The sequence below is a fragment of the Bufo bufo genome, chromosome 5 (genome assembly GCF_905171765.1).
Source record: "Bufo bufo chromosome 5, aBufBuf1.1, whole genome shotgun sequence".
Taxonomy (NCBI): Eukaryota; Metazoa; Chordata; class Amphibia; order Anura; family Bufonidae; genus Bufo; species Bufo bufo.
In genome coordinates this window covers 435,938,500-436,082,678 of record NC_053393.1, presented here as the reverse complement: position 1 = coordinate 436,082,678, position 144,179 = coordinate 435,938,500, and the positions used below count along the sequence as shown (strand labels likewise).

At 46.7% G+C, this 144,179-nt stretch overlaps 1 protein-coding gene across 1 annotated transcript; it reads left to right on the top strand.

The window, feature by feature from the left end:
• Positions 1-29,850: 29,850 nt before the first annotated feature.
• LOC121002551 (glyoxylate/hydroxypyruvate reductase B-like) lies at positions 29,851-109,408 on the top strand. Its single transcript, XM_040433994.1, has 7 exons — positions 29,851-29,924; positions 43,524-43,590; positions 48,886-49,267; positions 49,861-50,032; positions 102,154-102,332; positions 108,414-108,510; positions 109,252-109,408. The coding sequence occupies exons 1-7, from the start codon at positions 29,851-29,853 to the stop codon at positions 109,406-109,408; spliced, it is 1,128 nt and encodes a 375-aa protein (XP_040289928.1).
• The last annotated feature ends 34,771 nt before the right edge of the window (positions 109,409-144,179 follow it).

Sequence of the window (144,179 nt, the reverse complement as noted above, 5' to 3'; positions counted from 1 at the left end):
CAGAGGTGGATGAAGGGGCCGCGACTGCAGCAGAAGATGGAAGCAGGAGGAGCCAGAGACCTTTCTTGGTTTTTGAGGTGTTTACTCCACTGCAGCTCGTGCTTTGCACTTAAATGCCTGGTTATGCAGGTTGTGCTCAGGTTGAGAACGTTTATGCCTCGCTTCAGGCTCTGATTGCACACGCCCTGAATCACACACGCCCTGAATCAGTGTAGGCCTGAAGTAAAGATTTCTTTGCACAAAATGGCTGTATTTCAAATGGCTGTATTTCAAATGGCTGAATCAAACCCCTGTATGTATAGGGGGGATCACACACACGCCCTGAATCAGTGTAGGCCTGAAGTAAATATATCTTTGCACAAAATGGCTGTATTTCAAATGGCTGAATTAAACCCCTGTATGTATTGGGGGGGATCACAAACGCCCTGAATCAGTGTAGGCCTGAAGTAAATATAGTACAGACCAAAAGTTTGGACACACCTTCTCATTCAAAGAGTTTTCTTTATTTTCATGACTATGAAGGCATCAAAACTATGAATTAACACATGTGGAATTATATACATAACAAACAAGTGTGAAACAACTGAAAATATGTCATATTCTAGGTTCTTCAAAGTAGCCACCTTTTGCTTTGATTACTGCTTTGCACACTCTTGGCATTCTCTTGATGAGCTTCAAGAGGTAGTCCCCTGAAATGGTCTTCCAACCGTCTTGAAGGAGTTCCCAGAGATGCTTAGCACTTGTTGGCCCTTTTGCCTTCACTCTGCGGTCCAGCTCACCCCAAACCATCTCGATTGGGTTCAGGTCCGGTGACTGTGGAGGCCAGGTCATCTGGCGTAGCACCCCATCACTCTCCTTCATGGTCAAATAGCCCTTACTTTCAAAGTTTTCCCAATTTTTCGGCTGACTGACTGACCTTCATTTCTTAAAGTAATGATGGCCACTCGTTTTTCTTTACTTAGCTGCTTTTTTCTTGCCATAATACCAATTCTAACAGTCTATTCAGTAGGACTATCAGCTGTGTATCCACCTGACTTCTCCTCAACGCAACTGATGGTCCCAACCCCATTTATAAGGCAAGAAATCCCACTTATTAAACCTGACAGGGCACACCTGTGAAGTGAAAACCATTTCAGGGGACTACCTCTTGAAGCTCATCAAGAGAATGCCAAGAGTGTGCAAAGCAGTAATCAAAGCAAAAGGTGGCTACTTTGAAGAACCTAGAATATGACATATTTTCAGTTGTTTCACACTTGTTTGTTATGTATATAATTCCACAAGTGTTAATTCATAGTTTTGATGCCTTCAGTGTGAATCTACAATTTCCATAGTCATGAAAATAAAGAAAACTCTTTGAATGAGAAGGTGTGTCCAAACTTTTGGTCTGTACTGTATATCTTTGCACAAAAAGGCTGTATTTCAAATGCCTAATTCAAACCCCTGTATGTAGAGGTGGTATCTCAGAGGGCCTGAACCTCTGTAGGCCTGAAGTAAATATATATTTGCACAAAATGGCTGTATTTCAAATATCTGTATTTCAAATGCCTAATACAAACCCCTGTATGTAGAGGTGGTATCTCAGAGGGACTGAACCTCTGTAGGCCTGAAGTAAATATATCTTTGCACAAAATGGCTGTATTTCAAATGGCTGTATTTCAAATGCCTAATTCAAACCCCTGTATGTATAGGGGGATCACACACGCCCTGAACCAGTGTAGGCCTGAAGTAAACATTTATTTGCAAAAAATGGCTGTATTTAAAATGGCTGAATCAAACCCCTGTATGTATAGGGGGGATCACACACGCCCTGAATCAGTGTAGGCCTGAAGTAAATATATCTTTGCACAAAATGGCTGTATTTCAAATGGCTGTGTTTCAAATGCCTAATTCAAGCCCCTGTATGTACAGGGGGTATCTCATAGGGCCTGAACCAGTGTAGGCCTGAATTCAATATTGGTGCACCAAATGGCGGTATTTAAAATCTCTGAATGTAACCCAAATGTATTAAGGGTGTATCTCACAATGACATCTGCATCAAAGGCTGGCAACTACATTTTTTGTGCCCAAATGAGTGTTTGATTAAAAACTGAATTTGACAGCAGTATATAAGCCTGTAATTTCACACGTGCTGATGCTGCAAGGCCTGAAAATAGTGTTTTTTGTCAAAAGAGTGTGTTTTTCAAACCCCAGAAAATGATGGGTGCATTTCTACCTTAAATTGCACACTGACTAATACAGATGTTGTAGATTGCCCAAAAAGTCTTTTTTTGCTAAAAGAATATGAAAGCTGTATATATTAAACTTGAATTTAACACTTGCAGATCTGGAAAATACTGTTTTTTGAAAAAATAGTGTGTTTTTCAAACCCCAGAAAATGATGGGTGTATTTCTACCTTAAATTGCACACTGACTAATACAGATGTTGTAGATTGCCAAAAAAGTCTTTTTTTGCTAACAGAATATGAAAACTGTATATATTAAACTTGAATTTAACACTTGCAGATCTGGAAAATACTGTTTTTTGTTTTTTTTTAAAGTGTGTTTTTCAAACCCCAGAAAATTATGGGTGTATTTCTACCTTAAATTGTAAACTGACTAATACAGATGTTGTAGATTGCCAAAAAAGTCTTTTTTTTGCTAACAGAATATGAAAGCTGTAGATATTAAACTTGAACTTAACACTTGCAGATCTGTAAAATACTGTTTTTTATTTTTTTTTAAGTGTGTTTTTCAAACCTCGGAAAATGATGGGTGTATTTCTACCGACTAATACCGATGTTGTAGATTGCCAAAAAAGTCTTTTTTTGCTAACAGAATATGAAAGCCACCTTTAGGAAATATTTGAAGCATACTACCTCAAAAAGCCAAAGTATATACACTCACCTAAAGAATTATTAGGAACACCTGTTCTATTTCTCATTAATGCAATTATCTAGTCAACCAATCACATGGCAAATGCTTCAATGTATTTAGGGGTGTGGTCCTGGTCAAGACAATCTCCTGAACTCCAAACTGAATGTCAGAATGGGAAAGAAAGGTGATTTAAGCAATTTTGAGCGTGGCATGGTGTCATGGTCTTACCTTCTTGCTGTTCTCCTTCGTTTGACATGTGCTGGCGGCCATCTTGGTTTCTGGGTTTCTTGTAGCCTCCCACCCTGCGGCTCCTCCTTCCCACTGGGAGGAGCTGGATGCCTAGCTCATATATATAGGAGGTCTGTGGCTTCAGTTCCTTGCTTGGTCCTCCTGTGTTCACATGCTTCTAGACTGCTGCTGCTTCTGGTTCCTGATCCTGGTTTCGTCCGACTACCCTGCTGGTTCCTGATCCTGGTTTCGTCCGACTACCCTGCTGGTTCCTGATCCTGGCTTCGTCTGACTACCCTTCTAGTTCCTGATCCTGGCTTCGTCTGACTACCCTTCTGGTTCCTGACCTCTGGCTTCGCAAAGACTCTGCTTCGGTTTCGCCATCCGTTTGGACTTTTGCTTTACAGCTTTATTTTCAATAAAGCCTTCTTATTTTCACTTATCCCTTGTTGTACGTCTGGTTCATGGTTCCGTGACATTAGGACCAAGCCATGAATTCTGACGGTACAGGGCCATCCTCGCTACCCACGCTGGTTGCCAGACTTGATCAGCAGGATCACCTGTTGGGTCGGTTCGCTGTGGCGTTGCAAACCCTGCTTGAACGCACGGCTCATTTCGCTCCCGTTGCCGATGGGTCGGTTGTCGCTCCTGGGTCCGCTCCTACTGCCGCTCCGGTTGTTGCGCCAGAGTCTACCCCGACACCTGTTGTTGCACCTGCGGTGTTTCGGGGTATGACCGGTTCTGCCCCTCTTCCACAGCGCTTTGGGGGAGAGCCAACTCAGTGCCGAGGTTTCCTTAACCAGGTGGGCATTTATTTCGAGTTGCTGCCACATGCCTTTCCCACTGAGAGATCAAAGGTGGGCTTCTTGATCTCGCTGCTCTCGGACAAGGCCTTGGCCTGGGCCAGCCCTTTATGGGAGAACAACAATCCGGTGGTTGCCGAGTTTTCCGGTTTTGTTGCTTCTCTTCGGAAGGTATTCGATGTGCCGGCTCGTGCTGCCTCTGCTGCGAAGCTCCTTATGTCCATCAGACAGGGTTCACGATCCGTAGCTGAATACGCCATTGAGTTTCGTACCCTGGCAGCAGAGGTGGGCTGGAATAATGAGGCTCTGGTCGCTGCTTTCTCTCATGGTCTCTCAGATGCCTTGAAGGATGAGGTTGCAGCTAAGGACCTACCAGTGGAGCTCGAGTCTCTTATTTCTTTCCTGATTTTGATTGACACCAGACTCAGGGAGAGACCTTCCTTTAAGGAGAGCCTGCGGAGGTTTTCTAACAGATTGGCGCCTACGTTTGTTGTCCCACCCGTGCCTCCCTCTCCTCCCACGCCTCCTGGGGATGACTTGTCTGGGGGTGAACCCATGCAGCTGGGGTTTGCTCGCCTGTCCGAGGGGGAGAGGGTACTCCAGAGACGCGAAGGCCGATGCATGTACTGTGGTCTCGGTGGGCATTTTCGGTTGGCATGTCCGAACCGTCCGGGAAACGCTCGCACCTGAGATCCTGTCGGGGGCAGATCTTGGGTGGAGTCTCCTCGTCCCCGGTTTCCCGTGTTGACAAACCACTGATCACTGTTGTCCTCTCCTGGGTCGGGGGCTCGGTGACGACCCAGGCGTTGGTGGACTCTGGTGCTGGTGGTTTGTTCATTGATAATGTGTTCGCTGCCGCCAATTCCATTCCTCTGCAGGCTCGAGGTTCCCCACTGGCTCTTGAGGCGATAGACGGCAGACCCCTTCTGCCGCCACACGTGACTCATGAGACCCTTCCAGTGGGGATAGCCATTGGTGCCGTTCACAGAGAGTCGGTCTGCCTCCAGGTTATTTCGTCTCCACACTACTCGGTGGTCTTGGGGTACCCCTGGCTCCGGAAGCATAATCCGACTTTCGATTGGAGATCGGCCGAGATCCTCTCGTGGTCACCGCAGTGTGGGGCTAGTTGCATCCATGGGTCTGTCAAGTTGCTGTGTACTTCCTCGGACTCTCTGTTGCCTCCTGAATACGAGGAGTACCGGGATGTATTCGATAAGGTGCGAGCGGTTGCCCTACCTCCGCACCGCCCATACGATTGTGCCATAGAGTTACAATCTGGTGCCGTTCCTCCTCGTGGCAAAGTCTATCCACTGTCGGTAGCGGAGAATGAGGCCATGGAGGAGTACGTGAGGGAGGCGCTTTCACGCGGACACATTCGCAAATCCTCGTCCCCGGCTGGGGCTGGATTTTTCTTTGTGAAAAAGAAGGGCGGTGAGTTGAGGCCTTGCATCGATTACAGGGGTCTCAATCGCATCACGATCAAGAACGCTTACCCGATACCCTTGAGTTCCGAGCTGTTCGATCGCCTTAAAGGGGCCACGGTCTTTACCAAACTCGACCTGAGGGCGGCATATAACCTGGTAAGGATCAAGGCGGGCGATGAGTGGAAGACCGCGTTTAACACCAGGACCGGTCATTATGAATCCTTGGTTATGCCCTTTGGGTTGTGCAATGCGCCCGCAGTCTTTCAGGAATTCATCAACGATGTTTTCCGTGACCTGTTGCAGCAGTGTGTGGTGGTCTATTTGGATGACATCTTGGTATATTCTGAATCCATGGAGGCCCACATTCTGGATGTCAGACGAGTGTTGCAACGGTTACGAGAGAACAAGCTGTTCGGTAAGCTTGAGAAATGCGAATTTCACCGATCCCAGGTAACCTTCTTAGGTTACATCATTTCCGCTTAGGGGTTCTCCATGGATCCTGAGTAGGTTTCGGCTGTCTTACAGTGGCCCCAGCCCAGTGGTCTTCGTTCCCTGCAGCGCTTTTTGGGCTTCGCCAATTATTATCGGAAGTTCATCAGGGACTTTTCCATGCTAGCCAAGCCTCTCACGGATCTGACCAGGAAGGGCAGTAATTCCCAGGTCTGGCCGCTCGAGGCCATCCGAGCTTTTGAGGCTCTAAAGTCCGCCTTTGTGTCGGCTCCGATTCTGTCGCATCCCAACCCTGGGTTGCCCTTTGTCCTCGAGGTGGACGCGTCTGAGACGGGAGTAGGCGCCCTTCTGTCTCAGCGTAGAACACCAGAGGGTCCTCTGCTTCCTTGTGGGTTTTACTCCCGGAAACTGTCTTCCGCGGAGTGCAACTATCAGATTGGTGACAGGGAGTTATTGGCCATCGTGCAGGACCTTAAAGAATGGAGGCATTTGCTCGAGGGTTCGGTGGTTCCGGTCCTCATCCTGACGGACCACAAGAATCTGACCTACCTTTCTGAGGCCAAGAGATTGACACCACGTCAGGCCAGATGGGCTCTGTTCTTGTCACGTTTTAATTACGTGGTCTCCTACCTACCCGGTTCCAAGAACATCAGGGCGGATGCCTTATCACGGCAGTACTCCGAGCTGTCCAGGGAGGAGTCGATTCCGACTTCGGTCATACCTCCGAATCAGATCTTGGCCGCCATTCGCACCAGCCTGACCTCTCCCCTGGGTGAGCAGATTTTGGCGGCTCAATCTGGTGCTCCCTCTGGGAGACCCAACGGCAGATGTTTTGTGCCTGAGGAGTTGCGCACTCGGTTGTTGCGAACCTACCATAACTCCAAGACCGTGGGGCATCCTGGAAAGAATCAGCTGTCCTGGGCTGTTTCACGTCTGTTCTGGTGGCCTTCCCTACGTTCCGACATCGCCGCATATGTAGCGGCATGCTCCGTTTGTGCCCAGAGTAAGTCCCCTCGGCACCTTCCGTTGGGCCTTCTGCAACCCATAGCCACCGGGGAGCGCCCATGGTCACACCTGGGGATGGATTTCATTGTGGACCTCCCTGCATCCCGAGGCCATACGGTCATTCTCATGATTGTGGATCGGTTTTCCAAAATGTGCCACTGTGTTCCTCTCAAGAAGTTACCCTCTGCACAAGAGTTGGCCACGATTTTTGCCAGGGAGGTCTTCCGGTTGCACGGTTTGCCCAAGGAGATTGTGTCGGATCGGGGGAGTCAGTTTGTGTCCAGGTTCTGGCGCGCCTTTTGCTCCCAGTTGGGGATTCATCTCTCCTTCTCCTCGGCCTACCACCCTCAGTCCAATGGGGCCGCAGAACGATCCAATCAGGCCTTGGAGCAATTCCTTCGTTGCTATGTCTCCGATCACCAAGACAATTGGGTTGACCTCCTGCCTTGGGCTGAGTTTGCCAGGAACACGGCGGTGAACTCTTCCTCTGGGACGTCTCCCTTCATGGCCAATTATGGGTTCCAACCTGCCGTGTTACCGGAGGTATTCTCTCCCCATGATATTCCGGCTGTGGAGGATCACCTTTCCGTCCTACGTGCTTCTTGGGTACTGATCCAGAAGTCCCTTGAGGTTTCTGCGCAGCGCCAGAGACTCCAGGCTGATCGCAGACGAGCGCCTGCTCCTTCCTACCAGGTCGGAGACCGTGTATGGTTGTCCACCCGCAACCTCAACCTTCGAGTGCCCACTCCCAAGCTGGCGCCTCGCTTTGTTGGTCCCTTTCGAGTGCTTCGCAGGGTAAACCCGGTAGCCTATGCCCTTGCGCTTCCTCCTGGCATGCGGATCTCCAACGTGTTTCATGTCTCCCTGTTGAAGCCACTGGTGTGTAATCGTTTCACTTCCTCGGTTCCTCGGCCTCGCCCGGTCCAAGTGGGTAATCGTGAGGAGTATGAGGTGAGCAATATCCTGGACTCACGCCTGGTCCGCGGTCGGGTGCAGTTTTTGGTCCATTGGCGTGGTTATGGTCCAGAGGAGCGTTCCTGGGTTCCCTCCGCAGATGTCCATGCTCCTGCCTTGCTCCGAGCCTTCCACGCACGCTTCCCTCAGAAACCGTTCTTTACTCCGCGGAGGAGGGGCCCTTGAGGGGGAGGTACTGTCATGGTCTTACCTTCTTGCTGTTCTCCTTCGTTTGACATGTGCTGGCGGCCATCTTGGTTTCTGGGTTTCTTGTAGCCTCCCACCCTGCGGCTCCTCCTTCCCACTGGGAGGAGCTGGATGCCTAGCTCATATATATAGGAGGTCTGTGGCTTCAGTTCCTTGCTTGGTCCTCCTGTGTTCACATGCTTCTAGACTGCTGCTGCTTCTGGTTCCTGATCCTGGTTTCGTCCGACTACCCTGCTGGTTCCTGATCCTGGTTTCGTCCGACTACCCTGCTGGTTCCTGATCCTGGTTTCGTCCGACTACCCTGCTGGTTCCTGATCCTGGCTTCGTCTGACTACCCTTCTGGTTCCTGACCTCTGGCTTCGCAAAGACTCTGCTTCGGTTTCGCCATCCGTTTGGACTTTTGCTTTACAGCTTTATTTTCAATAAAGCCTTCTTATTTTCACTTATCCCTTGTTGTACGTCTGGTTCATGGTTCCGTGACACATGGTTGTTGGTGCCAGACGGGCCAGTCTGAGTATTTCACAATCTGCTCAGTTACTGGGATTTTCACGCACAACCATTTCTAGGGTTTACAAAGAATGGTGTGAAAAAGGAAAAACATCCAGTATGCGGCAGTCCTGTGGGCAAAAATGCCTTGTGGATGCTAGAGGTCAGAGGAGAATGGGCCGACTGATTCAAGCTGATAGAAGAGCAACGTTGACTGAAATAACCCACTCGTTACAACCGAGGTATGCAGCAAAGCATTTGTGAAGCCACAACACGCACAACCTTGAGGCGGATGGGCTACAACAGCAGAAGACCCCACCGGGTACCACTCATCTCCACTACAAATAGGAAAAAGAGGCTACAATTTGCATGAGCTCACCAAAATTGGACTGTTGAAGACTGGAAAAATGTTGCCTGGTCTGATGAGTCTCGATTTCTGTTGAGACATTCAAATGGTAGAGTCCGAATTTGGCATAAACAGAATGAGAACATGTATCCATCCTCTGATGGCTACTTCTAGCAGGATAATGCACCATGTCACAAAGCTCGAATCATTTCAAATTGGTTTCTTGAACATGACAATGAGTTCACTGTACTAAAATGGCCCCCACAGTCACCAGATCTCAACCCAATAGAGCATCTTTGGGATGTGGTGGAACGGGAGCTTCGTGCCCTGGATGTGCATCCCTCAAATCTCCATCAACTGCAAGATGCTATCCTATCAATATGGACCAACATTTCTAAAGAATGCTATCAGCACCTTGTTGAATCAATGCCACGTAGAATTAAGGCAGTTCTGAAGGCAAAAGGGGGTCCAACACCGTATTAGTATGGTGTTCCTAATAATTCTTTAGGTGAGTGTATATATATACTGCTCAAAAAAATAAAGGGAACACAAAAATAACACATCCTAGATCTGAATTAATTTAATATTCTTCTGAAATACTTTGTTCTTTACATAGTTGAATGTGCTGAGAATAAAATCACACAAAAATAAAAAAATGGAAATCAAAATTTTCAACCCATGGCGGTCTGGATTTGGAGTCACACTCAAAATTAAAGTGGAAAAACACACTACAGGCTGATCCAACTTTGATGTAATGTACTTAAAACAAGTCAAAATGAGGCTCAGTAGTGTGTGTGGCCTCCACGTGCCTGTATGACCTCCCTACAACGCCTGTGCATGCTCCTGATGAGGTGGCGGACGGTCTCCTGAGGGATCTCCTCCCAGACCTGGACTAAAGCATCTGCCAACTCCTGGACAGTCTGTGGTGCAACGTGACGTTGGTGGATAGAGCGAGACATGATGTCCCAGATGTGCTCAATTGGATTCAGGTCAGGGGAACGGGCGGGCCAGTCCATAGCATCAATGCCTTTGTCTTGCAGGAACTGCTGACACACTCCAGCCACATGAGGTCTAGCATTGTCTTGCATTAGGAGGAACCCAGGGCCAACCGCACCAGCATATGGTCTCACAAGGGGTCTGAGGATCTCATCTCGGTACCTAATGGCAGTCAGGCTACCTCTGGCGAGCACATGGAGGGCTGTGCGGCCCTCCAAAGAAATGCCACCCCACACCATTACTGACCCAATGCCAAACCGGTCATGCTGGAGGATGTTGCAGGCAGCAGAATGTTCTCCACGGTGTCTCAAGACTCTGTCACGTCTGTCACATGTGCTCAGTGTGAACCTGCTTTCATCTGTGAAGAGCACAGGGTGCCAGTGGCGAATTTGCCAATCTTGGTGTTCTCTGGCAAATGCCAAACGTCCTGCACGGTGTTGGGCTGTAAGCACAACCCCCACCTGTGGACGTCGGGCCCTCATATCACCCTCATGGAGTCTGTTTCTGACCGTTTGAGCAGACACATGCACATTTGTGGCCTGCTGGAGGTCATTTTGCAGGGCTCTGGCAGTGCTCCTCCTGTTCCTCCTTGCACAAAGGCGGAGGTAGCGGTCCTGCTGCTGGGTTGTTGCCCTCCTACGGCCTCCTCCACGTCTCCTGATGTACTGGCCTGTCTCCTGGTAGCGCCTCCATGCTCTGGACACTACGCTGACAGACACAGCAAACCTTCTTGCTACAGCTCGCATTGATCTGCCATCCTGGATAAGCTGCACTACCTGAGCCACTTGTGTGGGTTGTAGACTCCGTCTCATGCTACCACTAGAGTGAAAGCACTGCCAGCATTCAAAAGTGACCAAAACATCAGCCAGGAAGCATAGGAACTGAGAAGAGGTCTGTGGTCACCACCTGCAGAACCACTCCTTTATTGGGGGTGTCTTGCTAATTGCCTATAATTTCCACCTGTTGTCTATTCCATTTGCACAACAGCATGTGAAATTGATTGTCACTCAGTGTTGCTTCCTAAGTGGACAGTTTGATTTCACAGAAGTGTGATTGACTTGGAGTTACATTGTGTTGTTTAAGTGTTCCCTTTATTTTTTGAGCAGTGTATATATATATATATATATATATATATATATATACTGTATATATATATATATATATATATATATATATATACACACACACACACATACATATTATTACTAAAGTCCAGTTATACTCAGCACTTTATTGATACTCAGCCAAGATTTGTCACTACATGTATCCGGCCTATATATATATCCATATACCCGGCAAATCTATGTACTCAGCACCATATTAAGCACTAGACACTTTATTCAACGTAAACACGCCAAATCTATTCAGCACAAGTTTACCTTTGATATATCTATGTACTCAGCCTATCTATGTACCCAGCACTAAATTGAGCACTTGGCACTTCATGTATTTGATGTATTCAGTGAAGGTGAATATGACCGCAACTAAACACCTTATTCCCATATATCCCAGCCAAATATCCGTCCTAAATCCTAACACAGTCATCCAACACACAAAGATGACTCCCCACCCCTATCTACATTATCTACCAATTTTCTAATATATATAAAAATAAAAATACACTATTTTAATACTATCACTGTCTCTGTATTTATTCCGTGCAGCAACATATGAGAGTGTGCCTTTCATACCTATCTACAGTCCATGGTAAGACAAATTGTCTATAAATGGAGAAAGTTCAGCACTACTGCTACTCTCCCTAGGAGTGTCTGTCCTGTAAAGATGACTGCAAAAGCACAGCGCAGACTGCTCAATGAGGTGAAGAAGAATCCTAGAGTGTCAGCTAAAGACTTACAAAAGTCTCTGGCATATGCTAACATCCCTGTTAGCGAATCTACGTTACGTAAAACAAATTCCAGCAATATCAATATACATGGATATATAATGGGGTAAATAGTTGTAAACAATTCCAGCATATAGAGTAACCCCTAAAACAATAATTTTATTAGTATACCTTAAAAAGGATCCCACTTGGGTCCACTTATTATAAAGCAAATAATATGAAAACAGAATAGTGTATCCTATAATTGCATCCAGTATACTTGTTAACCTGGGGTATGGGGATATTTGTCCCTATAGCTACCCCTGTCCTATAACCTCAGCCCAGGGAGAGCTCCTAATGGTGGAGGCCCCCTGTCCACGTACCTAGACTTCTACCCCTCACAGGTCCCTATGGGGGTACAGCAGGGATATTCCTAGTTTACCAAGAAATAAGGCGAGGATGTAAAACACTAATGGATATACATATATATATATATCGACTGGATGCAAAAAGAAAGAAAAGAAAAAAACAATAATAACGTGGTACAGACAAATACAGAAATACACTCAGTCAGGGTTGACTATATAGTCATACACCTAAACTACCTCGACGCGTTTCCCCCATAAACAGTGCCATGGGATCATCAGGAGGTATAATATAACATTGGTCTATACAAAGTAGATGCAACCATATAGATACTGGCATATAGCCAGGTCACATAGAAAAGTGCTACACAATGTACACCAGCATAAAGCCAGGTCGCACATATGAAAAAAGAGATAGTCGCTCTACAAAAATTGATTGAGGGGGAACGTAATCAGGCCAGTAGATATGTTTGATAGCATCATATCTGGCTAGTTACGTGCACATTTTGATGATCGTGCCTGCAGCGGACTCCTTCAGAGGTAGACAGTATATTCCGCATCCTATAGGGCAGAAAATAATCATATACCTAAGTCAGTTTGACGTTTATCATCCAGAAATATATAGGTGCAGAGATCAGTGTGGACTCACGGTTTAGATGGTAGGGAAGATCCCAGTAAGAGATTATTCCTGTTGTCCCCCTATCATGAAGTCCTAGTGAGACCCACACTAGAATCCAAAAATCATAGTCACAAATAATGCTCATGTTGAATAAGAGCTAGATAATCCAAAGCCTTGGAGTCCTAGTGACAAGATGTATAAAACTTACATGCTGGAGTCCTTCCCTGTGTTCATGTTCCCCCTGGTAGGCAGTTTGTTACTGATGCTGCAGCTGTATTTAAAGTGCTGCCACTTGGCGCCCCATAGCCCTATTGGTAGTCTGCATGACTTCCTGGTTAATGTCACTTCCTGTTGCTGGAACGCATATGTGTTCCACAGGACGGATGTTCAGGATATTCACAGAGCTGCATTGCTTCCTGATTAATGTCACTTCCTGTTGCTGGAACTGTATGCGTTCCACAGGGCGGATGTTCAGGTTATTCACAGGGCTGGACAGCACAGTTAATGCTGCGCTGTCCTTCCGGTCTATGGAACGCATATGCGCCCCACAGGGCGGATGTTCCGGTTATTGACACAGCAGACTCACACTCTCAGTGCTGCGCTGTCCCTCCGGTCACTGGAGCGCAAAAGCGTTCCAAATCGCGGCCTCCCATCTCTAAATCACTTCCCGGTTCCTGTATGTATCGTCATGTGATATATTATTACATTCCACACGATTCAGGGCATACCCATCACAGGTGTATATTTAAATGCCTCATAAATCATACCCGGGAAGAGATTTATAAAGGGATAGGATATAGAAAAAGATATATATATATAAATTCTATTGATGGAACAGACGCCAACACAATAGTTATGGAACATAATTAGTCTACCATATAGGTGGTTATATAGATGCCAAGGTGGTGCACCACAATAAAAGAAAACATTGCAGCATAGTTACACTAAATCCTGATGCATATTACTTTCACAAAGAAATAACCGCAGTACGTGGTCAATCTCAGGACAGTGACTTGATATTGAGTCACCAAGGTCCAACAATCATATAACATAATATTTCATGCTTTTACACATGTGGTCTAATTTTCGTACACCGTAAACAATCACTAACGGCTCGGCTTTTTAAAGAAAGACAGGGATGGCCCGAGCCTGGCCACAGCTCAAAGGAAACAGGTAAACGTCAACCTTTCATTGATACCCAGTGGCGCCTGGGATTTGAATCTGTGGATCCACACACATTCCTTTTGCAGTATCTTATTGTCCCAGTTCCCGCCTCTGGGAGAAGGTGGTACCAATTCTAATACCGAGAATTTGAGGCATAGAGGGTTCCCCCCATGTACATCATTAATATGGGAAGCTACTGGTGTGGCCTTTTTATTAATGACATCATTAACATGCTCACATATTCTCCTACGTAGCTCTCTTATCGTTTTCCTTATGTAGTCCTTTGGACAAGGACATTGACAGATGTAAATAGCCCCTTTACTGCGACAGTTACAGAAATCCCTAATGTCAAAAGACTGTCTAGTGGCTGTGCATGTTATTGTTTTAGCGGTAGATATATATTTGCATGCCTTGCATGCTCCGCATCTAAACATGCCTATCGGCTTGCGGTCCAGCCAAGTGCCCTCTCTGGTGACAGGGGCATAGTGGCTATGGACAAGACGGTCCTTAAGACTTTTTCCCCGCCTATAACTGACGCATGGTTTCTCCGTGAGAATGTCAGACAGATCCTGGTCCATTCGTAGTATGGGCCAATATCTATTAAGCACCCTCATAACATCTTGGTTAGCTGAGTCATAGGTAGAAATAATACGGGGTGATGGTATCTTAACTAGGTCTCTTTGTTTCGGAACAAGTAAACTAGTGCGATCCTGGATAACTGCGTGTTTAAAAGCTCGATTTAGATATTCCTGCGGGTAGCCCCTTTCTCTAAATCTTGTTTGTAATTTCTTTGCTTCCTTAAAGAAAGCTTGATTATCCGAACAATTCCTTCGTGCACGGAGATATTGTCCCCTCGGTAAAACACTAAACAAGAATGGATTTCATGGGAGGATACCACAGAGGAAACCACTGCTGTCCAAAAAAAACATTGCTGCAAGTTTACAGTTTGCACAAGAGCACCTGGATGTTCCACAGCAAAACTGGCAAAATATTCTGTGGACAGATGAAACCAAAGTTGGGTTGTTTGTTTGGAAGAAACACACAACACTATGTGTGGAGAAAAAGAGGCACAGCACACCAACATCAAAACCTCATCCCAACTGTGAAGTATGATGGTGGGGGCATCATGGTTTGGTGCTGCTTTGCTGCGTCAGGGCCTGGACGGATTGCTATCATCGAAGGAAAAATTAATTCCCAAGTTTATCAAGACATTTTGCAGGAGAACTTAAGGCCATCTGTCCACCAGCTGAAGCTGAACAGAAGATGGATGTTGCAACAGGACAACGACCCAAAGCATAGAAGTAAATCAACAACAGAATGGCTTAAACAGAACAAAATACGCCTTCTGGAGTGGCCCAGTCAGAGACCTGACCTCAACCCAATTGAGATGCTGTGGCATGACCTCAAGAAAGCAATTCACACCAGACATCCCAAGAATATTGCTGAACTGAAACAGTTCTGTAAAGAGGAATGGTCAAGAATTACTCCTGACCGTTGTGCATGTCTGATCTGCAACTACAGGAAACGTTTGGTTGAAGTTATTGCTGCCAAAGGAGGTTCAACCAGTTATTAAATCCAAGGGTTCACATACTTTTTCCACCTGCACTGTGAATGTTTACATGGTGTGTTCAATAAAAACATGGTAACATTAAATTCTTTGTGTGTTATTAGTTTAAGCAGACTGTGATTGTCTATTGTTGTGACTTAGATGAAGATCAGATCACATTTTATGACCAATTTGTGCAGAAATCTATATAATTCCAAAGGGTTCACATACTTTTTCTTGCAACTGTAGAAGAGGTTTGTGTCAGGTGAATGATCGCATCGAGTCCCCGCACTGCTGTGGCGGGGACTCGATGCGACACAAGGCAGCCCGATGCTGTGCAGAGGCTGCCCAATGCCTTGCACGGCATCGGGAACTGCCTTCTACGGGAGCCGAGGAGATCCAGCCTCAGGCTGGGTCTCCTAGGCAACCTGTTAGTGTATGACTCAGTGTCATACACTAACAGGCAATGCATTACAATACAGATGTATTGTAATGCATTGCAGAGGGGATCAGATCCCCAAAAGTGAATGTCATAAATAAAGTAAAGTAAAAAAAGTAAAAAAAAAGAAAAGAAAAAAAAAAGAAAAAAACACACATATTAGGTATCGCCGTGTCCGTAATGACCGGCTCCATAAATATATCACATGATCAACCCTGTCCGATAAACACCATAAAAAAAATACAAAAAAACAGTGTGAAAAAAAGCCATTTTAGTCACATTACATCACAAAAAGTGCAACACCAAGCGATCAAAAGGCGTATGCCCCCCAAAATGGTATCAATAAAACCGTAACGTCATCCCGCAAAAAATGAGCCCCTACCTAAGACAATGACCCAAAAAATAAAAAAGCTATGGCTCTCAAACTATGGAGACACTAAAACATAATTTTTTTGGGGCTTCAAAACTGCTATTATTGTGCTGAAGTGAAAAAAAAAAAAAAAAAAGTATACTTATTAGGTATCACCACGTCCGTAACAACCAGCTCTATAAAATATCACATGACCTAACCACTCAGGTGAACACCGTAAAAAAAAGAAAATGCCATTTTCGTCACATTACATCACAAAAATTGCCACAGCAATTAATCAAAAAAGCAAATGCCCCCCAAAATAGTACCAATCAGACCGTCGCCTCATCCCACAAAAATTGAGACCCTACCTAAGAGAATCGCTCAAAAAATAAAAAAGCTATGGCTCTCAGACTATGGAGACACTAAAATATTATTTTGGTTTCAAAAATGCTATTATTGTGTAAAACTTTAATAAATAAGAAAAAGTAGACATATTAGGTATTGCCACGTGCATCTACTTTTTCTTAAAAAAATCATATGTACCCCAAAATAGTATCAATAAAACTGGCACCTTATCCTGTAGTTTCCAAAATGTGGTCACATGGCATCTAAAAACCAGTTCTGCTAAATTTGCCTTCCAAAAACCGTATGGCATTCCTTTCCTTCTGCGCCCTGCCGTGTGCCCGTACAGCGGTTTACGACCACATATGGGGTGTTTCTGTAAACTACAGAATCAGGGCCATAAATATTGAGTTTGGTTTGGCTGTTAACCCTTGCTTTGTAACTGGAAAAAAATCTGCCAAAAAAGTGAAATTTTGAAATTGTATCTCTATTTTCCATTAATTCTTGTGGAACACCAAAAGGGTTAACAAAGTTTGTAAAATCAGTTTTGAATACCTTGAGGGTGTAGTTTATAGAATGGGGTCATTTTTGGGTGGTTTCTATTATGTAAGCCTCGCAAAGTGACTTCAGACCTGAACTGGTCCCTAAAAATTGGGTTTTTGAAAATTTCAGAAAAATTTCAAGATTTGCTTTTAAACTTCTAAGCCTTGTAACATCCCCAAAAAATAAAATACCATTCCCAAAATGATCCAAACAGGAAGTAGACATATGGTGAATGTAAAGTGATAACTATTTTTGGAGGTATTACTATGTATTATAGAAGTAGAGAAATTGAAACTTGGAAATTTGCAATGTTTTAAATTTTTTTGGTAAATTTGGTATTTTTTTTATAAATAAAAATGATTTTTTTTTACTTCATTTTGCCAGTGTCATGAAGTACAATATGTGACGAAAAAACTATCTCAGAATGGCCTGGATAAGTCAAAGCGTTTTAGAGTTATCCTTAAGGTGAAATAGGGCTGAGTCCTTAAGGGGTTAACAAATCACAAAATCTAATTCTGAAAAGCACATGAAATCTGTCGTTCAGGATTGGGAATATATCTATGAAAACAAGATGAGCGCCACCGGCCTAATGTACGTATTATGTGAGCAGGTACTTTGTTTTTGCTAGCAGCCGAAGCTGCGCCTATTCTAAAGAAATGCCCGGATATGGAGGCTGGTTCAATACCTAAACTGGTGGCCAACAGGCGTACATGGAACACAAACTGAGACGTGGGCAGCGGTACTGAGAGAAACGGTAACAATGGACTATCTGGACTACGGTCTGTCAGAGAAGTGGTTAACTGATGTAACACCAGAACTGGACACCAGCGGTGGGTCGTACGGAAATATCTGACGTGCGTAGGTGGACCGACCTGAGAAGTTTTGGTGACAGGTAAAACCAGAGTGTACCCTTCAGAGTCAGGAACTAGCTGTTTGACAGTGGGGAAATAACTGCTGAGTGTTGTGCATGTGAACTCCCCTGGTCTAAGGAAACCATAAAACGCTAGGTAAATGTACGCTTTAATAACCAGACTATGAAGTACTCCAAAGGGGTTCTTATCCAGCAAGTCAGACATCTGTCTGAAAACTTCTCCTGAAATAGGTAACCTACGACAGTTATCACTAACACGGCTATTTCGTAACCCTCGTAACACGGCTTTATTCACATGCACAGAGAACAATGAACCCCTTTCGGCATGCGAGACAGAAGAAAAATGCTGAACACCCGCTAGGTAAGATCTGACGGTACTATGACTCACGGTACACCCACTCAGTGGGTGAACCTCTCCTAAATCCAGAGAGCAGGAACAGCTCTTACAAGAGCTAATAGTATAGCCAGGGGAGTATAGAAAATCTTCAGCGTATGGCAATCCCCAGTGTCGATCAATTACCAAAACACCAGCCTCAACATGATGAAGGGTAAAACAGGAACTCTTTATTGAACACACAAGCATTGACTTATACACATTTTCCAACAAGGTTACCACTCACAGGGTTTTGTAAAAACAACCAATAAACATGTACAATACACTCAGACACTCCCACATAAAATCCTCCCCTCTGCCTGTGATACAATTACCCTACACAATGGGTTGATGTAATTGCATCACAGGCAGGAGAATACACAGTGTCTTCTGTCCCGGAGACAACCGAGGAGTAAGTCAGGACAAAGGGGAATCGCCGATACACACGTGGAGACAATAGGACAGACATCACTACTCAAATCTACAATGTCCCACCCTTTATAGTACACATAGACATTTAACATATCCCAAAATGGCACGAATTAGACCAGGGGTTCAAAATTTAGTAAAAGTCCTTTGTGAACAAAGGAAGCCTGGCTGATGAGAGGGCCCATAATCTTGGGCAAGAGGCTGGTAGCCAGGCTTCTCCACCACCCAGTGGCGAGGTTGGTTTCGTCACATTTCTCCCCTTTTCCAAACAGACTATGTCATGGATGAGTGTGGGGGAAACCCTCAACCGTGCAATGTTATAGGATAAGGGTAGCTGCTAGGGCAGGACGACAGGATCAGGGAGCAGGTCACCTCCTAGTGCATCCCTAATTCTGACCCTGACTCCTAACCGTATGAGCCAACCCAGATGGTAGGAGGGCTCATACTCTGGAACCTAGGGTCCCTACTAGCCCTCAGGAAATCCCTGGACTAGGAGCAGGGTAAGACGACCTGTTCCTCCTAGACACGGACGAACAGGAGTCTAAACTGGCCAAGCTGCAAAGAAAGGGAAACAAATACAGCTTATGGATATGGCAGGTGAGTGAAACCACTTCCACACCTACCTGCCACAGACACACTGACTGGAACCCGTCCACAAGTGCTGATGTCCACACTCACATAAAAGGACACAGCACACACCACAAAACACACAGGTAACCAGAACCATAGCTGCAATAAGGATAGACACCACACAAACATAATCTTAACATCTATACATATTTTATGACCACAAGGATGGCCCTCACTGGACAGATGGTATAAGAGACCAGGAGGATGACTCCAGCATACAACAAGGCTGGAGTACCCCTCAGCTTCAGGTCTCCAACGGAAGCTAAATAGCCTAAGCGGCCACACCCACTCACACACACTAGGAAAGAAGTTAACCCTTCCAACACCAGACAAGGTAAGTGTCACTTAAAGGAAAATGCACACACACTAAACTCCGTGCACACCAAACAGACAAAGTGCACACCTACAAAGACAGGTTGCCAGGTGCAACCGCATGCACTTGACAGCAAGCTGCCTAGCAAACAGCTCAGGCTGCTATACTGCCAATAACATCATGTTGCCAGCGGCAACCACACGTGAGGCAACATACTAACAGCCCTCACCTGTGGTTGACAACAAGACCAGACCGCGGGCAACTGCATGCGGCTCAAGGAGTCACGACCATGACCATGGTCGTGACAGACTAACAGGGTCTCTGACCTTCTGCCGGTCAGTGCCCTTGTTAGTCCAGCAGCCCACCCACAAAACAGAAACAGCAGTACAGCCCACCCACAATAAATGGTTACTACACCTGAGCAAAGGATAAACCTGTCCATGTCCATGTGCCTCACCACGGCTGTGTGGGGGACTGGTAGACTGCCTTGGTGGGTTGCTTAGTGGGCAGAGACCAGCGGTACTTTGCCCTGGTTCCAGCGCTACCACGGAAGAAGCCTGGTTGTAGCCTGGTTGTTGTAGGGGGAGACCGACTGTCTCCCCTTTAGATACACCGCTCTGCTGTTGTAGGAAGAGACCGACTGTCTCCCCTTTAGATAGACCACCATGCTGCTGTGGGGGGAGACCGACTGTCTCTTCTTTGGCTAAACAGCCCTGTTGCTGGGGGACAGGACCGCCTGTCCCTACCCCCTGTGCTGTGAGTGCAGAGACCATGGTCCCATCTGCACTGTTGTGGGGCTTACTGTCTCCCCCTGGTGCGTTAAACTGCCGCTGGGGGATGGAGACTGTGCTTCCAATTCCTTGTAGATTACACGGCCGCTGGGGAATGGAGACTGGGCTCCCAATTCCCTGTACATCACACGGCCGCTGGGGAATGGAGACTGGGCTCCCAATTCCCTGTAGATTACACTGCCACTGGGGAATGGAGACTGGGCTCCCAATTCCCTGCATATCATACGGCCGCTGGGGGATGGAGACGATGCTCTCCTCTCCCTGCAAAACATACTGCCCCTGGGGAGCAGGGCCGACTGTCCCTACTCCCTGAAACTCCGGCTGCCGTTGGGGATCTGGGCCGACTGTCCCATCTCCACCTGCCATATGGGGTTCCCCCCAGGACCAGTCTATGAGGTCCCCTACCTGTGTAGCTGGTACAGAAGAAGGGGATACTTCAGTCGGGTCTTCCCAGTAAACCTCCACAATATCCTCCCAGCTGAAGGGCTCTGGACCTGGGTCTGACACTCTGCTCTCTCGCTGAGCCCTCTCAATGGAGTGGAAGAGATCTCAGTAGTCCTGCTCCAGTTCCCACTGCAGGGTTGCTAGGTGAGCAAGGTCTTTCTTTACCTCGTGGGGGTCATCCTAATCCTGCCTCGCCTCCCTCTCGTAGAAAATGTTCTGAAGTCTGGACTGTGCAGGGCTCCCGAAGTCAGGCTCTGCAAAGGACTCCCATAACAAGCCAGGACCATCAAACTCCTCTCCCTCTGGCTTGTCATGCTCAGCTGTCCAGGGTACATACTGTGCCATATACCACCAGAGCACCTGGTAGGCATACTCCAAACATAGTTCCTGCCATACCCGGAGCTCTAGTTCCTTCACCCATTCCTCCAGGGGCTGCTCTCCCAGGAAGGGCATCCGCAGGGCCACTTGCTTCTGCAATCGCTGCTCTCCACTGGGGAGACTCTCACCTCGCTGGTATTGTACATTACCCAGGGCCTGGTACCAGATGCCTTTCCTTAATGCATCCCGGCCATCCAGGTCTTCCTCATCGTATACCACTGCTGGTTCCATCCTGCTGCTGTAGCCAGGGACGCTGTACGGATACTAGCGTTGCCCTCAATTTTGTCAATCCACGAATGGTGTCTCCGAGCTGCTTCTCCTCTCACTAGGACGCCATCCCACTGCTTGCCACCAATGTAACAGATCTCCTGGCACCCCGACCGGGTACCTCCGTCGAATGATGCTCCTAGTGCTTCCCGAGGACTCCAAGCACTCCACTTGACACCGTAAGCGCTGCAGACCCCACGAACCACCGAAGCTTGGTTGAGGTCTCACCGTCTCCTACCCACCCTGGAACTACGACAAGGCTCCAGGCTCCAGTGGGTGAACCTCTCCTAAATCCAGAGAGCAGGAACAGCTCTTACAAGAGCTAATAGTATATCCAGGGGAGTATAGCAAATCTTCAGCGTATAGCAATCCCAAGTGTCGATCAGTTACCCAAACACCAGCCTCAACATGATGAAGGGTAAAACAGGAACTCTTTATTGAACACACAAGCATTGACTTATACACATTTTCCAACAAGGTTACCACTCACAGGGTTTTGTAAAAACAACCAATAAAAACGTACAATACACTCAGACACTCCCACACAAAATCCTCCCCTCTGCCTGTGATACAATTACCCTACACAATGGGTTGATGTAATTGCATCACAGGCAGGAGAATACACAGTGTCTTCTGTCCCGGAGACAACCGAGGAGTAAGTCAATTATCTCTCAGGACAAAGGGGAATCGCCAATACACACGTGGAGACAATAGGACAGACATCACTACTCAAATCTACAATGTCCCACCCTTTACAGTACACATAGACATTTAACATATCCCAAAATGGCACAAATTAGACCAGGGGTTCAAAAGTTAGTAAAAGTCCTTTGTGAACAAAGGAAGCCTGGCTGATGAGAGGGCCCATAATCCTGGGCAAGAGGCTGGTAGCCAGGCTTCTCCACCACCCAGTGGCGAGGTTGGTTTCGTCACAATGATTAATGAAAGGCAAATTGCCCTGGGGATGTATATGCTGAAACTTAAGAAACAATTGCCACCCAGTGTTATAAGCTCTAATGGTATTGGGTGAAAGGGATTTAGCTATTAACTGGCGGGCAGTGTCCATGTGTCTATTCAAACCAGCGTTAATTCCGAATGTGGAGGGCTCGTTAGTGGCCCAACATCTGCTTGTCACCGCCACTTCTGTGAGAAGGTCTGACAGACGTCCTTTTCTACCTCTTGCATGATGTTCTTTGTTTTGGTTTCACTTTGTCATCTCTCATTTTCTTCTCCCAGGTGTCACCTATTTAGACTAATCCTCTTTCCTTTATATTCCCTCCCATACTGCCTCACTTTGCGGTTTATACTACTTCCTGGATTTGAAGTGTTCACTGCTGGAGACTTCTGTTGTTGCTTGTTCAGATAAGTCCTTTCATGTATTGTGTTTCCTTGCTGGCTTGATTCTTGGTGACCCTTACTCCCTCCGTATTAAGTGCAGGGAGCCTGTGGTCGTGTCCCCTCACTATTATAGGGTTTTCAGGTGTCACACAGTCTAGGTACGAGGGCATGCATTCGTCTACCTCTGAGACCCTTGTATGTGCTTAGCAGTCAGGGGGAGCTCTTAGGGTTTTATAGGGGTCACCTTTATGCTCCTTAGTTTGGGATCAAGCCAGTCGGGTGTTTTTCCATAGCTTCCAGCTATTTGCAACATCATCCGGGACATTATAAACCGCCATTACCGTCTTAAGCATGGATCCGGTTTCAGCCTTGATTGACCGCATGCAAGGTCTTTCACTGGAGGTAGCAGATCTCCGTAAAACTGTGTCCGGGGGTAGTGAGAATTTTGTTCGCTTTAGAGAGGCTTGCAAACTCCATTTTCGCCTACTTCCCCATTCCTCTGGTGATGAGGAGCAGAGGGTGGGGATCATCATCTCGCTGCTTACGGATAACGCTCAGTCTTGGGCCTTTTCACTGCCGGTGGGGGCACGGCCCCTCCGATCGGTGGATGAATTTTTTGTAGCCCTGGGGCAGATATATGATGACCTGGATCGTATTGCTCTGGCTGAATCTAAACTGCATCTTTTATGCCAGGGTAAACAGTCCGCAGAGATATATTGTTCTGAATTTCGGAGATGGGCAGCTGATACCAGTTGGAACGGTGCTGCACTCCGAAGTCAATTTTGCCATGGTTTTTCGGAGGGATTGAAAGATGCATTTGCTTTTCATGAGAGACCTGCCTCCTTGGAGTCTGCCATGTCTCTAGCTGTTCGTATTGACAGGTGTCTTAGAGAGAGAGGAGAGACCACTCCTTCCTGTCATATTCAGTCCAAGGACAGTGGGGCGGTCTCATTCAGTGCGCAGGGGCCTCAGTCTCTCTCAATCCCCTCTGAGCAGGAGGCCATGCAGCTGGGTTTGCTTGTCTCTGATAGTAGAGGATTCAGCTCTCAGAGGAGGGTTTGTTTTTGTTGTGGGGGTATAAATCATTTGGCTAATGTTTGCCCCTCTAGGAGATTCAGGGAGTTTTCTGAGGGTAATAAAGAAACAAAAAGAAAAAAAACCTCTAAAAACTTTCCATTTGCTACTATTGGCAAGGTTGATGCGGAAATTGAAGGTTTGCCGTTTGCTTGTAGTTCCAGTTTTCTCCTACCTGCCAGGGTGGCGCTAGATAGCAAGAACATTGTTTGTGAGATTTTTGTAGATAGTGGAGCAGCTGTCAATCTCATTGATAATCAATTTGCTATAACACATGGTTTCCAGGTATGCACTTTGGAAAAAGATATACCTGTTTTTGACAATATAACAAAACAATAACAAAGACAGGTGCACTCTGCAGTCTCACTAAACCCTCAAACTGATTTTAAAATTGAGAGATTAGTCAACATGTCCTACGGTGTAGAACATGTCTAAGCCCGGGCATCACGCCAAGGTTTCTCAAGTAGCCCGGGACCTAACACTCTCCTACCTGAGCCGTATGGGCAATACCAGGAGCCAGTGGGCAAATTACAGGAGCATAAGGCCGACTCACAAACAGCTCACCAGTTACCTCCAGCATGTAGCCATGCTTGCAATGGGAGGAGGGAGGAGTCTGCGAGTCCCACTCAAGACTGGCTGATATGTCCCAGGCCTCACAGGTGCACCTAAATGTGGCCTGTAGATGGAAAACAGGCACATTTAAATTGGAGTTTATACACCTCCAGGAATCTATATATACAAACTAAGAAGACAGGTTGGCATTAGCAGGAGGTGCTCAAACCCACATGCAGTTGTGCATATATATAGGGGAGCAAATCCTGCACTTGTGGCCTGTTGCTAATGGCAATCCCCAGCAAAATGCATACGGTGGAGGATGCCCGCGGCGAACCACAAGTACCACAATAGACATCCTACACAAGGTAACAAGTGCGGATGTCATAATTAATATAACAATATAACAAAACAATAACAAAGACAGGTGCACTCTGCAGTCTCACTAAACCCTCAAACTGATTTTAAAATTGAGAGAGTAGTCAACATGTCCTACGGTGTAGAACCTGTCTAAGCCCGGGCACCACGCCAAGGTTTCTCAAGTAGCCCGGGACCTAACACTCTCCTACCTGAGCCGTATGGGCAATACCAGGAGCCAGTGGGCAAATTACAGGAGCATAAGGCCGACTCACAAACAGCTCACCAGTTACCTCCAGCATGTAGCCATGCTTGCAATGGGAGGAGGGAGGAGTCTGCGAGTCCCACTCAAGACTGGCTGATATGTCCCAGGCCTCACAGGTGCCCCTAAATGTGGCCTGTAGAGGCCTGTGGCCTGTGTCGCCGCGGGCATCCTCCACCGTATGCATTTTGCTGGGGATTGCCATTAGCAACAGGCCACAAGTGCAGGATTTGCTCCCCTATATATATGCACAATTGCATGTGGGTTTGAGCACCTCCTGCTAATGCCAACCTGTTTTCTTAGTTTGTATATACCTGTTTTTGCTATCGATTCCGCTCCACTTTCTCAAAAATCGTTAAAGGGCATAGTTCACAATATCCGTTTGACTGTGGGTGATGCTCATGTTGAGGATATGTCATGTTTCGTCCTAAGCGGATTACCTACTCCTCTAGTGTTGGGGCTGGCTCACTAAACATAACCCCACCATTGATTAGCAAGCAAGGCAAATAAATGGCTGACTTTTGCAGAGAGAATTGCCTCACGGCGTCTCTTTCAGAGGTTTCTACCAAGACTGTACCATCTTTTCTCTCTGAATTTTCGGATGTGTTTTCCGAGAGTGGTATCCAGGAGCTGCCCCCTCACCGGGAGTACGATTGCCCTATTAATCTCATCCCAGATGCCAAGGTGCCAAAATCACGTTTATACAATCTCTCCCAACCTGAAAGAGTCGATATGCGTACTTATATCTCTGAGAGCCTGAGAAAGGGACACATCCGACCCTCGAAGTCATCTGTTGCCGCTGGTTTTTTTTTGTTAAGAAAAAAGATGGATCTTTAAGACCTTGTCTGCGTTTCAGGGAGCTGAACTGTATCACAATTCGTGGCCCATATCCGCTTCCTCTGATCCCGGACCTGTTTAACCAGATTGTTGGGGCTAAAGTTTTTTCTAAGTTGGATTTAAGAGGGGCATACAACCTAGTCAGGGTCAGGGAAGGGGACGAATGGAAGACGGCCTTCAATACCCCTGAGGGTCATTTCGAGAATTTGGTTATGCCCTTTGGTTTGATGAATGCTCCGGCCGTCTTCCAACATTTTGTGAACAGCATTTTTTATCATTTAATGGGGAAATTTGTACTGGTGTATCTAGATGACATTTAGATTTTTTCTCCTGATTTCAAAACTCATAGGGACCACCTACGTCAGGTCTTGCTCATTCTGCGGGAGAATAAATTGTATGCTAAACTGGAAAAATGTGTGTTTGCGGTTCCGGAGATTCAATTTCTTGGTTTTCTTCTCTCTGCTTCTGGTTTTCGCATGGACCCTGAGAAGGTCCGTGCTGTGCTTGATTGGGAGCTTCCTGAGAATCAGAAGGCGCTGATGCGGTTTTTGGGTTTTGCCAATTATTACAGAAAGTTCATTTTGAATTATTCCTCTTTTGTTAAGCCACTCACTGATATGACTAAAAAGGGGGTACATTTTTCCTCCTGGTCGGTAGATGCGCTTAAGGCCTTTTCTAGTATCAAAGAGAGTTTTGCTTCCGCTCCCATTTTGGTACAACCTGATGTCTCTCTACCTTTTATTGTTGAGGTGGACGCTTCTGAGGTGGGTGTGGGTGCGGTCTTATCTCAGGGTCCCTCTCCTGCCAAATGGCGAGCGTATGCCTTTTTCTCAAGGAAACTCTCCTCCGCAGAGAGAAATTATGATGTGGGAGATAGGGAGTTGTTGGCCATCAAATTAGCTTTTGAGGAATGGCGCCATTGGCTAGAGGGAGCCAGACACCCTATTACCGTGTTTACCGACCATAAGAATCTGGCCTACTTGGAATCAGCCAAGCATCTGAACCCGAGGCCAGATGGTCTTTATTCTTTTCTAGGTTTAATTTTGTTGTCACGTTCCGCCCTGGGGTTAAAAATGTGAAGGTGGATGCCCTGTCACGTTGTTTTCCGGGAGGGGGGAACTTTGAAGACCCGGGTCCCATTTTGGCTGAAGGGGTGGTCGTCTCTGCTCTTTATCCTGATTTGGAGGCAGAGGTTCAGACAGCCCAGGCAGAGGCTCCTGATCTTTGTCCTCCTGGGAGGTTGTTTGTGCCTCTCGCTTTACGACACAAGGTTTTTAAGGAGCACCACGATACTGTCCTTCCTGGGCACCCGGGGAGTAGAGCCACAGTAGATCTCATTGCTCTGAGATTCTGGTGGCCGGCTCTTCGTAAGACGGTTGAGGGTTTTGTGGCAGCCTGTGAGACCTGCGCTCGTGCCAAGGTCCCTCATTCACGGCCATCGGGTTCTCTCCTCCCATTACCCATTCCTTCCCGTCCTTGGACGCATCTGTCCATGGACTTCAATACGGACCTACCTCGTTCCTCGGGGAAGACTGTGATTCTGGTGATGGTCGACCGTTTTAGCAAAATGGCGCATTTCATTCCCTTTCCTGGGTTACCCAATGCTAAGACGTTAGCGCAAGCGTTTGTTGATCACATCGTTAAATTGCATGGCATTCCTTCAGACATTGTTTCTGATAGGGGCACACAATTTGTTTCCAGATTCTGGAAGGCCTTCTGTTCTCGCTTGGGGATTCAGTTGTCATTTTCTTCTGCTTTTTACCCGAAGTCGAATGGTCAGACCGAACGCGTCAATCAGAATCTGGAGACATATCTGCGCTTTTTTGTGGCGGAGAATCAGGAGGATTGGTATTCTTTTTTGTCCCTTGTTGAGTTTGCTTTAAATAACCGTCGCCAGGAGTCCTCTGATAAGTCACCATTTTTTGGTGCATATGGGTTTCATCCACAGTTTGGGACATTCTCTGGAGCGGGGTCTTCTGGTTTACCTGATGAGGAGAGATTTTCCTCGTCTTTGTCATTTATTTGGCAAAAGATTCAGGATAATCTGAAGAGGATGAGTGAGAGATATAAGCGTGTGGCGGATAAGAGACATGTGCCTGTTCCGGACCTGAATGTGGGTGATCTGGTGTGGTTGTCTACAAAGAATATCAAACTGAAGGTTCCCTCCTGGACTTTGGGTCCTAGGTTTATTGGGCCTTACAAGATCTTGTCCGTCATCAATCCCGTTGCCTTCCGTCTTGATCTTCCTCAGACTTGGAAGATCCATAATGTTTTTCATAGGTCCCTATTAAAACCTTATGTCCAACCCACTGTACCCTCCTCTTTGCCTCCTCCTCCGATTTTTATTGATGGTAATCTTGAATTCCAGGTCTCTAGGATTGTGGATTCTCGCATTATCCGCGGTTCTCTCCAATACCTTGTTCATTGGGAGGGTTATGGTCCTGAGGAGAGGATGTGGGTCCCAGTGGCGGACATTAAGGCCACTCGTCTCATCAAGGCTTTCCATAGGTCTCATCCTGAGAAGGTGGTTTCTGAGTGTCCGGAGTCCACCCGTAGAGGGAGGGGTACTGTCACCGCCACTTCTGTGAGAAGGTCTGACAGACGTCTTTTTCTACCTCTTGCATGATGTTCTTTGTTTTGGTTTCACTTTGTCATCTCATTTCCTTCTCCCAGGTGTCACCTATTTAGACTAATCCTCTTTCCTTTATATTCCCTCCCATACTGCCTCACTTTGCGGTTTATACTACTTCCTGGATTTGAAGTGTTCACTGCTGGAGACTTCTGTTGCTGCTTGTTCAGATAAGTCCTTTCATGTATTGTGTTTCCTTGCTGGCTTGTATCTAGGTGACCCTGACTCCCTCCGTATTAAGTGCAGGGAGCCGGTGGTCGTGTCCCCTCACTATTATAGGGTTTTCAGGTGTCACACAGTCTAGGTACGAGGGCATGCAATCGTCTACCTCTGAGACCCTTGTATGTGCTTAGCAGTCAGGGTGAGCTCTTAGGGTTTTGTAGGGGTCACCTTTATGCTCCTTAGTTTGGGATCAAGCCAGTCGGATGTTTTTCAATAACTTCCAGCTATCTGCAACATCATCCGTGACACTGCTTCGGTCATGACCTGTGAAAAAAGGTAGAAATTAGCCCTGGACAAGGCGTCGGCTGCAGTATTAGTCGTAGCGCATATGAAATAGAAATTAAACTATAGAGAAAGCCATACTAGGCGGCGCATCAATGACATTACGTATGCCGATTTTGACTTGCCACTAATAACAATATCTGCAGTGGCCGGACTGTCGGAACTGAACATTACCATCCGGTTAGACCAGGAACTACCCCAAACATATGCTGCGGCCACTATGGGGTATAAGACACAAAAGGCCGAGGACTGAATGAAACCTGTACGTGCTGCTACTTCAACTGGCAATGTCTCCGCTAACCAATGCGTATCAAAAATAGCTGCAAAACCATTACTAGTAGCTGCTACAAAGACTACCAATGAACTCCTTGAAGTCACCGGAATGAACATGGAGATACCGTTCCACTGATCCAAAAATTTTTGCCACATCACGAGGTCCGCCTCAGCTTCGCTGTCCAAATAGACCGGACTGTCCTGACAAGGGGCTGTCGCTAAGAGGGCTAACAACCGTGCAATAAAGGATCTACCTTGCGGAATTACACGCATGGCAAAATTCAACATACCTAACAACGATTGTAACTCAACCTTACAAGTTACCTTACTGAGGGTAAATTGGTGTATAACTTCCCTAATCGTAGATAACTTCTCTTCAAGCAGTCTAGCCGTCATGCTTTGCGTATTTAACGTAATACCCCAAAAAGTAAGGACTGAGGATGGTACCTCAATCTTGTTTGGGGCTACTGGAACACCCAACTGAGCAAAGCAAGCTAACAGTTTTTGCAAGTTACTTGAGTGACCCCCTGGTGGTTCGATCAAGAGAAAGTCGTCCAAATAATGTATGACATGCTGGCAAAGACATGTATGCTCTAAGATCCAATGCAATGCTTTTGCCAGTTGATCAAACAACCAAGGACTATTCCGGGAACCGAAGGTGAGTTTGGTGGCGAAGTAATAGCTATTTCTCCATTTAATCCCATGCCATTGCCAAAGTTCGGGTTTGATCGGGAGTAATTTGAAAACGTCCGAAATATCAGCTTTAGACAACGCTGTACCTGGACCTAACTGTAAAATGATTGCAATTGCTTGATCGATGGAGGCATACTTCATACTGACCTCCTCGGTAGGAATAAGGGCGTTGAGGCTAGGGATATGCGAGCCGTGTGGAGCGGATAAATCATATATCATCCTTTCTTTTTTGCTGAATTTCCCTGTTACCACCCCTATCGGGCCAACTCTCCATCGATCAAACGGAGAAACTGAAAAGGGGCATATAACGAAGCCTTTGTCTAACTCAATTTGGAAAAGTCTGTTTATTGAAGACGGACTTTTACCCGCGGACTGTACGTTTTTACACTCAAAAGTAAGTTCTGGTAGGGCCAACAGGCCAGTGTGAAACCCTGAACTAAGACCAGAAACAAAAAAATCAACAAAACATGGATCTGGATGTTTCAGTAAAAGCGACTGCAAGGAATCCACATTAATAACACTCATGTAATTTTTATCTGCCTTTAATGTATGTCACTTTGGGATGCGCTCTGAAACAGTTAAGACAAATATGCAGGAGCCGACATTGACCATAATTACAATTTACGAAATTGTAATTATTGCAAATTTGCGATCTACCCAGATACTTGACTGGACGACCGAGCTTATCTACTGAAATTAAATTTCTACTGCTGTCTGATGGACCAGCTAACGGAGTAGTCGTACTAAGAGCAGCACAGGTAGCTACATTGTGACACCACTCTGATGAATGGAATATAGATTGGCATGACGAGCAGGCAGGAGCTTTAAGTCCTGCAAAATGCCTGCAGAACAATTCGGTATCTAACATTGCCCAATTGACTGAAAACTGAAATTGACTCAGCGCTGCTGCCGCTTTGGCGGAGAACGAGCAATGGTAGTCATAAAACGCACATCCTGCATATTTGTATCCCAACTCGGTGACTCTAAACATATAGAGATCCAATTCCTCTCTTCTCTCAGGTCGGGTAGAGCACACAACATCCCTGAATAGGATGAAAGCCAATACAAATTCGGGGATGGTCAATTTCCTATTCAATCTATGATCCCGACTCTTGAGAATAACAGACACATCACCACACGCAATGACTCTATTCTCAGACAAATCGCGAGTGGCGATTAACAGAGACGCCAGATTCACATCCCTACCCTCCAAGATATCTTTCTTGATATTGGGAGGGATAAAATGTGCCGGAGTGACATTAGGTGAACTAGCAATACCACCAAACGTACTTGCTACAGGTACAACTGCGGTTGACACCTCCGGAGATGAGCTGGACATAGTCGTCACCCTGACTCCAACCTTGCTTGCATATTTGTTAAGGAAGTTGTGACATTATTTAGCATAGAATGCAGCTGGGATAACGAAGTCTGGACCGTGACCATAGACACCTCCTCCTGATTTAACTGAGCAGGGGCCGTCACTAAAAGACGATAAAGTTCCGCCTTTCGTGCAGTAGCCGGGAAAGGAATACCCCTCCTAGTTAATTCTGATATGAGTCTTGGGATAGTCCAGTTCCGTAGTGAAGGAACGCTGCCAGATTCCGACATCCTAGAACCATTTTCTTCCATAGAAGCATCCACAATGTCAGACCCGTGAGACATAATAACTGTAGAACAAAATATGTGTTTAATGGTATCTGGGAACAGTGACTGACTAATACCATCACCGTACCTCTGTGACCAAACAAAACACACCCAGACTGAAAGGTAATGTGAACCAGACATCTAGAAGCTCCGAAAAAGACTCGTGATCAGTGAAAGTTTATAACTAGAAGGCTTACCAATGTCGTCCGAAAAGAGACCAACCGAGAAAACCTGCCCATATTAAAACATATATTTCCTTACCATGAGGAACATACGAGATTGTGCATGAGCCTAATGAACGTATGACATAATACATTTATCGAAAGCACATTGATCCCTGCCGAGCTAGAAGCATGGCGGCCCGTGCCAGACATTTTAAGGAAGAATAAAACGTATAAATAAATCCCTTTTTTTTTTTGCACCCCACCTCTCTCCTACTCCCCCACAGTACAAGCAAGTCATGCGGCTCTGGTACATTATAGGCCTAAAATTGTGCACCTGAAATTCCCCAGCAAAGCCAGAGCAGCCTGGGGCCCCCAGAGATGACCCAGGCTCATAAGCTGTACTCTGAGTTACCTTCATTCCTCTGCAGCTGACCTCCCCCCCCCCCCTCTCTTCCTAAACTTAGACACAAAGTCTCGCTGACTCCTGCACCCTAACGTGCCGGTCACGTGGGAAGCCGAAGGAGACTTCCAGACCGGCCGCTCCGGTGCAGTGATGCTCCACTTTACCATAGGAGCTGACACTGCCGGCCGGACTAGGGGAACGAGGGATGTTACACACCGGCTACTTACCTCCAAGGCTGCTCACTGCCGAACGCGCACCACACCGCTACTCACAAGCACGTGACCGGAAGTACAGACGAACAGGCGAACGCTCGAAACGAAGCGCTGCCCCCCCATGGTAAGATGCCGGTTTATAAGGGCAATAGGCCCCTCCCACAAATACAGGCCAACATATTGGCCTTAAAACATACCATTCCCAGCAGGCTTAGGGTGGTTGCACACTTGCATATTTATGTGCAGAAAATCTGCATGAAATCCACACAAAAACAGAATTATTCATTGCAGTTTTGGTGCAGATTTGTATCTATGAAACTGGCTGACCTGTTACATGTGCACTTGGCAGCTGAAGGCATCGGTGTTGGTCCCATGTTGCTATGTTCCCACATTGCTGAGAAAAATGATGTTTTAATATATGCAAATTAGCCTCTAGGAGCAATGGGGGCGTTGCCATTACACCTAGAGGCTCTGCTCTCTCTGCCACTGCTGCACCCTCTGCACTTTGATTGACAGGACCAGACAGTGTAAATGTCATCACGCTTGGCCCTGTCAATCGAAGTGCAGAGGGTACGGCAATTACAGAGGGAGCAGAACCTCTAGCAGTAACGGCAAAATCCCCATTGCTCCTAGAGGCTCATTTGCATGTATTAAAACATCATTTTTCTCAGCAATGCGGACACATGAACATGGGACAAATACAGATGCCTTCTGCTGCCAAAAGCACATGTAACAGGTCAGACAGTGTCGTAGGTAGAAATCTACCTACAGATGCCCTTTAACAGCTCCAATGAAGTCTATGACATGCCGCAGATTTCTAAACCTGCACGACAGGTTCATTTCCACACCTAACTAAAATAGCAAAGTGTACATGAGATTTGTCTAATCTCATACACTTTGGGCCAGATTTATCATTAGCTCAAGTCAAAATAATGGAGTGAAAAAGTCGCAAATTTTTGCGACTTTTATTGGTTCTGCGCTATGCTCGCCAGTTTTCTGAAAGTGGGCATGTTTTCTTATGTAAATGAATCTAGACAGATTTACTATTGCGACAATTTAAAAAAGTCGCAAAAAATTGCGCAATTTCACTCCAGTGAGGACCATGCTTATCTTATCCTACTTTCACACTGGCGTTTTGGTTTCCGTTTACAAGATCCGTTCAGGGCTCTCACAAGACGTCCAAAACGGATCAGTTTTGCCCTTCATGCATTCTGAATGTGTAGTGTACGGGAACTGTAATACCCGTCACTACCAAAGTGTCACTTGGTGTGCTGTCGTCCCTCCTTAGTTATGGAGAAGTTGGTATATGTCAGTTTTATAAAATGTCATGTAATGCAATGCTATGTGTTTCCCTGTTACTATGACACTTGCATGTACAGGCCTGCCAGGGGTGTCATTCCAGCTTCTAGTCATTAGAGGGAGCTAGGGAGCCCTAGTTTATATAAGGCCCAGACAGGGAAGTAGAAGGCAGACGGAGTCTAGTGTCTGTAATCTACAGTTGGAGATTAGACAATGTCTGAGACAAGTCCAGGCCTGAAGCCTGCTGTCCAGGAGAAGATTCCCTCCTGAATTCCCATATGCAGAAACAGGAATATGTTAGCTCAAGAGCCTGAGGAAGTTTCCAGCAGCTGAGAGAGACAGAGGCAAAGATCAGGAAGGCCAGAGGTACTCAGAAAGACAGAGGAGGTACTTATAAAAGCCATAGCCAAGGATATAAAGCCAGACTTAGGTTAATGGGCCTTGGTGAAGAATTGCTGTATTCCAGGATCAGACAGAATTAGAGTGCAAGCTCCTGTGCTGCAAGTCCTGTGTTCAACACTCTGTAATTACCCTGCTATAACTGAATTGCCTGCATCGACCGAATTGCAAAATCGACTGTATGCTTAGGAACTGCATTTCCTATATTGTCTCTGCTTGCAAAACTACTAAAGTTGGAGTTCTGTTTTAAGACTACGTTTCCTCAATTTATTCCTGCATCCGCAAACGGCGTGCCACCGTTTACTTGGCACTGGCGTCACGAACTATTCCTTACCTATACCTGCCCTTGCAGAGAGTCAGCTGTACCAGGTTAGTGTATATTGCACTACATCACCCAGAAACACCTATTGCACACAACTTGAGTACGCTGCACCTCTCTTTTGGCGTCACGAACAGGATACGCACGCTTTCTAGTGCAAGAAGCGTGAACTTTGTGCCTTATACAGTTGATATAGATTAAAGGTGGTCAGTCAGGAGAGGACAGGAGTGTCTCCCTGAATACTGCTCAAAAAACGATATCAATAAACTAAACGGGGCAGTAACTACTAAAATATCACTTTTATTAAATAATAGGAGTAAAACGACGGCCCCTACAGACAAAACAACAAGTAAGACACGTACATACACGAACTGGTACAGAGAGACCAGTAAATACAAATATTGGTAAGGTGTTATAGGTGGGCTGGACCATGGATGGCAAGCCGGGCACGGCTATGTCAGAAGAAGTTAGCAAACCCTAGTGACTCCCTGCTTGGCCTGGTCCACCCTGTAACAAATATCCTCAGGACGGGGTCCAAAAAGCCCCGCAAGGGGTGGCCCAGACAGGAACTCTTAACCTAAATAGATGACCCTAGTGAGGCCCTCACACATCAGGAAGAAAAATCCGTCCAGAGGAGCAAAAAAACACACAAGTGTACCAAAATAAACGTAACCCCACCACAGAAATTATCCACAATGGGGGATAAAAGTGAGAGGAATACTCAAGTGTCCCGACGCGTTTCTTCACAAAGAGTATGCCCCAGGATTCATCAGGGGACACGGGGCAATACTACAGTCAGGTTACGGCTGAGTCTAGAAATCATATCAGAAACAAAGACTGAATAAGTAAAACAGCATATGCGTGCTTCCATACCATCAGCCCATATCGGGCCATGAAGGCAGGTTACTTACTTTTGTATGGCAGCGGTCAGGCGTATGGCTATAGTTCCACCAGCAGGCTGTGACCCAGGGTGGTGGTGTCCGCAGTGGTGGGGTGACCGGCAGCCATTGTGGCGATTAACGCCCCTTTTATAAGGCTGTGGGGCCCTGTGCGTTATCCAAACAAGCCCCCGGCGCCCCCGTATGACGTCGCAGCCAGTGCGCCCGTCATCCGGTCTTGTGGCCGGAAGTGACGCACTTGCGCATGCGCAGAGAGCTCTCCCTGCGTGTCACAGGCCCGAGGTGGAACGCACGGAGGCGCTTCCGTATCACGTGACCGCCGCAGACTGCCCGCATCACAGGCCATCATAGCATCGCGGGGGTCACGTGATCGGAGCGCAACAACAAGCAATTCCAGGTGAACTGATAGGAGCCGTGTCAGGCACCGTGCCCAGACGGGATAGTATCACCATGGAATATTTACAATAATATGCACGACCACTCCTCCGGTCTGCATGCAGTAGAAACTTGGTTACCCCCCTCATTAGGGATTACCGATAGGAGGGGCTTGTGAAACCAAGCATTACAAAGCTGGGATTAAGAATCTAACATAGGAATAGGGGGGAGCGATGCATCGCTCTTTGGTCTGGTAGGACCTCAACCTCCCCATCCTTCATATCTGAGGGGGACATGGCAGTGTCTGGCCACAGTTCCCCTAATAAGACCAATGATACAGAGGTTATATGACCAGGATAAACTGATACCAGGAATGTGACTAGGAAAAATTGGTATTTACAGAAAGCACGAGAAGTTTAATTGTTCATTAAGGCCCTGAGGGGTGACTGTGTTGAGGGTGAAGGTCCACCAGCACTCCCTCTGCAGAATACGCCTATTCCAGTCTCCCCCTCGTAAGGGTCTTGGCACCCGCTCAATGGCCATAAAGGTGATGGCCGAGGTGCGTCCGTCATGTGCCGTCTGTACGTGGCGTGCTACGGGGGTATCTTTGTTGTTACGGATGTCCCCGAGATGTTCCCCCATGCGTTTGCGTAACTCCCTAAACGTTTTTCCTATATAGCGGAGTCCGCAAACGCATGTGACCAGATAGATCACGCCCGCCGTACGACAATTCATAAAGTCCTTCACCTGATACACAGTATCATTAGGTTCCCCAGTGAAGGACTTACCCTGTGAGAGGCTGCCGCAGAAGCTGCAATGTCCACATCTGTGGCAGCCCGTCACGGGTGTGTTCAACCACGTCCGTGGTTTCGCCAAAGAGGCAAAGTGGCTGTGCACGAGTCTGTCCCGCAAATTGTTGCCTCTTCGGAAAGTTAGTGAGACACTAGGGCCCAACACATCCGAAAGATCCGGGTCCATGAGAAGTGTCTTTCAATGTCGTGACAAGATCCCCCTCACCTGAGAGGCCGCGGCATCAAATGTACCTATCACCCGGACAGTACCTTAAGATTCCTTCTCCCTGGTGGTAACAGGATGGAGAAGCTCTGTCCGAGTCCGTGATTTGGTCTTCTCATACGCCAGTCTGAGGGTCCTGTCAGGATACCCCCTCTCCTGAAATCTCGCTCTTAGGTCCCTCGCCTGGCGCCTGAAAGCACCGGACTCAGAGCAGTTACGTTTTAATCTCAGGTACTGTCCGGTCGGAATACCTCTCTTAAGGGGCACAGGGTGGCAACTATCCCATCTGAGAAGAGAGTTGGTGGAGGTGGGCTTACGATAGATGGAGGTGCTGAGGCCGCCCCTCCCGTCCCTACAGATCACCACATCCAGGAAGGGGAGGCGGTCCTCCACAATCACCGAGGTAAACCTCAGGTTGAAGTTATTTGTATTCAACTCCGAGATGAACCTCTCAAAGTAGCTCTCTGGTCCGCTCCACAACACGAAAATATCGTCAATGTAGCGTGACCAGAGAGCGACCATATCGGCGAACCATGGTGACGGTTCAGCAAACACAACAGACTCCTCCCACCAGCCCAGGAGCAAATTGGCATACGATGGGGCACAAGAGCTACCCATCGCAGTGCCCCTGAGCTGGTGGTATATACGTCCATCAAACAGGAAGAAGTTGCTCACCAATATAAACCTCAAAAGTTCAAGACCAAAGAGCGATGCATCGCTCCCCCCTATTCCTATGTTAGATTCTTAATCCCAGCTTTGTAATGCTTGGGTTCACAAGCCCCTCCTATCGGTAATCCCTAATGAGGGGGGTAACCAAGTTTCTACTGCATGCAGACCGGAGGAGTGGTCGTGCATATTATTGTAAATATTCCATGGTGATACTATCCCGTCTGGGCACGGTGCATGACACGGCTCCTATCAGTTCACCTGGAATTGCTTGTTGTTGCGCTCCGATCACGTGACCCCCGCGATGCTATGATGGCCTGTGATGCGGGCAGTCTGCGGCGGTCACGTGATGCGGAAGCGCCTCCGTGCGTTCCACCTCGGGCCTGTGACACGCAGGGAGAGCTCTCTGCGCATGCGCAAGTGCGTCACTTCCGGCCACAAGACCGGATGACGGGCGCACTGGCTGCGACGTCATACGGGGGCGCCGGGGGCTTGTTTGGATAACGCACAGGGCCCCACAGCCTTATAAAAGGGGCGTTAATCGCCACAATGGCTGCCGGTCACCCCACCACTGCGGACACCACCACCCTGGGTCACAGCCTGCTGGTGGAACTATAGCCATACGCCTGACCGCTGCCATACAAAAGTAAGTAACCTGCCTTCATGGCCCGATATGGGCTGATGGTATGGAAGCACGCATATGCTGTTTTACTTATTCAGTCTTTGTTTCTGATATGATTTCTAGACTCAGCCGTAACCTGACTGTAGTATTGCCCCGTGTCCCCTGATGAATCCTGGGGCATACTCTTTGTGAAGAAACGCGTCGGGACACTTGAGTATTCCTCTCACTTTTATCCCCCATTGTGGATAATTTCTGTGGTGGGGTTACGTTTATTTTGGTACACTTGTGTGTTTTTTTGCTCCTCTGGACGGATTTTTCTTCCTGATGTGTGAGGGCCTCACTAGGGTCATCTATTTAGGTTAAGAGTTCCTGTCTGGGCCACCCCTTGCGGGGCTTTTTGGACCCCGTCCTGAGGATATTTGTTACAGGGTGGACCAGGCCAAGCAGGGAGTCACTAGGGTTTGCTAACTTCTTCTGACATAGCCGTGCCCGGCTTGCCATCCATGGTCCAGCCCACCTATAACACCTTACCAATATTTGTATTTACTGGTCTCTCTGTACCAGTTCGTGTATGTACGTGTCTTACTTGTTGTTTTGTCTGTAGGGGCCGTCGTTTTACTCCTATTATTTAATAAAAGTGATATTTTAGTAGTTACTGCCCCGTTTAGTTTATTGATTGCCTTATACAGTTGCCCTGTGACCAAAGTGACAATTTGCCTGTTTTATTCAAGTGGACTTTGTGGACTGAAAATCATACCCAAAGTGTACCAAAAACCTCTAAAAAGCGCTGTGCAATATTGCGCTATACAGAGGAAGAAAATCGCCGCATTGGAGTGTGGTTTTGTGGACTTTTTACAATCCTGCTTGCTGTCAGTGAATAGACAGCGTTTGTACCTAAAGATGGCCGCTGAGCTTGCTGAAAGTACTGCTGCGTCACCTTCATCCCGAAAAGGCGGGAAAAATTGGCGCCTTTCTGAGGAAAAAGCGGGAAGAAGGTCAAGGGCAGGCGCCACGGCTTATCTGGACATTTGCATGTCTGCCAGCATGGACACCGCCTTCCATATACTGGAATACCTGGGGGGCGGCTCCCCAGTGCAATGGGAGGAGCTGGTTACTCTAATTGACGCGACCCTATCGCTCTCCTCAGAAGGATCGAGCATGTTGAAAAGTGAACAGAGCGTTACTACAGCGTCCGCACCTGTAATTGCAAAGATGTCTGATGTTGGTGTAGAGCCAGAAGAGGCTCCACCGGCCTACTCTCCGGGACCGGAGCAACCCGCCTGCCGCCCAAGGGAGAAAGAACCCGAGCCCTGCTATGGCTCGTGGAGGGACTTTTTCCAGCCATCTTTCAAATGGTCCTCGCTGATGGCGGAGATCCGAGAGGCCGCTATAATACAAAGACTAAAATCGTCTATGAGGAACTAACCAAGACCATACATGAGAAACATACGCACACCCAACCCCGCCTGGAAAGGAGAAAGGGAGTGGTGCTTTCATTTGACAAATCCCGTGGCTACGGGTTTATTCAGGACTATCTAACTGGCAGAGACCTCTATGTTAACCAAAGGTCTGTCAAAAGAGACTACCTCCCTTCGTACCAACACAGCCTCCGCGAGGGAGAGGAAGTGGAGTACACCCCTGCCGAGAGCCTACGAGGCCCTTATGCAACTGCCGTGACCCATCCCAAGCGAGCGCCTGAGGATTGGGAGGCAGAAGAAGGAGAAGACTACTCTGGCTGCGAGCGAGAACCGGAACGCTCTCCAGAGCCGGCCCATCACGCCTTTCAGGAGCGGAGCTCCTTCATTGGGCCAAACGTCTTCTGGCAGCCAACCGTGTTGGAAAAATGGGTGAGCCCCTATCCTTCCCCCGAGCTGCCTCGTCGGGAGAAGACAATATCGGAGCTGGAGCAGTTAAAAGGACTTAGTGCTACCTTTCAGAACATCCGGATGGGACGGAGACCAGACGCATCGCCAGAACCTGCAGAGGCCGAGTCCGCGTCATCGGTGACTGTACCTGCGCCGGCGGCGCCAGCAGAGGACAGCGACTCCGACACAGAGAGCATCGGTGAGCAGATCGTCCGGCTGGAGGAGAAGTTGCGGGAGTTGCGCAAGACATACACCGCCAGGATCCAGACACCGCCGAGGAAGGATGAGGTAAGGGTGCCTATCACCACCCGTAGACCGCCTTCTGTTGCCACCGCTCCGTCAGTGCCCCAGACCGGACCCGCGATTGCCGTAAACTGCTGCACCCAGAGCACCGGACCGCTTGCTGCGGCGGTGCCAAGCGCATTACACCCTGCAGTGATCATGCAAGGACCGGCACGGTCCACCAGAGGGTTCACCCCTAGGCCTAATGGGCCAATACCTATTAGGGGCCCCTTTACCCTACAGCTGCCCCCTGACACAGTTATTTGGGCACATCCTCCTGTAGAGGACTACTACAGACGGTACTTGCCAGCGGAGCCAAGTGATTACAATATTTCACTGTGAATCAGCCTGCTAGGCCTTTGATTGATTTCATCAGAAGTGATGTTAACCCTTTCAGGACAGGAGTCCTATGTTTCCTGGTCCTTTGTTGCGGCTGCCAGTTTGTCCACGGCTCAGTGGTAGGTGTTGACCACTGAAATTACAAAGTCAGCAAGGCCAGGCTTGTTTCCAGAACCTCCTGCCTGCTTTTGCTACCCACACCAAGTTGTGCCTGTTCCTTTGTTGCACCTTTTACCCTTCACCCCCTTTTCAGGTTGATCAGGGGTATTACAGCACTTTTCTTGCTGTCCTTTTATTGTGCAACTTCATACTAAGGAACCGTGCCCGGAGACAGACTCAAAAGTACCTGAGCCTCTGAGATTTTTGCTCTTTTCCAAGGTAATGTGCCCAGAGATGGACTCCACCGCATGAGAGCCTCTGTGATTTAATATGAAAATAACCTGGGTACGGACTCATGTTTGTTCTTTGAGCCTCCAAGAACTTTTATACTGTTTTACCGTTTCTTACTGTTCTATCATGGACTTATTCATTGTCATGGACTATCCTGGTTATAATGTTACGCTGTGCCAGGTCAGCGCCCCCGTTCCATTCATTATCCTGAGAGAAGAGAACGACGCCCCTTGTCACTACCCTTCACTTTTGCCAATTGGACCTGATGTAAATGTAAATGCAGATGAATTACATGTATGTATGCCTGCATGTCTCTATTTTCTATTTCAGGTAGAGATTCCAGTTGGGCGACCCATGATGGAGTACGAGGTCGTACTCAGCTTAAAGCAGTGGGGTATGTAGTGTACGGGAACTGTAATACCCGTCACTACCAAAGTGTCACTTGGTGTGCTGTCGTCCCTCCTTAGTTATGGAGAAGTTGGTATATGTCAGTTTTATAAAATGTCATGTAATGCAATGCTATGGGCCAGATTTATCATTAGCTCAGGTCAGAATATTGGAGTGAAAAAGTCCCAAAAAAGTCCCAAACGCTAAAACTGCGCACAAATTTGCGACTTTTTTCTGCTCTGCACTATGCTCGCCAGTTTTCTGAAAGTGGGCGTGTCTTCTTATGTAAATGAATCTCTAGACAGATTTACTATTGGGACTATTTAAAAAAGTCGCAAAAAAGTCGCAAAAAAGTCCCAATTTCACTCCAGTGAGGACCATGCTTATCTTATGAGACTTTTTAATAGAACATGCGACTTTTTCATAAAAACGTGCGACTTTTTCGTAAAGATGTGCGACTTTTGTAAAGCTGCTTACTGACGGATAAACTGCTACCGTCAAACCACATTTATTACAGTCTTAAAGGGCCGATCATAAATCTGACTTGGCTAAAACTGACTTTAGCCATATGTTAAAGTGGAGTGAGCTGTCAGAGGAATGATAAATCTGGCCCTATGTGTTTCCCTGTTACTATGACACTTGCATGTACAGGCCTGCCAGGGGTGTCATTCCAGCTTCTAGTCATTAGAGGGAGCTAGGGAGCCCTAGTTTATATAAGGCCCAGACAGGGAAGTAGAAGGCAGACGGAGTCTAGTGTCTGTAATCTACAGTTGGAGATTAGACAATGTCTGAGACAAGTCCAGGCCTGAAGCCTGCTGTCCAGGAGAAGATTCCCTCCTGAATTCCCATATGCAGAAACAGGAATATGTTAGCTCAAGAGCCTGAGGAAGTTTCCAGCAGCTAAGAGAGACAGAGGCAAAGATCAGGAAGGCCAGAGGTACTCAGAAAGACAGAGGAGGTACTTATAAAAGCCATAGCCAAGGATATAAAGCCAGACTTAGGTTAATGGGCCTAGGTGAAGATATGCTATATTCCAGGATCAGACAGAATTAGAGTGCAAGCTCCTGTGCTGCAAGTCCTGTGTTCAACACTCTGTAATTACCCTGCTATAACTGAATTGCCTGCATCGACCGAATTGCAAAATCGACTGTATGCTTAGGAACTGCATTTCCTATATTGTCTCTGCTTGCAAAACTACTAAAGTTGGAGTTCTGTTTTAAGACTAGGTTTCCTCAATTTATTCCTGCATCCGCAAACGGCGTGCCACCGTTTACTTGGCACTGGCGTCACGAACTATTCCTTACCTATACCTGCCCTTGCAGAGAGTCAGCTGTACCAGGTTAGTGTATATTGCACTACATCACCCAGAAACACCTATTGCACACAACTTGAGTACGCTGCAAATGGATAAGGATCCGCTCAGAATGCCTCAGTTTGCCTCCGTTCCGTCTCCATTCCGCTTTGGAGGCGGACACCAAAACGCTGCTTGCAGAGTTTTGGTGTCTGTCTGATGAAACTGAGCCAAACAGATCCGTTCTGACACACAATGTAAGTCAATGGGGACGTATCCGTTTTCACTGACACAATATGACACAATAGAAAAAGGATCCGTCTCCCATTGACTTTCAGTGGTGTTCAAGACTGATCCGGTTTGGCTATGTTAAAGATAATACAAACGGCTCTGTTCTGAACGGATGCATGCGGTTGTATTTATCTGAACGGATGCGTTTGTGCAGATCCATGACGGATCCGCACCAAACGCGAGTGTGAAAGTAGCCTTATAGAACATGCGACTTTTTCGTAAAGACGTGTGACTTTTGTTAAGCCGCTTACTGAAGGATAAACTGCTACCGTCAAACCACATTTATCACAGTATAAAAGGACCATTAATAAATCTGACTTGGCCAAAAGTGACTTTGGACATATATAGAAGTGGAGTAAGATGTAGGTGTAATGATAAATCTGGCCCTTTGTTGGTAATGTATTACGCTGTGGTATTTCCGCACAAAATCAGCGTGGGAAAAACGTGTGTCATGTGCAGGTACCCTTACTAACCTGCTTAAGGTCATGTGAAGTATTTGGACACATCATCACTCTTGTTACAGCTGTGATGTACCCACCTACCTCACATGACCGCTGAAGGAGTAGTCACTGATAAAATTACTACAGTCCGGAGGACGGCAGGATTGTACTTCGTTTGCAGATCTGTAGATGTGATGACATATATGCACATTCCAAGAAGTTAATCCATAAAACTGGTTCTTTCTTCAAGCTAATATTTAAAGTATTCACGAGCAAGCAACTTTCACCACTAAGTCCAAGTGCGTCTGCGAAGAGAAAGTCAAGTGTGTGGTAAGTACTGGTCACCTGGGTGTCTAACTTTTTACAGCTGATTGCATCTCTTAGTGTACGACCACATGGTCAGCTTTCCTGCTGAAGTTTTGTAAGGCCAAAATCAGGAGTAGATCTCAAAAGGAGATAAAGTATAAGGGCTCGTTCAGACGGCCGTATGCTGTCCGCAAAAATACTGAATGCTATCCGTTTTTTTGCGGACCCATAGACTTTAATGGGGCCATGCCCTGATTTTCATGGACAAGTATAGGACATTTGTTTTGCGGAACCGTGGAATAGAAAAGGGCCCCATAGAAGTGAATGGGTCAGCATCTAATCCGCAAAAAAACGGATCTACATTTTTGCGGATAGCATATGGCCATCTGAATGAGCCCTAAAGCTGAGGAAGGATACTACTTATCCATTTATTTATTTTTTATAATTCATTCATGGTTATAGCTTCCAGAACCGCACCAGGAAACCCTGTGTGGCCTCACCCTTAGGGCTCATGCACACGACCGTATGGCTTTTTCAGTGTTTTGCGGTCCGTTTTTTACAGATCCGTTGTTCCGTTTTTTGTTTCCGTTGTGTTTCCGTTTCCTTTACGTTTTTCCGTATGCCATATACAGTATACAGTAATTACATAGAGAAAATTGGGCTGGGCATAACATTTTCAATAGATGGTTCCACAAAAACGGAACGGATACGGAAGACATACGGATGCATTTCCGTATGCGTTCAGTTTTTTTTGCGGACCCATTGACTTGAATGGAGCCAAGCACCGTGATTTGCGGACAAGAATAGGACATGTTCTATCTTTTCACGGTACGGAAATACTGAAACAGAATGCACACGGAGACACTTCAGTTTTTTTTTGCTGAACCATTGAAATGAATGGTTCAGTATATGTACCGCATACTGAACTCAAAAAACGGCCAGTATACTGAATGCAAAATACTGTCGTGTGCATGAGCCCTTAGGGCTGTTTCACACGAGCGAGTCCTCTGTGGGAATCACGCTCCATGTGTGAGCGTGATTCTCTGTTCTGGACGCTGCTCGTCTTGCCGGAGCGCACGGCATTATACTGATTTATATGCTTTGTGCCTCTGCATAACTTTACTGTTACAGAATCATAGTGACAGCACAAAATAACATGCAGAGTTTCTGCTTTGAAATCTGAAGTCGTGTGCAGGTACCCTTAGGCCACCTGCACACGACTGCCGGTGAACGCACATAAGATCTGCATGAATTTCCGTGCAGATTTATGGGGGTTTCTGCACCATATCCACACCAAAATCTGCAATGTCTAATTGTGGTTTTTCGTATGGATTAGATACGGTTTTGCCGCAGATCTCAACCTTCCATTGAAAAGGGTGAAATCGGCAGCTAAAACAGCAAACATAGTTAACATGCTGCAGATTTGGAAATCTGCACGGCAGGTCATTTTCCGTACGGACACAATCCGCAAAGAGTACATGAGATTTGTGTAATTGCATACACTCTGCTGGTACTGTACTGCGCTGCAGTTTTTCCACAAGGAAATCCACGCAGAAAACCACACGTGTTCCGCAAAGTGTGCAGGTGACCATAAGGTGAACATGCAGAGGATCCACCCTAATTTCCCTGCATATTTCTGTGCATTTATGCACCAAAAACACTTAATAATTGCTTTTTTTGTTTGAAGATTTGTGTGCAGAAAATCAGGGGAGATTTTTGTGTGGATTTTGACAGGGATTTTCTGCACATGTTAACAATCCCACCTTACATAAGGTGCCTGATCACACAAACAATTGATATGCTGCGGATTTTACAATCTGCACGGCAGGCCAATTTCTGCACAGAACAGTGCAGAGGTAGGTGAGGCCAGCAATACCACAGTGCAGCACAAAATACTGCCCCAGCAGAACCAAATACCACAGTGCAGCACAAAATACTGCCCCAGCAGAACCAAATACCATAGTGCAGCACAAAATACTGCCCTACTAGAACCAAATACCATAGTGCAGCACAAAATATTGCCCCAGCAGAACCAAATACCATAGTGCAGCAGAAACTACTGCCTTAGCAGAACCAAATACCATAGTGAAGCACAAAATACTGCCCCAGAAGAACCAAATACCATAGTGCAGCACAAAATACTACACAAGCAGAACCAAATACCATAGTGCAGCACAAAATACTGCCCCAGCAGAACCAAATACCATAGTGCAGCACAAAATACTGCCCCACTAGAACCAAATACCATAGTGCAGCACAAAATATTGCCCCAGCAGAACCAAATACCATAGTGCAGCACAAAATACTGCCCCAGCAGAACCAAATACCATAGTGCAGCACAGAATACTGCCCCAGCAGAACCAAATACCATAGTGCAGCACAAAATACTGCCCCAGCAGAACCAAATACCATAATGCAGCACAAAATACTGCCCCAGAAGAACCAAATACCATAGTGCAGCACAAATTACTGCCCCAGCAGAACCAAATACCACAGTGCAGCAGAAACTACTGCTCCAGCAGAACCAAATACCGTAGTGCAGCACAAAATACTGCCTCAGCAGAACCAAATACCATAATGCAGCACAAAATACTGCCCGAGCAGAACCAAATACCATAGTGCAGCACAAAATACTGCCCCAGCAGAACCAAATACCATAGTGCAGCAAAAAATACTGCCCCATTAGAACCAAATACCATAGTGCAGCACAAAATACTGCCCCAGAAGAACCAAATACCATAGTGCAGCACAAATTACTGCCCCAGCAGAACCAAACACCGTAGTGCAGCACAAAATACTGCCTCAGCAGAACCAAATACCATAGTGCAGTACAAACTACTGCCTCAGCAGAACCAAATACTACAGTGCAGTATAAAATACTGCCCCAGCAGAACCAAATACCACAGTGCAGCACAAAATACTGCCCCAGCAGAACCAAATACCATAGTGCAGCAGAAACTACTGCCTTAGCAGAACCAAATACCATAGTGCAGCACAAAATACTGCCCCAGAAGAACCAAATACCATAGTGCAGCACAAATTACTGCCCCAGCAGAACCAAACACCGTAGTGCAGCACAAAATACTGCCTCAGCAGAACCAAATACCATAGCGCAGCACAAACTACTGCCTCAGCAGAACCAAATACTACAGTGCAGTATAAAATACTGCCTCAGCAGAACCAAATACCACAGTGCAGCACAAAATACTGCCTCAGCAGAACCAAATACCATAGTGCAGCACAAACTACTGCCTCAGCAGAACCAAATACCATAGTGCAGCACAAACTACTGCCTCAGCAGAACCAAATACCATAGTGCAGCACAAAATACTGCTCCAGCAGAACCAAATACCATAGTGCAGCAGAAACTACTGCCTTAGCAGAACCAAATACCATAGTGCAGCACAAAATACTGACCCAGAAGAACCAAATACCATAGTGCAGCACAAAATACTGCCCCAGCAGAACCAAATACCATAGTGCAGCACAAAATACTGCCCCAGCAGAACCAAATACCACAGTGCAGCAGAAACTACTGCTCCAGCAGAACCAAATACCGTAGTGCAGCACAAAATACTGCCTCAGCAGAACCAAATACCATAGTGCAGCACAAACTCTTGCCTCAGCAGAACCAAATACTACAGTGCAGTTTAAAATACTGCCACATTCACCATAGTATTCAACGGTATCACTGTCCTGAGGATGGCAATGCAGTTGAATTCAGAAGGGCACCTGCAACTTTTGGTCAGGTGCATAAGTACCTGATACTCCTACGTTAATTAATGCTGAGAGCATAAGGAGGGCTCAAGCAGTCATCTGAACGTTGGCCCACCAGGAAATTTTCCTGTAGGGTCTATGGCCAGCCGCCCATGGTTTGAGCTGAAGCCAGAAGTGGACCCAGCAGGAACTAGAAGTCTTTTCTTTATACTTTTCATTCCCTTCCAACCCACTTCTGGTTTTGGCTCAAAAACTGTGTGTGACCTTACTCAGTATCAAACTCTGAGGCACTTCTCATTTATCATTTTCTATGCCTATTTTAGGCATAGAAAATGGTCTAAATTTAAGGTAGCAAGGAAGCTGGTGGTGGATGCGCTGAAATTATGTAGAGGCCAGCGCAAGGGGTTATTAAGACCGGTGTCTAAAATCCGTTTTTAATAATTGACCCCCTGTGTTTTTTGTGTAGTGTTTTATGATGGGTTAAAAAAATGCCAGAAACTATGTCTGAACATTATTGTAAGGCCTCATGCACACGACCGTGGTGTGTTTTGCAGTCCGCAAATCGCGGATCCGCAAAACACGGATGGCGTCAGTGCATGTTTCGCAATTTGCGGAACAGCACAGACAGCCTTCAATATAAATGCCTATTCTTGTCCGCAAAGCGCGAGTTTTTTTAGCGGGGGAACGGAGCAACGGATGCGGACAGCACACGGAGTGCTGTCCACATCTTTTGCGGCCTGATTGAAGTGAATGGGTCCGCATCCGAGCCGCCAAAACGGCGGCTCAGATGCGGACCCAAACAACGGCCGTGTGCATGAGGCCTAAAGGAAATGTACATCAGAAACCGATTAGCTGCAGCAAATCATGGCTGTAGCAGATCACCACTCTGCCAGTGATTGACTGCAGAGATCACATGCCCTTGTGACTGCATCATCGCTGGACCAGTAAGTAGAGAGCAATGGGGGATCCCTGAGGCGAGTATTGCTTTTATTTTTGAACAGCACTCTTAGGGTACTTTCACACTAGCGTTTTTCTTTTCCGGCGCTGAGTTCCGTCCTAGGGGCTCAAATCCGGAAAAGAACTGATCAGTTTTATCCTAATGCATTCTGAATGGAGAGTAATCCATTCAGGATGCATCAGGATGTCTTCAGTTCAGTCTTTTTGACTGATCAGGCTTTTCAGAAAACCGTAGCATGTTGTATTTTTATCGCTGGCCAAAAATCCTGAACACTTTGACTGAACGCCGGATCCGGTCTTTTTCCCATTGACTTGCATTAACGCCGGATCCGGCTTTTGCATGTTAAACCCGAAAAATGGAAATAAAAAGAGTTAAAGTCAATAAATGGCGGATCCGTTTTTTCCAATGCATTTTTTCATTGTGATCAAAATCCTGATCAGGATTCAAATGTAATCCGTTTTCACACATTTTTCCGGATCCGGCGGGCAGTTCCGGAGTCGGAATTGAACGCCGGATTTAAACAACGCTAGTGTGAAAGTGGCCTTAGCAATTTTAAAGATTCAAAGAGTTCAATGCCATCAGTTGTTGCACTTGTTTCAATGTTTGTTTTATAATGCCAATAATGTACTCAATTATTTTTTTAGAAAAAAATGGAAGAACTTCCATATGCTCTGATGTCATACAGTGGCGGGTCCCATGGATTTCCAAAAAACTTTGAAGCTATTGTAAAGAAGAATTTCCAACTACTCTACCTGGAAGAATTTTCCAATAATAAGAATATGTATGCTCCAAACATACAAGCTCTCTTAGTGTGGTGGCACCTGCCTGTAGTTGACAAAGAACTTCTGGATTCTCTTCCCAGTCTTAAAGTTATAGCAAACTCTGGAGCAGGGGTAGATCATCTGGACCTAAAGTTGATCACAAGTTACGGTATAACAGTCATAAATACACCTGGTGTAGGAGATAATGCCACAGCAGATATGGGAATGGCTTTAATGTTGGCATCTGCTAAAAATGTAGTAGAAGGTAAGTAATTGCAGTGGTATACAAGTGTGCCTCGCTGGGGATGGTCTTAAAAAAATGGCTTGACCGTCTTCATAAGGTACTGACCTAAAAGTGGATTTTCCATCAGAATTTTTTTTTACCTTGTAATCTTACTGGTTGCAATAGGCAATTGAGTATATGGTGGTTTTATATTTCAGCCATCCTCATTATATGTCCTAACAATCTATTGCTATATACTAAACTGCTAAACTCATTATAATTCTGTAAATCTGTTTGGTCATGGGGGGTCACCTATGTGTAGCTTTATGGATCATAATGGACTTAACAGTAGGGATGAGCGAACTTGTGTTTCAAGTTCAGTGTACAAGGTTCAGGTTATCTAAGAATTCCATTATGGATTCCGCTACCACGGACCATAAGTTATGGTCCGTGGTAGTGGCATCCATAACGGAATTCTTAGATAACCCGAACCTTGTACACCGATCTTGAAACCACAAGTTCGCTCAACACTACTTACCAGGCTTGCTCTTCAATACTAGAATTCAGCAGTGTGGTGAGTGATAGGCCCTAAAAAGCCTCCATTTTTATTCTCAGTAAAAAAAATTCTCCTACAGGGAACAGAATATCATGTTCATCAGACACCAAAGAGTTTGATTTCAACTGGGTGGGTGATGATATCACAGAGGCCACACTGGGCATCATTGGAATGGGAGGCATTGGCTATTGCATCGCTCAGCGAGCTAAAGGTTTCAGGATGAAGATTCTCTACCACAATAGGAACAGGAGGTAAGGTCAACGGGGCTACCTATTTAATGTCTCACTTCAAAAAGTTAAAGGGGTTATCTAATTTCAAGAAAACCCCCCACATGTGCCTGACCCCTTGACCTGTAATATACTTGCCCCGCTCCTGGTCCCCTCACCACTGCTGCTGCTTCTCCCTGCACACGGATGAAAACATTCGGTATCAGGGGGAGCAGCCAATGGCGAACAGGGACAAGCCTCCCTTAGTCACCCGCGATGCTAGGGAGGCTCGTCCCTGTCCTCGCCTGCCATTGGCTGACAACCCCCCCGACACCGGATGTTTTCATCTGTGTGCAGGGAGAAGCAGTAGCAGCAGTACGGGGAGCGAGATAAGTATATTACCGGTTAGGGGCCCGGCACATGTGGGGATTTTCTTGAAATTGGATAACTCCTTTAACCATTTAATTGACTAATGGGCACGTAAAAGAGTAAACGTAAATTCTAACTGAAATACTTATGTCATGATGGGGTCATCTCTGATACGTGTAGTGAATGAGAGAGGGCAGAAAGCCATTACCAGACCCCTGTGTTAGAAGCTTATCTCCCCATTAACAAAAAGATTGGGCATTGAAATCCAACATGTCCGATCCTTATGTCTCTTGCAATCAGCCACTAGGGAAGAGTCGAGAGGCCACCATGCACATTAGATGGTAATGTGAATGGCCAGATTCAGACTAGACAGTCTGAAAATGCACCAGATTTATCACAATGGCTGATGTTGGATGATAAATCTGGGGCACCTTTAGACTTTCTTATCTGGCACAATTTTGGTGTGTGTAAAGTCACGCTTTCTCTCCTTCAGCTTGTCGGCAAAGGCTAAATAAGTGCCTGTGAAATGTGGGGCATGGTCTTTGCGACAGAATTCTGACAGTATGAGCCATAGTTCTAGCTTGTTAGTAAGTCTACCCCATTATTTCTAGCCGTCTAGACCAGTGTTCCTCACCTCCAGTCCTCAGGACCCACCTGCCGGTCATGTTTTTAGAATCTCCTTAGTATTGAGTAGGTGATATAATTAGTGTCAATGCATCAGGACCTACCACAAGTATTCATTCTGTGGGATATTCTCAAATCATGACCGGCAGGTGCGCCCTGAGGACTGGAGTTGAGGAATACTGGTCTAGACTAACTAACTTTGCCTAGTTCAGTATTTTCCATTTATTTTTTCATTTAATTAATTTCATTAGGTTCTAGTACTGTCACGGATGTAATAGGGGAGAACACCAAAAGACAACAAGAAGGAAGGGGAAAGACACTAGGCCTCACCGCTAGGGTCACCACCTATAAAACCCTGCACCTGACCCTAACTCCTATCCGTATGGGCACCTCTCAATAGTAGAGATGCCCATACACAGGAACCTAGAAAACCCTGGTGACCCTCGGATGCCCTAAAGGCAATGACAGGGCAGAGATAACCCGTTCCTTCCCTGGTGAAGGAACCAGCGTCTCACTGAGGCCTAGTTGTCACGGTGGACGTGCACTCAGACTAACAGATAAACCACCAACCAGGCTCTAGGCGAGAGGCAGGGGAAGGGTCACCTCCTAGCTAATCCCTGACCTCTCTCCCTGCACTGCTCAGCCCACATGCAGACCTTTGTGGTAGGTATGATGTGTCCCCGTGCCTGGGCTGAAACACCCTAAATTCCCTGAGATGGTGAAGAGGGGAAATAGGAGCAGCCTGCTCGCACAGAACCTGGATGGGAGAGATGACACAAAACAATCAAACTTGAAACCACACTTATCTTTCTGAGCTGGAACAGACAACCTTCCTTCCTAGCTTCCAAGACCAAAGTGATTCCTATAATCCGCTCAGAGCACTGGGGTGGAGTGCTATTTAAACTCATGACCCCACCCAGTGCACCTGATGAGAGGCGGATCCAGCACAGCTCCAAAACAAAACACTAAACTCGTGCTGCTATTCTGGCCGACCTCCGCACATAGTCAGGGCGGGGCATGACAGTACCCCCCCTTCTACGGGTGACCTCCGGACACCCCGGACCAACCTTATCCTGATGGGACCTATGAAAAGCCCTCACCAGTTGGCTGGCGTTGACATCAAGCGCCGGAACCCACGTCCTCTCCTCAGGGCCATATTCCCTCCAGTGCACCAGGTACTGAAGGGAACCCCGAAGAATTCTAGAGTCGAGAATCCTGGAGATCTCTAACTCCAAGTTTCCCTCGACTAGAAGAGGAGGAGGAGGCAATGGCGATAGTTCCACCGGTTTCACATTTTTTTTTGTAATGACCTGTGGAACACATCATGGATCCTCCAAGTCTGCGGAAGATCCAGCCAAAACGCTACAGGATTGATCACCGCAGAAATTTTATACAGACCAATAAATCTTGGACCCAGTTTCCAAGATGGCACTCTCAATTTGATATTTTTTGTGGACAACCACACCAGATCACCCACACACAGGTCCGGACCAGTCACACGTCTCTTGTCAGCCATTCGTTTATACCTCTCACCCATCTTCTCCAAATTCCCTTGAATCCTCCGCCAGATGGAGGATAAGGCAGATGAGAATCTCTCCTCCTCTGGCATCCCAGAGGAACCAGTCCCAGAAAAGGTACCAAACTGAGGATGGAAACCGTATGCGCCAAAAAATGGCGACTTACCCGTGGACTCCTGCCTACGGTTATTCAGCGCAAATTCTGCTAAGGACAAGAATGAGGACCAGTCCTCCTGATTCTCAGCCACAAAGCACCTCAAGTAGGTCTCCAGGTTTTGATTAGCACGCTCCGTCTGACCATTCGACTGCGGATGAAAAGCTGAAGAGAATGAAAGTTGAATGCCAAGCCGAGAGCAGAACGCCCTCCAAAACCTGGAGACAAACTGCGTGCCCCTATCAGAGACCACATCCGAAGGAATACCATGCAATTTCAAAATACGCAAGAGTCTTAGCGTTAGGCAGACTAGTTAGTGATATAAAGTGAGCCATTTTACTGAAACGGTCAACTACCACCAAAATCACTGTTCTCCCGGAGGAACTCGGCAGATCCATAATAAAGTCCCACCAATACACTGTGTGCAGAATTATTAGGCAAATGAGTATTTTGACCACATCATCCTCTTTATGCATGTTGTCTTACTCCAAGCTGTATAGGCTCGAAAGCCTACTACCAATTAAGCATATTAGGTGACGGGCATCTCTGTAATGAGAAGGGGTGTGGTCTAATGACATCAACACCCTATATTAGGTGTGCATAATTATTAGGCAACTTCCTTTCCTTTGGCAAAATGGGTCAAAAGAAGGACTTGACAGGCTCAGAAAAGTCAAAAATAGTGAGATATCTTGCAGAGGGATGCAGCACTCTTAAAATTGCAAAGCTTCTGAAGCGTGATCATCGAACAATCAAGCGTTTCATTCAAAATAGTCAACAGGGTCGCAAGAAGCGTGTGGAAAAACCAAGGAGCAAAATAACTGCCCATGAACTGAGAAAAGTCAAGCGTGCAGCTGCCAAGATGCCACTTGCCATCAGTTTGGCCATATTTCAGAGCTGCAACATCACTGGAGTGCCCAAAAGCACAAGGTGTGCAATACTCACAGACATGGCCAAGGTAAGAAAGGCTGAAAGACGACCACCACTGAACAAGACACACAAGCTGAAACGTCAAGACTGGGCCAAGAAATATCTCAAGACTGATTTTTCTAAGGTTTTATGGACTGATGAAATGAGAGTGAGTCTTGATGGGCCAGATGGATGGGCCCGTGGCTGGATTGGTAAAGGGCAGAGAGCTCCAGTCCGACTCAGACGCCAGAAAGGTGGAGGTGGAGTACTGGTTTGGGCTGGTATCATCAAAGATGAGCTTGTGGGGCCTTTTCGGGTTGAGGATGGAGTCAAGCTCAACTCCCAGTCCTACTGCCAGTTTCTGGAAGACACCTTCTTCAAGCAGTGGTACAGGAAGAAGTCTGCATCCTTCAAGAAAAACATGATTTTCATGCAGGACAATGCTCCATCACCCGCGTCCAAGTACTCCACAGCGTGGCTGGCAAGAAAGGGTATAAAAGAAGAAAATCTAATGACATGGCCTCCTTGTTCACCTGATCTGAACCCCATTGAGAACCTGTGGTCCATCATCAAATGTGAGATTTACAAGGAGGGAAAACAGTACACCTCTCTGAACAGTGTCTGGGAGGCTGTGGTTGCTGCTGCACACAATGTTGATGGTGAACAGATCAAAACACTGACAGAATCCATGGATGGCAGGCTTTTGAGTGTCCTTGCAAAGAAAGGTGGCTATATTGGTCACTGATTTGTTTTTGTTTTGTTTTTGAATGTCAGAAATGTATATTTGTGAATGTTGAGATGTTATATTGGTTTCACTGGTAAAAATAAATAATTGAAATGGATATATATTTGTTTTTTGTTAAGTTGCCTAATAATTATGCACAGTAATAGTCACCTGCACACACAGATATCCCCCTAAAATAGCTAAAACTAAAAACAAACTAAAAACTACTTCCAAAAATATTCAGCTTTGATATTAATGAGTTTTTTGGGTTCATTGAGAACATGGTTGTTGTTCAATAATAAAATTAATCCTCAAAAATACAACTTGCCTAATAATTCTGCACTCCCTGTAGTGGTCGTTCAGGAGGGGCAGTCAAAGCCTCCCTGATGTACTGCTCAAGGAATACAAAATGAAACTAAAGGGGCAGTAGACTAAAGTAAAACTTCGCTTTTAATAAATAGGAGATAAAAAGGCCCCTACTACACAAACAAACAATAACGTGTCCTCTTGGTAGGTAGGGCATAAATGACACAACATGCAAACAATATCACTAGGGAAGAGGTCAAGAAAAGGCTAATAGGTCGATAAAGGGACGGGGACTGTAGTGTGCACTACCCACTAACACTAGTACCTCCCTACTTGTCCTGTAACACCCTGTGAAGTATCCAAAGGACGGGGTCCAAAAAGCCCCGCAAGGGGTGGCCCAGACTGGAACTCTTATCCTAATAAATAGCCCTGGTAAGGCCCTAGTCAAAAATGACAAAGGAAAAGAGTACACACTTTGGAATACAGTAGTAAAAAATGAACACGAAAAAATGGGTATAACACCACCCAGACGTAGCATAAAGGTCAGGGTGGGGGCATACGCGTTTCTTCGGTTAGAGCACCAGGATTCTTCAGGGGACACGGGGCTAGGTGTTCGCTGTAACTCAATCTTTGACTAAACCTATAGATAATAAAAAAGGGCATGTATAGTAATACATCACAGAAAGGTAGTCATAGGAAAATAAACCTTCCCATCAATAACCCAGTATAGGCTCATGGAAAGATGTCAACTTACTCATTTGTGGCTGGGGTCAGAGGTGGCTGTAGGCACACTGTACAGCAGGACCCAGTGTGATGGTGTCTGCTTGGTTGATGACCGGCAACTGCTGAGGCGTAAACCGCCACATTATAAAGGTAGGGGGCCAGGTGAGGCGCATTGTTCGGAGTCAATGGACTTCCGACTGTGCGCCTATTGATGACGCTCCTGCAGGGCGTCAGAGGCCGCGGTCACGTGAGCGGAGTATCCGGAAGTCACGTGACCGCGCCTGCGCCTCAGATCCCTGTCCCATGCGTTCCATGGGGCTAGGGGTGGAACGCACGGCTGGCGCCTTGCCCCAACGTCATCCGGCCGCGCCTTATGAGATGCAAATACATCACACAGGCGGTCACATGACAGAGGCCCGGCATCGGCCGCACAGGCGCAGTAGTATCCCTGATGGCCAGGCAAGAGGGTATATAGTAACACACCTCTGTTATCTGGCTTTAAATGGAATGAACGAAGTATCCTGCCTCAGCCTCTCCTGCGCTCAGCAGGGTACTGTAATTATATGCTTATGAATGGATTGCTTCCCATTCTGCCGCAAATCGGAAACTCGCATCCATCACAAGTTTGGGGTGGAGGGAGGGGGCGATCAGAGGGAGACACATACAGTTCACTGGTCTGTTACAGACCCCTATCCCCCCTGGGCCTCCTCCACCTCCTAGCAGGGATATGACAGTATGTGCCAGGCATCCCGCGTCTAGGACCAAAAATAAAAAGGGGTTTATAGTGGGGAGAGTGGCCACAGGGCCCCAGCAGGACACACGGGTAGTCACAAGAAACAGCTAAAGTTCAGATGTTCATTAAGCCCGTTGGGGACAACCGTATTCAGTGTGAATGTCCACCAACATTCCCTTTGTAGGATAGATCTGTTCCAATCTCCCCCACGGATGGGCTTAGGAACATGCTCGATCCCCATGAACTTAATGGATGTTAGGCGTCCCTCATGGACCGTCTGTACATGACGTGCAACGGGTGTATCCCTATTATTGCGGATATCGCCGTGGTGCTCCCCAATACGTTTCCGCAGCTCCCTGAATGTTTTGCCTACGTAACGCAGGCCACACACGCACGTAATCAGATAGATCACGCCCGTACTGCGGCAATTCAGGAAACCTTTGATATTATAGGTAGTATTCCTGGGCTCACCAACAAACGTCTTACCCTGTGACAAGCTGCCGCAGAAGCTACATCGTCCGCATCTGTGGCAGCCTGTCACAGATCCATCCAGCCACGTCCGTGGCTTAGCTGCGGAGGTAAAGTGGCTGTGCACCAGTCTGTCCCTCAGATTATTGCCCCTCCTGAATGTGAGGGAGACCGAGGGATCCAGAACCTCAGCCAGGTCTGGGTCCATAAGCAAAGTGCCCCAGTGTCGCGTTAAGATCCTCCTCACCTGTGACGTTCCCTAGTATTTGTGGGATGAAGAAGTTCCATTCGTGTACGTGCCTTGGTTCTCTCGTAGGCCAGTCTGAGGGTCCTATCTGGATATCCCCTCTCCTGGAATCTAGACCTAAGGTCACGTGCTTGGTACTTAAAATCTTTATCTTCAGAACAATTACGTTTGAGTCTCAGGTACTGTCCGGTGGGTATCCCTCTCTTAAGAGGGACAGGATGACAACTGTCCCACCTAAGGAGGGAATTAGTGGAGGTGGGTTTTCTATAGATGGACGTGTTCAAACCACCTTTGTCATCCCTGAAGATGACCACATCCAAGAAAGGGAGACGGTCCATCACGATGACCGAGGTAAACCTAAGGCCAAAGTCATTCACGTTGAGCTCAGCGATTAGTTTGTCAAAATCGCTCTCTGGTCCGCTCCACAACAGAAAAATATCGTCAATGTAGCGTGACCAGAGAGCGATATGATCCACGAACCACCGTGGTGGGTCCCCGAACACCACTGATTCCTCCCACCAGCCCAGGAGCAGGTTGGCGTAAGATGGGGCACAAGAACTGCCCATCGCCGTGCCCCTGAGCTGGTGGTATATGCGACCGTCAAACATAAAAACGTTGTTCGATAGCACAAACTCCAGCAGCTCCAGGGTAAAAGCGTTGTGTAGGGAAAATTTTTGCCCCCTAGTGCTCAAATAATGACTGGAGGCCTCCAATCCCTGTTCGTGTGGAATGGAGGAGTAGAGAGCCTACACATCAATGGAGGCTAGAAACCAATGCGGCTCTATACAGATGTCCTCTATTTTCCCTAACAAATCGCCTGTGTCTCTCACATAAGATGGCAGGGCCACCACAAAAGGACGCAATACCCTGTCAACATAGATACCACAATTCTGTGATATACTACCGATCCCCGAAACGATTGGCCGTCCTCTGATGGGTGTGGTCTCTTTATGCACTTTTGGCAAGCAATATAAAGTAGCCATAATCGGGTAGCGCGGGAATAGAAAGTCATATTCCTCGTCACTGATAAGGTGGATGTTTTTGGCCCTCACTAAGATTTCTCTCAGGGTCCCCTGTAGACTACTCATGGGACTGCTCTGAAGGATCTCGTACCCCGTACCGTCTGACAAGATGGATAGGCACATATTACGATATGCCGATGTCTCCATTAAAACAATATTACCCCCCTTGTCAGACGGTTTGATAACAATGTTTTTATTATCTTCGAGGTCCTTGATAGCCATCCTTTCTTTTTTGCTACAGTTGAACCTAGGTGGGACTGGATGTATATTGGCCAGTTCTGAGATGGTGTGTTGCAAAAATACGTCCACGCAGGACACTTCCCCTATTGGGGGCATTTTGACACTCCTATTTTTGAGGGATGTAAATGGACCCAGCCCTTCTGCGTTGGGGGGTGACTGGTCAAGGTTGAATAATAGACGAACGTCTTTTAAAATTTCCACAGGGACACCTAGCTCACGGCTTTCCCTCTTGTCCCTAAGTTTGTGAAACTTATGCCATCTAAGTCTGCGGGCAAAGAGATTTAAGTCTCTTGTCCACCGAAAGATGTCAAATTTATTGGTGGGAACGAACAAAAGTCCACGACCCAGCAGACTAAGTTCAATAGGTGATAGAATACGGGTAGAGAGATTTATAATCCATTTGTCTAAAAGGAGCTGGTCTACCGTGTCTGTTTTTCGGTGTTCCTGCTCCTTAGAGGGTAATGTGTCCCTTGATCTAAAAAAGGAGAGGAAGGACCCGGTGCAGCTGCAGGTGGAATTTACCAAGAGGGCACGTCTTATTGTTTGTTTGTGTAGTAGGGGCCTTTTTATCTCCTATTTATTAAAAGCGAAGTTTTACTTTAGTCTACTGCCCCTTTAGTTCCATAATAAAGTCCATAGACAAATGCGTCCAAGGACGAGACGGAATAGACAATGGAAGAAGTGAACCAGCCGGTCGAGTATGAGCAACCTTTGACCGAGCGCAGGTTTCACAGGCTGTCACGTAATTCTCAATGCTCTTACGTAACCCTGGCCACCAGAACCTCCGGGACACCAGATCACAGGTGGACTTACCACCAGGATGTCCAGCAAGGACAGTATCGTGATGTTCCTTGAACACCTTGTATCGCAGGCCCTCAGGAACAAACAACCTCCCTGGGGGACAAGAACCAGGAGCCCCCTCCTGGGCTCCCAACACCTCCATCTCCAATTCAGGGTATAGAGCGGAGACCACCACCCCATCCGCTAAAATCGGCGCAGGATCCTCTGAATCACCTCCCCCAGGAAAGCTGCGAGACAAGGCATCTGCCTTGACGTTCTTGACCCCTGGGGGCGAAAGGTAACCACAAAATTGAACCTGGTAAAAAACAGTGACCATCTGGCCTGCCTAGGGTTCAGACGCTTGGCAGATTGCAGGTATGCCAAATTCTTATGGTCTGTATATACCGTAACGGGGTGAGACGCCCCCTCCAACCAGTGACGCCATTCCTCAAAGGCCAACTTGATAGCCAACAACTCTCTATCTCCAACATCATAATTCCTGGAGAAAAAGGCACACGGGACCCACTTGCCAGGGGATGAACCCTGTGATAGTACCGCTCCAACCCCCACCTCTGATGCATCAACCTCCACTACAAATGGCTGACACACATCCGGCTGCACCAGAATGGGAGCAGACGCAAAACGCTCCTTAATAGCCGAAAAGGCCTGCAATGCCTCATCCGACCAGACAGAGACGTCGGCGCCCTTCTTGGTCATATCAGTGAGAGGTTTTAGTATGGTAGAATAGTTTGAAATAAATTTTCTATAATAATTCGTAAACCCCAAGAACCGCATCAAGGCTTTCTGATTCTCTGGTCGGTCCCATTCCAGAACCGCCCGGACCTTCTCGGGGTCCATACGAAAACCAGAATCAGAAAGCAGGTATCCCAAGAACGGAAGCTCTTGCACCGCAAACAAACATTTCTCCAATTTAGCATATAATTTATTTTCCCGAAGGATTGTCAAAACCTGTCTCACATGATCCTGATGGGTCTTCAGATCAGGAGAATAAATTAAAAGGTAAACTACTACGAACCTCCCCACCAAATGTTGAAAAATGTCATTGACGAATCGCTGAAATACTGCTGGCGCGTTCGTCAACCCAAAAGGCATAACCAGGTTCTCAAAATGACCCTTGTGCGTATTGAAGGCCGTTTTCCATTCATCCCCCTCCTTGATTCTGATCAGATTGTAGGCCCCTCTCAAATCCAACTTGGAGAACATCTTGGCTCCAACAATCTGATCAAAAAGGTCAGAGATCAAAGGCAGGGGATATGGATCCCGGACTGTAATACGGTTCAATTCCCGGAAATCCAAACACGGTCTCAGTGATCCATCCTTTTTCTTCACAAAGAACATACCCACTGCCACTGGAGACTTAGATGGTCTAATATGACCTTTTGCCAAACTCTCGGCGATATACTTTCGCATGACCTCTCTTTCGGGTTGAGAAAGGTTGTAAAGCCGAGACTTTGGCAGCTTAGCCCCTGGGATGAGATTAACTGGACAATCATAGTCACGATGAGGGGGCAATTCCTGAGCCCCACCCTCCGAAAAGACATCCGCAAAATCTGAGAGATACTGAGGTAAAGCCATAATGGACACACCAGAGATAGATGTGCCAAAACAATTATCCGAACAAAACTCGCTCCAACCGATGATTTGTCTCGCTTGCCAGTCTATAATTGGGTTATGTTTAGACAACCATGGCAACCCCAAAACTATAGAAGCTGGCAAATCCTTAAAGACAAAACAAGAAATAATTTCAACATGTGAATCACCCACCCTTAAGTGAATACCATGAACAATGTGAGTAAGGCTCCTTTGAGAAAGTGGGGAAGAATCAATTGCAAAAACACGAATCTCGTTCTCTAAAGTGCAAGTACTTAGTCCTAAATTTTGAAGGAAAAGAAAGTCAATTAGGTTTACCCCAGCACCACAATCAAGGAACACCTCAATAAAAACATTTCTTGACTCCAGCGCCACCATAGCTGGAAGGAGAAAACAGGAACTGCAGGGAGCTTGCATACCTGCCTGCTCCACCACACCATTCATGCTACCAAGTGTCAGGGAATTAATTTTTTTATTTTTCTCTACCACCTGTGGTTTAACATAAGGACAAGCAAAAACAAAATGACCACTCTTTCCACAATAGTAACATAGTTTGTGCAATTTCCTAAAGTCTCTACTATCAGAATGGCAAGAAATCTGACCCAATTGCATGGGTTCCTCCGCTACCCCCGAGTTGCCTGTAACATCACCCGGGGAGGCAGTAGAGACGAAACCACTCACAGAAGGGATACCTTGCGCAGGGGGAGCCCTATACCTCTCTCTGATACGTCTGTCTAGCCGTACTGCTAAAGACATGGCGTTCTCCAAAGAGTCTGGGTATTCATGAAAAGCAAGGGCATCCTTCAATATTTCAGATAACCCCTGACAAATCATTCCACTCTGATTCAGTAGCCCATCTCCTAAATTCAACACAGTAAGCCTCTGCAGTATGTTCCCCCTAAAACAAATTACGTAATCTCGACTCTGCCATCGAGACCCGATCTGGGTCATCGTAGATTAATCCCAGAGCCTTAAAAAAAACTCCTCCATCGACCGGAGCGCCCGAGAACCAGGTGGCAGAGAAAAGGCCCAGGATTGCACGTCCCCTTTAAGCAGAGAAATAATTACACCTATCCTCTGACTCTCATCACCTGACGACGATGGACGCAGCCGAAAGTACAATTTGCAGGACTCTAAAACGGACAAAGTCATCCGTACCCCCAGAAAATCGATCAGGAAGAGCCACTTTAGGCTCCACACAAACTTGACCTCCTCCTGATGCCAGAGCATTCTGACACTGTGCGACCAAACCACGCAGCTCTGCAACCTCTAGGGATAGCCCCTGCATGCGGTCAACTAATGCTTCAATAGACGCCATCACAAAACCGCTGAGTAATGACAGTCAAAGTTTTGGGCGGATTATAATGTCACGGCGGACGTGCACTCAGACTAACAGATAAACCACCAACCAGGCTCTAGGCGAGAGGCAGGGGAAGGGTCACCTCCTAGCTAATCCCTGACCTCTCTCCCTGCACTGCTCAGCCCAAATGCAGACCTTTGTGGTAGGTATGATGTGTCCCCGTGCCTGGGCTGAAACACCCTAAATTCCCTGAGATGGTGAAGAGGGGAAATAGGAGCAGCCTGCTCGCACAGAACCTGGAGGGGAGAGATGACACAAAACAATCAAACTTGAAACCACACTTATCTTTCTGAGCTGGAACAGACAACCTTCCTTCCTAGCTTCCAAGACCAAAGTGATTCCTATAATCCGCTCAGAGCACTGGGGTGGAGTGCTATTTAAACTCATGACCCCACCCAATGCACCTGATGAGAGGCGGATCCAGCACGGCTCCAAAACAAAACACTAAACTCGTGCTGCTATTCTGGCCGACCTCCGCACATAATCAGGGAGGGGCATGACACTAGTAAACAACCAGAGGGGGGAAAATACAAAACACAACAAGCGGAACACTTAACTTCTGAGGATGATGGATGAGAAGGACTTCAACACGAACCACACTCCTGCTCTTCCAAAACCAAATGAAGCTATGCAGAGCAAGGAGTGATGGGTAAAGTCAGACTAAATAGGGATGGGTAAAGGTCACATGATCCACACCTGAACTGAGGTGTGGACATACCAGCAACACACAGACAAAGTGAAACCAAAAGAGGCTGTCACATCACTAATGTGCAGATAATATTTCAGACCTTCTAAGACCTGTCACAGGAGTGACAGTACCCCCCTTCTACGGGTGACCTCCGGGCACCCAGGACCGACCTTATCAGGATGAGCTCTGTGGAATGCTCTCACCAGATGACTAGCATTAACATCAGTCGCTGGAACCCACATTCTCTCCTCTGGTCCGTACCCTCTCCAATGTACGAGATACTGGAGGGATCTCCGGAGAACTCGGTAGTCCACAATCCTGCTGATCTGAAATTCTAAATTGCTGTCCACCATGACAGGAGCGGGAGGCAAGGAGGACGGCTCAACAGGTTCGACACATTTTTTTAACAACGATTTATGAAATACGTTATGGATTTTCAATGCCTGAGGAAGTTCAAGACGGAAGGCTACAGGATTAACAATGGCAGTGATCTTATATGGACCAATAAATCTTGGGCTCAACTTCCAAGAAGGTACCTTTAATGTTTCTTGTAGACAACCACACAGAATCACCCACTCTTAGGTCCGGACCACTCATCCGTCTCCTGTCAGCAGCACGCTTAAACCTGTTGCCCATCTTTTTCAGGTTATTTTGGATTTTCCGCCAAAAAGAAGACTAAGAAGAGGAAAATCGTTCCTCCTCAGGAATGCCGGAATTTTGAGCACCAGAAAATGTACCAAACTGTGTCTGGAACCCATATGCCCCAAAAAACGGCGACTTATCAGTGGATTCCTGTCTACGGTTTTTTATAGCAAACTCAGCTAACGACAAAAATGAAGACCACTCTTCCTGATTGTCTGAAACAAAACATCTCAAGTAAGTCTCCAGATTCTGATTAGTGCGCTCCGCCTGTCCGTTCGACTGAGGATGAAAAGCCGAAGAGAAGGACAATTGTACACCCAGATGAGTACAGAACGCTTTCCAAAATCTGGAAACAAACTGAGTCCCTTTATCGGACACCACATCAGAGGGAATGCCATGTAGTTTCACGATGTTGTCCACAAACACCTGTGCAAGAGTTTTAGCATTAGGTAGACTAGGTAATGCAAAAAAGTGTGCCATTTTACTAAAACGATTAACTACCACCAGAATCACGTTTTTTCCCGAAGAATTCGGTAAATCCGTGATAAAATCCATGGACAAATGGGTCCAAGGTCTGGACGGGATGGGCAATGGAAGCAGAGATCCGGAAGGCCGAGTATGTGTCACCTTAGCACGTGCAGAGGTACCACAGGCTGACACATAGTCCTTAACACACTTACGCAACCCCGGCCACCAGAATCTGCGAGACATGAGATTGACAGTCGATCTGCTCCCAGGGTGCCCAGCAAGCACCGTACAGTGATGTTCCTCGAACACCTTGTGACGCAATATGGAGGGAACAAACAATTTCCCCGGAGGACAAGAGTCCAGAGCATCCTCCTGTGCCTCCAACACCTTGGCCTCGAGATCAGGATAAAGAGCGGATGTGACTACCCCTTCAGATAAAATTGGACTATGGTCATTAGACTCACCCCCCCAGGAAAGCTACGCGACAAAACATCCGCCTTGACGTTCTTAACCCCAGGGAGGTAAGTTACGATGAAGTTAAATCTGGTGAAAAACAACGACCATCTGGCCTGTCTTGGGTTTAGTCGCTTAGCCGACTCCAGGTAGGCCAGATTCTTGTGATCCGTAATTACTGTAATAGGATGACTTGCTACTTCCAACCAATGCCGCCATTCCTCGAACGCCAACTTAATGGCCAGCAATTACCTATTCCCCACATCATAATTCCTTTCAGCAGTCGAGAGTTTTTTAGAGAAAAATGCACATGGGCACCATTTACTGGGTGAAGGACCCTGCGACAAGATTGCTCCTACCCCTACCTTGGACGCGTCAACCTCAACAATAAATGGCTGAGACACGTCCGGTTGCACCAGAATAGGGGCCGAAGCAAAACATTCTTTCACAGCAGAAAAGGCCTATAATGCTGCATCAGACCAGATAGAAATATCAGCACCCTTCCTAGTCATGTCTGTTAAAGGTTTAACCACCGATGAATAGTTCAAGATAAATTTACGGTAGTAGTTGGTAAACCCTAAAAAACGCATAAGCGCTTTCAGATTTTCGGGTCGATCCCAGTCCAACACGGCATGGACCTTCTCGGGATCCATACGAAAACCTGAGGATGAGAGCAGGTTACCCAGAAATTGCACTTCCTGTACAGCAAATACACACTTTTCCATCTTAGCATACAACTTATTCTCTCTTAGGATATGTAACACCTGTCTCACATGATCCTGATGAGTCTCCATATTAGGCGAATAAATTACTATGTCATCAAGGTATACAACGACAAACCTCCCCACCAGATGATGAAAGATGTCATTGACAAAGTGTTGAAAAACCGCAGGAGTATTGGTTAACCCAAAGGGCATGACCAGGTTTTCTAAATGACCCTCAGGGATATTAAATGCGGTCTTCCACTCATCCCCCTCCTTGATCCTTACCAGATTATATGCCGCCCTCAGATCCAATTTAGAGAACACCTTGGCACCGACAATCTGACTAAACAAATCTGGAATCAAAGGAAGGGGGTAAGGATCACGGACGGTAATGCGATTGAGCTCACGGAAGTCCAGACAAGGTCTCAGGGTACCATCCTTTTTCTTTACAAAGAAAAATCCAGCAGCCACTGGGGACTTGGATGGTCTAATATGTCCCTTTGCCAAACTCTCGGTAATATACTCTCGCATGGCCTTTCTTTCGGGTTCCGAAACATTATACAACCGAGATTTGGGCAATTTAGCTCCAGGAATAAGATTGACGGGACAGTCATACTCCCGGTGCGGAGGCAACTCCTGATTACCACTCTTAGAGAACACATCAGAAAATTCAGAAATGAACGAAGGTACAGTGTTAGTGGTAACCATAGAGAACGATGCATTAAGACAGTTGTCCATGCAAAAATCACTCCAATCGAGAATCTGTCTCACTTGCCAGTCGATGTTAGGGTTATGTTTGCTTAACCATGGTAAACCCAACACCAACGGAGCAGACAGACCCTCCAACACATAATAGGAGATAGATTCCTGATGCAAATTACCCACTCTTAAATAAATGTTATTCACTACCTGCGACAGGCATTTTTGGGTGAGAGGTGCTGAGTCAATTACAAAGACAGAATTACTTTTCTCTAATGCATTAGTAGTCAACCCGTGAATGCGTACAAACTGTCCATCAATCAAGTTAACTCCTGCCCCACTGTCGATAAATGCTTCGATTTTCACTGTTTTGGACTCTAGCGCCATCTCGGCAGACAGGGGAAAACGGGTACTACCAGTAAAAAAGACAAAAGTAGGTTTTCTTGCTCCCCAACCACACCACCAATAGTAATTTGGGGATTAAACGTTTTTTCCTTTTTGTTTACACCTTGATGCTGCAAGTACGGACAAATATTCACAAAATGTCCCTTCTTGCCACAACAAAAGCAGACTCCTTTCACATGACCAAAACTTTTGCCAGAAGTTCCAGGAGTAACTCCTACTAACTGCATAGGCTCCTCGCAAGTCGCAACCACCAGTTTCTCTCCACCATAAGTGTCAAAGGAAGCAGTACCCTTATTGGACAGTACTTCCATGAGGTTACTGCTGAGGACCCCTAGATCTCTCCCTCAGGCGTCTATCAAGACGTACAGCAAGGGACATAGCTGCTTTCAATGACTCTCAATGATTTTCATGAAAAGCCAATGTGTCCTGCAGTCTCTCAGAGAGACCCTGACAGAATTGGCTACGGAGAGCAGGATCATTCCACTCTGTATCGGTAGCCCATCTCCTAAATTCAGAACAATAGGTCTCCGCGGAATGTTCTCCCTGCCGCAAACCCCGTAACTTGGTATCGGCCTGAGAGATCCGGGTCATCGTAGATAAGACCCAAGGCTCTAAAGAATTCATCTACCGACCGGAGGGACGGTGATCCGGTCGGCAGAGAAAAAGCCCAAGATTGGGCATCCTCTTTAACCCCTTAAGGACTCAGCCCTATTTCACCTTATGGACTTGGCCATTTTTTGCAAATCTGACCAGTGTCAATTTAAGTGCTGATAACTTTAAAACACTTTGACTTACCCAGGCCGTTCTGAAATTGTTTTTTCGTCACATATTGTACTTCATGACACTGCTAAAATTGGGTCAAAAAAGTAATTTTTTTTTGCAAAAAAATACCAAATTTACAAAAAATTTGGAAAAATTTGCAAATTTCAAAGTTTCAGTTTCTCTACTTCTGTAATACATAGTAATACCCCCAAAAATAGTGAAGACTTTACATTCCCCATATGTCTTCTTCATGTTTGTATCATCTTGGGAATGCCATTTTATTTTTTGGGGATGTTACATAGCTTAGAAGTTTAGAAGCAAATTTTTAAATTTTTCAGAAATTTTCCAAATCCCACTTTTTATGGACCAGTCCAGGTCTGAAGTCACTTTGTGAGGCTTAGGTAATAGAAACCACCCAAAAATGACCCCATTTTAGAAACTACACCCCTCAAGGTATTCAAAACTGATTTTACAAAATTTTCCAATATAATCAATTTTTTTCCAGGAACAAAGCAAGGGTTAACTGCCAAACAAAACTCAATATGGGTTGCCCTAATTCTGTAGTTTGTAGAAACACCCCATATGTGGTCCTAAACTACTGTTTGGCCAAACGGGAGTACATAGAAGGAGGGGAACGGCATATGGTTTTTGCAAGGCAGATTTTGCAGGACTGGTTTTGTTTATACCATGTCCCATTTCAAGCCCCCCGTTGCACCCCTAGAATAGAAATTCCAAAAAAGTGACACCATCTAAGAAAGTACACCCCTCAAGGTATTCAAAACTGTGTTTACAAACTTTGTTAACCCTTTAGGTGTTCCACAAGAGTTAATGGCAGATGGAGAAACAATTTTGGAATTTCTATTTTTTGGAAAATTTTCCATTTTAACCCTTACTTTATTATTGGAAAAAATGGGTTAACAGCAAAACAAAACTCAATATGGGTTGCCCTGATTCTGTAGTTTGCAGAAACACCCCATATGTGGTCGTAAACTACTATTTGGCTAAACGGCAGGACATAGAAGAAGGGGAACGCCATATGGTTTTTGGAAGGCAGATTTTGCTGGACTGGTTTATTTACACCATGTACCCTTTCAAGCCCCCTGATGCACCCCTAGAGTAGAAACTCCATAAAAGTGACCCCATCTAGGAAACTACGGGATAAGGTGGTTGTTGTTTTGGGACTATTTTAGGGTAAATATGATTTTTGGTTGCTCTATATTACACTTTTTTGAGGCAAGGTAACAAAAAATTTTAATTCTAAAATTGTTTCTACATTCGCTATTAAATTTTGTGGAACACCTAAAGGTTAAAAAAGTTTGTAAAGTAACTTTTGAATACCTTGAGGGGTTTAGTTTCTTAGATGGGGTAACTTTTTTGGAGTTTCTAGTCTGTGCTACTTCAGGGGGGCTTCTAATGGGACATGGTGTAAATAAACCAGTCTATCAAAATCTGCCTTCCAGAAACCATATGGCGTTCCCTTCATTCTATGCCCTGCCGTGTGGATATATAGCCATTTACGACCACATATGGGGTGTTTCTGCAAACTACAGAGTCAGGGCAATAAATATTTAGTTTTGTTTGGCTGTTAACCCTTGCTTTATTACCGGCACCGTTTTTATTTTATATTTTTAACGCTGTTCATCCGAGGGGTTTGGTCAAATGTTATTTTTATAGGGCAGATTCTTACGGACACGGCGATACCTAATATGTCTACATTTTAAGGCTACTTTCACACTAGCGTTGTTTTAATCCGGCGTTCAATTCCGACACCGGAACTGCCCGCCGGATCCGGAAAAACGTGTGAAAACGGATTACATTTGAATCCTGATCAGGATTTTGATCACAATGAAAAAATGCATTGGAAAAAACGGATCCGCCATTTATGGACTTTAACTTTTTTTTCACATTTTTCGGGTTTAACATGCAAAAGCCGGATCCGTTTTGACTGAACACACAGTGCCAGATCCGGCGTTAATGCAAGTCAATGGGAAAAAGGCCTGATCCGGCGTTCAGTCAAAGTGTTCAGGCTTTTTGGCCGGAGGTAAAAATACTGCATGCTACGTTTTTCTGAAAAGCCTGATCAGTCAAAAAGACTGAACTGAAGACATCCTGATGCATCCTGAAGGACTGACTCTCCATTCAGAATGCATGGGGATAAAACTGATCAGTTCTTTTCCGGATTTGAGCCCCTAGGACGGAACTCAGCGCCGGAAAAGAAAAACGCTAGTGTGAAAGTAGCCTAAAATGTATTTAGATTTTACACTATATTATCATTTTAGGAACCAAAAAAAATTATTTTAGTATCTCCATAGCCTGGGAGCTACAGTTTATTTTTTTTTGTTGGGCGACTATCTAATGTAGGGGCTCATTTTTTGCGAGATGAGATAGCAGTTTTATTGGCACTAATTGGGGGTGCATATGACATTTTGATCGCTCGCTATTACACTTTTTGTGATGTTAGGTGACAAAAAATGGCTTTATTTTACACGTTTTTTTTTTTTAAACTCTGTTCATCCAGGGGGGGTTCAGTTAAATGTTATTTTTATAGAGAAGATTTTTACGGACGCGGCGATGCCCAATATGTATGGCTCTCAGACTTTGGAGACACTAAGCAGGCATCCTCAAACTGCGGCCCTCCAGATGTAAAACTACAATTCCCACCATGCCCTGCTGATAGCTGTAGGTTGTATGGGCATGCTGGGAGTTATAGTTTTACAACATCTGGAGGGCCGCAGTTTGAGGATGCCTGCACTAAAACTAATATTTTTGGGAAAAAAATGTGTTTCCGTGTCTCCAAAGTCTGAGAGCCATAGTTTTTTATGTTCTCTAGGGGACTGTTGGGGATTATAAAAATTTAGTACTCCATGGAAGTGTGATACTCCATGAAGCAATCGATAACACAGAGGCCCGGATGATCGGGGCACGTGTCACATTGAGTGGTGGTGTCCTTCCGTATCCCCCTCCTGTGACACACTCTGCACTTTTTTTGGGTTCGTCCCTTCTTTCCAGTATGAGGAACCACACCTGGAAAATGTTGGCCAGGGACGATCCGGGCGCCTCCAATTCCCGAGGTACTCCGGCCTGCTCTTTCCCGGTCTGAAAAGATCAGGTCCTTGAGGACTGCCTCATAAAATTGGAGGAATGTTCCTGTGCTGCCAGCGCTTCGGGATAGTACAAAAGCTTTGTACAAGGCAACCTGTACCAAGTAGACCGCAAATCTTTTGTACCATGCCCGGGTTTTGCGCATGGCATTTTTTGGCTTGAGGACTTGATCAGAGAGATCAACTCCTCCCATATACAGATTGTAGTCGACGATACAATCGGGCTTGAAGACCGTTGCCGCGGTACCTCGCACAGGGACAGGGGTGATGCTGTTACCGTGGATTGTGGACAGTATAAGGACATCCCTCTTGTCCTTATACCTGGTAACAGGTTTCCACTGGTAAGGGCACAGGTCTCAACCCTGGGGATTGGGGATTGGTATCTGGAGGGGGTAGGTAGTGAGGCCGCGTCGGTCCCACAAGCGGACGTGGATCTGGCGGCAAGGGACCTGAACAAGGGAATGCTAGTATTAAAGTTATCCACGTACAAGTGGTAACCCTTATCTAGCAGTGGGTACATAAGGTCCCACACGAGTTTTCCGCTAACACCCAGAGTGGGGGGACATTCTGGGGGTTCAATATGGGAATCTCGCCCCTCGTACACACGAAATTTGTAAGTGTACCCTGAGGTACTCTCCCAAATTTTGTACATTTTCACGGCAAAGCAAGTGGCAGGGGTGGGTCTAGGGTCTCACAGCTAAGTGCTGTGGACCCCAACCACCAGAAATAATAAATCAGATAAAGTGTTTTTTTTATTCCTAACTAACTTTTCCCTTCTATCCCTGCCTAATGGTGCCTCTCCCTCACTGACCCTAACCTACCTGGAGGGTGATGGGTGCAGTAGGGTGATGGGTGCCGACGGGGGGATCGCAGGAGCTGGTGAGGACGGTGCTGGACAGTGCAGGTGCAGCAGCAGGAACAGGAGGGGAGAGAGGAGAGCCGGGTGTTTGAATCTCCCGCCTCTCTCCAGGACCAATCAGCACCATGGACAGCAGCCATCAGCACCACGGCCAGCACCGCCTCTCCCAAATGCTCGGACTGTGATTGGTGGTGTGTAATCACACCACCGATCACCGTCCTTTTCCGGTTGGACCGGAAACGCAGCAAACCGCAGGTCTGAATTGACCTGCGGTTTTCTGCGATCGCCAGCGTTTTGACAGGATGCCGCTGAATGATTTCAGCGGACATCCTGTTCCGATTAACCCCCCGCCGCGCCGCAATCGCGTTTTAAAGTTAGGACGCCCATAGGATATAAACGTCTGGGAGGTGGTTCTCTATTTCTGAATGGACGTTCCAGAAAATGCAGCTGCTTGCTAATCGTGCAGCTGCTGATCGGGTTGCCCGCTGTCAGTGACAGCAGGGCAACCCTAAGAGAAGGCAGGGACAGTACCCAGGTGTCCCTGCCTTCTGGATCGAGCGCTGTATATGCAGAGCAGGAAGCGCTATGCGCTTCCTGTTCCCGGCCCAACGGTCATGTGACTGCCGGGACCGGAGAGTGCAGGAGCTGTGTGAGGTCTTTCAGAGACCTCGATCAGCCCTGCACTGAGGCTGTACAGCGTTGTATACTGCTGTACCAGCTCTCTGGGGGGTGCATTTCTCCTGTAACTGGGGCTACTATGTCAGCCCCAGTTACAGGAGAAATCAACAGTGGAAAAAAAAAGAAAAAGTGAAGTAAATGTCCCCCAGAGGTCTTGTATGACCTTATGGGGGACGAAAAGTGTAAAATAAAAAAATACAAAATAAAGTGTTAAAATAAAAAAAAGGTTTCACATGTAAAAAAAAAAAATTCCCCAAGTAAGGAATAAAAAAAAGAGTTAAAAATAGAAAAAATAATAAAAGTATACATATTAGGTATTGCCGCGTCCGTAAAAACCAGCTCTATAAAAATATCACATGACCTAATTCCTCGGATGAACACCGTAAAAAAAAAAAAAAACTGTGTCAAAACAAGCAATTTTTGTCACCTTACATCACAAAAAGTGCAACACCAAGTGATCAAAAACGCGTATGTCCCACAAAATGGTACCAATAAAACCGTCACCTCACCCCGCAAAAAATTAGCCCCTACATAAGAAAATCTCTCAAAAAATAAAAAAAAATATAGCTCTTAGAACATGGAGACATTAAAACATCATTTTTTTGGTTTCAAAAATGCTATTATTGTGTTAAGGTGAAATAAATAAAAAAAAGTATACATATTAGGTATTGCCGCGTCCGTAAAAACCAGCTCTATAAAAATATCACATGACCTAACCCCTCAGATGAACACCGTAAAAAACCCCAAAAAAAACGATGTCAAAGCAAGCAATTTTTGTCACCTTACATCACAAAAAGTGCAACACCAAGTGATCAAAAACGCGTATGTCCCACAACATTGTACCAATAAAACAGTCCCCTCATCCCGCAAAAAATTAGCCCATACATAAGAAAATCTCTCAAAAAAAAAAAAAACTATAGCTCTCAGAACATGGACACATTAAAACATAATTTTTAAATAATAGTTTCAAAAATGCTATTATTGTGTAAAACTTTAATAAATAAGAAAAAGTATACATATTAGGTATCGCCACGTTCGTAACAATCTGCTCTATAAAAATGTCACTTGACTGAACCCCTCAGGTGAACGCTGTAAAAATAAATACAAACCGGATTCCAAAAAAGTTGGGACACTATACAAATCGTGAATAAAAACTGAATGCAATGATGTGGAGGTGCCAACTTCTAATATTTTATTCAGAATAGAACATAAATCACGGATCAAAAGTTTAAACTGAGAAAATGTACCATTTTAAGGGAAAAATATGTTCAATCAGAATTTCATGGTGTCAACAAATCCCCAAAAAGTTGGGACAAGGCCATTTTCACCACTGTGTGGCATCTCCCCTTCTTCTTACAACACTCAACAGACGTCTGGGGACCGAGGAGACGAGTTTCTCAAGTTTAGAAATAGGAATGCTCTCCCATTCTTGTCTAATACAGGCCTCTAACTGTTCAATCGTCTTGGGCCTTCTTTGTTGCACCTTCCTCTTTATGATGCGCCAAATGTTCTCTATAGGTGAAAGATCTGGACTGCAGACTGGCCATTTCAGTACCCGGATCCTTCTCCTACGCAGCCATGATGTTGTGATTGATGCAGAATGTGGTCTGGCATTATCTTGTTGAAAAATGCAGGGTCTTCCCTGAAAGAGATGACGTCTGGATGGGAGTATATGTTGTTCTAGAACCTGAATATATTTTTCTGCATTGATGGTGCCTTTCCAGACATGCAAGCTGCCCATGCCACACGCACTCATGCAACCCCTCACAATAAGAGATGCAGGCTTCTGAACTGAGCGTTGATAACAACTTGGGTTGTCCTTGTCCTCTTTGGTCCGGATGACATGGCGTCCCAGATTTCCAAAAAGAACTTCGAATCGTGACTCGTCTGACCACAGAACAGTCTTCCATTTTGCCACACTCCATTTTAAATGATCCCTGGCCCAGTGAAAACGCCTGAGCTTGTGGATCTTGCTTAGAAATGGCTTCTTCTTTGCACTGTAGAGTTTCAGCTGGCAACGGCGGATGGCACGGTGGATTGTGTTCACTGACAATGGTTTCTGGAAGTATTCCTGAGCCCATTCTGTGATTTCCTTTACAGTAGCATTCCTGTTTGTGGTGCAGTGTCGTTTAAGGGCCCGGAGATCACGGGCATCCAGTATGGTTTTACGGCCTTGACCCTTACGCACAGAGATTGTTCCAGATTCTCTGAATCTTCGGATGATGTTATGCACAGTTGATGATGATAGATGCAAAGTCTTTGCAATTTTTCGCTGGGTAACACCTTTCTGATATTGCTCCACTATCTTTCTGCGCAACATTGTGGGAATTGGTGATCCTCTACCCATCTTGGCTTCTGAGAGACACTGCCACTCTGAGAAGCTCTTTTTATACCCAATCATGTTGCCAATTGACCTAATTAGTGTTAATTGGTCTTCCAGCTCTTTGTTATGCTCAAATTTACTTTTTCCAGCCTCTTATTGCTACTTGTCCCAACTTTTTGGGGATTTGTTGATTATAATGGGGACGGGGGCGGAGCTCCGGCACAGCACGGCGGTGCACGGCGAAAGCCGCCGGACTAAAATTACTGAATGTCAGGTTTTTTAGTCCGGCGGCTTTCGCCGTGCTGCGCCGGAGCTCCGCCCCCGTCCCCATTATAGTCAATGGGGACGGAGCGGCGGCCCGGGGGCACGGCGAAATAGCCGCAGGACGGATCCGACATGGTGAACAGCATGTCGGATCCGTCCTGCCGCAAGTGTGAAACTAGCCTAACACCTAATCATTGTATGTTTTCTGTTGTTTTGTTGTATGTCGTTGTGCATTATGTATACTCTGCTAAATGCTTTTGTCTGCATTATTGCCTGAATTGTGCACATAAGGTGTTAGTATACATTGATTGCTGCTGCCTTGATCCTGTGCACCTTAGGTACTAGTGCATACCAGCTCCTGTTACCTTCCAGTGTCCGACACTGAATGTGTAAGTGTGGACACAGCTGTTACTGTTTCCATAAGAGCCCCTTTGATTGTGGGGCAGTGGAAAACTGTATTGTGTATTCAGCTTTTAGTTATTTTGAGGGATATATCTCACATATTTTATATTATATCTAAAGTAAAAGTTAAAGGATAACTGTCATTTTATTTATTTTTTTGAGTATTGGATTGTGGTGATTAATATCTCCTTGGTCGCCATATTTAAACTTTTCACTGTGTATTCAATTACCCCTTAATTCAACAGTTTAGTTCCCTCTACTGCCTACTTTTACCTCTGCTTAAAATCAGGTTGCTATGCAGGTCTGTCCTCGGAGGACGCAGAAGCAGCAGCCTGCAAGGTCAGATTACAGACAGCCAGGGACTGTAGGTAAATGATTAAAGCCAGGTCCTCCCCAGCAGCTGATAACAGTGCCTGGGCTGTGTGCACTTCTCCCTGTCCCTGCACTTGGCAGCCGCTCCCTCACTCAGCAGAGCTGGAGAATGCAGAGTGGAATCAGCGCAGAGCAAGGAAGGGAGATCTGCCGTCTGCTCAGTGTATAAATGAAAGCAACATGTGGTAAGAGGACCCCTTTGTGCTGCAGGAGATTAACCCTTTAGGGGGAGGGCTCTGGTTACTGACACTTTTGGGGGGCTATTGTTACTGGCTAGTGAGGGCAGGCGGGATTAGCCTCAGGGTAAGGGCAGTGGCGGCCATCTTAACTGAATAGTGAAATTAAATTTTTATGCAGACTGGTTGCTAAGGGCTGAATCTTATTAAATATGGGGTAAGTCAATCTAATAGTAAATGATTCTGGAATATCATGTTATTAGCAACTACATATATGAAAATTGAAATTAGGGTCTAAATGCGACAGTTATCCTTTAAAGGGCTTCTGTCACCCCACAAGTGATTTTTTTTTTTTGGGCTAGTTAAATTAGTTATATTGCGATATATGAAAATATAATGCTCTTACTTACTTTGATTCAGCAGTTTCTTCTAAAAACAAAGTTTTATAATATGTAAATTAGGTCTCTACCAGCAAGTAGGGCGGCTACTTGCTGGTAGCAGCTGCAGAAAACCGCCCCCTCGTCGTGTTGATTGACAGGGCCAGCCGGGATCTCCTCCTCCGGCCAGCCCTGTCGGCATTTCAAAAATCGCGCGTCTGTGTTCATTCGGCGCAGGCGCTCTGAGATGAGGAGGCTCGCCTCCTCAGCACTCCCTCAGTGCGCCTGCGCCGATGACGTCTTCTATTTCGGTGATGTCATCGGCGCAGGCGCACTGACGGAGTTCTGAGGAGGCAAGCCTCCTCATCTCAGAGCGCCTGCGCCGAATGAACACAGGCGCGTGATTTTTTAAATGCTGACAGGGCTGGCCGGAGGAGGAGATCCCGGCTAACCCTGTCAAGCAACACGACGAGGGGGCGGTTTTCTGCAGCTGCTACCAGCAAGTAGCCGCCCTACTTGCTGGTAGAGACCTAATTTGCATATTATAAAACTTCGTTTTTAGAAGAAACTGCTGAATCAAAGTAAGTAAGAGCATTATATTTTCATATATCGCAATATAACTAATTTAACTATCCCAAAAAAAAAATATCACTTTGGTGGGGTGACAGAAGCCCTTTAAGTCTTAACCCCTTACGGACACATGACGTACCGGTACGGCATGTTTCCCGAGTCCTTAAGGACACATGACGTACCGGTACGTCATGTGTTGTTCCGAACAACGCCGCCCAGCGGGCGGTGATCGGAACAAGGTGCCTGCTCAAATCATTGAGCAGGCACCTCGGCTAAATGTGAGGGGGAGTCCCGTGACCACTCTGTGTTGGCGATCGCTGCAAACCGCAGGTCAATTCAGACCTGCGGTTTGCGGCTTTTACCTTATGCGGCGGCGGTGATCGGAGGTGCCATCGGGTCCCCATGGGGCTGTGGGGGGGACCCGATGGCATGGAAGGCAGCACGATGCCTTCCATGCCATCTGTGCTGCCTTCCGGTGAAAAGCCTGTGAGATCCAGCCCCCTAGATCTCACAGGCCCCGGAAGCTGTATGAGTAATACACACAGTATTACTCATATAGCCAATGCATTCCAATACAGAAGTATTGGAATGCATTGTAAAGGAATATACCCCCAAAAGTTCAAGTCCCAAAGTGGGACAAAAAATAAAGTGAAAACAAAGTTGAAAAAATAAAGTTTTCCCCCCAAAAAATTAAAAGTTTCAAGTAAAAATAAACAAAAATGTCATTTTCCCCAAATAAAGTTAAAAAAAATTATACATATTAGGTATCGCCGCGTTCGTATCGACCGGCTCTATAAAAATATCACATGACCTAACCTCTCAGATGAACACCGTAAAAAAAAAAAAAAAAAGAAAACTGAAAAAACTATGGCTCTCAGAATATGGAGACACTAAAACATGATTTTTTGTTTTGTTTCAAAAATTATATTATTGTGTAAAACTTACATAAATTTTAAAAAAGTATACATATTAGGTATCGCCGCATCCATATCGACCGGCTCTATAAAAATATCACATGACCTAACCCCTCAGATGAACACCGTAAAAAACTTAAAATAAAAACTGTGCTAAATAAACCATTTTTTGTCCCCTTACATCACAAAAAGTGTAATAGCAAGCGATCAAAAAGTCACACGCACCCCAAAATAGTGCCAATAAAACCGTCATCTCATCCCGCAAAAATCATACCCTACCCAAGGTAATCGCCCAAAAACTGAAAAAATTATGGCTCTCAGATTATGGAAACACTAAAACATGATTTTTATTGCTTCAAAAATGAAATCATTGTGTAAAACTGACATAAATAAAAAAAAATTATATATATTAGGTATCGCTGCATCTGTGACAACCTGGTCTATAAAAATATCACATGATCTAACCTGTCAGATGAATGTTGTAAATAACATAAAATAAAAAAGGTGCCAAAACAGCTATTTCTTGTTATCTTGCCTCACAAAAAGTGTAATATAGAGCAACCAAAAATCTGAAATTTCATCTCCATTTGCCAATAACTCTTGTGGAACACCTAAAGGGTTAACGACATTTGTAAAATCAGTTTTGAATACCTTGAGGGGTGTAGTTTCTTAGATGGGGTCACTTTTATGGAGTTTCTACTCTAGGGGTGCATCAGGGGGGCTTCAAATGGGACATGGTGTAAAAAAAAACAGTCCAGCAAAACCTGCCTTCCAAAAACCGTATGGCATTCCTTTCCTTCTGCGCCCTGCCGTGTGCCCGTACAGCGGTTTACGACCACATATGGGGTGTTTCTGTAAACTACAGAATCAGGGCCATAAATATTGAGTTCGGTTTGGCTGTTAACCCTTGCTTTGTAACCGGAAAAAAAATATTAAAATGGGAAATCTGCCAAAAATGTGAAATTTTGAAATTGTATCTCTATTTTCCATTAATTCTTGTGGAACACCTAAAGGGTTAACAAAGTTTGTAAAATCAGTTTTGAATAGCTTGAGGGGTGTAGTTTATAGAATGGGGTCATTTTTGGGTGGTTTCTATTATGTAAGCCTCGCAAAGTGACTTCAGACCTGAACTGGTCCCTAAAAATTGTGTTTTTGAAAATTTCTGAAAAATTTCAAGATTTGCCTCTAAACTTCTAAGCCTTGTAACATCCCCAAAAAATAAAATATCATTCCCAAAATGATCCAACTTTTTTGGAGGTATTACTATGTATTATAGAAGTAGAGAAATTGAAACTTAGAAATTAGCAATTTTTTACAAATTTTTGGCAAATTTGGTATTTTTTTTAATAAAAATGATTATTTTTTTACTTAATTTTACCAATGTCATGAAGTACAATATGTGACGAAAAAACAATCTCAGAATGGCCTGGATAAGTCAAAGCGTTTTAAAGTTATCAGCACTTAAAGTGACACTGGTCAGATTTGCAAAAAATAGGGCTGAGTCCTTATGGGGTTAAATAATCCAGATCACTGTTCACTACTTCATATGACTCATGCGAGTGATCATTTATGAACATCATTTTTTCTGATTAGCTGGAAGGAAGCCAAGGGAAGCCAAGAAGCCAGAGGTTTTTCACTGAGGGGGAGAGTGCTGGTCACTTACTGTGTGACCTCCATTAAGAATGTAGAGGGGGAATTGGTTACTGGAGCTACTGATATCTTGGGAGTGTTCCATGCTTATTTCAAGGATGTACATAAGTCTAAAGTGCTAGTTAACTCGACAGAGATGATTATTTATCAGCCATTTTCATGCCTACTCTCTCTGTGGAGCATAGACAGCTGCTTGATAAAGAAATTTTTCTGGAGGAACTTGAGATAGTGCTGGAGGAACTTGAGAAGGCGCCTGGTGGGGACAGCTTGGTGGGAGAATTTTATAAGTGATTTTACTCCCACATCTCCTCGATGTCTAAAATGACTCTCTTCGGACTGGCATCCTTCCCAGTTCGAAGAGAGAGGAGATTTGTGGTGGTGATCCCAAAACCTGGTAAAGCTCTTACACAGGTGGATTCTTATCAGCCCTGTTAACAGTGGACATTAAAGTACTAGCCAAGGTCCTAGCTAATAGGTTATTGAGTGTCATTAATACTGTGGGCAGTTATGACCAAAATAGGGTTTGGCCGATTTTCCTAAAGTGGGTAAAATTGCTTTATAATGAGCCAAGAGCTAAAATCCGGGTCTATGGGGGCATGTCCCCGGCACTGGCATTAGAGAGGGGGGACAAGGCAAGGCTGTCCTCTCTCCCCTCTTCTTTTTGCCATTGCTATAGAGCCTCCAGCATGTATGCACAGAACTACACCACTAATAGCTAACTTTAAAAGGGGATGTGCTGCTATATGTAGGAGATTTGGCCTCATCAATAGACCCTATCATATCTCTGATTTCTGAATTTGCCAAGTAATCTGGGTTGCTTATTAATTGGAGCAAGACAGTAATACTGCCGTTGTCCCCGCCTCCACAGAGTCTCTGTCTTCTTCATACCAATCTCAAAGTTATGCTATCCTTTAAATATCTGGGTGTTGAGGTATCTATTAATCCACATAGATACATACAAGACAATGTAGTGCTGCTATTGGCTAAGTTTAAGCTTAAAGCTGCTTCCTGGCATAAGTTGCCACTGTCTCTAATAGGCAGGGTGCTAATGCCGCAGCTCCTATATATACTTCTTAACTCACCAATATGGATCCCTGTGGGGGCAAAGACCCCTTACTCTAATTTATGCTGAGTTCCACACACGTCTCATAAAGGTCATGATCACATTTGCTTACAGAAGCAGAAAATATGAAACAACCAGCTTAACCACAAATTAGGAACCTAGTTTCTCGGAAAATTATAAGCGGAAACGACACCAGGTGCAGACAGCTAAAACTGCAATGACATTTAAAAATGAAAAAGACAGAAGAGGAAGTATGTGAGATATGTAACCATTATCTTAAAATAATCACAAGCACTTCAACCTTTTTAAGATGGCTGACATAAGACAAGGAAAGATCTCTTGTCCTCAACCTTTTAAGATGGCTGACATAAGACAAGAAAAGATCTCTTGTCCTCAACCTTTTAAGATGGCTGACATAAGACAAGAAAAGATCTCCTATCCCTCACATTTACCTCATTTGAGACAATGGGGAGCCCATAAGATCTGGCCGGATGTACCCCAGATGTTTCACCTCATGGATGAAATGTACATCTGCCGGCAGCCGTGCAAAGTTTAGTTGAACCAGGGTTCCAAGCTCATCCATGGTCTCACTACAGAATTGGTAAAAAGTTACTTCTGTCTACAGTCTTTCAAGCAGTCTTCTAATACATGGCAGAATACAATATACCACTATTACAAGCACAATTATAAAAACAAGCAGTGATACAAATATTCAAGATGGACCCTCCATCTTTGAGACATCAGTGGACTGTCACCGCCCAGAAGTACTTCAGACCAAGCTAATCCTATTCTGGCCTTTGGGATCCCTTCCATGGGAGAAACAGTACCACAGATACTCTCAATAATCTCGATATTGTTTCTTCTTCTTTTTACAAACTTTATTGATACACATAAGCATAAGCTTGATTATAATGTAAATGACTAGTATAATTAGCACTACTTGTACTACTGTTTGAATAAGCCCCATTAGCCAGCCACCCAGCCCTTTGAACCAGTTGGCAGGATTGAGAAAGGAAAAGGTGTCTGACCACCATGAGTCTTTGTCTTCACTATTTTCCTGTAACTATTTGTCTCTCATGATTTTCATCTTTTCTATTCCAACTTTTACCTGTAGGTTACCATGGGGATCTATATAATGGCAACAAGCGGGTCCCACAACCTGGCACATTCCTCCATCTTTGGCTGTAACATAGTCTAGAACTAATTTCTGTTGGTTGGTGACAATGGTCAACTGGTTTTGCACAATGTTCGAGGTATTCATAAGTCTCATCACTTCCCATGTTTGATCATCTAGATAATCAGTTGCCACCACCAAATGATCCCACTTCTGCACTGTCATGGGATATATGAAAAGACTACTAAGAATTTTATTGGAAATGCTAATTTCTACAACATGTGGCTGTATTGTCCTTAGCCCTTCAATACAAAGTATGTTTTGGTACAGTGTTTATATCTATGTCAGAATGGGGTATTATGAAGGTTGCAGGAGTAAGTCGGGCAATTGTACATAAACCAGTGACATTTCTGGGCAACCACTTGTATGCCTTATCCCCACAGACTAGGTATATACTTTCTGGGACTGCAACTACCGTACTATTAAACAACTGAGTTATCAATTTGGCCATCTGGACACCTTCTGCCAGTTTTTGTCCCTTTTCCTGACTCTCTGAGGAGTTAGAGGTCATTCCAGCAATGAAATCAACTAACATACGGTTGCTGCAGGCCAGATTCTTACCCTTTACAGCAGTGGTCCCCAACCTTTTTTGCACCAAGGACCGGTTTCATGCAAGACAATTTTCCCAGGGACCGGGTGGGGGGGGGGGGGGAAGGGGGCGGAGTTCTGGGGGGGGCTTAGGGGGTGGGGGGGCCGACTGATTCACGCGCATAACAAAACACAAAGGTGCATAATAAAATATATAACACTATATAATGACTATATAAACTGACTATGGTCTCTGCTGCACTGGTCTCTGCTGCACTGGTCTCTGCTGCACTGGTCTCTGCTGCACTGGTCTCTGCTGCACTGTACCGTATTTTTCGCCCTATAAGATGCACCTAGTTTTAGAGGAGAACAATAAGAAAAAAATATTTTTCATTACACCTCAGGTCAGACCAGCAATCAGACCCCCAATGTTAATCAGACCTCAGATTAGACCCCCAATGGCTCAGATCAACCACCAAACCTTTAGCCATCTATCAGCCCCCAATGTCAGCCATACACCCCCCCAATGTCAGCCATAAACCCCCCCAATGTCAGCCATAAGCCCCCCATTAGCCCCTCATGTCAGCCATAAGCCTCCCATTAGCCCCTCATGTCAGCCATAAGCCCTCCATTAGCCCCTCATGTCAGCCATAAGCCCTCCATTAGCCCCTCATGTCAGCCATAAGCCCTCCATTAGCCCCTCATGTCAGCCATAAGCCCTCCATTAGCCCCTCATGTCAGCCATAAGCCCCCCATTAGCCCCTCGTGTCAGCCATAAGCCCCTGATGTCAGCCATAAGCCCCCCATTAGCCCCTCATGTCAGCCATAAGCCCCCATTAGCCCCTCATGTCAGCCATAAGCCCCCATTAGCCCCTCATGTCAGCCATAAGCCCCCATTAGCCCCTCATGTCAGCCATAAGCCCCCATTAGCCCCTTATGCCAGCCATAAGCCCCCATTAGCCCCTCATGTCAGCCATAAGCCCCCCATTAGCCCCTCATGTCAGCCATAAGCCCCCCATTAGCCCCTCATGTCAGCCATAAGCCCCCATTAGCCCTTCATGTCAGCCATAAGCCCCCCATTAGCTCTTCATGTCAGCCATAAGCCCCCCCATTAGCCCCTCATGTCAGCCATAAGCCCTCATTAGCCCTTCATGTCAGCCATAAGCCCCCCATTAGCCCCTCATGTCAGCCATAAGCCCCCATTAGCCCTTCATGTCAGCCATAAGCCCCCCATTAGCCCTTCATGTCAGCCATAAGCCCCCCATTAGCCCCTCATGTCAGCCATAAGCCCCCATTAGCCCTTCATGTCAGCCATAAGCCCCCCATTAGCCCTTCATGTCAGCCATAAGCCCCCCATTAGCCCCTCATGTCAGCCATAAGCCCCCCATTAGCCCTTCATGTCAGCCATAAGCCCCCCCATTAGCCCCTCATGTCAGCCATAAGCCCCCCATTAGCCCTTCATGTCAGCCATAAGCCCCCCCATTAGCCCCTCATGTCAGCCATAAGCCCCCATTAGCCCTTCATGTCAGCCATAAGCCCCCCATTAGCCCCACATGTCAGCCATAAGCCCCCCCATTAGCCCTTCATGTCAGCCATAAGCCCCCCATTAGCCCCACATGTCAGCCATAAGCCCCCCCCATTAGCCCTTCATGTCAGACATAAGCCCCCCATTAGCCCCACATGTCAGCCATAAGCCCCCCCCCATTAGCTCCTCATGTCAGCCAGCCCATAAGCCCCCCATTAGCCCCTCATGTCAGCCCCATGTCCCCCAGGTCAGCCATCAGCCCCCAGTGCAAACAAAATAAAATAAAATAAAAAAAAACACTTACCTCTCCTGCTCACCATCGCGATCGTCTTCATTCTTCATTCTGCTGTCGGCTGGCTGTGTATAGCGGCGCACAGCGTGAGGTCACAGAGCGACCTCACGCTGTGCGCAGACATGCACAGCCGATAGCCGAGCCGAGGACCAGGAAGTGGTGAGTACTCTTCCTGGTACTCTTCCTGGTACGCTTCCTGGTCCTTCTGTACTAATGAAGCGCTTCCATAATGGAAGCGCTTCATTAGTACAGAGTTAAAGACTGCCCTGATGGCCGCGGCCCGGCTAACAATCTTCCACGGCCCGGTCCTGGGCCGCGGCCCGGCGGTTGGGGACCGCTGCTTTACAGGATCTATACCAACACACTGTACCAGGCTGTTCGGGTTAGAGTCATTGCAGCCGAATTTGTCATGAAGACTAAAAGACATACCTTTCGACTGCATTTGCAAGCAATGACAGTGTGACCAACTTGGAAAACATGACACATTGCACCACATGTTCTCTTTCCAGGGGGTAGAGCTATAATCAACTGGTGGCCGTGATCTGTTTTCCATGAGCCAGGGAGGCTCAGCCCATTCTATGGTTGGGCGATATACCGGTATCACGATATACTGCGGTATTAAAAAAACGGCGATATGGCGATATCGCTGTTTCCTAATTACCGCTGTATTTTGTGACGTCATAGAAGCGGTCATGTGCGCTGACCGCTTCAAAATCTGCGTCTGCTGCCGCCCGCCCCAGCATGATTCTATACCAATTGCTGCCTGCAGCGGCTACCCCGGCTCCTCCATGCAGGCTCCGCCCACTGACGTCTGACATCGGAATCAGATGACAGACGAGGCTGCGCAGCGCAAGACAGGACAGGAGCGACACCAACACTTCTGCTTACAGCCTGCAATACACCTTCTAGTAGGAGATGATACACAAGATTACTATAAACAACTCGTTCTGGTACAGAATTAACCCTGTAATGTTTTTGTTGTTACTAGAAGTCAATCGACTAGTTACAGATGCCCGAAATGGTGAAAAATGACATATAAAATTATAACAATTAACTTCTCCTTGTGGCTCCCTGTCTGTCCCCATACAGTATAACGTCTCCTTGTGGCTGCCTGGCTGTCCCCATACAGTATAACGTCTCCTTGTAGCTGCCTGGCTGCCCCCATACAGTGTAACGTCTCCTTGTGGCCCCCATACAGTATAGTGTGTCCTTGTGGCTGCCCCCATACAGTTTAACGTCTCCTTGTGGCCCCCATACAGTATAGTGTCTCCTTATGGCTGCCCCCATACAGTATAGTGTCTCCTTGTGGCTGCCCCCATACAGTATAACGTCTCCTTGTGGCTGTTCCCATACAGTATAACGTCTCCTTGTGGCTGCCCCCATACAGTGTAACGTCTCCTTGTGGCTGCCCCCATACAGTATAACGTCTCCTTGTGGCTGTTCCCATACAGTATAATGTCTCCTTGTGGCTTCCCCTATACAGTGTAACGTCTCCTTGTGGCTGCCCCCATACAGTATAATGTCTCCTTGTGGCTGCCCCCATACAGTGTAACCTACATCATGCCTGTGAAAAAGATAGTAGAGTTGGCAAGTTCCGTTAATTCAGAAAAACTGAGGGGCACGGTAAAATAGGGCATAGTGGCTGAACTCACAGGACTGTGAGTACAGATCCAACAGTCTCTCAAATTTTCAGTGTCGCTTAGCCCCTTAAACAACAATTGATGGTGCCGTATCAAAGCATTGTCCCATTCATCATTCAGTGGATGAAACACTGCTGACACGCTCAAGGTCAGAGCCACTGCCAACAGAAAGACCCTCATCCTGTGGTTCCAAGACTTTCTTGCAGTGAGAAGCGTGTATCCAGTTGGGTTTTCCATGAACTTTTACAGCAGTCTCAGTCTTTAACAAAACTTGGAAGGGACCATCAAATCTGGGCTCAAATGTCTTTCTCACGTGCCTTTTTATGACAACCCAATCACTATGCACCAGGGTGTGCGTCTCTTCCACTGAGTCTGGATCTGGAATGGAAGCAAACACTTGTTTATGATTGTGCTCCAACCTGCGGGTGAGGGCCTTCATGTAACTGACCATGCTGTCAGTCTGGAGCTGCAACTGTTGAGGAAAATACAGCCCCAGTTTGGGTACAGAACCAAACAAGATTTCATATGGGGATAGGCCAGACCTTTTTCCTGGGTTGGTGCGGATGGAGTACAGGGCAAGGGGAAGGCACTCCATCCAGGGCTTCCCGGTCTCCTTCATAGCCTTCTAGATTTTTAATTTAATAGTGCCATTCAGTCTCTCCACACAGCCACTGGACTGTGGGTGATAGACTGTGTGAAAGGCCTGAGTGACCCCCAAGACTCCCATCACCTCCCCTGTGAAATAGCTTCCTCTGTCTGATTCTATCACTTCAGGGACTCCATACCTGCACACAAGTTAACTGACCAGTTTCTTTGCAGTATTCTTGGCATTTGCAATAGATACAGGGTAAGCCTCCGGCCATCCTGAAAAGAGATCAACGCACACAAGCAAATATTCGTATGTTCCTACCTTTGGTAACTGTATATAGTCTATTTGCAGTCTCTGGAATGAGTAAAGTGGCCTAGGTGTATGTTTCTTAGGTGTCTTAACTACCTGTCAGGTGTTGTTTAGAGCACAGATCATACAGCCTTGTACAAATCTACTGGCAATAGTGAAGAAACCAGGTGCGACCCATCTCTTCAGTACCGTGCTCACCATAGGACCCTTTGCTTGGTGTGTGGGCCCGTGGGCCTCCTGTGCCATCATAGGATAGAGGGCTCTGGGTAGGCATATTTTTCATGACACTTCCTAGGGTCCCTGCCCATTTGGCACTGCTCCTCTCTGAGTCCAGGAGGTATTTTCTCCTTCATCTGCCTGTGCAGACAGTTTAATCAACACGTCTTCAGACATGTGGTGAGGCTCCAGGATGCCGACAGGGATTACCTCGGGTTTCCAAGGTTTCATTGCTGCCTCTTTTGCAGCCCCATCTGTCCTGTTGTTGCCCCTAGCCTCACGGGTTTGTTGTCTGGTATTTGCCTTAACCTTGACAATGGCTACTTCCTCTGGAAGCAGTAGTGAGTTCATTAGTTCAAACACTGAGTCTTTGTTCTTTATAGGTTGACCTGCAGAGGTAAGGAAGTCCCTGGCTCTCTAAATAGGGCCATAATCATGTGCAATACGAAACCCCTACCTGGAGTCTGTAAAAATATTTGCTCGTTTACCTTGTGCCATTTTACATGCTTCAGAGATTGCCTTCAACTCCTGTGCTGACATGTGAGGAGGGAGTGGTTCAGCCAGTACTGCCTCATGTTGCGTGACCACTACATATACAGTATCAAATCGGCCATTCTCACCCATGCCATCTACAATAAACTCAAAATCAGGATTAGGTATGGGTTGATCATGTACATGTGAAAAGCCAGAAGTTTCTTGTCGCATTAATTAGACACAATCATGTTCATCAGTATCTTGTAATTTTTGTAAAAGAGGGCCTGTACTCATTTCCCCTATTTCTGAATCCGAAATTGGTAGGAGAGTTGCAGTATTCAGAGTAGTACATCTCTTGAAAGTAATGGACTCAGGCATAAGTAAAGAACATTGCAACCGTAGTTGGAGTGCCATGGATATGTGCTTTGGTTGCACCTGACTTAGGATACCTTGGATGTCATGAGTGGTCTGTACCACCAGGGGATAGTCAAGTACAACTTCAGAAGCTTTTTCCACCATCAGCTGCACTGCCGCGACCGCCCTGACACAGGAGGTGGCGCCGCGTGAGACTGGATCTAATCTGCCAGAGAAATAGGAAATCGGCCTATGTCTGTCCCCATGTTTCTGGGTCAGGACTGAGGTATTATGGCCACTCAGTTCTGAGCAGAACAGGTTAAAAGGCTGGTCATAGTCTAGTATGCCCAGTGCCACTGCTGACAGGATTGCCAATTTGAGTGAGTAAAAAGAATCCTCTGCAGGGCCGCTGATTGAAAAAGGATCAGAGGCCAAGCATTCATAAAGGGGTTGCATCAACACTGATGCATTCCGGATCCAAGGTCTACAATAGGACACCAGTCCCAAAAACATTCTGAGGGGCTTCGGCCCCTGAGGGAGTGGAATGTCCTTCACAGCCTGTTTTCCTTCCTCGGTGAGGTGCCGGGCACCTTCTGACAAACAGTGACCGAGGAAAGTGACACGAGATTGGAAAAACTGCAGCTTGTTTTTGGAAGACTTACATCCATTTTCTGCCAGGAAAATCAACAGTGACAGAGATGCATTTTTACAAGTGTCATAGTCAGGAGCACATAACAATAGATCATCAACATATTGTAACAAAACAACCTGATCAGGAACCCGCCAACCTGTCAGGACTGATTGGAGGGCTTGAGTATACATGGTGGGTGAGTTTTGAGCTCCCTGCGGCAATACCGTCCATGTATACTGTTTACCCTTAAATGTGAACGCAAAAAGATATTGACATGTCACGTGGATTGGGACACTGAAAAATGCATTTGCAAGGTTAATCACAGTATAACACGATGCCCTCAGAGGGACCTGTGACAACAAGGTGTGTGGGTTCGGGACAATTGGAGTCTGCAGGACAGTAACCTTATTGACTTCCCGTAAGTCATGCACCATCCTATAAGTCACAGGCTGGCATTTTACTGCTTTCTTTTTTACCAGAAACAGGGGGGTGTTTGCGGGAGAATTAGTCACCACCAGGACCCTAATTTGAACATACTGGTCAATCTGAGTGACCACAGATTGTTCTTATGCATGACTCAAGGGATACTGACGGACTCGGGGTGGTGTACATCCTGGTTTTGAATGTACAATGAAAGGAGTGACATCTAATCTGCCAATATCAATTTTACCCTTTGCCCACAATTTTTCGGGGACTGGCTGCAGGTCCTGCTCCAATTGTGCAACACAGGATGTTTGGTCTGGCTCCAGGTGTAAAGCTAGAACCCGGGTTAAAACATCATCGGGGGTGTCAACATCTACATGTGTGGTACCATCCTCATTAAAGTGAATATGAGCCCCCAGTGCCTGCAGGACATCAGTATCCAACAAATTGAATAGGATATTTTCTTTTACTAACAACTGAGTCACCACTGTACTGTCTTTGATCTTTAACTTCATAGGTATGGTCTCTGGGATGAATACCACTTCCCCTGGGAACCCTGATGCGGGGACACACTGTGTGCTTATCTGCCATGGCTTAATATAATCAGGATTGATCACTGTCTTGGCTGCCCCCGTGTTTATTAAGAAAGGAACCTGTTGGTTGCATACCTGGACTGGTATCTCAATTTGGCAGCCCATGGCTGGATGCAGTCATGGCAGATAAGGACACGGGGTTGCCGGCTTCCTATTGTGAGGTCACCGGACCAGGGGTGTGCACTGAACCCTGGTTCTGTGAGTTCATCTGTTGTCCTTGAGGGGGTAACCGGCAATTTCTGCATATGTGACCAGGTTTGCCATAATTGTAACATCTGAAGTCACCCCTCTTCTGTCTGGTCTGTCCCTGTTGACCAGACCATGGTCTCTGTTATCCTTGTACCATATTGATTTTTGAGGATTTGGTAGTGGACATGTCTAGTTACAAACCCTTAGCAGCAGCAACTAACTGAGGTAGTGCTGTCACCCTCCATTCAGGCTTACATGCCTTCAGTTTTGTCTCAGTCCCTCCATGATAGCAGATGTCAGTAACTTCTGTCCCATAGGTCCAGTGGTATCCCAACCCATGTCCGTCCACACTGTCCGTAGTCTAGACTCAAATGCCACTACGTCTTCTTTAGTCTCCTGTATTATGTATTTTAAACTACGGGCATTGTCATCTTCCTTTGTCCTGGACCATCTACCAAAAATTCTAAAATATTCTATGCCTGATGCGTCAGTTTTTTCCAGTCAGACCATGAGGACTGGTCAGTTTTTACCCTTTCAGCCAGTAACTGTTCTTTTAGAGGGTTATATGGCGATTCTCCCATTTTTAAGGCCACTAAGTCATTTAAGTCAGCCCATGTAGCCTTATATGTGGCTTGTATCTGTTGTAACATACGGTGGACAGGCATAGGTCTTGTCAATGGGTCAGGAATTCTACCTAAAAGTCCCATTTGGTCCTTAGGACTCCATGGGGAGTAAGACAATATGTGCTGTTGCACATATTGGACTTGACCACTGGGTGGTGGTGCCTGAGGGGCTTGATTGTCTCTTCCGTCTCCTGGTCCCCCTCCTCCATCCACTGGTGGAGGTGGAGGGACTTGTGAGGTGAATTCGGTATGTATGTTGAACGGATAGAGTCCTGTACGCAGTCTAGGTCGGGGTGCCCCACATACTCTACAAGTTTCCGTCCAGTCAGGATTCTGGTTTATACACATTGTACATGTCCAGCCTAGTCTATCCATCGTCCCAAAATATGACAGTGGGGGAGCTGAAGGTGGCGGACATATTTTCTTTTCTGTCTCACTTTCATTGTCATATTTTACGCTTGTGTCATAATACAAATTTCCTCCAAATGTTACATTTGGCCATTTTTCATTCTTCCCTTTCTCTGCTGCCCGACACCAACATTCCACGACCTCCTCACATTCCTGATCCTTCATCCAACCACTATGTGTTCTTTTGAACCTTTCCCAAACTTCAGAATCTAAGTTACCATGTTTCATACCCGCCTTCTGTAACACCTTCTGTGTCTTTTTCTTGTCTTGCTTCCCTTCTGAATCTTCAACTATCTGTTTGGCTATGTGTATTGCCCATGTCTATGTGTTAAGAATTTCTCTACCAGACGTCTGAAATATCTACAGTTGAAACTAAATTTCAACAATCGCCTAATCTGCTTCCTTATAGTGACTTCCTAATTAATCTCCTGTTAATGTATCAACTATATTACAGATAGGAAAACTCTATATTGTCTTAACACTTTCTCAGAGGACTCCACGGTTCATTATTTCCTCTATGGGCATTTTCTGTGATACGATACAAAATCCTAACAACAACCAGTACATACATCACAACACCAATAACCAAACCAAACGTTTCCTAAGACCAAGACCAATCAAAGTCCATATCTCAGCATAAATAAGTTCTTACCATTTTAAAAGGCTTGACCGTCGGAGAAACTTCAATAGACCCACTGTCCCGGACCCAGATGAAGACACAGGAAACACAGATATCGTTTTGTAAGCTTCTTACCTTACAGCGCTGTTTGTAGTATCTGTGAGTCCGGGTCTCCTCCTGTTGCGGCCGGAACCGTAAGGTCAGAGTTCACTGGTCAAGCCCCACGTTTGGGCGCCAAAGAAATTGTGGGGGCAAAGACCCCTTACTCTAATTTATGCTGAGTTCCAAATCACCATTGCCCATAGATTTAGTAATGGGTACCCATTGAGGATTGATTGACAGACACTCAGTGATCAAACAAGTCTCTGTTTATTCAAAGCAAAATGTACATAATCTTATACTGATTTGGGGGAGGAAGAAAACCACCCACACACGTCTTAAAACGGTCATGATCACATTTGCTTACAGAAGCAGAAAATATGAAAACCAGAATTGCAGAGATCAGCTTAACCACAAATTAGGAACCTAGTTTCTCAGAAAATTATAAGTGGAAACGACACCAGGTGCAGACAGCTAAAACTGCAATGACATTTAAAAATGAAAAAGATCAAAGAGGGGGCGGAGCCTAACCGCTGTGCAGGACGGAGCTGTGAGTGAGAGCTCTCTCCTCCATTAACCCCACTTCACAGCTTTTGCGCACTCTCTGATAAACTAAAATGGGGAAGATCGGCAGAGAACGATCCAGAGAAGCCCCTGACACCCCAAAGGGGAAGAAGATCCAAGCTGATCTGGATAAATTTGTACACAAACGATCAATGCAGTCTCCTGCACGCCTAGCCAAGATGGCGCCCAAGCACAAGGATCGGGAGTCAGACGGAGAGGCCGAGGAGGAGCTGGACTATGCAGAGTCCCTAGCGGAGGACAATCCACAGAATGATGCTGAACACATCACTAAGTACTTCCTCACAGAGTCGCTGTCACAGGCACTGGCTCCTCTCTTACAGGAGGTAAGAGACTTGCACCATGACATGCGGGCCCTGGGATCCCGAGTTGAGCTGCTGGAGTCCCGCCAAGAGCAAGTAATAGCTTACAGCACAGCTCTATCAGACATCTCAAAAGATCAAATTACTGCTCTAAATAATGCTTTCCTCGTGATTGAGGACCAGGAAAATAGGAGCAGGAGAAAGAATATACGTATGAAGGGACTACCAGAGTCTGTGACACATGAAGACTTAGAGGGGACTGCTTTAGCCCTATTTGCAAGCCTGCTGGGAGATGAAAGGGCATCTGCCATTATTGTAGAAAGGATCCATCGCTCCTTACGCCATGTGCCTAAAAATGAGGACCCCCTGAGGGATGTCATATGTGGCCTCTTAAGCTACAGGGACTCGGCTGCGATCCTTCAAGCCGCGAGGAAAAAGCCATCCTTATCCTATGAGGACCCATATCTCTTTATCAAGACTTAGCCTCCTCTACATTGGCCAAGCGCAGAGTCTTGAAGCCGCTCACGGATCATCTGAGAAATCAGAAAGTGATGTATAAGTGGCTATTCCCTTTTGGGATCACTTTTGCTAAGAACGGCAGAAGATGTTCAGTTAGATCACCCCAGGACTTGCGGGCCGCATAGAAAATCCTGGAAATCGCTCCGCTGGAAATAGATTCCTGGTTGCCGATTGATATCTCTACCTCTCGTCTGCCTCAATTACCGTCTTCAGACCCTTGGGCGGCAGTGTCCCGGCAGAGATCCTCTACCAGCAGAAAGATGCCGGGTTGAAGAGCCCACGTTAACCCCTGGAGTTCCTGTGTCCAATTTTCTTTCTCCACCTGCTAGCTGTTCTCAGTGGCGCTTCCCTGTTGTCCCTTCTGAGATTGTTTATCTCTATACCATGTCTTCAGGAGATTTAGATATCTCCATTTACAGAGTTTATGTCTTTTTATATCTCTCAAATTGTGCATTCCAGTTATTAACACCGGTCCTGGACTTGTGTACCAGGCAAGGTTTCAGTTAACCCTTTGAAGTGGGGGAGGGAGGTTTTGGATTAGGATGTTCCTCCGGTCCTACAGTTATCCCCCCGCCTTGCAGCCTTGGTGTATAACCTCAGGCGTATTATTTTATTTTCATATGCTTGTGGTTTTATGTAGTTCCTGTTATAATTTTATTTTTGCTCATTGCGGTTCGGATGGTGGTCATATGCTCAGCCCGGATGCCCCCTCGGTGAGTGTCCACTATGCTCAATGTCAGTTACCTACCATGTCTATTTCTTGGTTAGTGCCCAGACTTCGAAATAATAACCAGATGCCCAGCTTGCCGGTCCTTGTCTTAACAGAAAGCCCTTACTGTGTATTCCCACTACTTGTTCTCCTGACTGCAGAAAGCATACTTACCTGGTGTTTCATATTTGATCTACCTGTCCCATCATATGTATTCAGCGTTCGTCCTCCAATTTATGTATTCAGCATAGATGCATGCTCAGGTGCGAGTGGCTCCCCCATGCATACAGATGTACTCAGCTTAGTTCTTCAAAGATATGTACCCAGCTTTTCTACTTGCACTAGTGTACTCTGTTCTGTATTCATGTACTCAGCGTATTTGCCCGCTATTGTGTATTCAGCATGCTCTCCAATTATTATGTACTCAGCTTCTTTATTTATGTACTCAGAGTCTTTTCCCGCTATTGTGTATTCAGCATATACTACAATTATTATGTACTCAGCTTACTTGTTTCCTTATATGTGTCTAGTAATCCAAGCCTCCTCGGACGCGCCCCATTTGATACCCAGGTGTTCCCTCACTGTGTGCATGCCCTGCATGGGACTTGGCTCGACGGGTCTATATTTGGTATGTACTATGTCTATGCGGTGTACTGTCAGCTATCTGCTCTAGGTCCGGTTACCGTTATTAAATGGCGGAACTAAAAGTTACTACCTCCAATGTCAGAGGGTTTAATTCACCACAGAAGAGGTCCCGGATTTATACGCTCCTGAAAAAACTTGGTAGTGACATTTCTTTTTACAGGAAACACACCTTAAAAAGGGGAAAATTCCTCTTATTTCAAATCCGCAATTCCCCAAATAGTTTCACTGTACCTACTCGTCAGCCTCTAGGGGAGTAAGCATTGCCATTAGCAAAAATGTCCCATTTGAACTTACTCTGATACAAGACGACCCCGAAGGCAGAATCTTATTTGTAAAGGGCAAAATAGGGGGCCTTCTGGTCTCAATAGCAGGCCTCTATGCAGCCAATACCATAACATAGATGGTTACGCAAGACCCTACTGAAGTTCCAGGACTTTGCCGAAGGTATGAGGATTATTGGGGGTGACATTAACGTTTCCCTGTACCCAAATTTAGACACATCCCTAGGCAAGTCTACCGCGTCACAGAAAACGTTAGGCGGAATTAACAGTTTACTGAGAAACTCGCAACTGACACATGGAGAGCTTTACATGCCTTAGGGCTCTTTCACACCTGCGTTCTTTTCTTCCGGCATAGAGTTCCGTCGTCGGGGCTCTATGCCGGAAGAATCCTGAACAGGATTATCCTAATGCATTCTGAATGGAGAGAAATCCGTTCAGGATGCATCAGGATGTCTTCAGTTCTGGAACGGAACGTTTTTTGGCCGGAGAAAATACCGCTGCATGCTGCGCTTTTTGCTCCGGACAAAAATCCGGAACACTTGACGCAAGGCCGGATCCGGAATGAATGCCTATTGAAAGGCATTGATCCGGATCCGGCCTTAAGCTAAACGTCGTTTCGGCGCATTGCCGGATCCGACGTTTAGCTTTTTCTGAATGGTTACCATGGCTGCCAAGACGCTAAAGTCCTGGCAGCCATGGTAAAGTGTAGTGGGGAGCGGGGGAGCAGTATACTTTCCGTCCGTGCGGCTCCCTGCGCGCTCAAGAGTGACATCAGGGCGCCCCAGGCGCATGGATGACGTGATCACATGGCACGTCATCCATGCGCATGGGGCGCTCTGACATCATTCTGGAGCGCCCCGGGAGCCACACAGACTGTAAGTATACCGCTCCCCCGCTCCCCACTACTACTATGGCAATCAGGACTTTAATAGCGTCCTGGGTGCCATAGTAACACTGAACGCATTTTGAAGACGGATGCGTCTTCAAATTCTTTCAGTTCACTTGCGTTTTTCCGGATCCGGCGTGTAATTCCGGCAAGTGGAGTACACGCCGGATCCGGACAACGCAAGTGTGAAAGAGCCCTTAGATAAGGATTTCACGTTTTACTCCTCGGTACATAAATCATTCCAAAGACTTGACTATATTTTTCTCTCCAACACACACATTGGAATGTTACGACAGTCGCAAATAGATTCCATCACAGTTTCGGATCACGCCCCGTCACGACTACGCTTTCATTCGCCAACCACCTTGTGAGGGAATGGTCGTGGCGCCTAAACAAAACTTTGCTTGATGCGGACACATACATTTCTGACTTGTCTATCAAACTGTCCCATTATTTCCACGATAACACGGTAAACGATACATCCCAGACACAGGGCCTGTGCAAGGATTTTTGCCGCTCTAGGCAAGATAAAAATTGCCGCCCCCCCCTTATCAGACGATCTGCCCATATCATGTTCCACCCCATTTAAATTAAAAGAACTGCTATGTTTCCCTTAGGGTTAATCAAGCTTCTTGTAGCTGTCTCCCTGACAGCCGCTAGAGGTGCTTCCGCGATTCTCACTGTGAAAATTACAGTGGGAAGACGCGGAACATAGTTTTGAATGCGTGCGCATGCGCATTCGCAGCTGAGAGGAGGATCGGGGAGAAGAGATCCCAGTGCCGGCGCTGGAGAAAGGTAAGTGGCTGAAGGGGTTTTAACCCCTTCAGCCCAGTGGGAGGGGGACACGAGGGTGCCCCACTCCTAACAACTATATAGTGCCAGGAATATGAGTTTGTTTTCCTGGCACTATAGTGCTCCTTTAACACTAGTACTGCACAGTGTCTGTTCTCTGCAGGAACAGGCTATAGACACCAGTACCACTACATTAAACTGTACTGGTTCTGGGACTATAGTGTCCTTTTAGGCTCCATTCACACGTCCGCAATTTCGTTCTGCATTTTGCGGAACGGAATTGCGGACCCATTCATTCCTATAGGGCAGTACGATGTGCACTTCCGGGTCCGCACTTCAGTTCCGCAAAAAAATAGAACATGTCCTATTCTTGTCCACAATTGCGGACAAGAACAGGCATATTCTATTAGTGCCGGCAATGTGCAGTCTGCAAAATGTGGAACGCACATTGCCGCTTTTCGTGTTTTGCGGATCCGCGGCTCCGTGTATCCGCAAAACACGTTGCGGACATGTGAATGGAGCCTTAATGTGAGGTAAATTAGTTTCCAATGTAGTTTTAATAACTAAACAATTAAATAATATTCATATTGCATTGTCTACTTACCACCAGGACAATAAGATGATCTGGTCTCTGGCTGCAGTCTGGCTCTGGGTCTGTCTCTGGGGACTCCCTTGTCACACTCTTCTCCCCCCCTCCCTTGTCACTCTCTTTCCCCCCCTCCCTTGTCACTCTCATTCCCCCCCTCCCCTTGTCACTCTCATTCCCCCCCACTTCCTTGTCACTCAGTCTTATAATTTCCTCCCCCCCCACTCCCTTGTCACTCAGTCTCATCATTCCCCCCCCACTCCCTTGTCACACTCAGTCTCATCATTCCCCCCCCACTCTCTTGTCACTCAGTCTCATCATTCCCCCCCCCACTCCCTTGTCACACTCAGTCTCATCCTTCCCCCCCCCCCTCCCTTGTCACTCAGTCTCATCATTTCCTCCCCCCCTTGTCACTCAGTCTCATCATTTCCCCCCCCCTTGTCACTCAGTCTCATCATTTCCCCCCCCACTCCCTTGTCACTCAGTCTCATCATTTCCTCCCCCCCCCCCTTGTCACTCAGTCTCATCATTTCCTCCCCCTCCTTGTCACTCAGTCTCATCATTTCCACCCCTCCCCCACTCCCTTGTCACACTCAGTCTCATCATTTCCCCCCCACCTCTAGTGAAGCGTGGCCGAGCTCTGTTCGGTCCGCGGTACAGGAGCATTTGTTTCCTGTACCCGGCCGGACTGAAAGGAAGTGCACACTAAGTGAGCACACAAATGCTCCTGTACCGCGAACGGACCAAACAGAGTTCAGCCACACTACATTAGACTGCCTAGGTCGCCTTACAGGTGGCGCCGGCCCTGTCCAGACAGTTATATGGGAGGCTCACAGAGCCTTTATCCGTGGAGAACTCATTGCCTTAGGTGCTAAAGTTAAAAAAGAAAGACAAAAGAAACTGAACTCACTGTTAAGCCAAATAGCGACCATCAAATATATTCAGAAACAGTCCAGACTTACCCATGCTCAAGATGAGCTCAAATCCTTAAGGAGGCAGTTGAAGGCGCTACTTAACGTTAAGTGCGCAAAAGCGTATCAGTATGCCAAATTTAAACAATACTTACACGGAAATAAGGGAGGCAAACTTATGTCCCACCAAATCAAAGAGAGAAGAGATGCGCAATTCATCTCCTCCATTAAATCCTTAGGAGGTGCATATGTCTCCAACACTTCTGAAATAGCGGCAGAATTTTGCTCTTTTTACAAAAAGCTTTACAATCTTGGGACCTCTTCAGAAACAACCCGTCGGAGGCTGAAAGAGTACACCGCATAAATAATTTTCTAACAGCCTTGAAACTTCCAGTCCTAAGCAGGGATGATGGCCTCAGTTTGACGGAACCTTTTTCAGAATAGGAAGTAAAAAAGGTGATCGAGGGAATGCCTTTGGACAAAGCACCAGGCCCTGATGGTCTACCGATAGGGTACTATAAGAAGTTTCTCCCATCCCTTTTGCCCCAGTTGACGAAGTGGTGTCAGGCGCTGGCAAGGGGTGAACCTCTCCCTAACCAGGCTCTAGAGGCCACAATCACAATCATTCATAAAGAAGGTAAAGACACAAAAGAGTGTGGTAATTATAGGCCGATCTCGTTGTTAAATTTGGATATAAAGATTTGGGCCAAACTTCTAGCCTCCAGGTTGTCCTCTTTGATACCCAAGATTATTAATAAACAACAGGCTGGCTTCGTGATGGGCAGAGAGGGTCACTTCCAATCTTGTCGTCTCATTAACGCCATCCTGTGGTCTAAACGTAAATCACAGCCTCTTGTGATGTTGAGTACTGATGCCGAGAAGGCTTTCGATCGGGTCGACTGGCTATACATGCAGCGTACCCTTCACAGGTTTGGAGTTCCCTCTGAGTTCATACAAGCGATAATGTCTCTTTATAGCGCACCCAGCGCCAGAGTACGAGTCAATGGCACACTGTCAAACAAGTTCCCTATCACCAACGGCACCCGTCAGGGTTGTCCATTATCCCCGTCCCTGTTCATAATGGTTATGGAAACGTTACTACAAGCGTTTCATGATAACTCATTGATTAGAGGTCTGCAGGTGGTTGGGCCTACCGAACATAAATGTGCAGCATTTGCTGACGACTTAATGCTACTAGTCCCAAACCCCAGACAAGCCTTTCCTTGATTTTAGATCTTTTTTCCACCTTTGGAGAATTATCTAACTTCAAAATAAATTACTCTAAAACTGTATAACATTAATTATTTATCCCTCTTAAGGAAAATACAAACCCAACTGCACTTGTTAACGCTCCCATGGGTCTAATGGATTGGTCGCAAGAATGTCCTACAAACGTATATAGTTCCAAAATTGCTTTATTTGCTACAAATGATACCGATTAGTGTAGCACAATCATTCTTCCGGTGTGTCCGTCAATTGTTTACGGCATTCCTCTGGAGGAGTAAGAAACCCAGAGTGGCTTATGATAGATTAATTAGTCCCCGTTCACATGGAGGGTTCGGACTCCCAGACTTAGCTTCTTACCATAAAGCCATACAACTAAAGAGATGGTTACTTCTTTGTGTACCAGCCTACAGACATTTAGCTTGCGATGTTGACAGAAAAGCAGTTAGCGGGCCTATGGGGACTTGATTTACCTGATGCTAAACCAATGGGGTTAACCATGAGCTTTTAACCTCATGGGTCATATGGAACCCTTTTCGACTCCACCCTACAATCTACCAGCTATGGCTATTCCCTTCCTGTTAAAAGCTGATACGCCAACCATTCCACAAGTCTGGAGAATACTCAAGAACACCGCATTGGCATCCCTCCTTACCAGATTAAAGACAGAGAGAGACATAACCTCGTTCTGTTCAGACTTAGTGGGAGTGGAAAATTTATTGGCACTTAATGCGCTTAAGAATGCTTGCCAAGAATTAATAGCCAGATATGACGGACCCCCTGTCCCTACTTGGTTTAAACAACTCGCGTCCCATGAGAAACTACCTAGGCGTAGCATCTCGTTTTTGTATAAATGGTTACGGACTAAGAGGCCTGTTAGCACCCCAGCTTTTATTAGGGCTTGGGAGTCTGACTTAGACCATTCTTTCTCCCCCTATGAACTTACTCAGATATACCAGAGATCCCATAGGTTTTCCAAATGCATCACAATACAGGAACATTCATTTAAAACTATGACTCGCTGGTCATATTTTATGGTTCTGCACAAATATCCAACCATTTTGGGAGCTGGTAGAACGCCAGGTGAATGTAATTTGTAAAACTTCAATTAAGTTATCCCCTGTATCAGTATTACTATGGCTGCCTTCCGACACCTGGCGACCAGCTTTGTCGGACCTACCAACCATATTAGTAAAGGCAGCTAGACTATTAGTTCCACTAAATTGGCTTCGGCCTACATCTCACTCCTTGGAGGATTGGTACACGAAAATAGACCAAATATTTTTGATGGAGGAATTGGCAAGTTGGGCTAACAGGGCACATAGTAGATTCTTCGACTTGTGGGTACCTTGGAGAGAGTTTAGGGTGAAATAATTTAAAACTATGGTGTTGACGGAGGGTATTTTACCCATATATTCCGTATATTTGGACGAGGAGGGCATCCGGAGCTGGGCGCACACATAAAGATTCATAACTGCAATATTACTTATAGAATCAACTGAACCGTTGAAGTTTTTTGTTTTTCTTTTGTTTCTTTATTTCCATGTTATTGTCGAAACATGTATCTATGTATACCCTGATGTTTCGGTTTTCTAGAAAATGTCGGATCACTTATTTCTTGCTTCTAATGTACGTATTATCCTTGCTTATATCTCATCTGTAATGATCTGATATTTTGATTCTCTTAATAAAAAGAGATTTGTTAAAAAAAAAAGACAGAAGAGGAAGTATGTGAAATATGTAACCTTAACATTATCTTAAAATAATCACAAGCACGTCAACCTTTTAAGATGGTTGACATAAGACAAGAAAAGATCTCCTATCCCTCACATTTCCTATGAAATATTTTTACAAAACCCAACAAGTTTTTCGTTCTTTGCGGTGGAAGACTAAAGGAAGTAAAATTAGATATGAAACCCTGCAAAGAAACAAGGAATCGGGAGATTTAGCAATGCTCAACCCATTATTATATTTTGTATCTGCTCAGCTGCAGGATTTTAAGGGCTGGAAGAATGGGGAGAAGTGGCAGATTAGTTGAATGGGCATCGAGACGCTCTCCGCCCCTGGCGGCCTTGGAAGGGGGAGTGCATTCAAAACTAGGATCTGCCCCAACTTTGGTGCTTCTGAGGAAAGTGTGGGCTAAGGCTAAACTGCTTTTGGGGGTCTCAGGACTTCTAAATATGTCTCCTATATAGAACAATCCTGTCTTACGAGAACTTTCCCAACTGAAAGGATTTTCCCTATGGGAACGAAAAAGGATTTGGAAAATTGAACAATTGTACTCCCAAGGCCTCCTATAACAATTTCAGCAATTGTGCTCAGAGTTGAATCTACCCTCCAATCATTTCTATAAGTACCTATAGCTAAGATGCGCATTAGATGCCCAATCTAAAATACTATCGCTGCAATCTACATCCTACCGCCACTACAGGCGCTTGAGTCTGTGGTGGCAGTAGGATCTGCGAGGGGAGCTATTTCGAGAATTTACCCATCATTGCATGGTGAGTTTCTGAAGGTCTTTCCTCTTAGGGTAAAGGCACAATGGGAAAAGGATGTTGGGAGTATTACTGATACTCAATGGGCGGAGATGCTGGCATTGACCCCGAGGCTATCCCTGAGTGAAGCTGCTAGACTGTCCCAGCTGTTTTTGATCCATAGTGTACAAAACCCTGCTATTCCTGCTTAAAATTGGATATAGAGGAGACTCCTGTTCCCCAAAATGTGGCGAGTCAGAGGCTGACTTGTTACATATGCTATGGAGCTGCTGTGCATGCAATAAGAGAAATATTGGAGTGAGATAATACAGCTAATCAATTAAGTGTATCGTGCAGATTTCCCTCTCGATCCTAAAATGTGCCTACTGGGCATTTTTTAATCTGATCAACTGCAGATGCCTATTATTATAGGAATAAATAGGATGTTGTACCAGGCACGTAAAACACTGGCAGCCAAGTGGATACAACCACTGCCTCCTTTTATAGCACAGTATATAGCACGACTAAATGTTGTTATAAGACTGGAAAGCGGTGTTTGTCTCAATCGAAACTGCCTCTCAAAATTTGAGCCTATATGGGGCCCCTGGATTGATAGATCCGGTGTCTGCAGTCCGTGGTTGGCACTTACGAGGTGACTTATACATTCATAATTGAGGGGTAGAATGATAATAGGGAGCCTGAAGTTATGACATCGTGGTGTCCACCTACATCCAATTAAGAGTATATGCCGATGGCTGCTCCTTGCTGCTACCCCGGGGGAAACTCTTCATTCTTCTTCTCTTTAGGGAGTCAACCCTGAATTTTTATTTCTCCTCTCCTTTGATTTTTGGCAGCCAGCTGTTACTGTGATTGTCTCATGGGGGAAGGGGGGAGTTAGTTGTGGACTTGCACTTGATTAACACTTATGAGTCAACAATTATTGTCGTGTCAGTACTCTATCCTACTATGTCTGAACTGTTTTGGACACTGTAAACATGATGTGCATTTTATTTGTTTATGAGTAAAACTCAATTAAAAGATATCTGATTTAAAAAAATTGTCCTAATGCGAACCACAAAGGGAAAAATACTAGCAACACAAATCCTAGTCAGATTTATGGTGGATCTGCACCCCCCCATAGAACTGCCTATTCTTGTCCGCAATTTCGGAAAAGAATAAGACATGTTCTATTTTTTTTGCGGAGCCGCGGCCCGAAAGTTCAGGGCCGCGCTCCGGAAATGCGGATGCGGGGAGCACATAGTGTGCTCTCCGCATCTCTTCCGGCCCCATAGAGAATGAATGGGTCGGCACCTGTTCCCAATATTGCGGAACGGATGCGGACCTATTTGCGGACGTGTGAATGGACCCCAAACTGTATCTTATGTCTCTTGTTCATCTGAAATCTCTTACTACATGGACAGTGGGGCAGGATTGTTTATGGGGGGTGGGAATTGTAATTTATAAAATGTGTGTTGTTCAAAAAAGTTATAAAAATGATCTTATATTTAAAAAAAATAAAAATAAAAAACTCTTTCACAAGTAGTTTTGTAGCTGTGTTTTTCTGCACTTGTGCGTTTTCAGTGGTGTTTTTTTGCACCTGAATTTTTTGCAGAATTTTTCTGCTCTAAAAAAGCCAGCTCTAGATCTGTGGGGAATATGAAATGCAGGACACGCAAGCTTTATTTTTTTCCTGGATTTTTTGTTAAATAGGTTTTGTCTTTATTATGCTGTAGGTCTTTGAGTTTTTTCAGGCGCTTTTCCAACACCTTATCTATAAGGGAAAAACACTGTGACGAAAACACTAGTGGTAAGCCACACTATGTGCAGAAAAAACGCCACAATAAAACAACACGAAAACCACAGCATAAAAACACAGAAAATCCTGCTTGTTCTTATTCCTCCATAATGCCAGAGCCAAATTCATGTGTGTAAGGACCCTTAGGTCTTGTTTGCATCTGCAGCAAGAGGATCCGGCACAAATACCGGCTGTCGGTCGGACCAAAAACCGCTGCATGCAAAGGTTTTTGTCCAGCCGAAACACTGTATGTATGCCGTATCACCACCGGATTCCATTATAGTCAATAGTGATCTGCCGGTGATCTGTTGAATCCGGCAATGACTGATCCGGTGAACTCTGGCAGGCTGTGAACATGACCTGATTAACATTTTTTATGCCTAGCACTAACATTAATGTACTACTATGATTTTCAAACAGAACTGTGGAAGAAGAAACGGAAGTCGGAGCTAAATACTGTAGTAACATGGCTGATTTGCTTCAGCAGTCTGACTTTGTAATGGTGGTTGTCAGGCTGACACCAGACACACACAATTTGATTGGTCGAGAGGAATTTCAATTAATGAAGCCCACAGCCACTCTTATCAACATTAGCAGAGGTATGTTTCTCAAATATAATGTACATAAAATGCATCCAAATGCTATTTGAGACATAATGTCAAGCATTCTGACATTTTTACCTATACCATGAGGCTGATCAAACCTTGCAGCATTATTGTCAGCTACACTGTAGTTTCCTACTGTAACACATAGAAAATTATGTCTGCGTGAGTTCCAGGATATCCCCCATTCCCCTCCCTCTTTTCACAATTATGTCTGACAACTGTCTACAGTAAGGCTTTATGCACTCGAATGGAAAAAATGGCTGTTTGATGGCCGTTTAAGTAAAGGCCATCACACGGCCATTTTTATAACGAGTTGAAGTCTATGTGGCTATTCACACTGCCATTTTGGAAGGTGAACCTCTGCCCCAGTCTCAAGTCTTTTGTAGCCCCTACTAGGTTTTCCTTCAGGATTGCCCTGCATTTAGCTCCCATCAACTCTGACCAGCTACCCTGTCCCTGCTGCCACCACCATGTTTCACGGTGGGGACGGTGTGTTAGTTTTCCGCCACACATAGTGTTTTGCATTTAGGCCAAAAACTTCAACGTTGTTCTTGTCTGACCAGAGCACCTTCTTCCACATATTTGCTGTGTCCCCTACATGGCGTGTGGCAAATGGGACTTCTTATGGCTTGGTTTCGAAAATGGCTTTCTTCTTGCCACTCTTCAATAAAGGCTAAGGCTTTATTGACACACACTAGCGTTCGGGGCTCCGCTTGTGAGCTCCGTTTGAAGGGGCTCACAAGCGGCCCCGAACACATCCGTACTGCCCTAATGCATTCTGAGTGGACGCGGATCCGCTCAGAATGCATCAGTCTGGCAGCGTTCAGCCTCCGCTCCGCTCAGCAAGCGGACACCTGAACGCTGCTTGCAGTGTTCAGGTGTCCGCCTGGCCGTGCGGAGGCAAGCTGATCCGTCCAGACTTACAATGTAAGTCAATGGGGACGGATCCGTTTGAAGTTGACACAGTATGGCTCAATTTTCAAACGGATCCGTCCCCCATTGACCTTCAATGTAAAGTCTGGATGGATCCGTCTGAAGCTACTTTCACACTTAGAATTTTTTCTACAATATAATGCAGACGGATCCGTTCTGAACGGATCCCAAGTCTGCGTTATATATGAGCGGATCCGTCTGGGCAGACATCAGACGGACCCGCTCTGAACGGTAGTGTGAAAGTAGCCTAAATTTGTGGAGTACACAAAAGTTGTCCTGTGGACAGATTCTCCCACCTAAGCTGTGGATTCCTGCAGCTCCTCCAGAGTGACCATAGGCATCTTGTCTGCTTCTCAAATTAGTGCTCTCCTTGCCTGGGCTGTCAGTTTAGGAGGATGACCATGTCTTGGTAGTTTTGCAGTTGTGCCATACTCCTTCCATTTTCAGTGCTCCATGAGATGTCCAGAGCGTGGGATATTTTTCTATAGCCTAACTCTGCTTTACACTTCTCCACAACTTTATCCCTGACCTGTCTGGTGTGTTCCTTGGTTTTCATTGTGCTGTTTGATCACTAATGTTCACTAACAGACCTCTGAGGCCTCCACAGAACAGCTGTAGTCATAGTGAGACTACAGTACATACAGGTGGACTTTATTTACAAATTAAGTAATTTCTGAAGGCAATTGGTCACACTGGATTTTATTTAGGGGTATCAGAGTACAGGAGGCTGGATTTTAAAAACCATGTATCATTTTCTTTTCACTTCACACATACTGTGCTTGCTATTTTGTTGGTCTATCACATAAAATCCCAATAAAATACATTTAAGTTTTTGGATGTAACGTGAAAAAATGTGGAAAGTTCAAGGGGTATGAATATTTTTTTCAAAGCACTGTATATCTTATGTGCTTCTTGTGGTTTCCAGATGGGCAGCTGAAGTAAAATGCATGCACATATATGCATAGTATTTTCTGAAGGAAGACCTGACATTCAAAAATCTGACTTCTGTGTTCCGCGACCGTGAGCGGTCCGTGGTATGCCGACCTGGATTCCTGCTGACAGCAGGAGCACACGGCGTCATTGTTTGCTATGACGCCGTGCGCTTCATGTCGCCGCCGCACTACAGTAATACACTCGTATAGATCGTGCATTCGGCCTAAAGGGAATAAATAATCACCCAGTACAATTAGCCTCAGGCCTCTTTCACATGACTGATCCAAAACAGACATTTTTTCTAAGTTTTGCTTTAGTGTGCTTCATTGTTTTCTGAAAATCAGTTAAAAGGGTTGTGCAGGCTATATATGTCTGATCGGCAGGGGTCCAACACCCAGCACCCACTGCCGATCAGATATTTGAAATGGAGAGGGCATTCCATGTAAGCACTGCTTCCTGCTCATTACATTACTCATTGTCTCCCCTGTAGCGCAGCATATTGTAATTTAGGGTTGTTTCGGGTATCGAATTTTCGATACCCAATCGATACTTTTGTCTGGTATCGACCTCGATACCGGGATTTGCCTTTTTTTCGATACTAGGCTTCGCTATTGCGCAGTCTAGTATCAGAGAACATGGAGCGCTCTGCTCTCGGCGCGCTCTGTATTCTACTCAGCAGCACAGGGGAAAAGGAAGCACTCTCTCCCTCCCCCTGTGCCGCTGCCACCACTGAGGAGAGAGGGGCGTGCACACTGCGCCACCAATGAAAGTAAACATTTAATACAAATCCAAGAGGTAGGTGCTGGCGGGGAGCTACGATCAGCGGCAGTTAACCCCTCAGGTGCCGCACCCGCCTCCTGTATTAAATGTTAATTATCATTGGTGGCGCTGTGCGCCCCCCTCCTCCCCAGTATTAAAATCATTGGTGGCGCAGTGCACCCCCTTCCCCCCACCCCCCAGTATTAAAATCATTGGTGGCAGTGGCCACTTGGTCCCCTCCCCTCCTCCTCCACCGGGTCCCCTCCCCTCCTCCTCAGTGGCAGCTTTTGATCGGAGCCCCAGCAGTGTAATCCTGGAGCTCTGATCGGTTACCATGGCAGCCAGGATGCTACTGAAGCACTGGCTGCCATGGTAATCTCCCTGCTGCTTTGTGTACTATGCACAGGGCAGCAGGGAGAGTGTGAGATCCTGTTCACCCTAATAGAGCTCTATTAGGGTGAATAGGACAAGGGATTAAAATATCCCAGGTTCTAGTCCCTAGGGGGAAATGGTTATTAAATAAAAAGTTAAAAAAAACACACCAAAATATTAAGTATAAATCTCCCCTTTCCCAATTTTACATATAAAATATATAAACAATAAATAAACATATTAAATAGCGCCACGTCCGAAAAGTCCAAACTATTAAAATAAAATAAAATGTCCTATGAGGTGAACGCAAAAAAAAAATCAATAAAACAGTTCGATTCGCCATTTTTTTTTAGTCACCTTGTCCCCCCAAAAAATAGGATTGGACTGTTCTATTATGGGCTGGACATTCCATAAAATGCAGAATGCGCGAAACTTTTTTGGTGTTTTTTTTATATTTTTCGCATGGTATCGAGTATTGAAACTGAATTAAAATTTTGGTATCGGACAACCCTAGTTTAATTACAAGTTCTTGCTCCATTCAAGTGAATGGAGCGAGTACTTGTCATTACACTGCACCGTCCTAACTTCCGAAACAACGGGCAGTGTAATGAACAGGAAGCAGCACTCACATGGAGCATCGTCTCCTCTTCAAACAACTGATCGTCAGGGGTGCCTGGTGTAGTATTTTGACGATAGGTCATCAATATACAGTAAATGGCAAGACAACCCCTTTGTGACCACCCATACGCGTTTTTATGGCGGTCACTAAGGGGCCTTAGGCTGGGCTGCCGCTTTTTTACGGCAGCCCAGTCTAAGCTCTGCACAGGTCCCCCGTGCAGCGGGGACCCGGCTCTCACATGAGAGCTGCGGCCCTGCTCTGACAGCCCGATTTGGCAGGAGTGCCGATCCGGGCTGTTTAACACTTTACATGCAGCGGGAAATGGCGCCCGCCACATGTAAAGTGCTGACAAAGGGAGCAGACTCCCTCTGTCTCCCATCGGCACCCCGCAATCGTATTTGTGTGAAGGCTGCCTGGGGTCTAATGTAGGCCCCAGGCCAGCCTTCAGGAATTTTCAGCAGGCTGTGCCTCTCTGGCACAGCCTTCTGGTCAATGTCAGGATAGCATTGCCATTAAAATGCAATGCACTATAAGGATAGTGCATTGCATTTGAAAAGCAATGAAAAAGCTGTCTGTTATAGTCCCCTTGTGGGACTATTAAGTGGTAAAAAAAGTAAAAAAAACAACTCATTTATTCAATTAAAAAAAAAACGCTTTTCAATGGAAAAAATTGCAAAAAATAAATAAATTTCCATATGTTTGGTATTGCCGCATCCGTAACGACTCGGACTACATAAATATCATGTAAATTATCCCCTATGGTGAATGCCATAAAAAAAATTGCTAATTTATTCTTAGTTGCCACTGAAAAAAACATAATACCAAGCGATCAAAAAGCGCCATTTACTCCAAAATGATACCAATGAAGAATACAAGTTGTCCCGCAATAATCAAGCCGTCACACAACTCCATAGAAAGAAAATTAAAAAGGTTATGGGTCTTGGGAAGCGGCAATGCAAAAACTTTTTTTTTCTTTTAAACAAAGGGTTTTTATTGCAAAAATAGTTGTAAAATGTAAAAAAATATATATGTATTTGCTATCACTGTAATCATACTGACCCAGAGAATAAAGATATTATGTTATTTATCCTGAAAAATGAACGCCGTAAAATTTATAACTTAAAAACCCAGTGGCAGTATTGCTGTTTTTTCCATCTCCCTCCCAGAAAGAGTTAATAAAAGTTAATCAGAAAGTTATGTGTACCCCAAAATGGCGCCATTAAAAACTACAACTTGTCCCACAAAAAAACAAACCCTCATAAAGCTATATAAACAGAAAAATAAAAAAGTTTTAGCTCTTGGAACGTGATGATGAAAAACTGAAGAAAAACGCTTGGTCAGTAAGGCCCAAAACAGGCTGGTCACTAAGGGGTTGCCTCAGTTCAGTAAGTTGCATTTATCATGTGGAGAAAGTTAATACAAGCCGCTTACTAATATATTGCTATTATCCATATTGCTTCCTTTGCTGGCTGGATTCATTTTCTATCACATTATACACCGCGCGTTTCCTTGGTTACAGACCACCCTGCAATCCATCAGTGGTGGTCGTGTTTGCACACTATAGGAAAAAGTGTGGCCGGGACCATGGGAGTGCACATAGGCTAGTGCTTTTTCCTATATTGTGCAAGCACGACCACCACTGATGGATTGCAGGGTGGTCTGTAACCATGGAAAGGAGAAGTGTATAATGTGATGGAAAAATGAATACACCCAGCAAAGGAAGCAATATGGATAATAACAATATATTAGTAAGTGGCTTGTATTAACTTTCTCTAAATGATAAATGCCACTTACTGAAGTGAGACGACCCCTTTAAAGACTGTTCAGTGAAAATTCGATGATTCTACATGCAAGTTGAATCGGTTATGTCTGCAACTGCCTTCAGTTTTTACTTTTTCCGCCATTATAATATCTGTCATCCATTTTTCATGCATGTGAAGAAAAACTGAAGAATAACACACAGCATCTCCTAGCAAACACCAGTGAAAAACAGACCACACATAGATCCCGTTTGTGTGCAGTCAGGTTTTTTCCCTGACCCATTGACTTCAATGGATCAGTTCTGTATGAAAAAAATGGTAACGATAGAACATGCTGCAATATTTCCTAAAAGGACAGACGGTGCGTATACCCATTGAAATGAATAGGTCAGTGTTCAGTCCGGATGCTGTCCGTTTTAAAAACTGACTGCATGGGGATGGAAGGATCAGTCGTGTGAAATAAGTGTTCTGATGACCTAAAATTATAACTTGTCTATGTCATATCCTATCGTGTAAACAGGCATCTGCTAGTTGTTAGCAAATAAGGCAGGAGGAAAGGTCTGTGTATATATACTGTATATATAAAACCAAAATCAAATGTCCCCTACTAATAATTTGTTTCTTCAATTGTAAGGCAGATAAATGACCACATTTAATATTTATAATAATCAAAACTGATATTCTACAAATGTATTTCAGGTCAGGTAGTTGACCAAGATGCCCTGGTAGATGCCTTAAACAGAGGAGTAATTAAGGCTGCCGCTTTAGATGTCACATACCCAGAACCACTGCCAAGGTATGACTTTTAAATCAGCCAACTGTAATCCGACCACAAGTGCAAGGATAATGGGCAACGATGATAACGCAATCTTTTTTGCCACTGTGTAAATATGTGACTATTATTTTTGTTTTACAGTTAGGGCTCATGCATACGATGTGATATTATATCTGTGCAAGTTCTGCTACTGAAAACTGGCCTCAGTTTTGCATCTGTGTTTTCTGCAATTCTGGTTCTTGCATTTTTTATTTTTCACGTGGATTGTCTTCAGTTTTCACACATTTTTCCCGCGTGTGAAAAAAACGGAAGAATAAGGCCTCATGCTGTCCGCATCCGTTGCTCCGTTCCGTGGTCCTCCAAAAAAAACATAACCTGTCCTATTCTTGTCTGTTTTGCGGACAGGAATAGGCAGTTATATCAATGGCTGTCCGGACCGCAAAACACACAATGGTCGTGTGCATGAGGCCAAAAACTGACCGACCGCCCTCCAGAGTGCTTCAGTTTTTATTCACTGAACCACTGATTTGAATCAGAAGTTGTACATGAGAAATGCAAAATAAGAACTTGCTGCATGTTTTTTCACTCAGGGCAATTTTCAATGGGTTACTTTTAATTGTGGGTGCTGTCTCTTTCAAACACGAATGGCACCTGCATGTGAAATTTGCTCGTGTGCATAGGCCCTTCCACCACTGATAATGTTTGAGGAAGTTCAAAAATATTAGGTATGAGAGTTACAATTTTTTAAATCTCTTTCTCCAGAAATCATCCTTTGCTGACAGCAAAGAATATTATTTTGACACCGCATATTGGAAATGCAACATATCAGACAAAAAGAAGAATTTGTGAAAAAATTGTACACGGTGCGTCTGACATCCTTAAAGGTCTTCCAGTTCCGGACACAGTGACGGCTCCATAACGTATATTTAGTGCGCATAGTACCTGTAATGCTGATCATGTAATGTTAAGTGTGTTTACATGTAATCTTCATTATTAAAACCCCAAAAATGCAATTATAACTAATAAATCCATAATTTGATGAAAGTCATCAAACGTTTCGAAGGGACTGCAGCACCATATCAGAGTATACAAAAACCAGAAGGGTTTTTTATTCATCAAACATTTGCCTTGTTTCAATCTTTCATGGGCGTCATTCTCACCATTTTGTAGCAAAATATTCACGGCAAAAACAGTTATTTCAAGACTCAACCAGGTGGCTAATGTACATTTTAGCCACAGCAGCATGGCTATATATAAGGAAGACCTGGCTGTGGGGCAAGTGCAAAGGTAACTGACTGTGGCTGATATGGTTATGGGGGAACTGGAGCATCTGAAAAAGGAGCATGCAGCAGCATTCACCATCTGTTATGTGTACCTGTCTCTGCTCCCCTAGTAGATCACCACCTCAGGCTCCGCAAAAAGGAGATCCCATTCTGGAAACACGTGGTCACTTCTAGCTCTGACTGCACACTATTCTGTACAGAACCTCTGCTGTCCTGTAAAATGTCCTGTATTCTACAGCTTCAGAGAAGTGATGCTGACAAAAAAGGTGACCCATGGCCAATGTTGACTGAGTAGGCTGACGGTCTGCAAATGATTGTTTGTAATGCTGAACCACCAGTATAAATCATAAGGTGGAGGGAAGTTTCAGCCCACCAGAAGACCAGCAGTGTGCAGCAGGTGCAAGAGGAGATTTAGGCCCCTTTCACACGGGCGAGTATTCCGCGCGGATGCGATGCGTGAGTTGAACGCATTGCACCCGCACTGAATACCGACCTATTCACTTCTATAGGGCTGTTCACATGAGCGGTGATTTTCACGCATCACTTGTGCGTTGCGTGAAAATCGCAGCATGCTCTATATTCTGTGTTTTTCACGCAACGCAGGCCCCATAGAAGTGAATGGGGTTGCGTGAAAATCGCAAGCATCCGCAAGCAATTGCGGATGCGGTGCGATTTTCACGCACGGTTGCTAGGAGACGATCGGGATGGAGACCCGATCATTATTATTTTCCCTTATAACATGGTTATAAGGGAAAATAGCATTCTGAATACAGAATGCATAGTGAAATAGCGCTGGAGGGGTTAAAAAAAATTTAAAAATTATTTAACTCACCTTAGTCCACTTGCTCGCGCAGCCCGGCATATCCTTCTGTCTCCTTTGCTGAACAGGACCTGTGGTGACGTCACTCCGGTCATCACATGATCCATCACATGATCTTTTACCATGGTGATGGATCATGTGATGGATCATGTGATGACCGGAGTGACGTCACCACAGGTCCTATTCAGCAAAGGAGACAGAAGGAGATGCCGGGCTGCGCTATTTTACTATGCATTCTGTATTCAGAATGCTATTATTTTCCCTTATAACCATGTTAAAAGGGAAAATAATACAATCTACACAACCCCTGTAAAGAAGTTCAGGTTTGGGTACCAAACATGCGCGATTTTTCTCACGCGAGTGCAAAACGCATTACAATCTTTTGCACTCGCACAGAAAAATCGCGGGTGTTCCCGTAACGCACCCGCACCTTTTCCCGCAACGCCCGTCTGAAAGAAGCCTTAGAAGTTCTAGTGAGAGTGACTGACTCTTACATGGTAAACTGTTGGTGGGGGGTCAGGGAGCACAGAAACAGGTCCAGTTGAATGTTTGGGTCTCTGTGACCCCATGTCCCATTTTCCCACAATGCCCCTCCTATATAACACTACTTGGTGTCTTTCTTATCCCCACTTTCCAGGATGTCCCCCATGACAGCACATGGGAGGATGTCCATCCCCATCTCTGTAGGGACAGTAAGTGAGGTACGTTTAAAAGGTCCCCCCCCACTCCCCGTCTCCAGTGTCTTCCTGTCCCTACAGGGATAGGGAGTGAGCTCCCATATATGGAGATAAGAAGATAGATAAAGAAAGCTACCCCTCTGGGGATCTGTGGGGCTAGAGCTGGTCGGGGGATCCCGGTCTCCCCTCTCAGCTCAGATTTTTTACCCCGGCTAGCTACCCCTCCGGGGCTTCTCTAGTGGATGAAAGGCTGAGGCCGCTTCCCCTCCGGGGGGCTCTCGGCGCGTCGGGATGCTTCCTCCTTCACTCGGGTCACGTGGGAGATCGTCTGACGTCCCTTTCGGCATCGGCGGAAGTAAGATGGCGGCTCCCTGTAGATGCTGGAGACCCGGCTGATGCGGTCTTGCATCAGGGTTGACCCCCCCTGGGGGGTTGAGTCCCCTAGAAAAGAAGGAGAAGAGTCGTGGCCGCAGAGGAGGGGCAAGTAAGGTAAGTCCCATAAAAGGGGAAGAAACCTCTCCAGGTTAGGTCATTCCTACTATGGAGCCCCTGATGTTGTCCAAGACCGAAATAGTCTCTGACACCTCTGCCCAGGGGCATGTAAGTGTTACTTCTGCTACACAGTTACCCGGTTTAACATTTATTAAAAGTATGGCATCTTCGGTTCTTTCTTCAAAAATCCCTGCCTGAACCTAGGAAAAGACCGAAGAAATGTGCAACCTGCGGGAAAAAATTGCAGGAGGCATACAGGAAACAGCTATGTTCAGACTATATAGCCAGACTTCTTAAGGAAGAGCAACCGTCCTTTCTAACGGATCTTAGAAGCATGGTTCGCGAAGAAGTGCAAGCGACAGTATCTTCTTTAACCCCTCCTCCTTCTCCAATCCGGCCCCAAAGAGAATGCGAATGGAGGTAGAATCAGATTCAGATGAACGCATGGAAGATCCATATTATTCTGAAGGCGAAATTGATGAAGCAGATCAACCTCCTGTTACTTCAGACGATACTAAAAAGTATTTATTTTCTTTGGAGGATCTGGATTCCTTATGTCGGGATTCGAACCCGTGACCAGCCACATCCCAGGCGGTAGCCCTGCTTACTAGGCTACCGTCCTCTCTGGACATTCCTCCCTGAAGCCTATTAGTTAACCTCAGTCTTGCCAAGCCTTGCTCATTACCCTTGATTCCCCACACCTGGTACTTCCCTATATAAGTCCAGCCCCTTGCACTCCAGTTTGCTGATTATTGAGCTCCTGAGCCTTCATCAAGCTTCTCCTCATCTGCTGCTCTTGCTACTGCTGGAAGTCCACTGCTGACCAGGAATTGCCTACCGACTACTCTTCTGCTTTGTCCCTACCTACTGAACTGCTACCACCGTTGCCATCCGGATTGTCTGACCACGCTTACTGCCGCCTGCCCTGATCCACCGCCTGCCTGCTGACTACTCTTCTGCTTTGTCCCTACCTACTGAACTGCCTCTACCGTTGCCATCCGGATTGTCTGACCACGCTTACTGCCGCCTGCCCTGACCCACCGCCTGACTACCGACTACGCCTCTGCCAGACTTCCTGCACCTACTACCTGCCTGCGGTCCTTGCCACTGGGCTCCACTCCTACCTCCAGCAAGCGGTCCTCTGACTCAGGTGAGCCTGTAGGACTGTTACAGAATAATCAGCCACACTATGGAGTCCGCAATGGCCACTCTGCGTAAGCAGGTCTCCGAACTTCAAGAATTTGGTACTACATATCAGGAAAAATTTGCCCAGCTCCAAGGCGTAGTCCAAAGCCAGCAAAGGGAGATTATTGAACTACAGAGGCAACACCTGGACGTCCGCGGCGCGGCCGCAGACACCCGCATGCCACTCCCATCAAGATTCGGCGGCGACAGACGCCAGTATCGGGGGTTTCTAAACCAATGCCGCATCTATTTTCTGATGTACCCGGCCCCCTTCACCACCGAGAAAAAGAAGGTGCTATTCATGGTCAATCTCCTGACGGAAGAAGCATTAGCATGGGCATCACCTTACGTGGAGGCTAACAGTCAGCTCCTGGACAACCTAAACAACTTCATCACCGCCATGAGCCAAGTCTTCGACGACCCCAACGAGGCGCGACTACATGGTCTGCGGCAAGGGAGACGCTCCGTCACCGAATACACCGCCGAGTTTCGCCGTTGGGTCACGGACACCACCTGGAACCCAGCGGCACAGAGGAGCCAATTCCGGCGAGGCCTGTCAGAATTAATAAAGGACGAACTCGCCAGAGTTGAGCCCCCTGACGATCTGGATAGAAATCACAAGACGACCACGGCACTCTGTCTGAGAGTGGTAGATTTAGGGTGCACGTCTAGGTACGTTCCTGGCTCCACCTCTTGGAACTGGTAGGTAATAGAATAATTGTAGACAGCACTCCAATATGAGATTAATGCTTATTTTATTATTTTTTGCCGGACATAGAGGTCCTTTTAGGACTGAATGAAAGCAACGTTTCGGGCAAAATATATGCCCTTCATCAGGCTGATGTGATACAAAAAGAAGAAGAAAAATAATGGTAATGACAGGTAATGTATGGATACATACAATATACACAGGTTAAATGAAACCATGATTGGAACAGAAAATTACCTAAGATATTGTGAAGGCAATATCTGTAGATATATACAATAGTAAACATGATGAGAGAATAAAAAGATATATGAATACATGATTCAAAACAAATAATTGGTTGCAATATAATCATAATTAGTGTGCATGATTCTTCATATATTTCAAAATAAGACTTCATATATTTCAAAAGGACTTCATATATTTCAAAATGCGAATATCCAGCCAAATAGCTGACTAACACCATGTACTAGAGGTATGTAGTATTGGATAGCATCAGGCGTCAGAACAAAAAAGGACCAATGAGGTAACAGTGCACAGCAAGTGGAGTAGGAGGAAAAAAAGGGGGGGGGGAACAGAGACAGGGGGGAAAAAAGTAAAGTCAGGGTATATATACACACATTGTGCGCAGATGTGCCGATATGTGTATATAGGAAGGGAATCCTGCTGGGGATAGTGAGCGGCACAGACAGCAGCATGATACAGGGTCAAAGGAGTAAGACGCCTGTAATAATGTTGAGCTTACCTATTAGCGTGAGCAGAATCGCAGCGGGCCGGCATGTCTGGGCTGCGTATGAGGGTGATTTAAATAGGCGGGTTCCCGCCTTCTGCATGACGCTCGTGATCTCGCGATGTTGCGAGAATCATAGCGTAGGTCGGTGTGACGTGTGATATGGGTTGGCGCATGCGTACAGAGACCGGAGGGTGCGCGCATGCGCACGCCGTCCGGGAGGTAAAGAATAGCCTATTCTGATTGTGGTAGCGGATCAAGGTTCGGCGCATGCGCACCGGAGATGACTGGGACGAAGCAGTCATAAAGGGATGCTCTGACTGTGTGTGTAAAGGAGGGTCAAAAAGACCGATGCTAATTATTCTAATCTAAGCTGGGGGATCAATGTGGGACAATAGTGGGAGGTTTGGTGGAAAGATATAGGATATTAAGAGGATATAGGATATTAAGATATTAAGAGAAGATATAGGATATTAAGAGGCACATATCGTAGGTCCTAAGTTAACTTAGGACCTACGATATGTGCCTCTTAATATCCTATATCTTTCCACCAAACCTCCCACTATTGTCCCACATTGATCCCCCAGCTTAGATTAGAATAATTAGCATCAGTCTTTTTGACCCTCTTTGGTGGAAAGATATAGGATATTAAGAGGATATAGGATATTAAGATATTAAGAGAAGATATAGGATATTAAGAGGCACATATCGTAGGTCCTAAGTTAACTTAGGACCTACGATATGTGCCTCTTAATATCCTATATCTTTCCACCAAACCTCCCACTATTGTCCCACATTGATCCCCCAGCTTAGATTAGAATAATTAGCATCGGTCTTTTTGACCCTCCTTTACACACACAGTCAGAGCATCCCTTTATGACTGCTTCGTCCCAGTCATCTCCGGTGCGCATGCGCCGAACCTTGATCCGCTACCACAATCAGAATAGGCTATTCTTTACCTCCCGGACGGCGTGCGCATGCGCGCACCCTCCGGTCTCTGTACGCATGCGCCAACCCATATCACACGTCACACCGACCTACGCTATGATTCTCGCAACATCGCGAGAATCATAGCGTAGGTCGGTGTGACGTGTGATATGGGTTACACGTCACACCGACCTACGCTATGATTCTCGCAACATCGCGAGATCACGAGCGTCATGCAGAAGGCGGGAACCCGCCTATTTAAATCACCCTCATATGCAGCCCAGACATGCCGGCCCGCTGCGATTCTGCTCACGCTAATAGGTAAGCTCAACATTATTACAGGCGTCTTACTCCTTTGACCCTGTATCATGCTGCTGTCTGTGCCGCTCACTATCCCCAGCAGGATTCCCTTCCTATATACACATATCGGCACATCTGCGCACAATGTGTGTATATATACCCTGACTTTACTTTTTTCCCCCCTGTCTCTGTTCCCCCCCCCTTTTTTTCCTCCTACTCCACTTGCTGTGCACTGTTACCTCATTGGTCCTTTTTTGTTCTGACGCCTGATGCTATCCAATACTACATACCTCTAGTACATGGTGTTAGTCAGCTATTTGGCTGGATATTCGCATTTTGAAATATATGAAGTCCTTTTGAAATATATGAAGTCTCATTTTGAAATATATGAAGAATCATGCACACTAATTATGATTATATTGCAACCAATTATTTGTTTTGAATCATGTATTCATATATCTTTTTATTCTCTCATCATGTTTACTATTGTATATATCTACAGATATTGCCTTCACAATATCTTAGGTAATTTTCTGTTCCAATCATGGTTTCATTTAACCTGTGTATATTGTATTTGTGGTCATGGCTACGGCAGAGAGCTAGTGCCCCGAACGTGCCAAGACCTGAGAGAGGAAACCAACCTGCCTAAACTGATATGGCTGGAGAGGTGCCCTTAGCCATGCCGCGGGTAAGCCTAAAAGGGGGCATACCCTGAGGAGTATGGAAAGAAAAGTGGAGGGAGGGTGGGGCACCGAAAACGCCCGCACATGAGGAGAGGGCGTGCCTCCTTTTAAGAGCGCCTACGCCCCTCCCACAAATGCAGGCTGACATGTCAGCCTTAAGCTACTTGTGGTCATGGCTACGGCAGAGAGCTTGTGCCCCGAACGTGCCAAGACCTGAGAGAGGAAACCAACCTGCCTAAACTGATATGGCTGGAGAGGTGCCCTTAGCCATGCCGCGGGTAAGCCTAAAAGGGGGCAAAAATACATATGAGTAGGGAGAGAAAACCTTTGCCACTGACCAAGTTGCAAAACCAAACTGTGGAATGCCTGGGATATCTTGGCCTGAGGGTAGGTATGTAACGTGGGAAGCCTGAGGAGCGCCAGCGACCCATTCGCGGATGACGTGGCCGGGGACGTTGTGCTTGAAGCCGCGGATGCAGCTCCAATACGGAAGGAGTGTCCTGAAATGGTCTTAGGGTTGAAACCCAAGCCCGCCGCCAGAGTGCGAACGTGGGAGATGAAACTGCGAGGCCGTGCGGGCCGAGACCTGGAATGGGAGCAATGGGCGGTCAGGGGCGGAGTCCCTCAGAGCTGCCAGCCAGCTCCTGAGCACCTGGACCGGGCACCATGCGTTGGTGGACTGAAGAACTTCACCTCCACTGGTGATCCCACCTGTGAGGTTGAAAGTGAGGAGCTGTGAGGAGAAATGGTCGTCGGGCCATACCAGCTGACCCCCGGTTAAACCCTTGGACCTGACTGAACTGTGGGTGAATTCGCTGTGTCCTAAGAACCCGCGGAACTAAAGTGCATGGCAGCCTTTATGACAGTGCTGGAAGGAGCCCAAAAGGAAGACCATCTAGGGAGGTGGAAAGCTTCTAAATAATCCCCTGACACAGCCTGCCTGCTCGGGACGACCGCGTGACTACTCTCCTGAAAACCCCCTAATCGTTGAGACAGAAAAACCGACCTACTTGCGGGGTCTTCCAACATGGAGAAATGTTGGACTTTGGACAAATATCGTTGATGGTGTTAAAGGATAGTGGTGGAACAGGATGGCCTGGATCTTGAGGACATATCAGCTGGGGGTGAGCCCTGAAACATGCATGAAGGGGCCCTACATTCGTTTGTAGTGACAAGCAGTTTGGCTGCGGCAAGGAATGAAAAGCGAGGGAGCAGTCTCGGTAGCGTACGGAACCCTACCTGGGGGAACGGGCCCTAGGGTGGAGGTTATTGGCAAGGCTAGAGTGGACTGGGCAGGTGGCAGCCCCCCGTAGGACTTGACGGCCAAGAGGCTGGACTGGACGTCCGAAACCAAGGAGGCGACGGAGTACATCCCGGCATGTAGCTGCGCCAGGGACACCTGAAGGGTGGACATGGAGACTCGCTCCAAGTCCGGGGCTGCTGGTTCAACCATCAGTAGCCTATACAGCTCTGCTTTACGGCAGAAGCAGGGTATTGGAACCCTCTCCGGTTAAGCTCCGTAACCAACTTCGGAATTGACCAACTCCTTAGGGCCGCTTGGATGCGGGTGTTTCCGGTACAGATAGGCCTTCTTCGATGTTGGAAATGCGACATACTGCAGCTGCGAAGTGACAAATAGAAAATAACATTTGACCAGGAAGCCCCGTACCTTGCAAGCGACACCCGAGACATGAATGGTGGTTAAAGGCGGACTAGCGAGTGTCTAGTGCTCTGAACGGCGGGACCATGGACTAAGCGTGAAATGACGTGAGAAAGCTAACCGTACTTGGCCCCAGACAGGAAAAAGAAAACTGAAGAGAAAAACAAACATCAAACCTGAAATCGTACCGGAGAAAGGACTACTGAATCGAGTCTAAAACATGACAGGCGACAGAAACAGTAAATTAACAGTGTGAACCTGAAGTGACAGGTAACAGAAAATAAATGATACCACGTAAGACTTTGAGTGATCCGGACCCTTATGTACGCCTGAGCGCGATAACCATGGCATGAGAAGTGACGAACGTGGACCCTAAACGAAAGAGGCAACGAAAACTGGAAACGTACATCGATGCGCAGCCGGTGGCAGACACGGCGTGACATGAACGTAAGCCTGAAGCGTGACAGGCAACACCTGAAAAATAAAAAAACACGTGAGCCTGAGGCGCAACGGGCAGCAGATGATTGATTGAAACGTAAGCCTGAAGCGTAACAGCCAAACTTATGACAAATTGAAAATGTAAGCCTGAAACGTAACAGGCAACAGATAATGAAATTAACACGTAAGCCTGAAGCGTAATAGGCAACCTAAGATAAATTAGAAACGTAAGCCTGAAACATAACAGGCAACAGATAACGAAACTAACACGTAAGCCTGAAGCGTGACAGGCAACCTGAGATGAATTAAAACGTAAGCCTGAAGCGTAACAGAACAGATGATGAATTGAAAACGTGAGCCTGAAAAGTGACAGGCAACAGATAAAACATGGCAAAAAGATGACAGATTGAAGCGTGCTTTTGAAATGTGACAGGCAACAGATGATACACTGAACAAAACGTGAGCTTGAACCGTGGCAGGCACCCGACATGGTGAGATGTGCACGTGAGCCTGAAGCGCAAAAAGTGGCAATGGTAATAAAGCGTGAGTCTGAAACGTGACAGGCCAATGATTGAGAAAGGAACGGACGCCTGAACAGAACAGGCCGTGGGAGGCAAGAGGCGTGAGCCTGGCCGTGACCGCCAATTGATACATAGGCCTGACACGTGACAGCAACAGCCTGTCGTGGACAGGTATGACAGAGAAACAAAACATGGTGACATGAACAAGAAGTGACCTGGGACGTGACTGGAGACAACCTGGTGACTACGACGTGACCCTGACGCGGGTGACAAAGGAATAGGAAGTTGCATAGCAGCGAAGCCTGGAAGACCGCGAATGTGTGGTAGAAAATGAAGCAGTCGCCAGAAATGTCCGTGGATGTAGAGAGTGGAAAGCGATGGTCGGCAAACGGGACAAATGAGCGCAACCTGGCTGACGAGCGCAGCACCCGGGGACTGCAAAATAATTGGTAACGTGAGGGGGAGACTACGCAGACCGGAACGCGCCAATGCGTCCCAACCGTGACATGGGGAACCATCATTTTTTTTTTTTTTTTTTTAAAGACTTTGATGCTGCTGCTTGACTGTGTGGAGAGAATAAAACTTTGGGTGTGACTGGAGTGAAGCACCTACCTGTTTGAACCCCGAGTGGGGAATTTTATGACCTCTGTAAGGATGCATGGATCCCTGGTTTAAGATTAACGGCAGAGTACCCAGGGTCTGCAACAATAATTTTTTTATTTTTTTTTGGAAAAAGAACACAAAACTGGGGTCGTACTGTAGAAAATAATATTGATCGAATCTGGAATAAAAATGATAGCGACAAAGAATAGTGATTAACAGCATGAACCTGGCCTGTAACCGGAAATGGATGAAAAAACGTAAACCTGAAGCGTAACGGGGAATAAATACATAAAAGAAACACGTGACAGGCCACGGACGTGGTACGGTGGATACGTAAGCTTGAAACGTAACAGGCAACATGATACATTGGGAACGTGAGCCAGAAACGTAACTGGCAACAGAAAAGAAAAACGTAAGCCTGAAACGTAACAGGCAGCAGACATGATAGATTAGAAACGTAAGCCAGAAACGTAACTGGCAACAGAAAAGAAAAACGTAAGCCTGAAACGTAACAGGCAGCAGACATGATAGATTAGAAACGTAAGCCAGAAACGTGACTGGCAACAGAAAAGAAAAACGTAAGCCTGAAACGTAACAGGCAGCAGACATGATAGATGAGAAACGTAAGCCAGAAACGTAACAGGCAACAGACGTCATATATTAGAAACGTGACCCTGAAACAGGCACTGACGGCAAATGATACGTAGGCCTGAAGCGTGACTGGCAACAGGTATAGTCTGGGAAAACCGTAAGCCCGTGGCGACATGGGCAACAAATGGTAAGAATGATGCGTAAGCCTGACACGGAACAGGCCACAGACATGTTGGAGCATGAAAAGACATGCGTGAAACATGAAGAAAACCCGGCAATGAACATGGTGGGATGACATGGAAGCAAACCCGCCGTGTGACTGGTGACAGAACGGTGACTGAAAATAAGTATTTGCCGAACAACGTCCGCAGATGTAGCAGAGTGGAACAGGCGGTGGTCGACACGGGCGGAATTTGTTTGAAAACCTTGGCAGACGATGGATGGTGAGCACGGCAGAGTAACCAGAGTCTGCAACAATAACCAGTGGCGTTTGGGGGGGGGGGGGGGGGCCCCTGCTACGCCATTACTCGACTCTTGACCCAGGGAACTGCGAGTCCCTGTGATCTAATGAGACTGTGTGTGTGGGAGCTGACGTGTGAGGTGGCGGAACCGCTGTCGTGGGGTGTGGAGGGTTAACTGGTCTGCTGTTTTTTTTTTTTTTCCAAACTTTATTGATAGTGAACAGCAGCCGGCCGCCGGCCAGTAGCTGCGTGGGGAGAAACGGCACCCCCCGCGTGAGCTGCCTGCAGGCTCGGGATGACAGAGGAGGACACATAGGGATGGATGTGGCCTTGCACCTCCACTCACAGAGACTGCTGCCGGACGTACATGGCGGTGTCAAAGTGTGTGTGCCGATTGGCCAGCACGCCGCGCATGCGCAACTTGAAAAATCATCATACAGAGTTTTTATTGCTTGCTGCTGCTTGCGCCATTTGCCCGACCCTTGACCCAGGGTACTGTATGTGCCTGTGAACTGACGAACTGCGTGTGAGGGAGCTGACGTGGAAGGTAGCGGGACCGCTGCCGTGGGGTGTGGAGGGTTAATTGGGTCTGCGGCTCAAAAGACAGGGGAGGGCATGTGGGAGCCGTGCGGCGTGCTATGACCCTGGCAAAACAGCTGGGATTGTGTGGGACTGGTGAGATCCTGTGACGGGGCTTATGCATCTGAGCCAGTGCGTGTGAAACTTTTTTTTTTTTTTTTGAAACTTTATTGCGGTGAAACAGCAGCCGGCCAGCAGCTGCGACAGGACGAAGCGGCACCCCTGGGTCTGGACGGACCCGCCCGAGGGGAGAAGGCCTGGTCCAGCAAGAAGAAGGGGGGCTGCCGGAGCCGGGAAAGAGAGCCCGACAACGGAGGCAGGCCGGGACGCAGGCTCCGTCGCCAAGGCAACGGAGGCGCTGCCCGGCGTCCCACGTGATCTGCCCAGGCCGGCGCCTGAGTGGGGACGTGCCGGCCGTACCACCCGGGATGCGAGGTGGGTAGCGGGCGGACCGGGCCGGGGGGGGGGGGGGGAACGAGCCGGAGAGGGGTACGGGAGGACAGAGAACTTACCCAGACGCTGAGTGGAGAGCGTTGGAGGGGAACCCTCAGCAAACTTACCTGCACAGCAGGACGGGGCGTGACGTCAGGCGGGAAAAAGGCACCGAAAACGCCCGCACATGAGGAGAGGGCGTGCCTCCTTTTAAGAGCGCCTACGCCCCTCCCACAAATGCAGGCTGACATGTCAGCCTTAAGCTACGTATCCATACATTACCTGTCATTACCATTATTTTTCTTCTTCTTTTTGTATCACATCAGCCTGATGAAGGGCATATATTTTGCCCGAAACGTTGCTTTCATTCAGTCCTAAAAGGACCTCTATGTCCGGCAAAAAATAATAAAATAAGCATTAATCTCATATTAGAGTGCTGTCTACAATTATTCTATTACCTGACGATCTGGATGACTTCATTCAGTTATGCATCCGAATAGATCAAAGACTCTCCGAGAGGAAGAAAGAAAGACTCTGGTCCTCGGACCACAGACCCACTTACTCCTTCTCTTCCAACGCCCAGCGCGACCCCCAATCAGCAACTGAACCTATGCAGGTCGACGCTCTATGTAGGTCTCTATCTACAGCTGAGAAGGAGAGACGGCTGGCCGAAAATCTCTGCCTCTACTGTGGGGAGCCGGGTCATTTTGCTATCAAATGTCCTCATAAGATCCGAAAGACTATTGCCGTCACGGAACTAAAGGAGCAACCACAGACTCCAACCCCGCCAGCAGCCCCGGAAAATAACAACACGGCGGCTCATGGATCCCACTTCATCGTTCCCATCCTCATCGACATTAAGGGGCGACAACTCCCCTGTTCAGCGATGTTAGACTCCGGGGCGGGAGGCAACTTCATGGACCTAACCTTCACCCGCGAAAAGAACATTCCACTGACAATCAAGGCAGCCCCCGTTAACCTGGAAACCGTAGACGGATCCCCACTCTGCTCGGGGCCGGCCACTCACGAGACCACCGAACTACAACTCCTCATAGAACTCGATCACCGCGAAAAGATCCACTTCTCGCTGATCGCTTCCCCGAAGTTCCCGGTGATCTTGGGCATCCCTTGGTTGGCCACCCACAACCCCTCGGTGGACTGGGAAACCCGCTGCATACGATTCCCGTCCGAGTTCTGCTCGCTAAATTGCTCCCACAAAACCGTCCTTCCACCCGAAGACACCACCATCTCAAAACTATCCGTCAAGGATCTGCTACCTCCTCAATACAGCGAGTTCCAGGATGTCTGCGACAAGAAAAACGCAGACAAGCTGCCACCACACCGACCCTACGACTGCCCTATAGAACTGTTGCCTGGGGCCGAAATACCCTTTGGCAGTATCTACCCCCTCTCAGAGCCTGAACTCAAGGCTCTGAAAGAGTACCTGGACGAGGACCTGAGGAAGGGGTTCATCCGGCCCTCTACCTCCCCAGCGGGAGCCCCCTTTTTCTTCGTAGAGAAAAAAGACTCCTCCCTGCGTCCCTGCATAGACTACAGAAAGCTTAACAACATAACCGTAAAAAAACGGTACCAGCTCCCACTAATTTCAGAACTTCTCGAGAGACTCCGGGCAGCGAAGATCTTCACTAAACTCGACCTTCGAGGGGCCTACAACCTCGTCCGAATCCGCCCTGGGGACGAATGGAAGACCGCCTTCCGGACACGTTATGGTCATTTCGAGTACCTGGTCATGCCTTTCGGACTCTGCAATGCTCCCGCCACCTTCCAGCACTTCATTAACGACGTCCTCAGGGACATGCTGGATCTGTTTGTAGTCGTTTACCTGGACGACATCTTGATCTTCTCTGAAGACCTCGAGCAGCACCGCGAACACGTCCGCAGGGTACTGCAGAGACTCCAACAGAACTCTCTCTATATCAAGCTAGAGAAATGCGAGTTTGAGCGAACCACCACTCAGTTCCTCGGATACATCATCTCCCCTGAGGGCCTAAGTATGGATCCGGGGAAGGTCCAAGCTGTGATGAACTGGCCCGTTCCGAGAAACGAGAAGGAGATACAAAGATTTATTGGCTTCGCCAACTTCTATCGGAAGTTTATCCGGAACTTCTCCAAGGTCATAGCACCAATCACCCAACTCACCAAGAAGGCAGTCCCCTTCTCCTGGACACTCAAGGCCCAGGAGGCCTTCACCAAGTTGAAACTCCTCTTCACTTCTGCTCCAATCCTAATCCACCTGAACCCCGAGCTGCCATTTACAGTCGAAGTGGATGCATCAGACTCCGCGGTGGGGGCAGTTTTGTCACAACGGACAGGGGAGAGGATGCTATTACACCCGTGCGCATATTTCTCCCGCCAGATGTCCCCCTCCGAGAAGAACTATGACATCGGGAACAAAGAACTACTGGCGATCAAGGATGCCTCCTCCGAGTGGAGACACCTGCTGGAGGGAGCCACCAAACCCATAATCGTACTAACTGCCCACAAGAACCTCGAGTTCATCCGCAGCGCTAAGAGACTCTCAGCCAGACAGGCCAGATGGAGCCTATTCTTTTCCCGCTTCAACTTTCTCATCACCTATCGCCCCGGATCAAAAAACGGCAAGGCTGACGCCCTCTCCAGAATGTTTTCCGAGCCCTCACAGAGTAACAAGGGCCAAAATAACATCTCTAAAGAACTCCTGGGCACAATCAAAGAAGGATATGAAAATGACCCCTTCCTCTCCCACCCCACAGGGAATGTCAGCCTTACGTTTAAGAACGGTCATTGGTTTCATCAGGACCTACAACTATATGTACCAGAAATCGCACGGCTCGAAGTGCTCAAACTCAACCATGACTCCAAGGTGGCCGGCCATTTTTGGCACTAGAAAGACCCAGGAGCTTCTCTCCCGCTCCTTCTGGTGGCCAACATACAAGGAGAACATCAAGAGGTACATCTCCTCGTGCACGGTCTGTGCCCGCAATCAGACTCCTCGTTCCTCTCCCGTGGGTCTGTTACAACCCCTCCCGATTCCCTCCCGCCCCTGGGGCTCGATCTCCATGGACTTTGTGGTAGACCTTTCTCCTTCAAAAGGGATGAACACCATCCTGGTCGTGGTCGACCGTCTCACCAAGATGGCCCATTTCATCCCCTACAAAGGCCTACCCACAGCCAAACAGACGGCCGATCTTATTCTCAGAGAGGTCTTCAGGCTGCATGGGATCCCGGACGACAAGGTCTCCGACCGAGGCGTACAATTTGCCTCAAAGTTCTGGAAGAACTTCTGCCTGGCGCTCGGGGTTAAAGTGAACCTGTCCTCTGCTTTCCACCCTCAGTCAAACGGGCAGAAAGAGAGAACTAATCAGACCCTAGAGCAATACCTACGCTGTTTCAGCTCCCACCTGCAGGATGACTGGCTTGATCATCTCCCCACGGCCGAGTTCGCCTACAACAATGCTGAGCACAGCTCAACCAAGCACAGCCCCTTCTTTGCTAACACAGGCTCGCACCCGTTGTTCATTCCCAACCTACCCATCGCCTCCACCCTCCCAGCAGTGGCCGAACGCCTAACAACCCTACAGGAGGCACAAAAGAACATTATAGACAACCTCCAGCTTGCCCAGAGGCGCTTTAAACAGGGAGCAGACAGACGTCGCAAACCCACCCCGGGCTTCCATGTGGGAGACAAGGTGTGGCTGTCCACCAGGAACCTCAGATTGAAGGTCCCCTCCAAAAAATTTGCCCAAAGATACATGGGTCCGTTCCGGATCACCGCACAAATCAACGAGGTCACGTTCCGGCTCGACCTTCCGGACTCCAATAGGGTGCACCCTGTCTTCCATTGCTCTCTCCTCAAGCCATACGTGGAGAACACCTTCACAGGCCGCCACTCGCCCCCTCCACCACCCGTGAGGGTACAGGGTGAAGAAGAATACGTTGTCGCAAAGATTCTCGACTCCAGGATCCACCGGGGAAGACTACAATACCTAATTGGGTGGGAGGGTTACCCTCCCGAGGATAACTCCTGGGAGCGAGAAGAAAATGTCCACGCCCCCAGACTGGTAAAAGAGTTCCACCAACGGCACCCCGGTAAGCCTGCCCCTGCGGTGCCCAGAGGTCACCTTGGAAGGGGGGGAGTACTGTCAGGATTCGAACCCGTGACCAGCCACATCCCAGGCAGTAGCCCTGCTTACTAGGCTACCGTCCTCTCTGGACATTCCTCCCTGAAGCCTATTAGTTAACCTCAGTCTTGCCAAGCCTTGCTCATTACCCTTGATTCCCCACACCTGGTACTTCCCTATATAAGTCCAGCCCCTTGCACTCCAGTTTGCTGATTATTGAGCTCCTGAGCCTTCATCAAGCTTCTCCTCATCTGCTGCTCTTGCTACTGCTGGAAGTCCACTGCTGACCAGGAATTGCCTACCGACTACTCTTCTGCTTTGTCCCTACCTACTGAACTGCTACCACCGTTGCCATCCGGATTGTCTGACCATGCTTACTGCCGCCTGCCATGACCCACCGCCTGCCTGCTGACTACTCTTCTGCTTTGTCCCTACCTACTGAACTGCCTCCACCGTTGCCATCCGGATTGTCTGACCACGCTTACTGCCGCCTGCCCTGACCCACCGCCTGACTACCGACTACGCCTCTGCTAGACTTCCTGCACCTACTACCTGCCTGCGGTCCTTGCCACTGGGCTCCACTCCTACCTCCAGCAAGCGGTCCTCTGACTCAGGTGAGCCTGTAGGACTGTTACACCTTACTTTATGCAGTAAGAGAGACTATGGAGATAGAGGACGTGCAGCCATCTAGATCTCTTCAGGACAAGATGTTTGGCGGTTTAAGAGATGTTTGGCTAATTTAAAAGAATTTTTTTTAGAGGAGTGGGGAGAGGCAGAAAGAAAGTTAACTGATTTCCTTGGGGGCGTGGCCAGCTGTGGACATGAACGGTCATATCTGAGTGAGCTCCACTCTTGTATAGCTCTAACAACTATCATCCTGAGCAATATTTTGCCGCCATCATTCCTCAGCCCAAGGAGAAATGATCGGGGAGACCCGGAGGGCGAAGCATATCTAAAAACAAACCCCCTACCACCATTGAAAAGCTCAAGGCATTCGCCAGAACGAGCGACCAAGATGGCGCCGACTTTGTCTCAAGGGCAGCCTCGTTGGACGCCGAAAGTGCAATGTCGAGGGATCCAGAACAGGAGGAAGAACCCACACTGGCACAGGTTACTAACAAACTCCTGCACGCCATCACTACTTGCAGATCCACATTGTCGGGCAAGTTGGAAGAAGTTAAAGTGGACTTGGGGTTGCTCCGGCAAGATATGCACGATCTGAAAGACAGAGTTAAAGAGGTGGAAACCCGGGTCTCTGAGCTGGAAGATCGCACCGCTCCTCTGCCTGTGCAAATCACTGCCCTGGAGGCAAAGGTTAATTTCTGGCAGCAAAAATGTGACTACTACGAGAACCGCCAGAGAAGAAATAACCTGCAAATAATCAGGTTACCCGAACGGGCCGAAGGATCGAATCCCAGCAAATTTGTATCGAAATGGCTGGTGGACACCTTCCCAGGAGCTAAATTTTCTTGAGCATTTGCCGTTGAGCGAGCGCATCGGGTTCCCGCCAAACTGCCTCCCCCAGGCTCTTCACCCAGGCCGCTTCTTGCCAGGCTCCTAAATTCCAATGACCGGGATCTGGTATTACAGCTGGCTAGGAAGCAGCAAGAAATACGCTATGACCCATGTATACTGACTGATAAATGATTTGTATGCCTGTTATATATGAAACATTTTCAATAAAAACAAAATGTTACAAGAAATACGCTATGACAATACCATCGTTATGGTGTTCCCGGATTTTTCTGCTGATTTACAGAAAAGGAGGCCCACTTTTATTGGAGTCAAAAGACGCCTCAAAGAACTGAATTTCCCATACTCCATGGCGTACCCCGCCAGATTGCACGTCGTTGATGGGGAACATACCAGGTTCTTTAACACCCCGGCGGAGGCCGTTGCCTGGCTGGATGGCAGAGGAGGACAGAACAGACCCTGAGTTCTTCTTATATAAAGTTCGACTTTACTTATCCGGTATGGTGGGACTTTGAATCTACTCCGAAAGTCTGTTTGTGAGACATCTCCACAGTATGGTTCTATGTAACCTTTAGTGTATTCAGCGGCGGTATGTTTGACCTCGCCTTTTTTAATTTACTCATGTGTTCAGCTTTGGGCTATTCAGTCCTGCTTCTTTACATCATCTTATGACCTTTTGTGTACTCAGCAGGGGACTATTCAATCTTCAATCTTCAATCTTCCTTACCTACCATATTTTGCATTTAACCATTTACTTAACACCTGGTTATTTAGCCTTGCTCCCATTTGTTATCCCGTGACCATCTGTGTATTAACGGTGGGAGGCTTGGCCTTTCTCTCTTCTATAATACCTTATGATTATGGGTGTACTCGGCAACGGAATGCACGGCCCGCTTATATAAGTTTACTTCAGGCTCACCTTGTACTCGCTCATTCCAGTTTTTGTAAGCTCTCCCTGAGTTACTTGTGTATTCTCTGGCGGGATATTTGACCTAACCTTTTCCTTTTATACTCCCCCCCACCTTTTTTTTTTGCTCATGTCCCTTTCCCTTCTTCCTCCCCTTCATTCACCCCTCCCCCTCTACCCTGTCTAACCTTTTCCTAATACAGGTATTTTCTGATCCCGGCAGTGACTCCACATGGTTAAAACCTATACCATAATATATGGAATCTGAGCTAAATTCGAAGGCGGCTATATTTCCCCAAATAGAGCTAGAGCTCCAACGTAGACCTCTGTCCTATCACGCGGCACTGTTAGTGCGGACACTGATGTTAGTTATCTGCACTCCCCGTACAGCTTTTAGCCACGGCTGTTAGATTTCTAAATTGTTACTAGTTAGCATCTGTTTAGAGTTTTAATCAAGCCGCACTTATGTGCGATAGTTTATATGTCAGTTGTATTTTCTCAAAGTTTGGGCGAATTATGATTACTATTCAGACAAGTAGTTAAGGCTGCCGTGCAGCCTGTATTTGTGGGAGGGGCAGAGGCCACGCCCCTTGGCTATATTAACCCCCTCGCAGGTCAGGGGACGGGACGTGCGGCCAGGTACCTGGATCGTCCGGTCACGTCTGGTTCCTGCACGTCCCGCGCCTTCAATCCTCAAGCCGGGTAAGTATGGGATCGGCTTCTCGTCTCAGGTAAGCTATATCCGTTGCCTGTTCCGGGTCGGATTATTACCTCGGTGCGGGGGGCGGCATACGGCGGTGCAAGGCTCATCACCACGGGGACGGCACATCCAAGCGGGGGGGTTGGGGGCCGGAGCTCCGCTCACCTCCTGGTCCAGCCGGCCGGCACTCCTCCTGGTCCAGCCGAGGGCGTGTGTGTGTGTTCCGGGGGGCGGCCGCGGGTGCCGGTTGCTAGGCACGCCAGCGGCGCCGCCCCTGGTAACGCGCTCTTTGGTTTCTCATAACCCGCCGGGGGTCATGGTGGATGGTAGTAGCGCATGTAGGCCAGCGCGTGCTGTTCCTAGGCACGTGGCTGGTTTCCATGGGAACTGGACAAACTGTTTAAGCCTGTTGAGCTGAGGCATGTGTAATAACAGGCGGCAAACGCTGGTTTTGAAAGGTAAGAATTCACGGTAATTGTGGCTTTGATGTTTGCCTTATATTGCGCCCCACACCTTAAGTCAATAGCAGTCACGGGGTTCATTTGTATATGGTGCTGCGAATGGCTGCCTGCACGCCACGTGACAAGCCTTACTATGGCAGTGTCTTCAATCATGTGGCCGTGCAGTGTGGAGCAATATATATAAATCTTCTGTGACGGGTGTTGCTTCTTACGGATCAATATCACAGGACACAAAGGCCACCACTGAGGGCATGCACTTTGGGGTCTTCATACCTAGGTCTGTGTTGTGGCAACAGCTAACCTTTAATGTGCAAGAATTGCGGGGTCCTAGCAATTTTTATGGGGAACTATTATGTCTAGGTTTGGCTTGCATAGACAGTAGCCCCAAACGTGTTTCACTGTCTACCTACATTTAGGAGGGTGTTGGTGCACCTTTCACATAGATCGCTATTTAATTCCCTGACTGGGGGTGTCTTTTAGGGTTACCCTAATTTAGGTATCTTCTACTTGCCCTGCTCTGGAGCGGTGTGATGGGCTTTCTGGGCGGGAGCAGCAGTGCCGATGTCTGTTTAAAAAAAATAAATTAAAAAAAAAAAGAGGCAAAATATTTAATTTGTTGTACATTTACATTGCTGTCATGCATCATCATATTGCAGAGTTTTCGTCTGATCAAGTATCTGACGCTCCATTCCGTTCCAAGGATTCCGTACTTGCAGTAGGTGGTATGTCCTGTTATATGGTTATGATATGTGTCACGGGGGTTGGCCGCAGGCACATTTTTCACGTCCCGTATGTTATATCCGTGGCATGGCTTTAAAACGTTCAGGCGCTATTCTGTCGCCCTCCCCGGTGGCACAGGATTCTGCCTGGAACGTCCAGGTTGTCACTTGTCTACTATGGTACGTCGGCTTGAAGCGTTCAGGCATCGTGGCGTCCGCCACTCCGGTGGCATGTAGTCCTGCCTGGAACTCCAGGTTGTCGCTTTGTTTATTGTGGTACGTCTGCTTGAAGCGTTCAGGCTTTGTGGCGTCCGCCGCGTCAGTGGCATGTGGTCCTACCTGAAACTCCAGGTTGTCATTTTTTCCTTATTGTGGTATGTCTGCCTAAAACGTACAGGCAATGTTACGTCCGCCAGTTCGTGGCACGGTGTCCTGCCTGGATGTCCAGGGTGTCTTGTCATCTCATGTGGTACGTCCGCTTAAAGCGTTTAAGCATTATATTGGTCACTCCTGTGACAGGTGGTCCTGCCTGGTACGTCCAGGTTGTCATGTAAAAAAAAAAAAAAAAGGTGGTCAGGATTGTTACCTTCAAGCTACAGCCGTGTGTCTGCTTTTACATTTTGTCCTATACGCCATTCACTTCTAGAGCAGCGGTCGCGGTTGCATTACATTAATACTCTGTTCCCTTTCAGCTTGCATTCATACAGCTGCGTTATACCATGCTCCTCATGCTCATACTCAGAGCTGTGCCCATACCATGTTTTAGGCACCTCTCACATCCAGAGCTACAGTTACCCACTTGTTCTTGCATCATGTGTTCTACTCTGCTTCCACATTAAGCTGCATTTCTTTCATTTCTACATCATGGTTACTCAGTATTCTTGCTAGGGCTATCAGCGCACCGCTCTAATTCTGCTCTTCCGTTAAAACATAGCTGCTTCTTCAGGCTTGAGTTTCGTTCCTCGGTGGTGGGTTACGCAGACTGATCTCCTTTACTTCTGGTTCACATTTACGCAGTTGGATCTCCCGCCCCAGTTAACCAAGTAGCTCCCTAGCGGACAGTGGGCCGATAGGAGTGAGTTCCTACTATGTTTCACAGTTGTTCATGTGTTTGTCACGACTAGGGGCTTTTCTTAGCTAATTGCAAATGCCTCTGGCTCTGGTTTTTCTCCCATCTGTTTCAATTTCACGGTTGGTTAATGTTTCATTCATGCAAGTGGTTCGAATCACTAATGTCTATGCATTTGCCTTTAGGTCGGGCTCACGTTTAATTACTTATCATCACGGTAAGGTCTTCCAGGTCGATCCCTTGGCTTCAGGGGGGCCTCAGGGCTTCGGGGGTCCGATGTTCGTTCGTCATGTGGTTCGGTGGGGGGCAATATGGTTGTAGGCTGGTTAGCGTCCTAGGTCATTGTCGGAGAGGATCATGGTTATGCGAGTCCCCAAGTCATACTGGGGCGGCATAGTGGTTGTTAATTAATTAAGAGGGAAATTAAGCCGCCATATGACTCCGCCATTAGGGTCTCTCACGCATGGCTTAGCCATTTGAGTCTCTCACGCATGGCTTCTCCTTTTTAGTGTACATATAACTCCGCCATTAGAGTCTCTCACGCATGGCTTTGCCATTAGAGTCTCTCACGCATGGCTTCCCCCCTTTTTTAGTGTCACGTATGACTCCGCCATTTGAATCTCATGTATGGCTTCTCCCTTTAGTGTTACATATGACTCCGCCATTAGAGTCTCTCACGCATGGCTTTGCCATTAGAGTCTCTCACGTATGGCTTTCCCCTTTAGTGTTACATATAACTCCGCCATTAGAGTCTCTCACGTATGGCTGTGCCATTAGAGTCTCTCACGCATGGCTTCTCCCTTGTTAGTGTCACATATGACTCCGCCATTAGAGTCTCTCACGTATGGCTTCTCACTGTAAGGGTACATATGCCTCCGCCATTAGAGTCTCTCACGTGTGGCTTTTCCTTTTGAATGGTACACATGACTCCGCCATTAGAGTCTCACGCATGGCTTTGCCATTTGAGTCTCTCACGTATGGTTTCCCCCGTCAGTGTCGCATAGGACTCCGCCATTGGAGTCTCGCGCATGCCTTCTCCGTTTTAGTCTTCACGTATGACTCTGCCATTAGTCTCTCATGCATGGCTTCTCCATTCTAGTGTTGCACATATGACTCTGCCATTAGTCTCTCACGCACGGCTTCTCCCCTTTTGGTGTTACACATATGAATTCACCATTAGTCTCACGCAGGGCTTCTCCCTTTTAGGGTTACACATGTCTCTGCCATTAGAGTCTCATGCATGGCTTCTCCATTTAGTCTTACACGTATGACTCCGCCATTAGTCTTCCACGCATGGCTTCTTCATTGTAGGGTTACACATATGTCTCCGCCATTAGTCTCTCACGCATGGCTTCTCCGTTTTAGGGTTGCACATGTCTCTGCCATTAGAGTCTTTCACGCATGGCTTCTCCGTGTTAGTTTTACACATATGACTCCGCCATTAGTCTCTCACGCTTGGCTTCCCCCTTTTAGGGTTACACAGGTGTTTGCCATTTGAGTCTCTCACGCATGGCTTCTCAAAGAAAAAAAAAAAAAGAAAAAAATTACACACACAACGCCAGTCGAGGCCGGCTGCGTGGTCCCATAACAAGTAAGTTCCATGTCTTTTCTGTCCTCAGTCCCGCTCGCATGGCTCGGTCATCTGTGGCTCGCAATACAATTTTCTTGGGGTGGCTCGCACGTGTGGCTTGTGCCATTAGAGTCCCACTCTCGTTATTGTTTTCTCTGACTCTGTTATTTTCTAGGTTGTTGGGTTTCATTGTTTCTTTGTAAGCAGTCATTCCAAGCCTGCCGTTGCGGACATCATCTTCTCCCAGGCATGCTTACTTCATCTACAAACTCAGGCTGAGGGTGTTGGTGTCCGGCCTAAATCCTGGGTATCGGTCCATCTTCCAGTAGGAGGTTCAGTAATAAGGCGCAAGTTTACGAAGTCTGTCGTGTCACCTGACACGACAAGTGCTATCACGACTACAGGTGCAGCATACATTGTTTATCACGACCTTAAGCTTTTTCTGTCAAGACTGCAGGTATTGGGGTACGTCCTGTCCTTAGTACGGGCACATTAGCTCATTAATCATTATAGCCATATATTTCTGGGGATGGTTCCCCAGGCCTGGTGGGTTTACACTTCACTGAGTGTGCTACTTCGGTAGGGCAACAGGCACCATGTTCTGACTCTTTTTGGCCCTTATTAGGAAGTGTGGCCTGGGGAATAAGTTGAGGTAAGTATTTTGCCACCAGGAACAGTTGGTGCCCGATCGGGGCCCTTGGTGGATGGTCGGGGTTCATCTGGGCCGGGGGTCGTGGGCTGCGGCCCTCCGGCTGTTGCGAGGTTGTGGCTCCCGCGGTGCCCGGACAGCCTGCAGGTATCTGCCTGCAGCGGGGCGTTGTGGGGGTTGTGGTTGCGGCAGCTGAGGGGCCGCGGTTTGAGAGGCCTGATCTAGGCACTTCCAACCGTTTCACCATTGTTTGTTTCAGTCTGCAGCTCTCAGGATTCAGACCTTCTCGTATATGATCATCTGTTAGTCAGCATTGGAGTAAATCGTTCCTGGTTCCAGACACTCTTTCAATTGCATCATCATTTAACCAGCTCCAAGAACGGTGTGGCGGTACACATGGCAAGGAGGTAAGGTAGATGGAAGTCACGGTGATATAAGATGGTATATCCCGCACCTCCATCGTGAAGGGTCTTTTGGTTCAAAACGGGTGTCGTAACGGTAGGTGTATATTTACTCTAAACAGGGTCTGCTCCACTCCTTTCGTTTTGAGGCGGTGTCTAAGCACCAGATGCCTCCTCAGGTTATCAGGTGCATGGGACGTTGGAGGTAGTCGTGTTCTCCAGATATGGTCCAAGTCCTCCGTTCGGAGATCCGTGATGCTTTCGGTTCACTTGCCCTGTACGGTGCAATGAGTGTTTGATGGTATGGTTGGGTCTCCTTTTTGGCCCCTTTTAGGCCTATCCTCGCAACGGGCTCCCGGCATTTCCCAGCCTGAGGTTAGCTCTAGTTCCTACGTCCAGGGGCCGTCGCCCTGACCACAAGTAGTTAAGGCTGCCGTGCAGCCTGTATTTGTGGGAGGGGCAGAGGCCACGCCCCTTGGCTATATTAACCCCCTCGCAGGTCAGGGGACGGGACGTGCGGCCAGGTACCCCTCCCTCCCTTCCCTTTTCTTAGCTCTTCCTTAAGGATAGGCCCCCTTTTAGGCCTATCCTCGCTACGGGCTCCCGGCATTTCCCAGCCTGAGGTTAGCTCTAGTTCCTACGTCCAGGGGCCGTCGCCCTGACCACAATAATATCTTGCTATATGCACTCGTACATGTCTCAATTTCCACAATTAGATATGATGTCCTATGCGGTAGGGTGTGTCACACGATTCATACTGGTTGCATACCCCTATCTCACAATGCTAGTTGGTTTACTCATTATTAGGATTCTTTTTAACCAATGTTATGGCTGAAATACGTATTCTGTCATGGAACGTTAGAGGATTGGGCTCAACAGTGAAAAGATCGATGTTTTTCTCACACATCAGACGTTACAACCCTCATATTTTGTGTATTCAGCAATTCTTCACTATATAATCGTATCTCCCAGGTCGAATACGGGGTAAGAGGCATTTCTGACCACATTCTAGCCGACTACAAAAACCTTGGGTCCAGTGGGCGAGACATGCCTGTCATACTACACACTCCAGAGCCGTGTCCCTTTTGGTACACAAGTCTGTCAGATGGGAGGTGGAGAGTTTGGTTGTGGACCCGGAAGGACAATATATTTTCGTCTCAGCCTTCATTAATTGCATGCATTATGTTATTATAGCTGTTTAGATCCCCCCACCAGCTAATATGGCGATACTCAACCAAGCAGCCGCGTTCGCTGCAGCGCATCCACAAGCATTGACTCTATGTATGGGCGACTGTAATATGGCACTTGACCCCTTGATGGATATATTTACACAGGGGGCTCCAACAGACCTTCCTGTCACTCCCACTCCGCTGGCGAGCTTGGTGGGTGAGATGGGATGGGTGGATGTATGGAGACACAGACACCCGCACAACCGCGTCTATTCCTGCCATTCCTCTTCCCACCAAACTTTGTCTCGCATTGACTATGTATTCAGCAATTCTTCACTATATAATCGTATCTCCCAGGTCGAATACGGGGTTAGAGGCATTTCTGACCACTCCCCTTTATACTTAGTTGTCGCTGCAACAACAATGAGTCCCTTTGGTAGTATGAGAATCCACCCTTTTTGGTTGACCTTGTTGACGCCACATGATTTAATTCCTGATCAATTATCAGTGTTCCTGGCTTGTCAGGACCCCCCAGAGAATCCTCTTTTACTTAGGGAGACACTGAAGGCTTATCTCAGGGGTTGTCTGAGATCTTCTATAGCATATGTTAAAAGAGCTTCTGCGCTACAGGAGTCTGATATGGTGCGGGACTGCGTCAGGATGGAGGATGCATATGTTTCTAACCCTTCTGATCCTAACAAGCATGCATGGCTTTCCCAGGGCCGCCAGTATCTCAACCTCCTGAAAGAAAATGCTCAACGTCAACTTTTCTTCACTAAGCAATCATATTTTGAATTAGGTAATCAGTCTAGTAAATTATTAGCACACATAGTACACCAAAATCAACGTTCCCCTGGGATGTTGAAAATCTATAGTACCACAGGATCCACATTGATCGAAACAGAAGCGATTGCTCACCGCTTCCATGAGTTTTATCAAGATCTTTATAGATCTCATTTACAGGTCCCCATAAGTGGAATAGATGAATACCTTTCTGCATTGGCTTTACCTTAACTTTCTTCCCAAGATCTGGGCTCTCTGGACGCCCCTATTGCGTCTGAGGAAATTAAATTGGCAATCTCATCTATGTCCAATGGGAAGTCCCCAGGGCCTGATGGCATTCCATTGGAAGTGTATACCAAAATATATAGACCCCCTTATAGAGCCCCTGAAGCAGATGTATACCAAGGCGCTTTCCGAAGACTCCCTACCCCTGTCATTCTATGATGTTACTATAATAGTTATCTTAAAACCAGACAAAAATCCGCTAGACTGTGGGTCGTATAGACCAATATCTCTGCTTAAAGGGAACCTGTCACCGGGATTTTTTGTATAGAGCTGAGGACATGGGTTGCTAGATGGCAGCTAGCACATCCGCAATACCCAGTCCCCATAGCTCTGTGTGCTTTTATTATGTAAAAAAAATGATTTGATACATATGCTAATTAACCTGAGATGAGTCCTGTCCCTGACTCATCTCACATACAGGACTCATCTGAGGTTAATTTGCATATGTATCAAATCTTTTTTTTCACACAATAAAAGCACACAGAGCTATGGGGACTGGATATTGCAGATGTGCTAGCTGCCATCTAGCAACCCATGTCCTCAGCTCTATACACAAAATATTGATTATAAGATCTTCGCGAAAATACTTGCGAACAGATTGAATAAGTGTATCCTGAGTGTCATCCACCCTGATCAATCTGGCTTTATGCCGGGGAAATCGACATCGGAAAACATTAGAAGAGTCCAGGTTCTGGCACAAATAGGTATCACACAACAACAGAGATGGGCCTTTGCGTCTCTTGACGCAGCTAAGGCTTTTGATTCGGTTGAATGGCCGTATCTTCTGAAAACTCTCAGAAGATTTGTGTCACGGAACCATGAACCAGACGTACAACAAGAGATAAGTGAAAATAAGAAGGCTTTATTGAAAATAAAGCTGTAAAGCAAAAGTCCAAACGGATGGTGAAACCGAGCAGAGTCTTTGCGAAGCCAGAGGTCAGGAACCAGAAGGGTAGTCAGACGAAGCCAGGATCAGGAACCAGCAGGGTAGTCAGACGAAGCCAGGATCAGGAACCAGCAGGGTAGTCAGACGAAGCCAGGATCAGGAACCAGCAGGGTAGTCAGACGAAGCCAGGGTCAGGAACCAGAAGCAGCAGCAGTCTTAGAAGCATGTGAACACAAGAGGACCAAGCAAGGAACTGAAGCCACAGACCTCCTATATATATGAGATAGGCATCCAGCTCCTCCCAGGGGAAGGAGGAGCCGCAGGGTGGAAGGCTACAAGAAACCCAGAAACCAAGATGGCCGCCAGCACATGTTAAACGAAGGAGAGCAGCAAGCAGGTAAGACCATGACAGTACCTCCCCCTCAAGGGCCCCTCCTCCGCGGAGCACAAAACGGTTTCTGAGGGAAGCGTGCGTGGAAGGCTCGGAGCAAGGCAGGAGCATGGACATCTGCGGAGGGAACCCAGGAACGCTCCTCTGGACCATAACCACGCCAATGGACCAAAAACTGCAACCGACCGCGGACCAGGCGTGAGTCCAGGATATTGCTCACCTCATATTCCTCACGATTGCCCACTTGGACCGGACGAGGCCGAGGAACCGAGGAAGTGAAACGATTACACACCAGTGGCTTCAACAGGGAGACATGAAACACGTTGGAGATCCGCATGCCAGGAGGAAGCGCAAGGGCATAGGCTACCGGGTTTACCCTGCGAAGCACTCGGAAGGGACCAACAAAGCGAGGCGCCAGCTTGGGAGTGGGCACTCGAAGGTTGAGGTTGCGGGTGGACAACCATACACGGTCTCCGACCTGGTAGGAAGGAGCAGGCGCTCGTCTGCGATCAGCCTGGAGTCTCTGGCGCTGCGCAGAGACCTCAAGGGACTTCTGGATCTGTACCCAAGAAGCACGTAGGACGGAAAGGTGATCCTCCACAGCCGGAATATCCTGGGGAGAGAATACCTCCGGTAACACGGCAGGTTGGAACCCATAATTGGCCATGAAGGGAGACGTCCCAGAGGAAGAGTTCACCGCCGTGTTCCTGGCAAACTCAGCCCAAGGCAGGAGGTCAACCCAATTGTCTTGGTGATCGGAGACATAGCAACGAAGGAATTGCTCCAAGGCCTGATTGGATCGTTCTGCGGCCCCATTGGACTGAGGGTGGTAGGCCGAGGAGAAGGAGAGATGAATCCCCAACTGGGAGCAAAAGGTGCGCCAGAACCTGGACACAAACTGACTCCCCCGATCCGACACAATCTCCTTAGGCAAACCGTGCAACCGGAAGACCTCCCTGGCAAAAATCGTGGCCAACTCTTGTGCAGAGGGTAACTTCTTGAGAGGAACACAGTGGCACATTTTGGAAAACCGATCCACAATCATGAGAATGACCGTATGGCCTCGGGATGCAGGGAGGTCCACAATGAAATCCATCCCCAGGTGTGACCATGGGCGCTCCCCGGTGGCTATGGGTTGCAGAAGGCCCAACGGAAGGTGCCGAGGGGACTTACTCTGGGCACAAACGGAGCATGCCGCTACATATGCGGCGATGTCGGAACGTAGGGAAGGCCACCAGAACAGACGTGAAACAGCCCAGGACAGCTGATTCTTTCCAGGATGCCCCGCGGTCTTGGAGTTATGGTAGGTTCGCAACAACCGAGTGCGCAACTCCTCAGGCACAAAACATCTGCCGTTGGGTCTCCCAGAGGGAGCACCAGATTGAGCCGCCAAAATCTGCTCACCCAGGGGAGAGGTCAGGCTGGTGCGAATGGCGGCCAGGATCTGATTCGGAGGTATGACCGAAGTCGGAATCGACTCCTCCCTGGACAGCTCGGAGTACTGCCGTGATAAGGCATCCGCCCTGATGTTCTTGGAACCGGGTAGGTAGGAGACCACGTAATTAAAACGTGACAAGAACAGAGCCCATCTGGCCTGACGTGGTGTCAATCTCTTGGCCTCAGAAAGGTAGGTCAGATTCTTGTGGTCCGTCAGGATGAGAACCGGAACCACCGAACCCTCGAGCAAGTGCCTCCATTCTTTAAGGGCCTGCACGATGGCCAATAACTCCCTGTCACCAATCTGATAGTTGCACTCCGCGGAAGACAGTTTCCGGGAGTAAAACCCACAAGGAAGCAGAGGACCCTCTGGTGTTCTACGCTGAGACAGAAGGGCGCCTACTCCCGTCTCAGACGCGTCCACCTCGAGGACAAAGGGCAACCCAGGGTTGGGATGCGACAGAATCGGAGCCGACACAAAGGCGGACTTTAGGGCATCAAAAGCTCGGATGGCCTCGAGCGGCCAGACCTGGGAATTACTGCCCTTCCTGGTCAGATCCGTGAGAGGCTTGGCCAGCATGGAAAAGTCCCTGATGAACTTCCGATAATAATTGGCGAAGCCCAAAAAGCGCTGCAGGGAACGAAGACCACTGGGCTGGGGCCACTGTAAGACAGCCGAAACCTTCTCAGGATCCATGGAGAACCCCTCAGCGGAAATGATGTAACCTAAGAAGGTTACCTGGGATCGGTGAAATTCGCATTTCTCAAGCTTACCGAACAGCTTGTTCTCTCGTAACCGTTGCAACACTCGTCTGACATCCAGAATGTGGGCCTCCATGGATTCAGAATATACCAAGATGTCATCCAAATAGACTACCACACACTGCTGCAACAGGTCACGGAAAACATCGTTGATGAATTCCTGAAAGACTGCGGGCGCATTGCACAACCCAAAGGGCATAACCAAGGATTCGTAATGACCGGTCCTGGTGTTAAACGCGGTCTTCCACTCATCGCCCGCCTTGATCCTTACCAGGTTATATGCCGCCCTCAGGTCGAGTTTGGTAAAGACCGTGGCCCCTTTAAGGCGATCGAACAGCTCGGAAATCAAGGGTATCGGGTAAGCGTTCTTGATCGTGATGCGATTGAGACCCCTGTAATCGATGCAAGGCCTCAACTCACCGCCCTTCTTTTTCACAAAGAAAAATCCAGCCCCTGCCGGGGACGAAGATTTGCGAATGTGTCCGCGTGAAAGCGCCTCCCTCACGTACTCCTCCATGGCCTCATTCTCCGCTACCGACAGTGGATAGACTTTGCCACGAGGAGGAACGGCACCAGATTGTAACTCTATGGCACAATCGTATGGGCGGTGCGGAGGTAGGGCAACCGTGCGCACCTTATCGAATACATCCCGGTACTCCTCGTATTCAGGAGGCAACAGAGAGTCCGAGGAAGTACACAGCAACTTGACAGACCCATGGATGCAACTAGCCCCACACTGCGGTGACCACGAGAGGATCGCGACCGATCTCCAATCGAAAGTCGGATTATGCTTCTGGAGCCAGGGGTACCCCAAGACCACCGAGTAGTGTGGAGACGAAATAACCTGGAGGCAGACCGACTCTCTGTGAACGGCACCAATGGCTATCCCCACTGGAAGGGTCTCATGAGTCACGTGTGGCGGCAGAAGGGGTCTGCCGTCTATCGCCTCAAGAGCCAGTGGGGAACCTCGAGCCTGCAGAGGAATGGAATTGGCGGCAGCGAACACACTATCAATGAACAAACCACCAGCACCAGAGTCCACCAACGCCTGGGTCGTCACCGAGCCCCCGACCCAGGAGAGGACAACAGTGATCAGTGGTTTGTCAACACGGGAAACCGGGGACGAGGAGACTCCACCCAAGATCTGCCCCCGACAGGATCTCAGGGTACGAGCGTTTCCCGGACGGTTCGGACATGCCAACCGAAAATGCCCACCGAGACCACAGTACATGCATCGGCCCTCGCGTCTCCGGAGTGCCCTCTCCCCCTCGGACAGGCGAGCAAACCCCAGCTGCATGGGTTCACCCCCAGACAAGTCATCCCCAGGAGGCGTGGGAGGAGAGGGAGGCACGGGTGGGACAGCAAACGTAGGCACCAATCTGTTAGAAGACCTCCGCAGGTTCTCCTTAAAGGAAGGTCTCTCCCTGAGTCTGGTGTCAATCAAAATCAGGAAAGAAATAAGAGACTCGAGCTCAACTGGTAGGTCCTTAGCTGCAACCTCATCCTTCAAGGCATCCGAGAGACCATGAGAGAAAGCAGCGACCAGAGCCTCATTATTCCAGCCCACCTCTGCTGCCAGGGTACGAAACTCAATGGCATATTCAGCTACGGATCGTGAACCCTGTCTGATGGACATAAGGAGCTTCGCAGCAGAGGCAGCACGAGCCGGCACATCGAATACCTTCCGAAGAGAAGCAACAAAACCGGAAAACTCGGCAACCACCGGATTGTTGTTCTCCCATAAAGGGCTGGCCCAGGCCAAGGCCTTGTCCGAGAGCAGCGAGATCAAGAAGCCCACCTTTGATCTCTCAGTAGGAAAGGCATGTGGCAGCAACTCGAAATAAATGCCCACCTGGTTAAGGAAACCTCGGCACTGAGTTGGCTCTCCCCCAAAGCGCTGTGGAAGAGGGGCAGAACCGGTCATACCCCGAAACACCGCAGGCGCAACAACAGGTGTCGGGGTAGACTCTGGCGCAACAACCGGAGCGGCAGTAGGAGCGAGCCCAGGAGCGACAACCGACCCATCGGCAACGGGAGCGAAATGAGCCGTGCGTTCAAGCAGGGTTTGCAACGCCACAGCGAACCGACCCAACAGGTGATCCTGCTGATCAAGTCTGGCAACCAGCGTGGGTAGCGAGGATGGCCCTGTACCGTCAGAATTCATGGCTTGGTCCTAATGTCACGGAACCATGAACCAGACGTACAACAAGAGATAAGTGAAAATAAGAAGGCTTTATTGAAAATAAAGCTGTAAAGCAAAAGTCCAAACGGATGGTGAAACCGAGCAGAGTCTTTGCGAAGCCAGAGGTCAGGAACCAGAAGGGTAGTCAGACGAAGCCAGGATCAGGAACCAGCAGGGTAGTCAGACGAAGCCAGGATCAGGAACCAGCAGGGTAGTCAGACGAAGCCAGGATCAGGAACCAGCAGGGTAGTCAGACGAAGCCAGGATCAGGAACCAGAAGCAGCAGCAGTCTTAGAAGCATGTGAACACAAGAGGACCAAGCAAGGAACTGAAGCCACAGACCTCCTATATATATGAGCTAGGCATCCAGCTCCTCCCAGGGGAAGGAGGAGCCGCAGGGTGGAAGGCTACAAGAAACCCAGAAACCAAGATGGCCGCCAGCACATGTTAAACGAAGGAGAGCAGCAAGCAGGTAAGACCATGACAATTTGGTTTTGGCCCAGTCTTTATCAAATGGGTATATTTGTATAAGAATCCCAGGTCTAATGTTAATGTGAATGGTATCCCCTCCTCTTACTTCACTCTTGGTAGGGGCACTGGACAAGGATGCCCACTATTACCCCTATTATTCGCATTGGCCATTGAACCTTTGGCGATTAGTATAAGACAAGATGAATTGTTTCGTAGCATTGTCCTGGGAGACAGAGAGGACAGAGTGGGTCTGTACGCAGATGATATGGTATTATTTATGTCCGATGTGGAGGACACTTTCCCTCAGGCAATGCGACTAATTAACGATTTTGGCAGATACTCTGGTCTTTGTATAAACTGGTCGAAATCTTTTTTCTTTCCATTATACATGGTCCATGATAGAATCACTTTTTATGAGTTGCCTATCGTTCAACATTGTAAATACTTAGGAATTACAATTACCAAAGACTCAGGATCTTTTCATTCCTTCAACACACTTCCATTATTGACATTATGCAGAGATAAGTTCAAACTTTGGGGATCACTCCCACTGTCAGTTGCGGGCCGCATAAACCTTATAAAGATGATAGTGCTAACCAAATGCCTATATATTTTGGAACATGCCCCTTATACTGTCTCTAATAGATTTTTTCAGCAGCTGAACTCCTTATTCTCACCATTTATTTGGGGATCAGGAAGACCCAAATTATCATTATCCACTCTAATTCGTCCTAGACTCAATGGAGGTATGTCTTTACCCGACATGCATCTGTACTTCATGGCAGGCCAACTGAGATATCTGAAATCCTGGTTACTCCCTAGAATCCAGATGCCAAACTCAGAGGCCCATTTGACTTTCTACCTGAATATCCAATACCTTTGGCCGGTGTTAGAAAAACCCCAATTATTTCCACGTCAATTGTTACCCATTCACAGAGTAGCCATCCAAGTATGGACGGCAGCGAAAAAATTATGTGAGTACTCAGACGTAATGGAGGGGCTTCCACTATGAGAAATCACAATATTTGCCACAAAAAGGATATCTATCAAAACAAATTAGTCATGTCTTTTACCGATCTTCAGACTAGAGTCCAACTACCCCATAATGCATTTTATCGCTACCTACAGCTCAGGCATGCTCTTAACACCCAATTCCCGGGAGGTCCTTCTATATCTAAATTTCCCCTTATAGGAGTCCTAAAGTCACAGGGCCCTAAGGGGCTCATCTCTTTCATATACACTCATCTGATAAATACCCAAATTAAATCAACTCAATTGCCTGTGATACATAAACGGCAAAATCTGATCCCTGACTTAACAGAGGATGATATATCCGAGGTCTTGGAATCAGCTATGTACGTTTCCCCGGCAATAAATAATAGATTCATACAGGTGTGCATCGTTCATCAGAGCTATCTATCCCCGGTTAGGTTAAATAAAATGGGGAGATTGAATCACACTAGATGCCATAGATGTGCCAAGGAGAACGCAGATTTCTGGCATCTCATATGGGCTTGCCCTTACATTGAGACATTCTGGTCGGAAGTCACCAACTTCCTTTCTGGACTGATCCATATACTGGTCCCCAAGGACCCTAAGCTATGTCTACTAAACGTACTAGATGATGAGATATATACCCACTACACTAAAACCTTCCTTCGGGAAACATTATTTTTGGCAAGAAAAGCAATAGTTCTAATATGGAAGGGGGATCGTGCTCCCTCAATTTCTCAATGGAAAGGTTTAATTAACACAATTATCCCGTACGAAAATATTGTTTATAAGCAGAGGAAGTGTGAACCTAAGTTTGAAAAAGTTTGGGGGCCTGGTGTTCTTCTCCAAATACAGTCCTGATCAAAAGTTTAAGAACACTTGAAAAATGGCAAAAAATCATATTTTGCATGGCTGGATCTTAACAAGGTTCCAAGTAGAGCTTCAACATGCAACAAGAAGAAATAGGAGTGAGACAAAACATTTTTTGAGCATTCAATGTAATGAAAACAACGAATAAACTGAAACAGGCTGTTTTTCAGCTGATCAAAAGTTTAGGACCACACCTCCAAAAAAAAAACTAAACCCCCCCAAAACAGAAATCCAACTTCCAAACATGAACTCAGTAATGAGTAGCTCCACTGTTGTTGTTTATCACTTCAAAATTTCGTTTCG

Excerpts from the sequence above, each read along its gene's own strand:
- LOC121002551 (XM_040433994.1), top strand. The coding sequence starts at position 29,851 with ATGTATGCTCTAAGATCCAATGCAATGCTTTTGCCAGTTGATCAAACA. Across the intron at positions 43,591-48,885 it reads AAGAGAAAGTCAAGTGTGTG|AAAAAAATGGAAGAACTTCC; the intron begins GTAAGTACTGGT and ends TTATTTTTTTAG. Across the intron at positions 50,033-102,153 it reads TACCACAATAGGAACAGGAG|AACTGTGGAAGAAGAAACGG; the intron begins GTAAGGTCAACG and ends ATTTTCAAACAG.